Genomic DNA, 144,179 nt, shown 5'->3' with positions numbered 1-144,179 from the left:
AGATCCCAACAGGCAGCAGCAATGGTGTAGTAATCCAGCCAGATAAAGTGTGATGGAAATGGATATGAAATTCTACACGGAGGATCCATAATACCTCAACTAGAGATCAGAATACAGGGAATAGTGAGGCAGCTGAAGATACAACACGAGCTAGACAGCCACCCCCTCTGTCCTGTTAAAGTACACGCCTCGATGTGAGATAAGAACACTGTACAGCTGCCTTGGAATTTGATGACATTTGAACCCCTATTCATAAGAGCCAAGCATCAGAAACAAAGGAGATGACAACTTCACTTTAGACTTTTAAGATAACACTTAGACTAAGGCTTTCGGTCCTAGAGGCCTCCTTTAAGAGAGCTTTGACAAACTGGAGCTCATTAGAACAGAGTAAATAGGAAGCGAGTGGGCTTAAACTCCAGCCATCGAGAAATTGCTGAGGATGTTCATATTTTGCCTTCTCCAATCTGGGGAAGTTCCTCGCTTGTGTTTTATTTTCAAAACCCTGATGCTTTTGAAGGCTACTGGCCAGATTATTTTGTAGAATAGCCCTCAATTTGGCCTTGTCTGAAGTTTCTTCATGATTAAATATAGGTTTATGCATTTTTAGCAAGAATTTTACAGCACCGACATAGTGCTTCTCTGAGCATCATATCGGGATGCATCATATGGGATATGCCATATTATTGATGAGGTTAACTTCAATCATCTGTTAGTGGTAGAGTCTGCCAGGTATTTCCACTGTAAAATTACTACTTTTTCCTTTGCAATTAATAATTATCTTGTATGAAGATACTTTAAGAACATGTGAATGTCTGATTTCTCATCATCATTTCATTCACTAAGTTGAACATCTATTGGTGCTGCCTGCTTATAACAATTATTATGATGTATCTGTCAAACGGTGATTTTCTATATGCATCACCTTTTTCACAGTTATTCATTGAAATCCTACTGTAGGGAAGAGCTTCCCCTTACCCCCTACTTAATTATTGGTTCAACTATTTTAATATCAATGTAGATATAAGAACCAGTATAGTTATATTTACTTTGTTCTAAAAGTTATAATCCCTTTTCCCCTGGATTTGAGGGGAATTGCTTCAATTTGGCTCCTACGTCCTGTCTTTCCACTTTTATTTGACATATACTCACTATTTTTTAAACATTTACTTAATTTCTGATACCATGAGATGTTTCAGGCTTATTTGGGATATTTTCCCCCTTGTCCTAGTCCTGGAAAGTTATAAATTTATGACTTAATGGAATCAACCATTTCTCTAAGAAATCCTGGTTCCTTTTACTGAAGAATGGCATTTTAAAAATCAAGATCTCAGTGTGAGGTGTGTTTGTTGCTACTGACTTTTTTTCAAGGCCCTCTTAGAAGAAAGAACTGTGAAATATAGTATGTACTCTCTCTCTCTCTCTCTCTCTCACACACACACACACACACACATACATATACACACAGACACAAGTTTCTTTATCTGTCTATCTGTAAATATTTTAGAAACTGTGAGTTCATAGTGATACTTCTGATTCCAGTCCAACACTACAGGGCTGATTATAACCTTGTCTCCTCCCTTATAATTGTAACTCCTTCTCTGACAGTGAGAGATCTAGATTTCATTTGCAACAGTATATTTACACATTTATTTAATCCCTGATTATATGTAAAGTAGTCTCAGAATCACTAACTCATACTTCCGTGAAAAACAAATTTAATAGCTAAGTATACAATATTTGCATCCAGTTCTTTTTGTCTTTTGCCTTTGTGTATATTGTCAACAAATTGTTTTCTAAACTGACTTAGGTCAGTTCTTTTATTCCCATCCCCTTAAGGATGGTTGTGTGTAATGCAGTTTGGTTAATTTGTTACTGTTTAGATTATATTTGGGGTTCCTCCCTCTTCTAGTTAATTTTAATTATTTACTTTTTTATGCATGTGAAACATTGACATGGTTCTAAAACTCAGAATTATACCAAAAGCTATATGTACTCAGAGAAGTGACATTCTCCTCCTATTCTTTCTGCTCTGTCAAAATCATAAGAGCTTCTGGTTTACACTAGAGATTCCCAGACACAGATAGATTCTCATTCCTCCACCTCAATAGCTCCTATAAGTAACCAGTCTCATTAATTTCTGGTTTCTCCTTACTGTAATTTTTTTTTTGCACAAATAAGCAGATACATCTATATTTTCTTATTTTCCCTTCATGCTTACAGAAAAAAATGTAGTCTACTACAGAGGGTCTTTAGTCCTTTTTATTTTTCACTTATCAATATATCCTGGAAAGCATTCCATATCAGTCATAGAGCACTTCTTCATTCTTTTCTGCTGCTGCCTAAAATTCTGTTGTGTTGATGTACCATGGTTTATTCAACCACTCTTCTAGGTATAGGCATTTAGATTGTTTCACACATTTTATAATTACAAACAATAATGCAATTCATAACCTTGTGCAGGGGATCTTTGTTTTATTGGAGGTGCAATTACTGGGTAAATTCTAAATGCTGGTACTGGGTCCAAAAGTAACTGCATATGCAGATTTGTTAAATATTATATTACCAAATTTTCTTCCAGGCAGACAGTTTGTTTTCCCACCAGCACTACACGAGAGTACCTGTTTTCCCACAGCCTTACCAACAAAATGTGTTGTCGTACTTTTTAATTTTTGTCAATCTGATTGGTAAGAAATAACATCTTAGTGTTGTTTTAATTTGCACTTATCTAATTATGTGTAAGTTTGACCATCTTTCTATATTACAAGGCCAATTTATAGCTTTTTTGTGAATTTTCTGTTTATGTCTGCTTTCCATTTTTCCATTGGGTTTTTGGTCCCTAGTCTCTCAATTTTTAAGAGCTCTTAGTATATTAGCATTATCTGACCTTGGTGATATATGTTGCAAATACTTTTTTCTAGTGTGTTAGTTGTATTCTGGCTTTGCTTGTGGTGTTTTTTGCCAAAAGGAAAAAAAAAAAAAAAACTTTGTGTATCCAAACATATCCATCTTCTTTTTTTGCTTCTGGATTTTGAGTCATCGTTCAAAGATATTTTCCTGTACCTAGACTAAAGAGGAATTCACCATGAATTTATCTTGTATTTGTATGTCTTTATATTTCACATTTTGATCTGGAGTTTATCCTTATATAGAATATGGGGAATGGATCTAATTTTATTTCTAAATGGCTATTCAGTACTATTATTAAAAAGTTTACCTTTGCTTAAGTGATTTTAGCTACAATCTTTATTATATACTATATTATTTACTTACGTACTTGTGTCTATTTCTGTTTTTCTTTTCCTAATCCACTAGTGTGCCTGTCTTCTCATGTATCAATATAATATTTTAATTACAGAGACTTATAGTATGTTTTAATGACTAGCAGTTTTTCTTTCTCAGTGTTTGAGCATTCTTCCATGTTTGTGATTCCATATGAATTTTGTTATCAACTTGCCTAACCTCCTTTTAAAAAGTTTCAACATAGAATTTTTATCTAAATATGAAAGCTATTGGGAGACAAAGTTTAGTTCAAATTTTATAACACATATCTGTGTGACCAAAGTCAGAATGTCTGGAATTTCTATCCATGGAGAAGTTCAAGTATTACTAGATTGTACTAATACTTCTCAGACTCTAGTGTACAAATGAACCACCTAAGGATCTTATTTAATCCAATCACCTGAGGACATATTTGATTTAATCACCCAAGGGCTTTGATCGGTTTAATCATTATGATGACAATGGAAGAATTCACCAATCATTGGAATAGTACACCCAAAGTCCCATAATTGATATTATTGGGAGGAAAGTCAATATAGCGAGAATCCTGAAAAAGCCTTGTTTTGTGCAATTTTTTAATTCAACTAGATAATAGGATTGCATGACTTTTCTTATGGATAACCTTCCTCTTTATCTGAAACCTACCAGATCTTAAGTCTCATAGAAAAAGCAAAGAACACATCTGACCTAAAATATGATGACAAAGCAAATGAACTTTGGAATCAGAGAACTGGTTTTAAATCCAGGTTTTGACATTTCTTGGGCAATTTGGGGCAATTTTCTTAACCTACCCAAACTCTAGTGTTTTCATCTACAAAATGAAGGTAATCATAGACTCTACCTTGTAAAGCTATTGTGAGCATTAAATGGCATAACTGCTGGAAAGCACTTAGCAGAGTACTCCATAAGTGGTTGCTATAATTACTGAAAGTTCGTGCTCATTTGGGGATAGACCAATTGCACAGACCCTTCCTCTGCAGGTTCCTTCTGCCCATTTGATGAGGCCCTGTTATCTATGAAGGATTAAGCTTCATTGCCCTCCTAGGAAGTCTTGAGTGACCAGCCATAAGCTCTGTTAGAATCATAGGAGCTTGTGGTTTTCACTAGAGATCCCCAGACACAGATAGCTGATACAGCAGATCTTTGAAAGGCAAAAGCTTTGTGTTTTGTGCATTAGATCTTTATCATTCTAAGTTTAACATATGGCATGCAGAGTACATCATTTTTTCCTATACTTTTGCTAAGCAGATTATTAAGCAAAAAGAAAATCTTATCTTCTCAGAACATGTTTCTCAGCCACTGGTTATGCTAAAGTATCAATGAGTTAAGAACATTGACTATTTGTCCTCAATTTTTAAAGAGTTTTCCATATTATAGCTCTATATTATTTCATTAAATCATGCTGATTTTCATTCTCTGTTTTATGAAGTCTGATACATGATGCATATCAGCCTCAAAGAAAGCACTCAAAATGTACCTCCCCAACAAAATACCTCGTTTCTTCTGGAAGACACACAGGGAATAACATGCAGGCATACAGCAAGAAAAAGAGAAACTAGAGTTCTTTATGATATAACTACTTAAGTTTATATCCATAGCAGCAAGTAATAGGGTTATAATAAAGATTCAATGAATGTTTATTGAAAGAATGAATAGAAGAATTAGTTAATTACTTAATTAGGTAGATATATGAGTAAGAATATTATAAACTTGCACATACTTGAGTGAGCATACAGCCATATGTTACATATTTTCTCCTAAGAACTCTTTTAATTATGAGAGCTACATATTATTTTGAGATAATCCAATATAGCTTCCCTCCCCTCCCCCCTTTTTTTTACATAAATACCATTGCTGTTTTAAGCAGATAGGGGCTAATAAATGATTCTACCAGATATTTCTTTCTACAAGGGTAGCAGATGTACACAGGGAATCAGTTACTTAATTCCCCTAATCACCCATTTCTTTCCTCCCTCTTCATTCTGTGCTTGGAAACTTCAACGTTCCCCAGTGTGCTAATAGCTGACCCTGGAAACTGGCAGAAACCAAAACCTTCTCTTGAAAGCAGCAGGCTCCATATGGTTACTTCAAGGATGGAGGGTGACCCTGCCAAGTCTGCAAAGGGATTTTACAGAGCAGAGAGGCAAACGTGTCCCTTTAAGTGTTAGTCATTGAGCCAGAGAGAAGAAATCACCTTCCTGATGAAAGGCAGTTAAAGTACTTTTCAGCCTCTGATCTGCAACCTATAGGAAGTTTTGTACAATGGCGGCTCAATGCCAAGCATTAAAAATAAATGTAATCATCAGATGATTAGTTCTAAAAATCTTCCCTCAAAAACTGATAGAGCTGTCAGTCACTATCGAACATACATATGCATTTCGAAAACAGGGCGACCAAGCATAACTTTGCGCGCATGAAACCAGCCCTATTCTACGTGCGTGAGGGTAACAGAGGCTATGACATAGCATGTGAAGTCAATGGTGGAGTTGTTATTATTTATACATGAGTAAAGATTACAAATGCAAGCCCCAGCTCAGATCTCTCACCCCCTGGATCTGTGAAACCTGTCACTCAGTCTCCCGCGGTGTGTCTTCCTGTCTCGGAGCCATTGGACCACCTGCTGCCAAGACTCTCATCTACTGCATCGCCCGAAGGCCTCGATGATAACAGCATTGATTCCAATGTACATCTAATTACTTCTCATAATCTATTCATTTCACAATAGTGTAGTGAAACATCTGTCACATCATAAACTCTTTAGTAGCCTTATCAAACCACCAAAACACACTCTGCTGCCAGTTGGCAGTTTCCTCGGTTTCCCGTTTATTAATATGATGCAAACATTTCTAGTCCTTTTTGCAGCTTTAGATGAATTTCCCAAATGACCAGTGAAGCAGAACTGGGCAAACTGCAGTTTAAATGTCTGTATATTACCTATTGAGGGACAAATCCGGATGTCACATGGAAATCGGTTAAAATAGCATTGTTTCCTTGGAGGAATCATCTCTAAATAAAGTTCTTTCATTCATAACAGTGAAAGACAGGGTTCCATCCTTGGCTTCAATGTGTCTGATTAATTTACTAAAATAAGCCACTGGGATATTATCGCCTTTGCATAGGATATTGCACAGGAAAGCCTTTTACCTTTGTGTGCTTAACCTTACCTTTGGGGAAATTATGCTCTTTCCTTATTTTCTTCTTTTTAATTTTATCTCCTCATCCTTTCTCTTCCTTCCAATTCCCCTTTCTCTCTACCTTTTTGTAGAAAAAAATATAATAATGAGACTTACCATGTCATAGTTGACTAGCAAATACTGCCACTATTTGGCGATAAGCTCTACACAGTGTTCTACATACAGATAACAGCATCTTCCACAAGAAAGATCCATCAGCAGGTCCTGATTGTTGGTGAACTTACTTCTCATCCTTCAAGACCCAGTTGAACATCATCTTCTCAGAGCAGCTCTCCCAGGGAGAATTACTCAATCTTTTCTTTATTCACTCATAACAGCTTGACATCTCTATTCATGTACTTAACATACTACTTGAGAACAAATGTTGTGCATATCTGCCTCTATCTACCTGATAAATCCCTCAAGGAAAAAGGCCATGACTTTTTCATTTTTTGTGCCTGGCACCCCAGCTGATGCCAAATAGATGTAGATGATTTTCTAGCTCGCTTAAGAGAACTGAAAAGCTGCAGTTTCAAGCTACTTTACATTTATTGTGAACAATGTCAGTATCGTTCCCTGTATTCTGCTCTAATAATAATAATCAAAGCTTACATGTGCCAAGTATGATCCTAAGTACTTCAGTATATAACAGCTCATTTAATCTTCACAACAACTGTACGAGGTAGATTATATCCTAATCCACATTTTAGAGCTAAGAACTGGAGATGTAGAGACTGAGTGCCTTGCCCAGGCTTACACAGCCAGTGAGTGGTGGGGCTTGGCAGTCTGGCTTGAGTGCTCTCTCTTAATTTATGCTTTACAGCCTCCCCAGTAGTTAAATTATCCTCCTGTTATCTTCCTGGCTCTCACATCATCTGATCAGTTACTCTTTCTTGAGCAAGTCCAGAAGGTCCATAGGGATAGAAGGCAAATTTCCCTAGCTGTCCACATGGGTTTATAGGATGTATATGTGGCCCTGATCATTCACATGGTGTTTTGCCAACTAAATTCAGCACTGCCTTTGGATATTGCGATAGAAGGAGCCATTTCCCATGTCTGCTGAGGGAATTCAAACTTTCTTCCATATTCTTAGTATACATGTGAGGAAATTCCTGATGTAAGTATCAATTATTATTATTAACATTTTAAAAAGTCCTTCTTTCTAGGCAGCCATAGATGTTAGAAGCGTCTGTAGATATCCCGGAATCCACCAGAATATAAATTAATTTATTGTAAAGCATTAGATAGTCACAAAATAACTACTTGTGGCCTTTATTATCCTGGATTAGATTTAGTGCTAATGACTCAGGGATGAAAAACTCTGTGTCATATTACAGATCTCCCCAGATAGCAATTCCCTGTGTCCCCAAAGGTCAAAGCTAAAGCGAAATCAACTGTTTGTCTTTCTTTTCTGTCTCTCCATACAATGTATAGCTTACAGCTGCATGTATCAAAATAAAATATAATGCATTTAACAGGCTAGGTGTCCATTTTAGTAAATCGCAACAGAGTACATACCCCTGTGAACTAGAACCTGGACTATTCCAAAAATTCTAAAACCTGGGAGGACCAGGCTCTGGCATGGCAGAACTGAATGAAAGCCTGCCATCATGGTATATCAGAAGGCAATAGATCCATGGTGAATGCTACTATCCTGAAATTAGTATCCACTTGTAATACATGAAGGAGCTCAACTTGCTTTTGTAAGAGAAATATTTGCAATCGTTAACCTAGTGATAAAAGAGAGGCTGTAGAGAGCAATGATTAATACTTGAGATCTGGCCTTAGATGAACCTCTTGTCTCCCTCTTAATAAGTGAGTGAATGACCTTTGACAAGTCACTTCTCTAAATCCCAGTTTCTTCATCTGTTTAATGGACATGACAGCAGTCCCAGTCCCAAAGGGCTAATGGAAAGAAAACACATGTAAAGAGATTAGCACAGTAGTACCTGATGTAGATGAGTGTTATTTAGTGTTGTTATTATCACTGCACGTGCAAAGCATACTGTTCTACTATTTATCCCCAGGTCAAAAAGAAAATGGAAATGAGAATCAAAGAATTCAAAGATAATACTATCATTTGCCCCATTTCTTTACGTTTAGAACTAAGAATTTTGAGGTTCTTTGAATATTTTACTGGGATCTTTAAAAGTATCTTTAATCAAAAGGCTCTACTTTTTTGAAATGTTAGCTGATGTCTCTGTGAGATATCATAACATTTTAGAGTTTAATTCAACTGGTTATGTGTTAACTAGTTTCCAACTCTAAGTTCCTGAGAGTGAAGGATGTAAAATAATGAGTGGCATGTTTATCTGAAGCAACAATCAGTCTAGTTCAGGACAGGGAATTTCCCCAACTTCTAGAAAGCAACACAATGTGGCCAAGTCATTGAGTGCAGACAGGGTGTTAAAGATTGATTCCTAAGGAGGACAGTGCAGGTAGCATCAGCTCAGAAAAGGGAGGGGCTGCCATGAGACACATCAGGTGCAAATGAAGAGGGAGCTGAACATTCAGGAAGGGGCAAGATGTGAAGCTGAGTAGGGGGAGTCATTCCAATCCCACAGAGCAACAGCTTTTGACCCCTACAGGTTTCTAACAGTGTAGTTGGCTTACTCAAAGCAAGAGTGCTAAGACACATGCAGCTATCCATTCTTGCCTATTAATTCTTGCCAATTCTTCATGTACAGATCCAAGGTGGATTTGCCTAGAGGAATGGGCAAAAGGAATGCACAGACAATCTACTGAAGTCAGGACTACTCGATACTCAGTTATCCTGTGGCCCAGATAATACAGTTTGGTTACTTGAGCCTCCTCTTGAAAGCTCAGATTGACCCTGAAGCCTTTATGACTGCATAGAAGGTGTAGAAAATGCCTTTCCCCTCTCAAACAGCCCTTGATTTCTGAACATTTTAAGAAGTGACAGAATAATATAGTTCTCCCATTCGTGCAAAGCAAGCTTTTATTTGGAGGTACAAAATAACTTAGGGTCCAGGCTTTCATACACCTTTGACATCCACAAACATATTTGTATAAATTGGCATGATTCATTCCATGCAGCCTCATTCTAGACCTTAGTACACTATGGTTTGCCACACACATGCTTGCTACAAGAAGACAGAAATTAACTAGCTGATTAATAAGTTAAAAGAATGAAAAATTAAGGAACTCTCTTTGATATAGTTCTTTAAAGTAGTTAGCTGAACTCCTCCCATGTCCGCCTGCTAAAGAAACATGGTTTTGTTAGGGAGGCTTGCGAGAGGATTATCGAGAGGAAGGTGCGAGAGTATTGTGGTCCTTTAATGTGGTACCAAACAGTCAGCATTTTTGGCTCCTGCCTATGTTTTGAGCTCATAAAGAAGGCCCCCTCTCCATCTTGGGATTTAGCTTTAAGACCATGTGTGTAGATGTGTCATTTCTCTCAACTCCTCGTCTGAGGATGTTTTCTCTTTTTCTATCTCTGTGGCTGCCTCCTCAAGCCTATGGTTAGTTTCTGACAGACAGCTTCAGATCACCAGCCTGACAGACAGCTTCAGATACCTTGCTTTCCTATTTTGAATAGTGTCCCCTTAAACAACTCTGATGTTTCACTCCTGACTCCTTGTCACATTTTTTCCTCTGCCCTTTAAGCCTGGTCTCATGTCCTTTATTTTATTGGGCCACATCCTCTCTCCTCTGCACTTCTTTCTCTTATGTGAACTATAAAAGCAGTAATGGTGACTGTTTTGGAGACATAGGAAAAAGTGAGTGATAGACACAAAGATGGTGACCCTTTGGTCCTGGGAATGAGAATAAGTGTTTGTGCAGGACGGGGAACCCAGCACCAAGAAATGGCACTCCTGGTGGCAGTTTTCCTTAAGGTGTTGCTGGAAGGTGGGCTAAGACCCCGGGCTCCCTTCTAGCCACAGTCTTCCCTCACCTCCCAATGAAAATAGAAGCAGTGGAGGATATAAATCCACCTCAGACAGAAACATGACTCAGATAGACTTGGACAAAAAAGCACAAAAGTTGAGAAATCTGGGTCCTGTCAGAAAGAACATCCAAGGTGACCAAGCTATGATGACAAAGAGAATTGTACTATCGGGAATAGAGAAGAAGTACATCCATGAAGGAGTTTAAGAAAAGAAAAAAAAACATTGGTACCGTGAGGAGAAAGGGAAGTTGAACTGGTCAGATGGGAAAATACAGACGCAAGTGATCTTTGACCATCTTCAACATTTCTTCTCTACAACCTCACCATGGAAGTGCAGGGGGGCATCTCTGACCTTCTCTCCATGACCTTTCCTCACATCACCCCATAACAGCCATTTTGAGGGCATCAACTGACAACTAACCTACCACTGTTTCCTGTTTTGTGACCTGGAAATACTTGAAGATTTCTGGGGCAGAGCTGGTGAGAGAGAAGGCTTGGGAGGGTCTCCTCAAAGAAAAAGGCTGCCTCAGCAATATAAGTTGAAGCTGAATAGAGAGCATCCTCCTCAGAGAGACATCATTTTCCTCCATAATTTTATTTTTCATTTATTCTCATTTCCAGGACCAAAGGGTCACCATCTTTGTGTCTATCACTCACTTTTTCCTATGTCTCCAAAAAAGTCACCATTACTGCTTTTATAGTTCACATAAGAGAAAGAAGTGCAGAGGAGAGAGGATGTGGCCCAATAAAAAAAAGGACATGAGACCAGGCTTAAAGGGCAGAGGAAAAAATGTGACAAGGAGTCAGGAGTGAAATGAGAGAGTTGTTTAAGGGGACACTATTCAAAATAGGAAAGCAAGGTATAAACTAAGGAAAGTGAAAATTGAAGTGAGAAGTTGGGGACATATAGAACATGAATGCAGAAAGGGAAGATTCTAGCTAATTAAAATTTACTTAGCCCCTTTAATGCTAAAAGTATTATGGATGATGCAAAGTTCAATAAAATACTGCTTCTATCTACCAGGATTCTCACTCTGTAGGGTAGAAATAAATGGGCACCCCAGAAATCCAAGACAGAATAAAGAAATACCATGAAAGCAATCTTCACCAGATGGACTCAGAAAACAGGGACAGAGAGAAAATCTAACATCTAGGAAAGTCTCACAGGGAGCTGTAATTTTACCAGGGCCACAAATATATGGGGCCATAACAGATGAAAATGAAATTGGAAATGATAGGGCAGGACTTTGCAAAAGGAGAGAGCATCATGAGCAACATAAAGGAGACATCTGGGAAGGGCATGGTTGAGAAACTGCCTGCGTCTCTCATTCATTCAACAAACATGTGCTGGCACCTAATCTGTGTCACAGCCTGTGCTGAGCACAGGAAGAACAAAGTCAGTCCACCTTGGTCTCTGCACAAAGTCATTCCAACATTACTAAAATCAGAGTGTGCAGAGTGGGGTAGAACCATAGAATCCATAGCCCGTGAATGCCATGAAAGATTCCTGAGCTTGGTTCTATGCTTTCTGTAACTATGTTCCATTCCCTCAAGTGGGGAATGGCATTATCAGACATGTATTTTGAGAAAGAAAGGAAAACCAAAATACAGAGTGAAATGGATATTGAAGAACTTTGGTGAATGTGATCATTTTAGGAGCAGGAGAAACCCTAGCTCTATCAAACTTACAGAATCCAAATAGCCAGTAGCTAGTGTGAACAAATTAATCATTATTGAATGCTAGGATTTTTCAGCTTAAGTCTTCATCTTCTCAGGCATGCAGGCCAATGGACTGTCCTTTCCCACTTCACATCATGACACTGTGTGGCCTTTATGCCAATGGTAAGCACCTGTAGAGACAAGAAGCAATTTCTGGGTTAGAATGTCATCAAATCCATGATAAGACTGCACTTTGAGATGGCTAAGGCATGATCAGTGAAACAGAGAAACCAAGCAGGGGCTGAAACTTACCAGCGAGTTAGCCAGGTCTGGGGCATAGAAGGAGAGAGTGAGGGCCTTTCAGGGGCCCTAAGGGGGATAAGGCCATCAACCCCATGTCAAGCCCCAAACTGGCCTTCTAAGCATCCCTAGGATATATTGCCCTCCTCTCTAAAGCTCTGGCCAGAATTGCTGATTTAAATATCTGTAGCCTTAAGATTGGATCTACCCTCTTAGCAAATTTTGATGTAAACTATTCAGTATTGTTAACTACAGGCACTATGCTGTACATCATACCTCTACGACTCATTCATCTTGTATAATGAAGAACTTTGTACCCTTTAACTAATACCTTCCTGTTTCCCCTCCCCCCAGCCCGTAGCACCACCATAAGAATATAGATCTTATGTAAAGTGTTCTTATTAAAAAAATAAAGATAATAGAGTGGGAGGAAACCTTTGCAGGTGATGGATAGGTTTATGGAATAGATTGTGGTGATGTTTTGTGGGTGTAAACTTATCTACAAACTCAAGTTGTATACATTAAATATGCATAGCTTTTTGTATGTCAATCATATCTCAATAAAGTGGTATAAAAGAAAGTTAAAGTATAAATATTAGTAATCTTAGATTCTAGTTGTTTCATTCTAATTCTGTACCCAGCTAAGATGGAAATATCTTCATTTTTCTTTACAATCTATTAATATCATACTATTATAATAATCATATATTATCCTTTGATACCAGGATTCAGTATCCATCTCAGTCTTCACTTCTCCTGAAACTGTGATCCCAGAATGTATTGTTGTTCTTCATCCACACTATTTAGAAATCTTAGCACCAGCTTTTTTCTTTTCCTTCAAAAATCCTGACTTTTGCGGGCTATTCATCCTCTCTTTGAAACATGTGTGTTACCCTTAGGTGATGTACTTGATTAGAGCAGGAAATTATAGCTTTAATCTTGGTTGGGCTACAAATTGGTGGAAGGAGATGGCAAGTTTACTTAAACGCATTGTATTGTGGTTTTTCTGCTAATAAAATAAGGAATAGCAAAACTCCTCCTGCCTCACAAGGGGGCTGTGAAGATTATGTATAATGTATTTAAAAGTATTTCCAAAAGTAGAATATGCTTAGAAAATGCAGTTCATTTAAGGAAATAATAATAGCAGTAGTAATATTAATAAGAATAGTGTACTAATGCACTAATGGTGCAGGAAATGGTGCAGGCATTATTTTGCTCTTCCTTCCAGGAGTGATCACCCCACATTTCTGTCCACCAGCCAGATTCTGCTAAGAATAATAAGGAAGCTCTTCATCTTTTTATGCCTTTAAAAAAATATTTGATTAGCAACTACTGCGTCCCAACCATTGTTCTAGACACTGGAGATACCGCAGCTCTGAAGGTTACTGGGAAGATGTTGGATAATGATAGGATATACACTATAATCATGATTGTTGTTTTTGCTATAAAATGACTTATTTTTATGTGTTAAAAAGTAAAAAGGTTTTAACTTTGAGATGGTTCATATGTATTCTCCTTATTTGAAAACTACTGCAAAGGAAATTTCTATTTTACCCATACCAATTTACCCATTTCAGGAGAAATGATTTTTATTTCATCTATACACTGTAACTCATACAATTTGTTAAATGCTCCTCTTTGCTGCACTCTGTTCACCATATATTGGTTGGAAAGAAAAGGATAGAGGAGGGGAGAAGAGAAAAAAAGCAAACACTTATTGAATGCCAGAATTGTTCTAGGTGATTTTACACCCAGAATCTTACACATGTCCCTCCCATCTGTTCTTGTAACTCGCTGGATCCCACAATGATTTTCTCTGCCATGAAAGTTTATGGTGGATCAATGACAGTGTGTGGTTCTTTCTTGTACTGTAACTTAAAAAAAAACTTTAACATGATTTTCCCATTGAATCCAGTGGAGGGAGGATTTCGTAATGTAAAGCTGACACCAGATACACATTCCCCAGTGGGCTCAAGGACCATGGTTTCCCAGAGAGGCCAGGTCACATGTAAAGCACAAGAACTGACATTTTACGTCTTTCACTGCTGAGATGTTTCCAGGGGCTCCGTCCCCTGTTCCCTCTAACTTCTTTCATGCCTGTGTTCAGCAGGTGTTCCATTCTATTCTACCAGAGCTTCGTTCCATTGCTGTTAATTCTAAAATGGAATGGATTCCAAATTTTGACTATCATGAACCATACTCAAGGGGATTTCATTTCTGAAGTACCCAAGGGACTTAATTAAAAGCTATTTTCACCTCTAAGGCAGACTCAAGGCATGGGATCTAGTGGTGTCACTACAGGAGGTCCCTGAATAAAAAATTTGTTCAATATAATTTTCATTTATAAAAGGGTGTGAAGATCATTGTTTCAATATTTAGTGACTCCTAACTTAGAAGAAATTCAGGATATTGATTTCAGACATTCTTTTGTCCTCTGTTCTGGGAGTGATGCCTGCTAATATACTCTTTCCACTGGCCAGGGTCTGCCAAGAATCATAAGGAAGTTTTTCATTATTTCATGCCTTCAAAAATTATTTAATTAGCACTTACTATGGACCAGACACTGTTATAGGCACTGGGCATCATGCCATTAATAAAACGGTGAAACAGTTTTCTGCTTTCATGGACCATGCCTACTAGCCAAGGAAGACATAAATAAATAAATAAGCAAGACAATTTCAGATATGTTTGTATTCTTATATATGCGAACTTACGTACAAGGGAAGAGAAAGAATGTAACTAAAGAGGGCTAATTTTAGTCATTTTAGTAAGGGGCTTGTCTGTGGAGGTGATATTTAAGAAGGAACCAGCAGTTCAAAGAACCTGGGAAAGAAATTTCCAGGCAAAAAGAACTGCAAATGCTAAGGCCCTGAGACAAGAACAAGCTTGCTCAAGGAACAAAGAGAAAAATGAAAACATACAAATAACATCTGAGAGGTAGATAAAAAAGAGATCAAAAGGATTCTGTAGATCTGGATAAGATATATGAATTTTATTATAAGTATGACAGTAAACAACTGGAGAGTTTTTAAGCAAAAACATCTAATAGTATAATTTCCAGTAGAAAAAGTCGCTTAGCTGCTGTATGGGTAATGGTCTGTGTGCCGACAAGAATGGGTGCAAATAGAAAGTTAGTGGTGGTCCAGACCCCACACAGTGGCAGCTTGGCCTACCGTGGTGGCAGAAGGGATGGAATGTAACAGGCTAAATTGGGGTAGATTTGGGGAACAGAACTGATTCGATTTGCCAATAGGTTAGATTCTGGGAGTGAGTAAAAGGAAGAAATTAAGAATTGCCGATCAGTAACTTTTGTCATATCCTTAATGTCTTATTCTTCTTTGCATAATAATTGAGTAAAAGAATCAATGATGAATGAATGAATGAGTAAATTTACTCTTTTCTTTTAGATAAGTGTATCTTTCCTCTCTTCAGGCAATTATCCAAACAAATAGCACAAATTCAAATTCTCTCCCATCCTGTGGGACTCAAGGTGGTGCATACATCTTGTTCACTTGGAAGGTCTCAAATATGGATTGTTCCTATATATGCAGAGGAAGAGATTGGGCCACTGAATATTGCTTTCTCTCTCACTACTCACTTCCTCATCACGCTCAGGCAAGGACTCCCTCTGCTTAGTTTGTGTTTTTAGTAGCTTCTGTTTGGAAATGAAGGCAACACAGAGTCCATAGCAGTTCTTATTATTATACTGAAACACCGTACGAAAATCATTTAGCACAGACCTGGCTCACAGTAGGTGTGTAATAAATAGGAGCTATTATTATTCAAAAAATGACTGTCACTGGCTCCAAAGGATGCTCAATATTGCTTTCTTATTTTAATATTTTAAAAGTGTTGGTACCTTTTTCTAGAACAATCTATTGAAAGGAAACTTTTGTTCTATGACTTTAACATGGTTAAAAAGGTAGACAAGGCAGTGTGACCACTAGATTTAGCACTAGAGGGTTGGTCACAGACTCAGAAATGATCATCGTGCCACCCTTCACTGAGCACTCACCATGTCAGACATACTGCTTTGTGCCAAAGGTAGAAGACAAGCATGACACTCTTCCCGCCCTCGAGAGTCTCCCAATCTAGGAAGAGAAATAGAAATGTAATGAAATAAGTACAATATAAAATGACACTAATTATGTGTACCAGAATGTGATCCAGAAGAGAGTGGCATCGATTATGTCCTTAGGTGGGGGGAGGAGAGTGGGAGGAGAAAGGATGAGGAAAGGCCACACAAAGAAGGTGAAAGTTGAGAAGGATTTTGAAATATGACCAAGAAGACAAGTATGGATAAGGCAGTCTGACCGCAGGGAACAGCATATGTCATCAATTTATCTGAGAGTTACTTAGGCCAATGTTCTCATGGACTAAATATAATGTCAGTATTTTATTACCAAAGTACAATTTGATTTCCGTTTGGCAATGCAGATTGGGGTCCCAAAGCTAATAAATGAGCATTTATTGAAATAGTTTCAATAGAATATTCATTGAACTGGATTTTTTATTTCAGCATAATATGGGGGTACAAATGCCAAGGTTACATACATTGCTATTATCTTCCCTCCCCCCTCAAGTCAGAACCCCAAGTGCGTCCATGCCCCTGACAATGCACAATGCACTTATTATGTATGTATATAAACCCTCCCCTCCTACCTGTCCGACACCCAACAAATGTTGGGTTTTTTTTTATATAGCATTTTGGTTGGATTTTATAACTTTGCCTTTACTTAGCAAAGGTTAGAGGTACGCCCTTCCCCTCCACACTGTTTGCCATATCCCTCAGATGTCCTGGATTTTAAGAAATCATATAGAAAAAATAAATTATCTGGTCAAAACCATTTGGTAAATACTAGATTTAACAAAATTAAGCAGCTCTCTGAAATACTATATCACTTAGAATCCTTAATATGCTAATAGGGTGTGTGAATCGCTTAGAGGAAAAGAACGTATGCAGTGTTTCCAAATATAGTGGATCACAGAATTCTTTTTTCTACTGATCTTTCAGGAATAGTGTTCTGAAGAACAGACTTTTAAAAGAAAATAGAACCAAACATTTATGATTAAAATTAATTTTGATTCTAGTCTCTTTGAGTCTCAATGTGATTATCTGAAAAATAGGTCTAGTAGTACCCTTTTTCAACTCTTCCCCATAGCCATAGCCTTCATTTGTTCTGTGAACAGAGATGTTGAAAAAAGAAGCCAGATGGCACTTCATCCTAGATAGGGAACCTCACTCTGCTAGGACTGCTTTAAGAAAGGACTACACAGAGTGGCTTATTTTATTTTATTTTATTTTTTTATTTCAGCATATTACAGGGGTACAGACATTTAGGTTACATATAATGCCTTTGCCCTGCCAGAGTCAGAGCTACAAGTGTTCCCATCCCCCAGACGGTGTGCACTGCACCCATTAGGTGTGAATATACCCAACCCCTCCTCCCCCTCCCACCTACCCAACACCCAATGAATGTTACTTCCATATGTGCACATAAGTGTTGATCAATTAATCCAATTTGATGGTGAGTACAAATAGTGCTTGTTTTCCCAATCTTGTGATACTTCATTTAGTAGAATGGGCTCCAGCTCCATCCAGGATAATACAAGAGGTGCTAGATCACCATTGTTTTTCGTGGCTGAGCTTAAACAACAGAATTTTATTTCCTTATAGTCTGGAAGTTAGAAGTCCAAGATCAAGGGGTCAGTAAGGTTGGTTTCTTCTGAGGACTCTCATTGGCTTGGGAGAGGGCTACCTTCTCCCTGTACCTTCACATAGCCTCCTACTGTGCAAGTCTGTGTCCTAATCTCCTTTCCTTATAAAGACACCAGTCATGATGGATTAAGAATAACTCCAATGACCTCATTTTAACTCAGTTATCTCCTTATATGCCTTATTTCCAAATACAGTCACTTATTTTCAAATACAGTCATTATGAGGTACTGGGAGATAGGATTTCAATATATGGATTGGGTTGGTGGGCAACACAGTGCAGCCTGTAAGCCTCTGGTCTTTGAGTTTGCAAAACTTCAAACTCAAGACTGCCGATTACTCAAAGCTGATCAGTGCTCACCAAGCGTATAAGGGAAGGATCATAAAGTAAAAACAAAGCTATACCTATTTTATTGAACCAATATTGAGCTCCATTTTTGTACCACATTCTAGAAATAGAGACACCAAGGTGAACAAGACAGCCACAGCCCCTGGCCCTCACAAAGTGACAGCCTAGTGTTAGGGCTGTCAATAACCCCTACAAAATGGTCACAGCAAATCAAAGAACCAAATGAACTCAGAGCCCAAGTGGCAGATGGCAGATGCTGAAGGACTGTTACATCATCTTCACTAGGAACATCAGCAAGGTAGATTATGAGCCCTCTCCACTGAGGGTCCCAGAGACACCATGGCATCCATTGGGCATCCATTGTTCTGGGTTTCATGCCCATATCTGACTGTTAATTAATCTATTATTTCTTTAGCAAGTCTACATTTCACACCTGAATATACTTTTTAATCTCTGCATGTTGTAGACTGAATGAATGTTCGTGTCCTCTTCAAATTCATATGCTAAAGCCTAAATCCCCAAAGTGGTGGTATTTGGAAGTAAGGTCTTTAGGGGGTAATTAAGTCGTGGAAGGGATTAGTGCTCTTTGAAGGGGATGGAGAGACCAGAGTTCTCTCTTTCTATTTCTCTCCACTATTTAAAGATACAAGGAGAAGGAGGCAGTCTGCAACCTGCAACCATGAACCTAACCATGCTGACACCTTAGTCTTGGCCTTCCAGCCTTTAGAACTATGAGAAATAAATTTCTGTTCTTTATTAGCCACTCATTTAGTGATGTTTTCTTATAGCAGCCCAAACTGACTAAGGCACTTCAATAAGGTACCTTCAATAAGGTGCACAATCTCACATGTACCTTTTAGGGCAGAAAATGTCTATAGATATTCATTCAACACTTTTTTTAATTTTTTTTATTTCATCGGATTGTGGGGGTACAAATGTTGTTAAGGTTACATATATTGCCCTTGCCACCCCTCCCCCTCAAGTCAGAGTTTCAAGCGTGTCCATCCTCCAGGTGGTGCACATCCCACTCATTATGTAAGTACGGTGTTTCGTTGAAAATAAGACCTACCCATAAAATAAGCCCTAACAGGATTTCTAAGCATTTGCGCAATATAAGCCCTACCTCAAAAATAAGACCTGGTGATGGGCGTGGCTACGCAGCGCATCTGCACAACCTATACATTTCATCGAGGAGCATTAAAGAAGACCAGCCCTTCTCATCTGCCCCATGAGAGCTCTATTGCTCAACATGACAGACTGGGGCCAATGGTTCTACAGGAAATAGAGTTGAAAGAAATTCAGGATGGAATTCGGGATTTGGAGAGTTATGATATTCCAGAAAAAGGCGACTTAACTATATTTGAATAAATGTAGATTGTTGAACCATACTTAAAAAAATAACACATCCCCTGAAAATAAGCCCTAGGCTGTCTTCTTGAGAAAAAAATGAATAGAAGAACCTGTCATATTTTCAGGAAACCATGGTATATACCCATCCCCTCCTCTCCCCTCCCACCTGCATGACACCCAATAAATGTTTTGTTTTGGTTTTTTTGACATTTTGGTTACATTTTATATCTTTGCCACTCCCTAGGAAGGGTTAGAAGTATGCCCTTCCCCTCCAAAATGCTCACCACATCCCTAAGATGTGGGTTTAGCCCCCCACTAGCCCCGAATCCCTGGTGAACACCACCACCCTTTGAGCACCATAGTATTAATCAGTCAGTACCAATTTGATGGCAAGTACTACTTTAATTCTTATAAGGTGACCATTTTCTAAATTTGTTTCCAAATTATAGATGTGTTTTATTGTAGCCGCCTACATACTACTTTATTTATTTGGCAAAAAAAAAAAAAATATTCATATACTGGACGGTGTTAGTACTAAGTGATAAAGGTCAAACTTGGCTAGTGCTATGGAGCTAACCAACCTAGAAACAATCAGGTGCTTATATTTTTTTCTTTTGGGGACCAAATGCCTATTCAGAGATAACCTGGTATTTAGCTCTTATGACAGTAGGATAAAAATTGAATGACAGTTATTATTTTAGCAATAGCAAATATACTTTGGTCATGTCCAGTCCTTCCATACACTTTGTACCTCCACTGCATTGTCTAGCAGCAACCCCATAAAGTGGTTGGCCAACCATTCTGGTGTGCAGGGGATTAAGGGGTTCCGTGGGACATGGGACTTTCATGCCTGAAACCAAAAGAGTACTGGGAAAACATGGAATTGGTCACCCTACAGAGGCACAAATAGACTCACCGAATACAAATTCTGAGGATTTTGCCCACAGCTTCCACCACTCTTTTCTTTTCTCTTCCTCTTTTCAGCCTTCATGACACAGCTTGTATGTAACTTTCTCTGTAAATCTTTTCCTACCCACCCCAGTCATAGAGTTCTCAACCTTTAAGGCCCCATAGCACTTCTTCATGCCTCCCATGACGTTCTAAATATCTGTTTCCTTGATTCTCATTCACTAGGCAAGAACCCCAATAGAACTGACCACATCTTGTTCATATTACTAGCCTCAGTACAGCCCAGTTTTCAAACTTATTAGTAACTATTTGCCTGAATAAATAGATGAATAAGAAGAGAACTTGCCCAAACCTCTATGTTTATTCCAATCACAAAAAAGGAGACTAAAAAGAATACTATAGATAATATGGTCTAGCTACTCATTGTGACTTGGGGTCAATAAACTTGGAGTCCCAAGACTTTCCCTTATTATCTGTACCTCCTGAGCAAGTAACTTAGCTATTCTGAATACATTTGTTCACATGTGAAACACAGATTATAATAATTTCTTCTCAAGGTGCTGGGCAGATTAAATGAGATGATATTTGTAAGAAGAAGATTGTAAACTCAAGGGCACTAAACAAATGTCAGATATCATTATTACTATTCCTACTGTTATTAATATTATTAATATTATATGAATTGAAGAAGGAAGTTATATTAACATTAATTAACATGTTAATTAATATTATTATATTAATTTAAGAAGGAAATATTATATTAAGTGAAGAAGGAAAAAATACCACTGAAAAGCCTCTACAAAATCTCCTCCAAGTAACTATCTATCTTCTGCTAGAACTAAATCTCTCTGAATGAGGAATTTTTTCCATTCCCTCACCTGTTTCTCATTTAAAATAATTTCATATTTTATTGCTACCCCTTTTACTCTCCTCTAAATATTAGCTAATTTGAGGTGGTCTCAGGCTAAGAACTAAGCATGATAGTCCAGATGTAGTCTGAGCAGTAATACATCAATATCTTCTCTAGATTCTAGACTCCATACATCTGTTAATTGAACCCAGGCACCTTTGGTGCTCTTTGAATTGCATTACACTACTTTGAGCCTTAATAAATAAATAAATAAGCATCATTCTTTCTATATTCTTTATTTTTCTTTTTTGATTACTTTGACACTCTCATGTACCCAAAAGAAGGTCCCCCTTGAGCTACATTTTAGCAGCTTGAGCAATTGTGGAGCTAATAAGTGGGAAAACGTGCAAAACACCTCCCAAAAAAACAAAACAAAAGCCAGCAGTTCTTTGCCTTCTCTCAGGCCAAGAATAGAGACTGAATAAACACGCATTCTTTGGATTTCTCGCTGATGATTGGCAACACTGAGATTCACTTCCTCACAGGCCTGTTTTGAACATGCAAGTTTATCTGGCTTTAGGTTCTGAACACTCACTAATGCTTTGATGCACTAAGACACAGTTCTCACTGGAAGGGCTTTTATTAAGTGGACAGCTAGGGTGTCACAGGCAAGATATTTGCACAGTACATTAATTTAGAGAGGAAAAGGTTTCTGTGTAACTTAACCAGGCTGAACAGCTATTTCCACTTTACCTGAATAAAGTATTTTCATGTTTTATCACACTAGTTTGCAACTGCAAAAGCTTCACCCAGTTTTTAAGAGTAGCTATGAACTGTCAGGATACATTATTGGAAATGAAGCCTGACAGCTCCAGGCTTGAAAGTAAAATACATTTTATTGTTTAAAAGCATTTCTCCACCGCCTCACTTTCATCCCCTCCTCCCAAACCCCACCCATCCCACCATCCCTCATAAGCATCCCTCTCCCGGTTTGGAATGAGATTCACTACAGTCTCCAATTGTTTAATCCTCATTAAATAGCACTGCATGCAGGAAAATCCTAAAAGTGAGGGTTTCTTTTCTTATTCTTGGAATGTATTGTGAGAACTAGTACAGAGTAGTTTTGCATGTGTAAGAAGAGCAGATAGCTCAGGAGATGTGGTGCATTTTTCAACATATAGTGTTGAAAAATATTCTGTCCAGTTAATATCTTGAGAAGAATTATTAAACCCCAAACTGCTTTCACCCTGCATGGCATGTCTGACCACCTTGGTGTCTGGGATTTCTTTAAATCCATAGTCTGGTGGCCCATCAGAAGGAAATCAGCACAGTGAAATCGTGCTCTTAATACAACACTTATTCATGGGACCCTCAAGTCTTTGAAGCAATCTATGTGCAGTCCCAGATTTGGGTATTTCCAGCCTTTGAAAGAATGTTGTTTGCCAGAGAAGAGTGTTTCTAGAATCTTAAAAATTGCACTGGAGTTCATATACACCCATCAGTAATCCTGTACGTAGTCTGAAGACTGATATTCTAGAGAATACCAGAGAAGGGGCATCTTTTATTTTGGCCAATGAGCACTCTTATCGTTCAGAAATTCACCACTACCTTCTTCCTCCCACAGTGTCACTATAACTGAAGACAGGCATGCACTACAGAAAGGGAAGGACTGGGAAAAAAATTAAATCACAAATGAAAATCTTTTGTTGTTAATGATATTCTATAATAGAAGCCTAATCTCCTACATATATTATCATCTGGCAAACTAGTTACACATTTAATAAGGTTTTGTTGTATAAATTATAAATGAAATAAACAATTCTGTCACCATGGTGTGCAATGAATACACCACATGTTATATGTAAATATATTAGTCATTTGCCTTTTGTTTATGTGTCACTGAGATCCATTTTCTTTATGGTGGATTTTCTATTCCCTATGGGTTCCAACCAGTCATTTCAACCATACACATATCGGCCTTTAAAGTGAAATTATGTTGTTATTGTCCTTTTCCTGCCCAGTTTTAATAACACCTGCTTTTGTGCCAGTTTCATTTACTGCTGCAAATTGTAATTCAATAGAGAACAACTACAACAAAAACAACAAAAAACCCAACCACCCTAACAGCAAAAATGACTCCAGAAAGGAACTGTGTGATATATTGACACAATACAGAAAGCATATTGAAATAATTTTTATCCTCATTATTTTTCTCCAAAATTAAATCTGCCCCATAAAACAAGTTTACATATTCTGTGTGTCTGCCTCCACTCCCAGCTAAACCCAAATCCTTGGCTTTTAATGAGATAATTTTTTAAAAAACCAAATCAATGGTTCAGCCTTTCAAGTGGTGGCATTTTTATTTTAAGCAGAGAGGCATAAATGTATGAAGGATGCAAATCTGGGCTCTTTCAATGGCTCACCACAGTGTGACAGCTGTGGTCGGGATCAAGACAAAAGCGGTGACTGCTCCAAGAAAATGATGGCTTAGGCATCTCCAGCCCAATCAATAATCTGGCATGTTGAGGTCAATCACTGCATGGCCATATTCAGTGAGAGCCAGTCAAAGATTATTAGTTTGACACCCAGAGGCTATTTCTTTCTGCTGTGGATGGCGGAAAGAGAGCTTGTGTGTCTCTCTCCAGAAGCAAATGGGAAAAGCCTAACCATTTATAACAATGGAAGCATGGGCAGAATTTTCAGGGAGATTCCATATTTGTTGGGAGTGATGCCCTACAATATTCTCCAGGTTGAGTAATTCTTCTGAAATTGTCACTAAGCTAATTTTGTGTTTCACCCATTCAAAATATAAAAATATTTTTTAAGCCCCTAATATGTTCCAGGCTCTGTCCTAGGACCTGGGGTTAAAAAAAGGAATAACACGCACTTGTTATCATCAGAGAGGGGTGAATCTGGAAGATTCTCCAAAGGTGTCAATGCTCTAAATTTCCCCCACACTTTGCACTCCTATTCTTCTTAGTCCCCCTCCTCCCCACCCTCCTGCACCCGCCAAGTTTGCCGTATACAATCTGGACAGATTTTTACTTGGACAAAGAGAGGACAGGCAGCAAGATAATCCTTATTTTAGATTACTTAGGGTTAATACTATCCAGATCTGACCAAAGAGATGGTTTCAAGTAAGTGGGTTCCAGAAAGCAATGAAAAGCTTTATAAATTACAAAAGCATCTAAAAGCAATAGAATTAACCAGGGGAAGTTATTTCTAACTGACACACTAGTCCATGTCTGCAGTCTACAGCCTGTCTAAGGCATTCGGTTGCTGGCCACGGAATTCACATATGCTCACTAATGGGAAGCAGTTTGTGGCGAGGAGAGATCCACAGGAGTACATGGAATAGGGCTCTTGCTGTCTGATATTTCACCGGTCATGTTTTACTGTTTCTCCTGGATGGCATGCCATAGAGTGTAATAAATCTCAGTTTGTTTATATTCTGTGTCTGTATTTGCACTTTGGTGATTATATTTGAATTCATGCAAGATCCTTTTTTTTTTTTAAGAACTCGAGCATAATCTTCTCATTAATCCTGTCCTGTTTGTCTGTTATTAACAGGCCACTGTACAATGTATTCTGCTGCAAAACTCCACCAGGCATGACTAATTCAGATAATTAATTTGCTAGAACATTAACACCATCAAATGAGCCTGCTAAACCGGTAAATTTAAAGTAAATTAAACTTAATTTGCAGGTTATTGCAATTAAGTCTGCCTTGTCTTTCTGAGGGATTTCAACATCCTCAGTATTTAAGAGGCAATCATAATGCATGCAAGTGGGCGGGCTTTTTGGCTAATTAACACAAGAGTCTAATCTGCTTTTCAATTAGGGTGGATGTTTATAATGTGCTGGTGACAGTGTTGCGATTCAGTGCAGCATAACAGGAGTGCATGGCATAATTATAGCTGAAAAGAAAAGCTCATGCCGGGCCTTTTTAGGGGTTAATGAGACATTGGCAGCTTCCAGCTGAGGAGATCGAGCCAGTTTAGTGTAGCTTCAAGAGGAAACCACCCATAGGGGTTTCCTTTGAAGTGTCAAAAGGTCCCCTTGTTCTGGGTGGCTTATGTTTCATTTGTCTGAGTGGCATATCAAAAATTGATGAGCTGCCAGCAGCAGTCCCTATGACATTAATTCACCAATTGTGTTTCTAATAGTTTCATCCTTAAATAAATTTGGATGATGAGAATGGTAAGGAGAGTCAAGGTTCTGAAAACAATGAGGAGGGCCAGGCCATTGCACGGTTTTTATACAGCGTAGACAAATGTAGCAGCAGTAAATGTTAAAGGCATGCCTGACCTGCTACACCCTGGGTTATTAGCTGGAGGAAGACAAAGATGTATTGTGCCCGTGCCCTCTGCTGAACAACAGTCGCTCAACACGGTGATAAAGATGTGGCATTCACTGGCACTTGGTTTAAACTCTTAACTATACAGGAGAGAAATCCTGGGCTGGAGCTTCAGAAGATGAAGTTTCTATGAAGCTGAGACAGGAAGCTCCTTGGAAACACTCCTAATTAAGCCACCTGTACACCAGGGCTGAGGCTAAGGGGAAGTGGCCAATTAGTCACACAATAAGATAGTGCCTACATTTAAAGTAAGGAAATAAATAATTGTATCTCCTTCATGTCTACAGTAAACAATAAACCAAAGTGCTCCAAGGCTCTATTTGAAACTGAGCTATTGCAGTGTGCTTGCGTAGAAATCCTCTCCCCCTGCCTTTATGATCTAGTTCACAAGAAGCCCTGTGAAGTAATTGTACTTTCTGGTTTTAGACATTATTTGGTAATATAATGAGGAAAAGAGAATTGACAAGTAGGTGGCTGTTTCCCTGATGAAGACCATACATGACATGCCCAAAAGTTATCTGGGTACATACATCTGGCACATACATTGAAGTGACCAAGGTCATACTCTCAAAATGTTTAGGTGAGCAAATGGAAAGTGAGACATGACAACCCTGTTCAAAAACAAAAGTCCTCACCACCATGGTGCTACATATTTTAAGAATGCCAAATTACATATGACTATAAAGAGCATACGAAGATGGTTCTTCTTTTGGCCTTCATGCAACATGCACAAGGTTAGTTACAGCTGGTAGCTTCAGAGATGTGAACGAGGCAGTCAAATCAATTATTCCAGTTACTTGCAGAAAGATTAATCAAATCATCCAAATTAGTTGTAAAATCTCCTAAACTGGTAGTACTACATAGACATAGCCCAAAAAAGTCATAACGAATTTCAACAGATGTTGTTGAATAAATTCATTCATTCATTTGGTTACTCTCTGAGCAAAACAGTGTTTGGCCTGTGCCAAACACTATGTACTGAGACTCAGGCAATGAAAAAAACAGGAAACCATATATATATTCACAGAGATTGCAAATAAACAGGACACCATCATTATTGAGAAATATAATGATGACAAGAAAACAGGATAATGTGACAGAGTGACTCAAAGGCTACCTTAAACTGAGTGTTAGGGAAAGGCTTTCCAAGGAGGTGACATTTAAGCTGAGGCCAAAATGATACCGAAGAGTTTTAAGAGATGTCCTAATCTATAGTTTCAAAAGGTCACTTTGGCTGCTGTCTGGAAAATAGAAGTAGAAGGATGTGGCACTATGAGAATGAAAGCAATGAGACCATTTGGAAGTCTACTAATGTCCTCAGAAGCTACCACCCAGTCTAAGCTTCTGGGTTCAAAATATGATTTATAATTTAGAGGTAGATTCGACAAGTCTTGTTATTTATATAGGACATGGAGATGTTGAATAAATTATTAGACATTTACATGGCAATGTCAAGCTGGAAGTTGGGTATATGAGTCTGGACATTCAGGAAGACTCCAGAGCTAAAAGGAGAAAATACGGAGTCATCAACATGCAGTTGGTATTCGAAAGCATGGGCTGGCTGATTACGCTGGTAGAGTATGCTCAGAGCAGAGGAGTCCCAGGATCAAGTTACACAGAGCCACAAAGCAGAGCAGGAGAAGCTAGCAGAGGAGACAGAAGCTGAATGGCCACTGAGGTAAGGGGGAAAAGACATGAATATGAAGGAGGGTGACACAGGAAACAAAAGAAAATGTTTTGAGAAAAAGGGAGCAGCCAGCTGTGTTGAATGCTAATGAGAGGTTGAATGAGATGAAAAGAGACAAATGTCCATTGGATTTAGCATCATGGAGGTCAGTCATGACCTTGACAAGAGCCATTTCAATGATGTGTGGGGCCAGAAGGAAGCCTGGTTGGGAAGAGAATGGGAGATGAGCAAGAGGAGACAGTGTCTACAGACAATTATCAGGAAGTCTGGCTGTGAAAGAGGAAAAGAAATGGAATGGTGGCTGAAGGGGGAATATGAAATCCAAGAAGATATTTTTAAATATGGAAAAGAGCTTGTGTGCATGTTGATAGGAAAAAGAAAAATTAAACACAGAAGAGAAATAAAAGAAGGCATAGACTCCACAGCACACAGGGAAGATTTGGCCTTTGGTTGGGGCCAAAGCTAAAGCCCTCAAAAACTGGAGAGTCTGAACATAGGGGAAAATTCAGGCAGGGGCTGCAGGGAAAGAGAACTCTTGTGAAATAGTCATCTGAGGGCCAATAATAGATTAGGTCCGAGTCATTATTTAAATGTAAATGTGTTTATATGCTCATTAAAGAAAAAAAAGGAAAATACAGAAAAGTGAAAGAAAACAATTGCTCGCAACCCACAAAATAATAGCACGAACCAGGTGCAGTGGCTCATGCCTGTAATCCCAGCACTTTGGGAAGTTGAGACAGGAGGATAGCTTAAGGCCAGGAGTTCAAGACCAACCAGGGCAATACAGCAAGACCCTACTTCCACAAAATTAAAAAAAAAAAAATTAGCCAGGCTTGGTGGGGTATGCCCATAGTCGCAGCTACTTGGAAGGCTGAGGCAGGAGAATCACTTTAGCAGAGGATTTGGAGGTTGCAGGGAGCTATGATGATGCCCCTGCACTCTAGCCTGGGTGACAGAGAAAGACCCTGTCTCAAAAAAAAATAATAATAAATAATAATAATAATAGAGTGTCCTAACAGCGAGGAGAATAAATGGATTTATTTCTCTGTGAAAGTCCTATGATGAGACTTTAAAAGAAGGAATCTGTCTGGCCTGTAGGGCCCTATATCCAGGATGCGTTCAGAGAAAGTTCCTTTCTACCGGGTCTTTGATCAAAAGTTACCCGTGGATGTGTGATTTGTGCTAACCTCTGCCTTTATGGTCTGTTATAGAATGTGTCATGTTCTTAATTTCCTTAAATTTCAAACCTTCTTACAATTGTACTAAATATTATGTAAATCATATAGAGGCTTTAATCCTTTTTATTAAAAAAAAAAAGAAATTGTTATGTATATAATGGGATGTCGAGAAATTGTTATGTACATAATGGAATGTCGTAGGGATTTTTTCCTGCTAATTCTTTGGCACTGCTACAATGGGGGCAACTGGCCAGGACCGAGGTGAAGCAAAGTCAGAGCCCGGGCACACTGCAGAGGGCGCTCTCTCTCAGACTGTGGAAGGGAGGGTGAGTGCTTCCTACAACATTGTGCCCCAGGCACGGACCTTGCTTCACCCAAGTCCTGCCCCAGGCTAACAGTCTTGCTCTTCCACATGTTATCTCTTGGTGCTATTCTTGAGATATCATGGATTGGATATACCAGGAATGAGTCCTGGCATGTTCTTTTTTTAGCATCATTTAAAAGATTTAGTAACTGCAGATATGTAGATTTATAGGAAAAGTAAACAAAATAAAACACACACAGTCACAATCATGGCTTCTTTGTGTTCTTAAGTTAAAGGCCTATTTTGTTCGCATATAAAAGTAAATGATGGACAGTTGATAGCAGTCATTGTTACACTGAAATTAAAGGATGCAAGGCATGGAGCACAGGCCTGGCTCGTAGTAGGTGCTTGATGAGTGGGAGATATTATTTTCAAAGGGATCGTCACTAGCTCTGTGCAGGGTAAAGCATTGTCCTGATTTGGATATTTTAAAAACCACATCTTAATTTTTAAAATATCTAATTTACTTTTATGTAGATATTTACATTTGTCTTTTGTTCTGCTCTTATACTAATAACTACATCTATAATAGCATATTAAAATTTACAAACTTCTTTCACTCATCGTATAATAGCTCATTGGCTCTTACTACCACGTAAGTTACATAATATTACTCACCCAGTTGATAGAGGAATAGATTGAGTTCATACAAGGAGACTTGTCCTAGGACACAGCTCCAGAAAAAGCAGACTCAAGGATGTAACTCAAGACTTCTCACTTCAGATTCCAGATCTTTCTGCTCTGTGCCATCAACAATTAAATGACGAGTCTTTTAAACTTCTATGCCAGCATGAGTGAGAAGCCAGCAAGCTTTTAGACTGCTGTTTTTATAAATCTGACAATGGAGAAGAGAGGAAAAGAAATTAGAATGGAATGTAAAATCGGGAACATGAATTGCTTTCTAGCTCAATCAACTGCATAGAGAGAGTTTTCCTCAGGTATCTATGAGTCAGAGTGGCCTAGAATCAAGATCATACTGTTGACTAACAACCCCAAAGTCTCAGTGGCTTAAAACAACCAAGTTTAATTCTCACTCATGTGACAGGCCCTATGAGCAACGTACTCATTCAGGGTCCATCTCAGCAGTTCCATCTCAGCACAGGTATCCATAATCACAGAAGCAGGAAAAAGAGCACCTGGTGAGCCACGACCTCTCTGCATCTCCAAGTTGTCGTTCGCCCCAGGCCTCCGGACGGTCTCAGCTTAATTGATAGCACCATCACTCCTCCAGGCACCAGAGCTCCAAATCTGGGGCTCCTTTTTAATTCTGTCTCTCCCTCATCCTCTCTAGCACCTTACTAGCCAGTCACAAAATCGTACAGATTTTTTCTTTCTCATACCTCTGATTTCAATGTCTTCATCTGGGGAGGAATGGCTTAAGGTGAATGTATAATTTTATATGAGGGCTTCTACCACAAACGCCATTTTGAGAAAACAGCTCTTGAATTCATACAAGACATGTTTTGACCCAGAAAGAGACCAGAAAGGGCACAGACCTGGGAGTCAGAGGCTCTAGGTTTCTGTTCCATAGTGTTCACTGTAATAGTTTTCAGGTCACAATTTCCATGAGCATGAATTTCTATATCTGTAAAATGGGGATAAAAGAATCCTTACCCCATAGGATTGTAGTGAGGATTAAATGTCACAGGTGTTGAAGGACCTTATAAGTTATAAAATCTTGTACACATGGTAGGAATTATCATTATTAATATTAATGTGAGCCAGGCAGTAATAACCTTGAAGCAATTAGCAGCTGTTAATATACTAAACTGGATTTACTTGTCCTAATGAACTATAGAATGGCTTTATTTAAAGGGCAAATGCAATCGTTAATTTATTCAAGTATCCATTAAGCACATATTATATGGTGGTTGCTATGCCAGGGCCAATAGACTCTGCAAGGCAAAAAAGATGGTTTCTAGTCTCATGGACACTAACAGTTAATCTAAGACAAAACTGTATTGTATGGAAAAACCAGAAAGAAGCAAAGTACTGTAAGATAATTAAACAGGGAAAAAATGACTTGCAACAGGAGGTATCAAGAAAGATTTAATTGAGGTGGTGGAATTCAAGCTGGACAATTAAGAAGGGGTAAGGTTTCAACAAGTGAAAGGTTCTAATTGTATAGGAAAAACATGACCCATATCTGAGAACAGAGAACTACTCTTCCCTTAATAGCTTTGTGACCCTGCACAATGACTCAACCTCTCTGAACTCGTAGGGCTGTGGTGAGGAATGAGAAATAAGATGTGAAAACACTGTAGTTCCCAAACTGTAATGTGCAAGGCAACATGGAGAGCTTTTTTACAATGCAGATTTTGATGCTGCAGGTCTGGGTTGGGGTTAGAGCTCCCAGGCAGTGCTGATGAAGTTGATCTATGAACCACATTTGAGAAACTGGATGTAAATCACTTTGTACAGTGCCTAGAAAGTAATAGTACCTGCTCAATAAATGTTACTATTTGTAGAATTATTCCCAAATCACTGAATGATATAAGGCAAAATACAAAATATGAAAGTGTAGGAACTGTTGACTAAATTTTTCCTGTAATTCATACAGATTTGTAATATCCAAATGTATTTCCTAAACATAAACAAATCATAATTCTTAATAACTGACAGAGATAAAGGAAAGCAATCTTTCATATGGAGTGTAACAAATGATTGGCTCTTTAATAGCCATAATAATCATTTGAAGCTCTAGTTCATAATGAGAGTTTTTAAACAATTTGAGAACAAAAGTGCTAACAATAGCAACATGTTTACTTTGTGAAGCTCTAAATCATAAAAATATTTTCATTCTCACGTAACATTCTCATTATAACAATTCTCATGCAACACTTAAGTGTACTTCAAACATTAAGATGATCTGTCTTTTCTCTGTGCTATTTCTGAACTTTGTACCTGTGCCCATTGTTGCAGTTGTATAATGCTATATTGATATACTTTCCCACTAAACTCTCAGCACTTTAGGAGATGGCATATAGAAAGAGATGAGAGATTTTCACTTTCCTAGCTAGGTGGCATCCCACATAGACTTGGACAATTTGGCCTTATCTGCATACCTCAAGCTGAGATTGAATCACTTGCTTAAAAATACTGAGGCATACTCACTTAGATTTGTGTTTTAGGAACAAGAACGCAATTTAGAAAAAAGGAAGATGTGTAAAAGATAAAATTCTATGCCCATGGCTTGAGCAGCAATATGACTCCAAGAATCCTTGAGACAATAGTGTTTAGTCAGATGAGTCAGCATGATGACCGTGTACAACATTTAGCAGTGCCATCCACCAAAGTTCATAAACAACAGCATGGTCACTGTGCAGTGTCTGCAACACAGACCTTGCTAGTCAATTTGGTCCAACGTGACTGCTGGGAGAAGTCTCAGAGCCATTCTGATCCTTCCTGTGCAGGCACAGCCAAGATCACACACACGTTTCACAAGGCTAAACAACTAGCTCTCTTTCTCAAGTTTTATTTTCCAAGCATACACGGCATCTTTCTTGCTGAAGGCAGGCCCTAAGTAAACTTTTTTTAAATCTGATAGTTACTTACAGAAAACTTACTGTGTGCAAATGATGATGATGTTGATGCTACTGATGATGACAATAACAATAATGTGCTATGTACCTGAAAGATAGAAAGGCATATAAAGTATGATTTCCCCTTTAGGAGTTTATAAACTAGATGACCAAGGAAGTAAATACCTAAATATACATGGGTGAAGGGGATGAATGATTATGACATTTATGGTGACAATAATAATAGACAATAATAACAGGCAATAATAACAGACAGCCTGATGTCAATAATAATAGACAATCTGTTTGGGGTTTGAGAATATTTAAATATAGTGTTTATATCTTCTTTTGTTTTTTTATGAAATAAAGTTTTTTAAAAACTGAAGGAGACAGAAGAGCAATTAAAAAAATAAATCTGCACTCTTTGGTGCATGCTTTAGTAGTTTTCTTTATTTTCCTTTTGAAAAGCACAGCACAAGGATTCTTCTGGAATACAAATCACCATAGATTCCAGCCTACAAGTGCATGACTAATCTAATTGCAGGCAGAAGAGGATCGTTTGCTAATGCTCTCACTAGAGCTCTGTACTAAACGATTTGCTCAGAGAGCAATTGATGCCCCTAGAAAACTTTGAAAAATGTTCTAGTTAGAAACAACTTTGTCCATGTCATATATTTTCTGTTTTTATCTCCATCATTTTTATTCTTTAGGACATTCGGATGAAAATTTCATCTCTTTTGCTTGAGGGTTCATGTGCTCCTGCTTATTCCTCACCTGAAATCACGAGCTCCTTGTGACAGCATCAGATGCCAAATTGGGTGTCACGAAAATCACTGTGCAGAACCCCTACCCCCAGCCAGTGCTGATACCAAAAAAAAGAAGAAAGGAAGGCCAGTAATTTGTCTACAGAACATGAATCCCATTACTTATAAATGATTGCTAATTACATATTGAGATAAATATAGAATCACCATTTCTACAAGCCTTGGAAATAGACAAGCTCTTAAAAATTTATTGGTGTCCTTAAGATTTGGATGATATAAAACAATAAATCCCTGTGAATGTGCGCAGCCTTTTGAAGTCTTCAAAAATAATTACTGTAGAATTGCAAATACTAGACTTCTGGCTGTGAGAATAGCAGCAGCCCCATTCAACTTCCCCTTATCTATTCCAACGGGGGAAACCATTATTGTAAACAGTGCAGAAAGCTGTTGACCTGCCACCATGAGCTCCCCCCATTGCTGCCCTACACGCTGCTCACCTCCACTCTCCAGGGTCCTCAGCTACCCAGAAACCCCAATCCTGTTAGGTCTCAGTACATTTGTACCCAAATCTAGTCTAACAGAGACAAAAATCTCCGGTAGAGTTGATGTAGGGGAGAAATATGTCTACAGGGTTAAACTAAGGGGAATCTGTAGGTCAGAAAGGCAATAATATTTGAAGTGATTTCATGAGCACATTTAAAATCCATTAACATAGCTGCCATAAAGATTACCATTGACCAACACATAAGCATCATAAAATACTTTGAAAAGGACTAAATAATAAAATTTCAACACATTTCCCCCTTTGTTATGGTTTTATTTCACATAACCGAATTTTAGCTGAATTTTCTTGAGATCTCAGCTTGCCAGGGATTTAGAGCTATTTCAATTGTCAGGTAACATTTTCTAGACATTTTATTTTCAATAGAGAATGGTAAGAAACAAGTAACCTGAGTAAATATAATTGAGGCTACCCATGAGTTCTGAAGGACAAAGAGAATCTTTGTTATAATTCTGTTTATTTATTGATTGATTTTGCTTATGTGTAAATCTTTTTATTGAATTTTTAGGTTAATTTTTAAATTTATAATTGGCATTTTTAAAAGACTGCCATTGGTCAAGCATTCTACAAGTATATATCAAAGCTCTCTATATGCATAGTAATACACACACACATGAACACTCAAAGCATAGGACACAGTCCTGCCCACAGAGATTGGCAATCTATTTGGGTAAATAATAGCAGTGTGCTTTATTTTTTATCTTTGTTTGTTTAGAAACAGGAAACAGGGTCTTACTGTATCACCGAGGCTGGAGTGCAGTGGTGTGATCATAGCTCACTATAACCTCAAACTCTTGGGCTAAAGCAATCTTCTCACCTTAGCCTTCTGGGTAGCTAGAACCACTGGTGCACACCACCTCACCAGCCAATTTTTAATATTTTTTTGTAGAGATGGGGCCTCTCTATATTGCCCAGGCTGGTCTCCAAATCCTGGCCTCAAGTGATCCTCCCATCTTGGCCTCCCAAATTGTTGGGATTATAGGCGTGAACCACCACTCCTGGCCAGCAATACACTTTAAATAGTTAAGAGATATTGCTAATGTGAAATACTATAAAAATTATACTTAGAGGGATGATGGATAGATGAGAATTGCTGTTACCAGTAAGTATCTAATACGTATAAAGTGTATTAGGAAAACCGGGAGCTTTGGAGACAGGTAGTAATAGGCTGGAATATCAACTCAATTAATTTCTAGCTGTGTGATGTTAAGTAATGTACCTAACCTCTCTGATCCTTGGTTTCCTCATCTCTAAAATGAAACTAATAATATATAACTCATAAAGTTGTTGTGAGAATTAAACCAGACAATTTATATGGAGAATCTAGCATAGTGCCTGGCACACAGCAGGAATTCAGTAAATATTAGTTTCCCTTCTCTACTGTGGGAGATTCTGAGACATCAAAGATGCAGGCCCTAAAGTCTACAAACTTGCAATCTAATTAGGAAGATGAGACAATGCCTCTAGAGATGAAAAATACATACAGCATATGAATGTATTAAATTATCACATGAACCCAAAGTATATATTGGGTATATCTATTGTGTAACAATAAAAATTAAAAAAAAGAAAAATAAACAGTGAGAGGTGACAACTAAGCACACAATAGGATCTACAGGGCTAAGAAAGAGAGAGGATTTTTAACAGATATGGTCAGGGGAGATTTTTTTCAGGAAAAGATGGAATTGGGGTGATATGTATATATAGGAAAAAAAACAGTGGCTTTTCCTTCTCTCTTACACAGTCACACTTACCATATTTCTGACACCACATATTCCCACACACCAAGCAATTCTCCAGCAGCAGATTCTCCTACGGACACCAACTGGGTGCACTCTAATTCAATGCAATTCTGACACTATTTACCCGGAGATAGCTTCAGATCTCACGTGCTGAGGGCTCAGTCCCATAAGTCTCCCCACCTCAGTTCAGCTGCCCTGCCAAGCACAGAAAGCAAGTGACCTGTGCTTCTCACAGACCAACCAGCTACAGATAGGAGTTCCCATGACCTACTCATTGGCTTTGATTAATTTGCTAGAGCAGCTCACAGAACTCAGGGAAACACTGAAGTTTCCCAGTTTATTAGAAAGGATACAGATGAGCAGCCAGATGGAAGAGAGGCATACGGGAAGGCATGGGGAAGAAGTGCGGAGCTTCCACCTCCTCCCTGGTCCTGCTCCCCACCAGGCACCTCCATGTGTTCACCCATCAGAAAGTTCTCTGAGGCCGGGCGCGGTGGCTCACGCTTGTAATCCTAGCACTCTGGGAGGCCGAGGCGGGCGGATTGCTCAAGGTCAGGAGTTCAAAAACCAGCCTGAGCGAGACCCTGTCTCTACTATAAAAATAGAAAGAAATCAATTGGCCAACTAATATATATATATAAAAAAAAAAAAAAAAATTAGCCGGGCATGGTGGCTCGTGCCTGTAGTCCCAGCAACTCGGGAGGCTGAGGCAGTAGGATTGCTTGAGCCCAGGAGTTTGAGGTTGCTGTGAGCTAGGCTGACGCCACGGCACTCACACTAGCCTAGGCAAGAAAGCGAGACTCTGTCTCAAAAAAAAAAAAAAAAAAAAAAAGAAAAGAAAGTTCTCTGAACTTTGTCCATCTGGGTTTTTGTGGAGGCTTAATTACGTATGCATGATTGATTGCAACTTTGGCCATTGGCGATCAACAAAACCTTCAGCACCCCTTGCCTCCCTGGAGGTTGAAGGGTGGGCTTAAAAGTTCCAACCCTCTTATTACATGGTTGGTTCCCCTATTAACTTTACTTTTTCTGAATACTCTTAAAAGGCATGATAGTCTTTGCTCAAAGATTTACTCTGCACCTAGCTGTCTCTAAAGATATCAGATGAATTTCACAATTACTTAGGGAAAGCAAAAACTTTATCTTAAAATAATTATGAATGGAATTTTCCAAGTTCCATATTATTCTATGTATATTTATAAGGAATAAAGCTTTAGTAGTCAAGAAAGACTTTAGAAAATTCTCAAATTGTGTCAGCTTGGGGACAAAATCAATTGTGCCTTCCTGTAGGAGGCTACCTTTTTCACAGCTGTTCTTTGTTTATAACTGCATACCAACTTAAGTTAACACATTATTTTAAAATGGAAATAACAATGATATCAACTTCACAGAGTCACTACAAGGCTTAAATAAGATAAAGCACATAAAGAATTTAGCACAGTGCCAAGCACATAATAAGCATTCATTAAATGTTAGCAATCATTATTATTATCAAGATAGATGTCTTTATTATTGTAGCTATTGCAAGGTAGGAAAGAGTTACACATTCCTGTTAATATAGTCCCATAACAGAAAATAAGGCCACAATTTTCTCTGATACTGAATTAGGTGATAGTTAAAAATTTATTTCAGAAAAATTTTTTGAATACTTTCTTTGTTGCCATTCACCAAACTAGGCACAAAGTGTACAAAGATTTAAAACAACCCTATATTTTCCCCGAATCTCATAGTCAATTGGAAGATACATACAGAGATATAATTGAAAGCCAGAGAAACAAACACTATAAGAGAGTTATATTCAAAGTGCCATAAGAGTACAGAGAAGAGAGCAATTGAATCAGTACAGGACACTAAAAGAGAGAAAAATAGTGATTATTTAATTGGACCTTATTAAAAGAATGAAACTGTGTCAAACACAAAAATGAGGACAACAGGGCATTTTAGACTTGGTAAATATCCTATACAAAGAATTTAAAGTGTAAAAAATGTACTCTGTTAGGGGAAAAGTTTATCTCTGTTTTTTAATTTTTATTTTTGTTTCTGTTTCTTAGATCCTGAGTTGTCACTGGAAATGTAGATGACAGGTGATTAGTGAATGGATGGATTATAAAGTGGTTTAAATAAATGAGATGCTAAAGAAATGTTTTTTTTAAGAATTGTGGTAAAAACTTTTAACGTGAGATGTACTCTCTTAACAAAATTTTACGTGTACAATGTACTATTGTTAATTACAGGCACAATATTTTACAGTAGATTTCTAGAATGTAGCCATCTGGCATAAATGAAAGTTTATATTCATTGATCAGCAACTCATTTCTCCCTCTCACCAGCCCCTGGTACCATCATTCTACTCTCTATTTCTATGAGTTTGGCTATTTTAGATACTTTATATAAGTAGTAGTATGCAGTATTTGCCCTTCTATGACTGGCAAAGTTTACTTAGTATTAATATAATATCCTCCAGGTTCATTTATATTGTTACATATGGCAGGACTTCCTTTTTTTAAAGATAAATCATGTTCCAGTGTGTGTATGTGTATACATACATAATCACAGTTTCTTTATCCATTCAACTACCAATGGATATTTAGGTTGCTTTCATATCTTGACTTTAGTGAATAATGCTGCAGTGAACAAGGGGGTATAGATATCTCTTCAAGATCCTGTTTTCTATTCTTTTGGATATATATCCTGAGTGGGATTGCATTATAATTCTAGAAATTTTAGTTCATCATGGAGGTCAAGAAAAAACATAAATTTTTTTAAGGAAAGAGTTATTGGATCAGACCTGGTTTTCCAAAGAAAAATGGTGGGCAGTATGGTAGATAGATTAGAAGTAGGCAAGACAGAAAGCAGAAAGCCTCTTCAAGGTGTTATTTAAACAGACCAACAATAGCTAAAACAGTAGGAGTAGGAACAAAGAGCCAGGGATGTGACCTACAAGGAATAAGAGACAAGGGAAAAATATTTTGGGGGAATTCGTAGCAACCTAACTGAGCAATGGTGAAATGGTGCTAACATAGATCACAGACGCCAGAGAGAAAATATGTTATTAGACAGGTTTGGCCAATTGTTGGAAAACAATTGAAAGCATTCCCGCTTAGAACTGGGTCCAGACAAAGTTGTCCTTTATTACTACTTCTACTCAATGTAGTGCTGGAATTCATAGCCAGAGCAATCAGACAAGAGAAAGAAATCATGGGCATCCAAATGGGAGCAAAAGAGGTCAAACTATCACTCTTTGCTGATGACATGGTCTTTTATCTAGAAACCTCCAAAAATTCTTCCATGAGACTACTGAAATTGGTAAACAAATTCAGCAAAGTCTCAGGTTACAAAATCAATGCAGAAATCAGTAGCATTCATACACACTAACAACAGTCAAACAGGGAACCAAATCAAAGACTCAATACCCTTCACAATAGCAACAAAGAAAATAAAATACCTAGGAATATATTTAAGGAGGTAAAAGACTTCCACAGGGATAACTATGAAACACTGAGGAAGGAAATAGCAGAGGAAAGAAACAGGTGAAAAACCATACCATGCTCACGGGTAGGTAGAATCAACATTGTTAAAATGTCTATACTACCCCAAATTATCTACAGATTCAATGCAATCTCTATTAAAATACCAGCAGCATTTTCAAAGATCTATAAAAAGAAATTCTATGCTTCATATGGAATAAGAAAAGACCCTGTATAGCAAAAACAATCTTTAGCAAAAAGAAGAAATTGAGAGGCATCAATTTATCAGACTTCAACCTATCTACAAAGCTATGGCAACTAAAACAGTAGAGCAGAGACATAGACCAATAGAACAGAACTGAGAACCCAGATATAAAACCATCCTCATATAACCATCTAATCTTTGGCAAGGCAGACAAAAACATACACTGGGGTAAAAATCCTTATTTAATAAATTGTGCTGGGAAAACTGCATAGCCACATATAGAAGACAGAAACAGGAACTGTACCTTTCACCTCTCATAAAAATCAGCTCATGGTGGATAACAGATTTAAACCTAAGGCATGAAACTATAAGAATTCTAGAAGAAAATGTTTGAAAACCTCTTACAGACATTGGCCTAGGCAAAGAATTTATGAAGACCCCAAAGGAAATCACATCAAAACCAAAAATAAATAAATGGGACCTGATCAAATTAAAAAGCTTTTGCACAGCCAAGGAAACTATCACGAGAGAAAACAGACAACCTGTGGAATAGGAGAAATATTTGCATGCTTCACATCCTATAAAGGGTTGATAATTAGGATCTATATAGAACTCAGGAAAATCAGCAAGAAAAAAATCAAACAACCCTATCAAAAAGTGGGCAAAGAACATGAACAGAAACTTTTCAAAAGAAGACAAACCAATTGCCAACAAATATATGAAAAATTGCTCATCATCTCTAATCATCAGAGAAATGCAAAGCAAAACCACAATGAGATATCACTTAACTCCAATGAGAATGGCCTTCATCAAAAAGTCCAAAAACAATAAATGGTGGCGTGGATGTGGAAAGATAGGAACACTCATACACTGCTGGTGGTACTGCAAACTAGTGCAACCTCTGTGGAAAGTAATACAGAGATACCTCAAAAAGATATAAGTAGAACTACTATTTGATCCAGCAATCTCATTACTGGGGCATCAACCCAAAGAAACAAAAGGCATTCTATAAAAAAATACATCTCCACTCAAATGTTTATAGCAGCACAATTCACAATTGCAAAGGTGTGGAAACAACCCAAGTGCCCATCAATACATGAGTGGATTAATAAAATGTGGTATATGTATACCATGTAGTTCTACACAGCCACAAAAAAGAATGGTGGTCTAGCACCTCTTGTATCATCCTGGATAGAGCTGGAACCCATTCTACTAAGTGAAGTATCACAGGAATGGAAAAACAAGCACCACATGTACTCACCAACAAATTAGTATTAACTGATCAACACCTATGTGCACATATGGTAATAACATTCATTGGGTGTTGGGCAGATGGGAGTGGGGAGAAGGGGATGGGTATATACACACCTAATGGGTGTGGTGCGCACCATCTGGGGGATGGACACGATTGAAGCTCTGACTCAGGTGGGACAAAGACCATATAGGTAACCTAAACATTTGTACCCCTGTAATATGCTGAAATTAAAAGAAAAAGTAAATTTAAAAAAATACCTATTTAAATACATATTTATCCAATATGAACCAGATACTTTTAGATACTGGGACCAAAGCTCCCTTTCATTTCTCATTAATGCTTCAGGACACAAACAGATGTCCAAGTTATACAGATTTAACACCATTCTTTCTTCCCCGTATGGCCTTCTGGAGAGACCTTACTGTTTCTGTTCAATTCTTTTCACTCCACATGTCTTACAGTCATTTTCCTTTTACCAATATGTCTGAAAATAGTATGCTGCTTTAGTGAGAAGTAAAATAATGTCAAGCACTAAATATACTGAGGTCTACACATACATAGCTAGGTACAGCCATGTCACACTATATACATGTTATCTTGGCCTAACAGACTTTATATTTGCACAAACTGTGAACTAGCAGTTGGTATTTATATACAGCCTGTCCCCCAGGGATGACCCATGGGCATGCAACTCTTCCAGAGCTGGCAGCCCTCTATGAATGCTGATCGTGTAATGTATTTTTATAGAAACATATCCTAATGTGTGTTTCAAACTTGGAACTATCCGTCTACGTACTCCTTCATTTAAAATAAAACACAAAGACGTTTAGCTGTGCAAATAGAAAAGGTGCCTCCAAATAGGTTTCAATTTGGGCCATTCTCCATAAATCTCCTCTGATTTCTTTGCTTTCTGTTTTCAAAAGAAAAAAAAGCTATTGGAGTGCTATCATATTAGAGTTTTTGTTGGTTATTCACAGTGTGAAATGAGCATCTCTAAATAAAGCAACTGCCAAGTAAATGCATTCTGGTTACAAAGAGAACCCACTTGTTAGACTAAAATCTTAAATCTAATTAAGGAATTTCCAAGTGCCATATCTTTGAAACCTTCCAACAACAACAAAAAATACATTTCAGCTGGGACTTGTGAATTGTGAGCTTTGTACATAAAAGAAACAGCTTGTTCTAAAGCTGAGCTTCAGTAAATTACAAAGGCAGTGTCTCTTTCATAACCCCATTATGAGAGAATGTTCCTCAGCTAAAACCTTTGGATAGCAATGTGTGAAAGCACTTATACACTGCCTGTAGGTTCTTCTGTAAGGGGTTAAATAAATATTATGCACATTCTGAAATCATTGGGGTACTTTCAGAATCAAAACCTGAAATTAAAGTGGTTACTGAAAGTGACTTGTACATGAATAACTAGAGAAAATGTATTATAGGTTCAAAAGGTGTATTTTATCCATAGATACTTTTCCATACAAGTATAACTAGCTGCTTCCTGTGATACACATTGTCTAAATCTAAGGTGGAAATCAGGCTGAAACTAGAATAACAAAGAAAGCTTCTCTGTGCTGTTCCAAAAAGAAAAATCTTAATATGTTTCTGCATAAGCAAAGAATAGATTTTTTTCTTGTTCTTTCTTATAACTATTTAAAAAGATATTAAGAGAAAATAAAATTTTGAAACATTTTCTAATAGTGTAAAGTAGTCATGGCTTGAAAAAAATGAAGAAATCTATTTCTTCTTACACTCCTTAGGCTATGGATTTCTATACACTTAGAAAGCTATTAAACACTGAAATATTTGTATGAGAAAAAATATTCATCCAAGTATGTAATATATGGTCTCAAAATGACATGAATATTTGTCATTCATAAAGCAAAATATCCAAATGTCACCTTTTTTAGCTCATGTGGCCATAACTAAAGAAAATATAATAATCTAGGACCCATTGCCCTTAAATTCACTCTTGCAACAATACTTTCCATTATGTGTGGGTCTAGGGGTTTGGGGATGGGTTTAGGTCTCTATGATACAGATGGTAATTCAGTTCTGCACTTTACTTTGAGTAGATATGTGTAAAATAAAGTCTTCATGCTATTCAAGATCATGAAAGATTGTGCTCCGAAGGCTTAAAATATTTTAGAATATTCTTTCTTCTGATATGCACAAACTTTAAATTGATTTAACAAAACATCATTAGAAATTATTTTTTACAACGTATTGTTATATTTTGCATTTTCAAACTGCTATACATATACCACTCTTGGCAACTGAAAAATTAAAGTCTTTGTTAATTGCATTTAATGAACAGTTGGCATGGATATATGTCTGTGTGAGTATACTTTCTACACATGGTCACATGTATACATTTACACATATGTATATCCTTTCAATGCACATATATTCACCTGCAAACACAAGTAGGTTTACCAATAAAACCAGATTCACATGAGTGCTTTGTTGAGTTCATGTGATCAGCTCTCACTATGCTGGCTTTGCCTTTTTTCTCTTATTAAACAAAGAGCCAGATTTGCCTCTGGCCACTCTGTGCGCTCTGTAGAACATACGCCCAACTTCAAAAGGGCCATGTAAGCGATGAGCTTTTAAAGCTAGGCAGAAGGCATATGTCTACATGCCTTAAGGCACAAGGAGGTCAACCAATGCCCTGATGGGCACATGGAAGGTGTGTCTCTGTGATCAAACTAGCAATGAAGTGTTCCAAACTATTCAGTCCAATGTTGCTTCTATTCATACAGATGAATGCTAGTTGCTATAAAAAGCACCATGATGGTTCTATAGGACATTACCTTCTTCAGTAGCAGCTCATGAGTTAAGCCGGTAATTTGTGCAGTTCCAATGATAGTTAATACTGGTTACTCTTTATTGGTGCTTACTATAGGTCAGACACTCACATTTTGTATCTATTTAATCCCTACAATCCCATTATGTGATATGTACTATTATTATTCCAATTTATTGATGATTTTATATCTATTTAATCCTTATTATACCTCTCTGAGATATATACTAATATTATCCCCATATTATAGATTAAGAAGACAATGCAGAAGTAATTTTCCAGGGTCACACAAGCAGATAGCAACAAAACAAGGATTGAAGCCAAGGTTTTTGCATCTGTACAACTTATTTGTACCTCTTTAAAAATGTAAATGGTTACCATTTACTGAACACTTAAAGTGTCCCAAGCATTGTGCTAAGCACTTGATATGTAATCTCTCTAATACGTATCACACTATGAGGTAAAGATTGTCCCTGTCCTCATTTTACAGATGAAGAAACTGACCCATGGAGCACTCCTCAACTCTATATATTCTGCCTCTCCCATAGAATTTATGCATATTGCCCTCATCTGAGCTGGAGACAAAAGCAGACAGCACGTTACAACACACAATTAGAACACAATCTATAAATTTCTGTTGAATCACTATTCTTCCAGCTCACTTTATTTTGTACAAGAGCCATGGACAATTTATATCTAAATAACCTTAAGCAAGAAACAAGCTCCTCAATAAAAATTGATGGTGAAATCCAAGCTGCAGATCATCATTCACAATCAACACACGAGGGTATTCTACAATATAAATCTGTGTAGGTCACAAGATTGCTCACATCAAGCCAATTCTTCATGCTACATGTGACAATTGTGCATAGCCATATCTACAGAGGTACAGAAACCGTACAGATTGGTATGCGCTGTCTCTCAACCTTGCCCTTCAAGGCCCCACTGCTCTAATGTGTACAACTACCCAACACAGTGTCTGGCACTTAAAAGCATTCAACAACCCTTTACATTTTTCATTTTCTTCAAACCAGAGCTTCTACTCTGAATATAATTAAGCACCCTCTTGGGAGAATACATCACCAAGTGCTGTGCTGCTAATGAAGGAAGCAGCTTCTAAGTCTGTGTGATTATGCTGTCATCCCTCCAAACTCTCTTCACCAGACATTCCCCCATGCCAAAGCTGCTCAGCCCATCCTCCACAGAGCTTGTGGAGCCCACGGCATTCTCAGCAATGTCTACTGGTGATGTTCCAGTCATCTGCCAGCTTTTCACCAGAGTGGAGCTGCATAGTCAGGTTATTGGCTGGGTGCACACTCTGGCCATGGCCAAACCCTGGGGCTTTCCCAGAGCTGCATCCTATAGTCTAGCATGACAGGCACATCTCCCTGGGACTCTGTAGCTACCGCTGGAGTGTAGCACTGCATATTGCACTACTTCCAGAGAGGAGACAGCCTTACTGTTCGCGAGACAGCCTTACTCTCGCGAGAGAGGCTAGTAAAGTATGGCTTGGCTTCACCCACCCATCCATGAAATAAGAATACATCAATTGGCCACATGATGTATCAAAGCTGGACTCCAAAAAAACTTGTCACGTTCAGTGACAACCAGAGGAAGCTGCCTGCTGGGATTCTTAAATTCTACATTGCCTTGTTGACTAGCTTCCAAGACTTACTCAGTTCTTGCTAAAGACCTGATCATAAGTACATGACTGGTCTTCTCTTGCTTTCATACGCACCATGCTCCCACTACACAGAATAAAATGAGCTATGCTTGACTTTTCTTTTGATACAGTAACAATATATTGATTATCCCTGAGAACCATTTGTCCACTGTAGGGAAATATAATGGGTTCCTTATTCGAGACAGAGCTGGGCATGCACATGTGTGTGAGTGTATATATATATAGCCTCAGTGTCTAGTGAGATACTAAAGCAGACTCCTGCATCTTTCAGCCCAGTCTTGGCCTTCTGAGATTGCCATGACACAAAAAGGTGAGATTGTCTTCTATTGCATCTACTTCCAAAACCTAGAAGACAAAGTCCCCACCAGCTCATTTGTTTCTTGATAAGTATTTATAGTTTAAAAACAAAACAAGGCACACCTTAAAGCCCTATTCTGTAGCACACAATATATTGTCATTTTAAGAGCTGTGCTACGTGTGAAAACTAATATGCCTTTCTTCTCATTCTGTGATTCAACAGAGAGCCACAACACTCCAAAAGCACATGTTATATGTATTGATGCTCTTTCTGTAAAGAAAAAACAAAAACAAGCAAACAAACAAAAGAAAATGCCACCATAGACTAAGCATCAAAAGTGTGGTGTCTTGTGTGCTCTTAAGCAAAACTTGGATTGGCTACCACTCTTTGGGGTAATTAACTACATTCTTTGAATAAACATTTATTAGGTACCCTTTCTGCTCCTGACTTGCTAGATTCATGGGGGGCAGGGGGAGAGCACATATATTTTTCCTCTATTTAAGGACCTCAAAGTCTAAGAAGATAAACATGGAAAAAATAATAGCTCCCATTTACTGAGCCCTTACAGTGTAACACATAATTGAACCTAGCATAGACTATCTAATTTAATTCTCACAAACACTTGCAACACAGATAGTCCTAGCCTTGTAGAGATAAGGAAACTGAGGCTCAGAAAGTTTGTATGATTGTTGTGCTGACACAGGTAACCTGAAGTCTGGGTCCTAACTCATGCATGCACACAAAGCTAATGTGGTTATTTCAGAGAAAGATTTCTCTCATCAGGGTCCTGACAACAGTCAGGAAATTGTGGTTCCTTTTTGTGTTTTGCATATTCACAGAAAATAACTGGATTCTAGCTTGCCCAGCTACAGTTACTTCCTGCATATAGCCTTCATATTGCTATCACCTGCAAATTAGTTAATGCAGCACAGAAGTTAACAGAAAGGAAGGAAGGGAGGAAGGGATAGAAGGAAAGAAGGAGATAGAGAGGGGAAGGAAGGGAGTGTGAGAGAAAGAAAGAAAGAAAGAAAGAAAGAAAGAAAGAAAGAAAGAAAGAAAGAAAGAAAGAAAGAAAGCAAGCAAGCAAGCAAGCTTGACATCATAATTCTCAATAGGAATCCAGCACATTTCCTTTGTATAGGGCAAAACCATGTTTATTCACTTATAAACTAGCACTGAAGGATTAAAATTTTAGTGTGTCACACCCCTGCCCCCACCTTTTAACACCTCAATCATTAAGCAATACAGGATTTGATTCAACTTGATCTCAGTCTTTCTACCTGTGAAATGATTATGGAAAAAAACTAATATGGGTGTGTCAAGAAAATTATCTATATTGCTACTTAAAAAGCAAAGGGTAACAGTTAGATGGAGCCTGGGGTCCTAAAACTGTCTTCAATTTAAATAAAACAACAACCAGAAATGGGTTTTAGGTTCCATTTGTGGCCTGGGAAAAAATGGACCATAGCCAATAAGCACCATTCTGTCTCACTTATCAGAGCATTTGAAATGGCCATAGATCATAAAACAAGTTATTGTTATTTTAAAGAGGAGGTCGTTTCTGGTTCAGATAAATATTAAAGAACTCAATGTAATTTCTGTTTCAGATGCCGTCTTTTCAGGAATAATCATCTGGTAGGCAGAGTGACTCCAGTGAAAAAGCTTTTGTATCCTCAGAATCTAATTAAATAACTAATTACCAATAGATGACGGTAAAGCACATTGCTGACACCAAGAGCTATATAAAATCTTAATAAAATGAAACTCCAGTGCCCTGCAAAATGTGTTCCTGAAAACTGGCACTTACTTCCTTCTGATAAAAATGAAATCAGTAGAAAAAGCAGGCAACAAAAGGGAATGAATGCTCTATATAATCTTGCCTATGTCTGAATTTCTTTGTCTTTCTTAAAATGTAAAGTAGAAACATTAGCTCTCACTAGTGCCCAGTACTGGGAAAACCGAGTTTAGTCCTTTATAAATTTCTTAACCACGGATGACTCACACCAGTGAAAGACCATGATTTTGCGTGCAGATGCTCTAAAACCTTTGACAATTTTGAGTTGAGTTTCCCTTGGCAGAGGATGTTATCTAAGGGTTATACTTAGTGAGGTTAATATAAAACTGTGGAAGCCAGAAGTCATAACTTCGGAAGGGACAACTTTGTATTTTTAGCAGTTAAGTCACAATCTACATTACTTTGGTACCTACTGCTTAAAAGAAGAGGCAGGTAAAAGCTACCAATAGAAAGAAAGAAAGAAAGAAAGAAAGAAAGAAAGAAAGAAAGAAAGAAAGAAAGAAAGAAAGAAAGAAAGAAAGAAAGAAAGAAAGAAAGAAAGAAAGAAAGAAAGATATTAATAGAGACAGAGATACTAGATGGATTAATTAATAGTCAATAGATAGAAGATGATATATAAATAGATTTGGGGGAGGGGTGTCGTGTGTGTGTGTGTGTGTGTGTGTGTGTGTGTGTGTGTGTGTGTGTGTGTGTATGTGTATGTGTGTGTTGGCAAGCCGGGGGTAAAATCAAATAGGAAAGCAATTCAGTGAAGTCTGCTGAGCTTTGCTCTGGTGAGTACTAAATACAAGTGGTTTTTGCCATGAATACAAGTGATTTATATTGATTTTTTTCAACAGCTCCAAAGAGTAATGAACTCTTCCTAGTGTCATGTGGATGTCTCTGTTTCTGTTTACTTTACATAGGTCTTCACATGATCTGCTGTGTCTGGCAATATGTGTTGAGGGGTTGATTTATTCATCTTGTTTTCCAGTTTGTAATGACAGCTTTTAAATTAAGATACAGTTTTAAAGGTGGTAAATAAGTGGGTAGGGAAACCCCAGTAGAGAGAAATGATGTTATTCAAGATCCCAGCATGAAAAGCCCTCCCTGAGCAGTTCTACAAAACCAATATGAATAAGCTTTAAAATATCCTCACATCCTGTTTCACCTGAGCTAAAATGTAAGTTAATGGAATGATTCCACAAATGGAATGATCTGAATATTCCCAACTGGCATTTATGAAAAGTAAAAATCTCCATAGAGTTTCAACTAAAATGCCATCAGATAATGAGAGCGGATAGGCACTGGGCTGAAAATTTACTCAGTTTGCTAGAGGAAAGTTGTTTTTACTAAATTTTCTTTCCATTATACATAAAGAGTTTTGCTTTCTTTTGTTTTCCTTGGAGAGGCTTTAACCATAGCACAGGCTTCTGGGAATGAGGTTTAAAAAGGAAGATGGCTTGGTAAATGCAAGGCACCGAATGCAAGAAGGGAAAAGTCACTATGAGTGCTCTCGTTAAGAGTGTGTATTTTATTTCACAGTGGAATCCTGAGAATTTATTTCTGGGAGAGTGCAAAAAAATTAATTAACTAATTGACAAAGGAAAAAAGTACTTCTATACAACTCAAAAGGAAACCTCTGGTTTAAACCATCTGGTTTAAAATTCAAGGGAGATGGAAGCACTGTGGCGCTCCTGTTTTTTCCTTGCCTACTGCTTCTTTGCAGCTGCTATTACCTCCAGCTCTCTAAAGCCTCTTTCATGGCTGACTCATGTGTTTTTTACCATTGTCTCAGCAGTTCTGTCCCTTTTCCCTTTCTACATATGCCCTCTTTGTAATACAAACCTGTTTTGTTGTTCATCATGTTTGCATTATGGGTTCTCCCATTTTAACAATATCCACGGGATTCTCCTGTGGGTTTTTTTTTTTTTTGAGGGGTGGAGACATTTATAGTTCTTGAAGAGCTTTTGTTCTTACCCCAGAGGATAATCGACCACTTATATTACTTGTGACAGATGAGGATTTTAAATCTTTCCTTATTGTTTGTCTTAGTTTTACTTGTACTTGGTCCCCACAGCCCTAGAAGCAATCTCTTGTATTTTCAGTTATGCAGATGTCTGTAATGAAAGGGGACACTTGGGAACACCACAGAGAAAACACAGCTATTCTACCAGAACCAGAGCCACCATGTTAAATGATCTCTAGCAAAAACATTAAATGCTAGAAAGTGAATTGAAGGAAGTGAAAGCCCTGCATTGTAATTCAAAAGAGTTAAACAGATGAGGTATTTTGCAAGGCTATATATACCCAAGCATAAATACTGAAGTAGTCCCTACAATACTCACACTCTGTAGCAACTTGTACATTTCCTCTTTGTGAATATGCTCTAGCATGTTATCTCCATATAATGGGGATAAGAGTTCTAATGACCTTTTTATCTTCACATGATGGTGAGTGTTACATTAAACAACAAGAATGTCACCTTTTAGCTGAATGGGCAAGGACGATATTCTGGTGAAGAGTTACACAAAATATTTGCAGCATCCTAAATCCCAATAAAAAGGGATTGATTGATGCAATTGTCATCTTAATTGCTTTAGAAATTCATCAGCTTTTCTTATTTTGTAGGTTAGACAAAACTAGCTGAGATCTACTGAGTCATTTTCAAAGCCAAGATCTAGTGCTTTCACTTTGCAATGTCACCAGTATAAACTGGCCACCATCATCCTGTATCTGAAACTTTCTCATCTAACAAGCGATTCCCTTTTTATAGATATTATGTTTGAATATTTAAACATATATGGTTCCATTCTTTCAGAGGCCAAGAATTTGAACAATTTAGCTAAAGTTACTCTTCAACATGTATCCTTCTAAACTTATTCTTTATGGTGGCCTATGATCATAGGAGTTAGTTTTCTTAAAATTTCTGAGTTATAAACACATTGTACATTTCTCTTTGAACTCTCTTTGGTCATTGTTATAGTAGCAATGTAAATTATTTGAGAATAAAATAATGGTTAGGTAGCACCATGGATGTGAGTGGATAAAACTAGCTACTCCTACTCACTAGATATACTAGTATACCATGAAGCAATCCCCATATCACATCTACTAAAAGTAATGATAATACTGACACCACTAATAAGGTATGAACTGTTTTTAGATATTTTGAAATCCACAAATAACCACCTGAGAGGAAATCTGGAAAACAACTGGAATTTTAAAAGCATGCTTAAAAACCTAAAATTAAAATGAAAAACAGCATTTAAAAATATACATACTATCATGTCAATTGAAATTATTTTAACTCATTAATATCATTCATTTGTGCTCAAAAATATTTAAGGGTAACATTCTAAATGGTAGCTTTAGCAATTAATACACTAACATTACTATGTATTAAACATATTTATCAAAATAAAATTTCTAATCCAAAAAATTAACACTAATGTTGACTTTGAGGTGCATAAATATACTGCTCATCATACTTACATAATGTGGCCCTAGGAAGTACTTTTCTATTCAACTAAAAATCAACTAGGGTCCTAAACCATGGAACAAGTGTATAAATCCTGGCTACAAAAAGAAAAGTGTTTGCATCTAACTGGTAGATAAGTCAGTGTACTCTTTGATCTACATGGATGTAACCATTAACAAATGATACAGTGAGAAAAAGGACTTTCTTAGTTAGTAGTTGATTTATTTTGTGATGAGGCAAAAATAAATTTTGGTTAAAAGGAGACCTAATGTAAAATGTGTAGAATTAACCTCATCCCCACAGGCCTAACTTGAGTTTAGGAGACTTTGTAAGTAAACATATATGTTTCTATTTGCCAGTGGTGCTTCTTAAAAATTTTGTAAATAAGTAAATTTTCCTGACCAATAGATTTGATATAAGTGAGCATAAAGGAAACATATTTGTCTCCACTAAAAAGACAACTTTCTAACTAGTTTTTTTTCTTTCTTTTTTTTATGAGTAGAACTTCACTTTGGTGAAGAGGTTTATTCTTAGAAAGAACGGCCAATTCTGTAAGAAATATATAAGTTACTTTCCATGTGTCTGGCATATAGTAGATGTTTAATTAATACGGTTGAATTTGATAAAGGAATTAAAAATTCAGTGTGGTTACATGAAATGGAGTTTGCTTAGTGTTACTAAATGGAAGGAAAAAATGGATAATGAAGCTAAGTTTCTAGATTAAGGAAATTTATTATGTAATTGCATTTAATCTAGAACAATGAACAGGCATTCATAAAATATGAATAAAGAATTGCAGTGGTTGCACTTTTAAGAAATTATAAAACATGAATATTTAGATATATAAAACCAATTACTTATATTATGAAACAAATCTGTACCTTAAGCATAATATATTAGAAACATGTCATAAAAGTTCTTCCAGTATTTCATTAGCATGTTTTTTCATGAAGCATCAATTATACTGAAAAGGAGGTGAAAATGGACGGAAAGATAATAAAGAAATACTAACAGATTGGAATTGATCAAAAATCTAAAATAAATTAGCTTAAACATCTTTTAAATGGTAATATGTAAATAGGAAAATGTGATATGATTTGCTAAACTCCAGGTTATGCATATTTTTCCAAAGAGGAGGCATGATGTATTGGAAATATTTCTCCCATACTACCTGGGGTTTGGTGATGTTTCTCAGGCCCACAAGAATGTAGTAATTGTAACAGCAGCTCTGCTGACTTCTTAGGCTCATATCTGAAGTCCAATCAACTTATGAAACAGAACTGCTGTTTGTCAATGGCTGGCTTTTGGGCCCCAGACAAGTTGGTTAACAAAGCTCCCCAGTCTTTGTAGGTGCAGTGGTAGAGCCATGACCTATATTAGCTCTATTTTCGTAATTCAGGAAATAGGAATTACTGTCATCATTTCACAGATTAAAAACCTGAGCTTTAGAGAGGTTCGGTAACTTGCCCGAGGTCCCATCAGTGTAGCTGTCATTTGAACCCACGCCTGATTTCCAACACCAGGTACTTTCCCTTTCTGATTTTCAAAATTTCTTCATGTCTCAAAGTTTGTTACCCTATTTGTACAATGGGTGACATAAACAAACATATAAAGTTCTTTAAAAAAAAATACTTGGTACCCTAAGATCAAATGGCAACCAGGGAAACACTACAGGGGTCCTGTATGAATGAATGCGCAGGGGTCCTGCTTTAATCTGAAATTCGCTAATCTGGGGCTATGTCCCAGCACTGCCTTGCCATGTATGACCATGATCAAGACACTGCACCTGTCTATGGCTTGACTTCCACCCTTGAAAATTGGGGTTATAACTTGACCTTCCTCATTAAGCTCTTTGAGGATTAAATGAAATAACACATGAAAAGCTTATTACTTGGCACATAAGGTATTTCCATGGTGATATATGTAAAAGTATTTTGGAAAACAATTAAATATACTATGGTATCTGTCTTCATCTGAATTTATAATCACAGACACAAAGCTAAAATAATATTTTTCTGAAAACAATAATTGTGTAATGACATATAATTCAGCATAGTTTAATAGCCCTCAATCAAAAAGAATAGCACTACAGCTCAAAATAAGGAAGCTATGAAAGTGAGATGACACTGCTTTATGGTGGATACACACGGGGCTCATATTTTTTTAATTCAAAAAATATTTTTGCTTTTTTTTTCAGATTAAAAAGAAATGTTCCAAAAACCATGTATGAAAAGTCAGTTTTTAAATGTGCTCTAGTAATTACCCAGGCAATCTAAAATTGTTATGATTGATTGAAATAATTGATTGCAGCCTGCCAACTTTTCCTTTCTTAATTATAAAATACAATTTCAGTTTCGTGCTTTCCAAACCAAGGTTTACAAAAAGCTAAGAGAACTATTCTGCTCAGCCTCTGATTATATTAGCAGTGCCACTTTTTCAGGTCCTATCAGATTGGGTTTGGATGATAATTACTTGGGAAGTGTTTGATCTCAATGATGAATACATGATTAGTTTTTCATGAAATCAGTCAACCACACCGCACAGCACTACTCATGTGAGACCTTGTTGATTTAGCTGTTAAAAAGCACACATTTCCCTCGGTTCAGATATGGGACATCAGTCTTTGGGGAAAAGAGGGTGGAAAAAGGGCAAGTTTATAGGTAATGATATTGCAGAGTCAGATATTTAAGATTTACTAATTTTCTTCTCAATTATACTCATCTCTTACCTTGTTGTCATGCCACAGGAGCACAGATTCCATCTCAGTTGTGGAATATATTTTTTGTTTTTTCAAAGAAAAAGATTTCATGACAATATTGTTATCTCTCAACCCCTTAGAGGGTTTTGCCCTGATGAATAATATTTTATATGTGAAATGTTTATGTGATTTTTCATGGAGTGATAACCCCGCTACCGCTTAACTTTGATGCATTGCAATCACTGGTTTTCTTCACTAAAGTGCTTTTACACACCCCTCCCATAAATTGACTTAAGAGTTAGAAATGGAACATTCAACACAACTTGGATGCTCACTGGAAAATTGTCTAGGAACATATTTTATGTTTGGCTTACGAACTGATACACACACACACACATACACACACACACACTTTTTCTAGAAGCCCTGGGTTGAGGATATTGTGTTTCTTTGTTGATTTGTGTTTATGTATATATATGTTTTTCCATGATATAGAATGTTTCCCTGAGTCAATTACAACTTACACTTTGTTAAATTTCAAGTTATAATACTCAGAGATCAGATAAAAGGATTCAATTGTCAGTCTTTAAGAAGCATCCATTTGTTTAAAGAAATGGAAGCATTGCACTTTGAAAGAAAATGGAAAGAAAATCTGTTTATTTTCTGTATTTGTCTAATGTTATTGACTTAAGAAAAGTCTTAAAATAAAGAATTCCTTAGATTATTTTTAACGAAAAGATACTTTATAAATACAAGGTTTCCAATCTTCAGCTTTGTTTTTATAAATAAAAAGTCACTTTGAAGAAATGCATTATCCATTTTCAAAAAAAAATTCTCATCACAGTGTCAATAATAGTTTGATCAAGATACCTTAAAAATTATGTCCACTTCCTTGTGGGTAAAGGAGGTGGAAATTTATCTGATATTTGAATATCAGATAAATTTATCGGATATTTAAATATTCAATTTATTCAAATAAACTGAATATGTATCTGAATATTTTGAAATCTAAACTGTGGCTTTAATGCAATAACTGAGACATTGGGATATTTTAGATCAGATTCTCATCTTGGAAACTATTGACATTTTGGACCAGAAAATGATAATTCTTTGTTGTGAGGGGCTGTCTCTGGCCTCTGCCCACTGGATGCCAGTAGCACCCCCGCCCCAGTCTTGACCATCATAAATGTCTGCAGACATTGACAAATATCCTCTGGGATCAAAATTGCCCCCAATTGAGAACTATTTTAGACAAAAATAAAAAATTGGGAGAGATGGACATGATGTATCCAAACAATTGTCTTTACTTTCTCTTTGTGGATAAAAATATTTTTCTTTAGGTTGGGGTGAGAATTGGTGAAGAATGCTACAGACTTGTATCATCTTTCTAACAGAAATCAGTCATTAATGAATGTTAATGAATCATATTTGTCCAATAGATTAAGATCAGACTTTGAATAATATGCAAATGCCAATAGCTAGTTGCTACCACCAGCCTCTCCTCATTTATAATAAGGCTGAAACAGCTTTTTGAATAAAAAAGAGTAGAAAAAAATAAGTTCAAAAAGTATAAGAATTAAAAGAGCAGATAGTTATTGCGATGATACTCTCGAACAAAACTGATAAATTCCAACATTACAATGAGAACTTTTTATTAATATAAATTCCCTAAATATATCCTTTCTATACTAGGAAAAGATATGCTATCTTTACAACATTGTGAATATAACCAAATTGACAAAATGAGCAAAATTCCTGATAGAGTTGAGGAAATATCATCACAATGCTGTACAATCTTCATTGCCTCTGACTTAGCTTTTGTCTCGTTATTCTTTTCCAAAAGAAGAACACAGGCCAGAAATAAAAACAAACAAACAAACCTATAGTATAGTACAGTTTCTGTCATTTGGAGCTAAGGAATGCATCTCAGTACCAAGTGGCAACCACTCTACTAACAACACAAATGCCACAGATTTGGAGTAATAAATTTTAGGACATGGCAGACTTCTATCAATGTAATAAGCTGAAACATTCATTTCACATTTAGAAAACATATAGCCAACACTAGACCACAAGAGATACCTGGGTTTGTTTTCTCTTTTGGCAAAGTCACGTGGCTTTAGAAGGAAATCTACAGTACTTGTTGTATTTTAAGTCTAAAATGAAACTGAAATGTAACCATGACAAATAGGTTCTTGTTACCATTGCCAAAGGTAGGATTGGATTACCAATGCAATTATTTATTGCTATTAAAAGCGATGTTGAGTGCTCGCTTTGGCAGCACATATACTAAAACTGGAACGATGCAGAGAAGATTAGCATGGCCCCTGCACAAGGATGACACACAAATTTGTGAAGCTTTCCATATTTTTATGTTTTAAACTGTTATAGTCCAAAAGCTAAAAAATTAACAAGTTTACAAAATAAAAAAAAGTTACAGAAAAAAAAATGATGTTGATATCCCCAGAATTTGCTCTCTTAAGGGCTGGAATACATAACTTTTAATGTGTTTTTTTTTTTTTTTTTTTTTTTTTTTTTGAGACAGAGTCTCACTTTGTTGCCCAGGCTAGAATGAGTGCCGTGGCGTCAGCCTGGTTCACAGCAACCTCAATCTCCTGGGCTCAGCGATCCTCCTGCCTCAGCCTCCCGAGTAGCTGGGACTACAGGCATGCGCCACCATGCCCGGCTAATTTTTTGTATATATATTTTTAGTTGGTCAATTAATTTATTTCTATTTTTGGTAGAGACAGGGTCTCGCTCAGGCTGGTTTCGAACTCCTGACCTCGAGCAATCCGCCCGCCTCGGCCTCCCAAAGTGCTAGGATTACAGGCGTGAGCCACCGCGCCCGGCCTTTAATGTGTTTTTAATAGTGCATATATGTGTTTATTTTTTTTCTTTACAAGGCTGTAAAAAAGTGTTGTGTCTTAAATCATGTCTTTGGCAAACCAAGGCCCAGAAAGATTGTATAATTTGTTTAGATCAAATAACCAAAACAAAGCCAGTCAATTTTGAACACAATTTATAATACTTAATTCATAACTAGAATGCCACTGACCTACCATTTAGATAAGCACATGTGCCTGTATCATTCTTCCAAGTAACTGTAATGTTTTGCTCTGATCCCCACCCAGCCATGCTTTCTTCTGGGTCCTACCTTTGACAGAGAGCACACATTTGTGAGTTAAGTCCCATTGCAGGGCCAGACTATGGCCTGGAAACACAGCCAACCTGATCAGCCTACACAGAACAAATTCCCACCTCGGCCCGAGCCATACCAGCTGAACTAACTGGCTGCAGAGAAGCTGGAGTATGCTCAAACAGGGAACTAAAGAGGAAAATAGTGTAGAAGAACAGCACACCTTCTTCTTTTCTTGGGTGATGTTTCTTTCTTGGCTACTCATTACAAATTGTAATGGACTTCTCATTTCTAATTAGATTCTTAGGGAACAACTCTAGCTCTTAATGAATTGGCCCCATTCCACCGATACCAAGTAAAAAGGAGAAAAGTCCACAAAGTCTTATAATATCAGTAGTGTCCCAGGAATGAATACTAGTAACACTGGTAGTATGACAGCCCACCCCCATGTCACAAGGAGTCACTGCCATGTGACTGGAGATAAAATTATTAATAGACACAAGAAGGAAGGCAACAATAAGGGGGTTGGGAAACAGAAGGAAATTATGTTGGCAATAATTTGGGGCCTCTAATCAAAATCAGGGAAAGGGAGACTTGTCTTTAAATAAGAGTGAAAATCAGGCTTTCCGTATTTATGAGGCCATTCAGAGTAAAGTCACATTTATACAGGAATTTAAAATGTTTATAGCCCTAGGAAATGAACACAGACTTCTAAATCAAGGACAGGTATGATTCTCTACGAGAATTATCTCAGGCCGTGAGCTCATGAAACCACTCCTCTAAATTGCCTATCCAAAAAAAAAAAAAATACATGGAATTTATATTAAGCATCCTTCTGAGCAAGGGGTGATCCAGCTAAAATGCTGCTTCTGACTGGTGAGAAAATAAAGCCTAAAATTAGAGCCCATAAAATAATTTTCACATAATGAAAGGAGAGGGAGGACTCTGTTCAAGCTGTATGAGGTTGGCAGAGAGAGAATCAGTAGATCAAAGGGAAATCAGAACTGAAGAGAGAATCAGCTTTTCCGAAACTATGAAAGATAACGTGCTGACTAAGGATAATGCCAGTCATTTACAGTGAAATATTCTAAATTTGAAACCCAGGGAACGAAAAAAATAGATTTTGAATTAACCAAGTTTCAGATTATTTTTTTCTGAAACATGAAAGAACAGCATAAAAGTTTCCTTGAAGTTTGAGGTGGCAGTGAGCTATGATGACACCACTGCACTCCAGCCAGGGTGACAGTGAGACCCTGCCTCAAAAAAAAGAAAAACAGTTTTCTTGAATTACCTGTTATTTTAAATAAATATTGAAGTAATGGGGTCTTAATGTATTATTTTACAAAGTAATTAAAGTTCCTCCCCAAATAGTTTATCCAACTTCATTTATTCATCCACTTGTGAGCTGCCTACTATGTGCTATTCCACAGAGTTAGGGGTCTTCATGTGCTGCCCCACTTTTCTGAGGGAAAGCCTCTCTCACATTGGCAGGATGATGACTCAGTGTAAAATTTGATGAAGCTGAGGAATATTTCTTTTCTTTTCCTTACCTGACCAGCCATTGACCACAGCCATAAAAAAAAAAAAAAATTGTTTATTCATGGAAATTAGGAACTAATCCCTGCCAAAAGTTCTGTACTTCAGAAATAAACAATGTTTCTTTTGTGGAATTGGGTATTTCTACTTCCTCTTTGAAGACCATGTGACCCAGTAACTGACAGAAGAGTCTCATCCAAGGTCTGGTTCTTGGGTAGAGACCTGACCAGTAGTTGGCAGATGAACTACTCTGAGATGACCCCTAAGAGAACCACCACTAACAATCGCCAACACTAGTCCATACTGGTCACATGGAGGAAAGGGTAGCATAATGTTGCCTCCAGATTGTTCTATGCAACTTAAATGTACACTATTCTATTGAGGTGATCTTTTAACTTAGAAATGTGTACAATGTGTTGAGAAAAAACAGAATGTTCTGTTTGGAATTAAATATATGCAATTTATTAAAGACACTTATAAAATAACTACAAACAGCACCTAGGTATGGTATATCAGTGTTTTCTACAAACTCCCCTTCATGAGTTTTTAGGAGGGACTACAGTGGATGGAAAGGCTGGAGTTCAATTATATCTCCTGCACATTCTAGGCATTTTCCTTAGGTTATTTCACTCATTCCTCAAAATAACTCTTAAAGGCAAAAAAGAAAACAACTAAGGCTCAGAAAAGTTAAGTGAGTTGTTTGGATCTCAGGGCTGAGCTGATAAGTAGCAGAGTGAAAACTGAATTCAAGTCTGATTTCTTTCCCTGTACCATGCTGCCTTTGGTCCTCTTTTTGATCTATGTCCACGTTTTTAGTAGCTTATCTAGATGTGTCTTTGGTTGCTCTGTTTTCATAATATGTTCTAGTCCATGGCCTAGATGGTTTGGGTCATTCTCTGTGGTCAGGTACAGCCCAGAGGAGGGAGGACACAGTCACAGCTTTCCTGCAGGTGGGGCGAGACACAAGAATCAGACTCCTCTTGCCTATAGCTGTGGTATTTAGAGGGGGGAGAAAATAATGAATCCAGTGTCTTGATGGAATACCAAAGGTCAGAGACAAGGTAAACAATCCACAAATAAGTTCAAATTCCAGGGTAGATTAAAAATGAGAGCTAAGATTTAGTGTCAAAATATAGGCAGAAGACACTTAAGGAGCCAATCCAATCTAAAAACAGGTCCTCGAGGAATTCCACAAGCAGCCAGCAGGAACTGGAGATCGCCTTACATGAGGTCACCCCAGGCTCACTTGAATGGACATTTAGGGACATTTAAAAGGTCGAAAATTAAGTGGACCCTAGTTTTCAAACCAATGCACACTATCTACAGTGAGATGATGAGTTTCTGCAGCAGAAGTGAACACCAGTAAGAAAAAATTTTCTATCTGTAAATGTAACTATGCAGTTCCTTTTTGATTATTCAGCCTTATCATTTCATATGGTTCCTTAACTTTGCCTATTTCAGTTCCCATTAGTAACTTCACAGATTTCAGAAAGTGCTAGAAAGTCTATCATGCCCTTGCTGCTGCTGAGTGCCAGTGAAAACACACCATAGCTGTTCTTTCCAGACTTGGTGGGGGTGTTAAAGATGCAGCTCCACCTCTAGCACCTAAACTTTTGGCAATATATTTCACAGTCTAAGCTCTGCTCCCAGAAAGACTCAATCTCATTATCCGATGGTTCCTTACTATATAGCTGCTTCCTGTGTTACTCTGTCTAAGGTGTCTTCAATCTACAGGAGCTATGATTGGAACCATCATTGCTCTCAACTATAAGGTTGTATTATTTGTTTATTGCCTTCTTATATATAGGATTTGGGATTATGTTAAAGAGCCTGAGCTAGAGTGAGAGGAAAAATAAGAAAATATAATAAACGGTCTCTGGCTCAAGGCCTTTGATCATCTAATTGAATGAGTAGGCAAACTTCAAAAGGGCTGGACTTCTGGAAATGTTGTTCTGGTGCCAGCCCCGGGTGCATGGCCTTGATGGTCTTCTCCAAGTCTTGGTCCCTCATTAAAAGTTAGAAGTTTCCACTAGATAAATGACTGTCAAAATTTTATATGACAATGAAATTCTTTTGTTGGTGAATCCTTACCTGGAATCCTAATATTTAATTTTATAAGATGGGCTTAATAAAATAATAACAATAGGTGGGATGGTGCACATTCAGGGGGGTCTGGCCATCAATAAAAATAATAAAGGTATAGTTGAATGCTTGCTGTTTCAATAGAAATCAGGGATGGGACTCAGAGCCTGATTTACTTAATATCCTCTAAAAACATGGCGTCCACCGGACCCCATCACGGTGCCCCGATGGAAAGCTCCAAGGATACCGTCTAAGTTCCATGAGTCTTATTGTCTATTTATTTCCTTCCATCTCCCAACCACAACTTCTTAAATAGCAATCCTCCCCATAATATAATTATATGGAATGATTCATTATGAAAGAATACTATCAGAGATATGATAAAATAATACAGTTTTTAAATGATGACATTTCTAGACCCTAGAGGTCCCCAAAAAAGAAAAGAAAAGAAAAAGAAAACTAATGACATATCCATTGGTCTATGTCTCTGCTCTTGTGCTATAAAACCATCCTCATATTGCCATCTGATCTTTGACAAAGCAGACAAAAACATATACTGGGGAAAGAATTCTTATTCAATAAATAGTAGGAAAATTGGATAGCCACATGAAGAAGAATGAAACAGGATCCGCACCTCTCTCTAGTCACAAAAATCAACTTATGATGGATAACAGACTTAAACCTAAGGCATGAAACTATAAGAATTCTAGAGAAAAATGTTGGAAAAACTCTTTTAGACATCAACATGGGCAAAGAATTTATGAAGAAGACCCTAAAAGCAATCACAGCAACAACAAAAATAAATAAATGGGACCTGATCAAATTAAAAAGCTTCTGCACAGGCAAGGAAACTATCACAAGACCAAAAAGACAACCTACAGAAAAGGAGAAAATATTCACATGCTACACATCTGATAAAGGGCTAATAACTGGAATCTACATGGAAGTCAGGAAAATCAGCAAGAAAAAAAAATTTAAAAAACCCACTAAAAAGTGAGCAAAGAACATGAACAGAAACTTTTCAAAAGAAGATAGACTAATGGCCAAGAAACATGAGAAAATGCTCAACATCTCTAATCATCAGGGAAACTCAAATCAAAACCACAATGAGATATCACTTAACTTCAGCGAGAATGGCTTTAATCAAAAAATCCAAAAACAACAAATACTGGCATGGATGTGGAGAGTTAGAAACACTCATATGCTGCTAGTGGCACTGCAAACTAGTACAACTTCTGTGAAAACTAATATGGAGATACCTCAAAGAGCTATAAGTAGAACTACCATTTGATTCAGTAATCCCACTACTGGGTATTTATCTAAAGGAAAAAGAGATATTCTATGAAAAAGATACTTGCATTTGAATGTTTATAGCAGCACAATTCACAATTGCAAAGATGTGGAAACAAGTGCCCATCAATACATGAGTGGATTAATAAAATGTATATGTATACCATGAAGTACTACTCTGCCATAAAAAATGGTGAACTAATACCTCTTGTATTAACCTAGATGGAACTGGAGACCATTCTTCTAAATGAAGTATCATAAGAATAGAAAAACAAGCACCACATGTACTCACCATTAAACTGGATCTTATTGATCAACACTTACGTGCACATATAGTAGTAACATTCATTGGGTGTCAGGCAGGTGGCAGGGTGGAGGAGGGAATGGGTAAATTCACACCTACCAGTACAATGCACACTATCTGGGTAATGGGCACATTATAACTTTGACTGAAAGAGTACAAAAGCAACTTATGTAACCAAAACAATTGTACTTCTAAAACATTCTGAAATAAATTTTTTTAAAAAAAATTCAAAAATGATGTAAAATTGAAAACTATGAGTTCAGAGAAAAAGCAATCGAACACCACAAATACTCACTATTAAACTGAAACTAACCAATCAGCTCTCATGTACACAGATGGAAGTAAAACTCAATGGAAATCATCCAGGTGGGAAGGGGGGGAAAGGGATGGGTGAAATCATACCTCACGGGTACAATGTACACTATCTGGGTTACGGGCACACTTATAACTTTGACTCAAGCAGTACCAAAGTAATTCACATAATCAAAACATTTTACTCCCATAATATTCAGAAATTTTAAAAAATGAAAAAAATAAATATAAATAAAAATAAATAAAATGACAAGTGCCATTTTTTAAAAAAAAAAGCAATCATTTTATGCTGGAACAGACTGTCAGGGAAGAAGAAGAGCTCTGAAGAATGAGTAGAGGAGAGGAAAACAGTGACTTTTCAGTGATGTTTCAATGAAGGGCACAAAGACTCTGGGAATGGAATTAAAAGGACATTCCAGGGATGATAATAACAACTTATAATTATCAGAAGCATCTGATCGCCAGGGACCACATGGGGCTCTAACACAACCTCAGTCCTCACAGCTGTCCAGTGTGATGGGCATGGTTAACTGAAGATGGTAGAACTGAGGCTCAGAATGCTGAATGAAAACCTCCCCAAAGTCACACAACTAGGAATTAGTGGCTTCTCAATCGGCTCTGCCTGACTTCAGTGTCCACACTGAAATCCCTCTGCTGTCACACTGGGTGTGTCTATGTGAGTAGCCAAAAACAAGGTTATGAAGATCGGCTGGGGTCATAGTGCAGAAGAACATGATTTCCGGGCTAAGGAGTTGCCATTTATCCTCGAGGCAATGAAGAGATATCAGAACTGTGTGGACAATGACATAGCATGCTCAAAGCATGTTTCAGGATCATTTTGTTTCAATTTTATTGGATTTGTTTTGATAGAATGCATGCACCAAGACCAGAAATGCTGTTAATTAAAGTGTTCTTTTATTAAAATTTAATCCACAATGATGTTGATCTGTTGTAGATTACCAAACACATGGTGATTGCAATGAAAGAACAAAATCAAAGAATTTTCACATTGTTCATTCTTATTCTTGTAGAGGAAGTTCTGAATGAATGAAAGCTTTGAAGTTAAGATACTATTGGAAGATACTGAGCCAGAATTGTTCATGAGTCCTGTATTTTTTATCAACCAATGGCAGCATTTGCTATTTGTTTCCTATGTCAAAAAGATCATTGAAATGATCCAATTCTAGTCTTTAAAACTTGAACATATTCTAGTTAGGTAAAAAACTTTATATAAGTTTGTGCTTACTATTTTTTATGTGCTATGAATATAGATATAGATATATTTCTCTAGATATAGAGAAATATCTAGAAATTATATACCATATTCAAACAATAATAGGAAGGTAAGTAATATATAAAGTCCTAAGATTTCATGGCAGACTTTTCTCTATAGAATTTCCAAGAAATATCAAACACATGAAACCAGATAACCACTGAAATGTGCATCTGCAAGTTTTCCATACTTCAGTGATATATATAATGCTTTTAGACAGGCTTGGTTGTGTGATTGTTTGAAATAATTTTGCTGTTTATAATAAATATCGGATTCAAAAAAAATCATCTGTTTCATATAAGAGCCACCAATATTGACTGACTGAGCCTATACTGCGATTCAGATATTGTTTATTCATTCTTTTGACAAATATATGTTGTAATAGAACCACATTCTAAGTGCTGCATATGTAGTACTGAATAAGACAAACAAATATCTTGGTATCATTGAGCTTTCACCTAGTAAGGGAGACAAGTATCTATCTTGTCCAGGGATTTTTTAATATATGAGGTAGTATTACATGTTTTATACTGATGGGAATGATAGAAGAAATGATGATAAGGGAGTAGGATATTTCTAGGAGAAGATGCTTTGATTACGTGAGAAGGGAGGGAATTAGAGCACATATACATTTTTCTGGCTCTAAAGTTTATAGCCCTTATACTCCATCATAGCAACATTTTTAATAAGATTTAAGCATTTGAAACTATAGGAATACACACACACAAATATACATATATATTAATACATACATGCATATGTAAACCACCAAGGAGGATATATACATACATATATATGTAAAGTGTCAAGGAGGATGAATACAGAATGGTTTAGCAACTAGTTCAAGAGGACTACAGGCAGCATACATGAAAAAGAGAACAAACATATGTTAAAATTGGGGATATACCATGATGAGGCCCAGGTGGAACTGTGGGAATAGAGAGGTACAGTTAGAAGAAAGCAGAAAAGGCATTGAAATGAACGAGAGAGAAGCAGATGGCAAAACCTCACTAAAATGGAGAAGTCATTTACCAAAGTGAGTCATTTGCCAAAGGTCCGTTTACAAAGAACCATGATAATGCGTTTTCAACATTTAAGAAAAAAAGTCCTTTCAAAGCATTTTGAGCTCTTATCCCATCAGAAGGCACATGTTAGTAAATGAAGCAGAAATGTTTTAGATACAAGTAAAGTCATCTTAAACACAAAGTTGTAGACTGGATGACTATATGATTTATGCATTAGACATTTTTATATAACATATACATTGTATTAATATACATCATATTTATTTGAGTTGATACATAATCATATGAATATATTTGCTTTTCAAAAATCATCAAAATTCTATTATTATGTTTGTGCTACCTAGAGGTGAGGATTTAAGAAAATTCTTCATTTTCCAGGTAATAAAGGCAGTACTCATCTGGATCCCTTGATACCAAGAAAGCTTTTTGCAAGATTAAATGGGATTACCATCAATAGGCCCACAGGGTGTTTGTATTTGAATTAAAATATAGAAATCTTATTAACAAAATTTACATTTCTCCCTTAACCTTAATCTAATTTTCCTGGTATCTTGGCCTCCAATATACAGCAATTCTGCAGAATGGCACATGGCTTATAACCTATTTTTGTCATCCTAATCAGAAGTCACTGATCACTCTGAAGGAAAATAGATGCATGAATTTTAAACTGGTCATCATGTTCACATTTTTTTAAATGTATTACAAACCAATATTTTATTCATGAAAACATTAAATATTATATTACTAGCAAAACATTTTCTGGCATCTTGAAATTTATGCTAAAGTGGAGAGTTTTCTTTTGCTCCCTACCTAAGTGCTATTGCTCAGCTGTCTATGCTCCATATTCCCCAAGACCAATGACAGCAGCTTCACCCTCTAAAAGGAACAATTTACCTGACCCTCTGCAGAGAAGGCCTTACCCCTGAGGAACTGCATCAATGATGATAATTTTATGCACTGACATTGGCAATGGACTTTATAGGGAAAATGAAGGGGCCTTGGATTTTCACCTTCTCCCACAGAGAATTGCTTTCACTGTCATTTGTAGGAGCCAGGACAGAAAGAGTGGGGTCCCAAGGTAAAATACAGAAATAAATTACTTTGAGACATTCTCAATAATCCATGCTTAAATAGTCCCTGAAATAGTTACTCATAAATAGTCACTCATATATAAATGGCAGATGAAATGAAATAATTGAAGCTGGAGTAGGCTGGATTATGGAGTCCAGCATGCTCATCTTCATGTGTTTAAGTAATATAGAACAATACACTGACAGCTATGGCCTCTAAGTTAATGCAAATACATTCAATTTGCAATCAAGTAAAATTGCTGTAGATTCCAATTCAGAATTCCAATTTAGAAAACACTCATATAGAATATTTTTAAGTTTCAAAAATTTGACCATCTGCAGTTTTCTACAGAAGCACCCTATCCAACCTTTCATAGAGCTAAGAAAAATAATATAGAAGACAGTATCCTTGGTTTCTTTATTCTCTAGGAAAGAGGATAACTTTATGTATTCTACTATTAATTTATGGTAGAGACAGACAACTCACAAAGTTTGTGTTTGTTAAGTATATGAAACTAAAGGTGTATGTGTGCACTAAGAGATCAACAATTCTTCTTCAAGAGTCAGTATAGTGTGACTAAATCTTTTGGAGATGACATATAATGTCTGGTTCTCAACAGAGAATTTGGTAGAACAGTTTTTGTGATTATATTAACAGCTACAATTATTGAGATGAAAAAGTCTAAACATTGTGAGGATAGAGGTGGGGGAGCCTACTAATTTTCATTTTGTTACAAATAAGCTTTGCCTATAGTTGACTGAGAGAGAGAGTAAGAGGTTATAGGAAAATTTGCTCTAAAAAGTTATTAAGACAACTCCAGCCTATTGTGATATTAAGGAATAGTGCTGTCCAAGGGAAATATAATGCAACTCATAAATGTAAGTCACACATAGAATGTTGCATGTTCAAGTAGTCACTTTTAATAGAGTAAAAAACAGATAAAATTAATTTAAATAAAATCTTTTGTTTAACCCAGTATATTCAAAACAGCATTTTAGCCTATAATCAATATGAAAATTATTAGTGAGATAATTATATTATTTTTTAAACTAAGTTTTTAAAATATGTTGTGTATTTACACTTACACCACATCTCAATTTGGGCTAGCTACCTTTCAAGGGCTCCATAGCCGCATATAGCTATTGGCTACCAATGTGAATAGCACAGTTTTATAGTATCAACACACACAAAGACTTTCTTTTTATCTCGTTCTCTGTCTTCCCCCACCCCAGCTTCTGTGTTTGTGAGTACTATGTTCTGGGGATACAACATTGAGAACTATAGGCCCGAACTCTAAGTCCTGAAAACAATAACTTTTTTCAAAAAAGATTAGGGGTACTATTTAAAGATACAGGAAATCATATACTTTAGTTAAAATCCATCCATAAATATGGCTACAAGCTTTTTAGCAGCCAAGAGAAAGTGAAAAGCAGGATCAGTTTCACAATTCACAGTACACAGGGTCCAGAGTTTCCAAGGTAACCCAAACCAGTTGCTCTGAGAAGAACTCTCTCTAATTTTATAAATCTGAACTCTCTAATTTTTTAACTCTGATAAGCTAAATTATGAATACCAAATGGTGGACTGCTCTATAAAGGGTGCATGTGGTGCTTTTTCAGATTTACTTGAAAAATTAAGAATTTGCTTTAAAACATTCGAGTGCAGGTGTCTTTTTTGTAGAGTGTCACTGGATCATTTGGGTAGATGCCCAGCAATGGGATTGCTGGATCAAATGGTAGATTCACTTGTATCGCTTTAAGGTATCTCCATATTGCTTTCCACAGAGGTTGAACTAGTTTGCAGTCCCACCAGCAGTGTAGGAGTGTTCCTCTCTCTCCGCAACCACGCCAGCATTTATTGTTTGGAGATTTTTTGATAAAGGCCATTCTCACTGGGGTTAAGTGATATCTCATTGTGGTTTTGATTTGCATTTCCCTGATGATTAGAGATGTTGAGCATTTCTTCATATGTTTGTTGGCCATTCTTCTGTCTTCTTTAGAAAAATTTCTGTTCAAGTCCCTTGCCCACTTTTTAATGGGGTTATTTGATTTTTTCTTCCTAATTTTCGTGAGTTCTAAGTATATTCTAGTTATCAGTCCCTTATCGGATGCATAGGATGCAAAAATTTTCTCCCATTCTGTAGGTTGTCTGTTTACTTTCATGACTATTTCTTTGGCTGTGCAGAAGCTTTGTAGTTTGATCATGTCCCATTTATTTATTTTTGTTGCTGCTGTGATTGCCCTTGGGGACTTCTTCATAAACTCTTTGCCCAGGCCGATGTCTAGGAGTGTGGAAACAGCCCAAGTGCCCATCAATCAAAGAATGGATTAATAAAATGTGGTATATGTACACCATGGAGTACTATTCAGCTCTAAGAAACAATGGTGATATAGCACACCTTATATTTTCCTGGTTAGAGCTGGAACCCATACTACTAAGTGAAGTATCCCAAGAATGGAAAAACAAGCACCAGATATATTCTCCAGCAAACTGGTATTAACTGAGTAGCACCTAAGTGGACACATAGGTGCTACAGTAATAGGGTATTGGGCAGGTGGGAGGGGGCAGGGGGGCGGGTATATACATACATAGTGAGTGAGATGTGCACCATCTGGGGGATGGTCATGATGGAGACTTAGACTTTTGGGGGGAGGGGGGGAAATGGGCATTTATTGAAACCTTAAAATCTGTACCCCCATAATATGCCAAAATAAAAAAAATAATTAAAAAAAAAAAACTTATGTGTATATATGGAAGTAAAACTCAAGGGAAATCAAGTAGGTAAAAAAAAAAAAAAAAAAGAATTTGCTTTATAACATAGTAGAAACCAGAGTCTATCCTTCAGTATTCTCCTGATTCCATAACATGATACCCCATAACATGATTATAAAAACTGATATTTATAAATAGAGTTGAATCCTGAAAAAAATCAAGAAAAATTAAACTGGTAATATTGATTTATTATTCCAAACATTTTGTCCCATTCAAAGTATTTAACAGGTGGTCAGTTTTCTCTATTATATGTCCAAATGAATGAGCCTCTTCCCCTCTAACCATGAAAGGTAACAGTGACATTGTGGAGCTAAAACTAAACTTTGTAAACATAAAATGATAAAAATCCAGTAAAAACTTAATACAAAAATATACTTTCTATTTATAAATTTTAAAATTACTTATAAAATAATTTTATAACATCATTCAAAAAAAGACCATATTTTTAATCATCAATAAATAAATGTATTAGAACAAATTTTATTTAAACACCACCGACTCCACAAAATACAAAGAATTCAACAACGAATTAATTGGAAGTGTCTTGGATATCTTTGAACCAATATTCAAGTTACTGAACCAATATTCAGTATTCAATATTCAAGTTATTTAAGAAAGGAAGCTCATTTTTTATGTGATATAAAGATGAAAATTCATATAGGCTTAACTATAAAAAGTACTAAATATTTTTGCCACATCATTTATTCATGCTAAATAAATATCACTTTTAAATAGGATATTTAAATTTACAAACAAACTGCATTAAACATTTACTTCTTTAATCAGCTAATTGAGGCGAATGCACGTCACTGCCTCCAAACATGGAGCTACCTTAGCATCAGGACTGTACTTTCCTTTAATACGGAAGAGTCTCCAGTAGATAATTTTCTCAATCACTTGAGAGACAATTTTTAAATTTTAATAGGAACTCATATTCACAAAGTGTGGCTTGTCATGTCAATCTCCCCTGTAGCCCTGGCCCTATCTCAAATACACACAATAGATAATGGAATACTCTACTTTGATTCCAGTTTCATCCAAAACTGAGAGGGACAAAAGAAAAGAATTATATGAATTAAAATTTTTAAAAAAGGATATTGATATCATGTTACCATTATGTTCACTAGAAGACACAACTAAAATATCAAGAGTCCCTGAAGGCTAAATGAAATGGCTAAGATGTATTTATTGATTTCTAAAGAAATATTACTTAAGACACTGGAATAATAACTCACCACCCTTGTAATTGAAAGTGTCTTGGCTCTTTCTAAAGCTGGAGACAGACACCCAGAATATATGATGATGTTCAAACTATTGTATGTTGTGTTGTGGGACATACTGGAACTGGGGAGAGAAGAGAGGATCACTCAGACATTTAACCTAAACCAAATCTATTTTTTATCTTTTCTCTTATTATTGTTCCCTTATTTCTTTTAAAACACTGAAAATTGTAATGAATTACTTTGAAATCCAGTGTGGAGCCACAATGACAATCCATCAACTTGGGTTGACACAATGCATTTATGCATTGAAAGCTTTCTAAAAATACACGCAGGATGGGTACAGGGAAACTCGTATATATGTAGGAAAATTGCCACCCACTCTTTGGGGAATTAGAATTTTTTTTCTCAAATAAAAGAAATACTCATAATGACATTTTTTTTTCTTCTTGGTTGACAATTGTCTCACTTTTCTGTAGATCCTAATGGCCAAATAATGGATCTTGCCAACCATTATGGGCTTCACCCCAGCTGGGGACCCATAACTTTTATTGTGGTCCATTATCTGGCCATTAGAGGCCACAAGTATCCTCAGCACAATTGTGTAACATTTTGCTTAGGAAAGGTGTGGAAACTGTGGAGGCAGCAGGTTTTCTAGCATCTGAAGCCATGGAAACTCCAAAACCTTCTATATTGAGACCATTCATTTTCCTTATGCTGAAAATTTTATAGTGTACGCCTCTTGGATAAAGTTTCCTTATCCAGCCCTGTCACTAAACTCAGTACCAGCATGAAAACATTCCTGTTTGTTTTTTCTAGGAGCAGTTCTGATGCTAAGGAGTTTTACTATATTTATTTAGCTTAAAAGCTCTCATTAACTCAGAAACAATACTTTTTGCTTTGTTTGTTTCCTGTTTTTTTGTTTTTTGTTTTTTGTTTTTGAGACAGAGTCTTGCTTTGTTGCCCAGACTAGAGTGAGTGCCATGGTGTCAGCCTAGCTCACAGCAACCTCAAACTCCTGGGCTCAAGCGATCCTCCTGCCTCGGCCTCCCAAGTAGCTGGGACTACAGGCATGTGCCACCATGCCCGGCTAATTTTTTGTATATATTTTTAGTTGGCCAATTAATTTCTTTCCATTTATAGTAGAGACGGGGTCTCGCTCTTGCTCAGGCTGGTTTTGAACTCCTGACCTTGAGCAATCAGCCCACCTCAGCCTCCCAGAGTGCTAGGATTACAGGCGTGAGCCACCGCGCCCAGCCTGTTTCCTATTTTTTAAGCTTTATAAAGGTATACCTGATATACCCAAAATTATACACATTTAAGGTGTACATCTTGATGAGTTTAAACATATGTGTACACCCATGATACCATCAACTACAATGAAAGTTCAAAGCAAATTCATCACCACAAAAATTCCCTTCTGTTCTTTCATGGATTTGCTTGATTTTTGTTTGCTTATGTCTATAAAAACACTTAACATGAGATCCATCCTCAGCATATTTTAAAGTGCACAATTCTATATTGTCAACTGTGGGTTCTATGTTGTACAGCAGATCTCTAAAACTTATTAGAGACCAGAAACTATTCTCATTGAGGAACATTCCACCTGCCCCCCCTCCCCCCCAGCCTTTGGCAATGACCATTCTATTCTCTGCTTCTATGAGTTTGGTACCTCATATAAGTGGAATCATACAGAATTTTTCCTTCTGTAGCTGTCTTTTTTCACTTAACATAATGTCTTCTAGGTTCAATAATGTTATTGCAAATGTCAAAATTTCCTTCTTTTTAAAGACTGAATAATATTCTATTGTGTGTATATATACCACAAATTTTTTATCCATTCTACGGATGCACATTTAGGTTGTTTCTGTATCTGCAAAGAACAAGGGAATACATATATATCTTTTTGAGATCCTGATTTCAATTCTTTTGGATATGTATCCAGAAGTGGGATTGCTGGGTCATATGACATTTTTAATTTTTTGAGGAACATACCAACTGTTTTCCATAGTGGCTGCACCATTCTGCATTCTACATTCTACATTGCCCACCAACAGTGCATAAAAGTTCCCATTTCTCCAAATCCTCACTGACACTTTGGTTTGGTTTGTTGGCTTGTTTGTTTTTAATAGTAGTTATCCTAACAGATGTGGTTTTCATTTGCATTCCCTTAAAGATTAGTGATGTTGAATACCTTTCAAATATGTTATCAGCTATCTGTATATCTTCTCTGGAGAAATACACAATACATTCTGATCTTAGAGAATTTTTACTCCACTGCCCCAACTATGGGTGAAGAATTTAGAAAGAGGTTGACTTAGGGTTCTGAAGACCAGCACTAATTACACTTGGACTGCCCTAAGATTTTATGACTGCTGCAAAGAAAAGGGAAACTTAAATAACATTAAGTGAAGCCTCTTGTCCATGCAAGTTTCCTTACTGAAAGAAAACAAGTACAAACAACTACACCATTGTAGTTACTATGCCCTTTGTTAGGTATTGCAAGCACTTTGCTACACCTTGCAATCACCAATGTCACAATTACTTTCTATTTGTATTATCCTTTTGATCATTACCACATAATTTAATTAACTTAAAAAGGAGCATAGTTCAAGATGCTGCATGTGTTTTTAGTGTCAATTGAGGCCCATCTTTTGTCTAGAGGGTGGGGAGGGCAGATGCTCTATTTCTTGAGTGTCATATACAGAGCTCAGAATAATTCAAGTGCTTCACAAGTAATAAAATAAATGTTTCTTAGTTCTCTTGTCATTTATCTCCCAATTCTATAATAATTTTGAAAAGCCTTGTGGCTGGCAAAAATTGGTGGTTATCCGCAGCTTAATTCTTACATCAAACCCTACATCTTCCATCAGCAGGAGTGAAGGTGGGAAATCTTTAGGTTAAGACCATTCTCTATAGCACCCTGACCCCAGGGAAAACTGTGACTGCTCTAATGGTTTTCTCCTGCTGTCTGTGAGGCTAAAAGTCTGGAATCTTAATTAGGAAAGGGCCAATGGATCACTTCATGGTATTCCCCAAAGAGGTTAATTTGTATTTTTACTGTCAAATACCAGCAATACCCCATTGGCTATTCAACAATATTTAATCAAAAATCACTAAGCACCTACTATGTGCCAGATCCTGTTTTACATGTCAGCGTACAGTGTTAACAAGACACATAAAAATTCCTACTCCCCTAGCATTTTCTTCTAGTGAAGAAAAGCAGGAAAAAATAGAAATAATCAGACCAAAAAAAAAAAAAATCAGAAAGTTGCTATGAGGAGAATAGAAATATTTTATTGATGTCTGTCTACATTATATTAAGTGAGTAGGAACAACCTATGTCTGAGATGCAAGACATTAATTCTAAGAAGCAAGCTGCCATGAAAGATCTGAGGACAAACATTCCATGCAGAAGGAACTGGGGAGAAGGCTCCGGGACTTCATGAGTTTAACATCCTTGAGTAATGGATGGAGTGAAAGGAGCACAGAGACAAGACATGGAGGCTGAGAAGGAGCAATCAGTAATGTGGAATGAAAACTCAGTGAGATGGTGCCAGGAGGGCAGGAGCAAAAACTGGTCTGGATTTTATTGCAACTAAGTGTAACTGAAAACTTAGAAATTTTCCAGCAGGGTTGTGATTTTTTATGATTATTTCCTTTTCTATAAAGGGTATTTTGCCCACCTGTGGAGGATTATGTGGAGGGGATGTGATTAAGAGTGGGTATGAGGGCTGGATGTGCTGGCTCATACCTATAATCCCAGCACTTTGGGAGGCCAAGGTGGGAGGATCACTTGAGGATGGGAGTTAGAGACCAGACAGGAAAACTTAGCAAGACCCCACCTCTACAAAAAAAATTAAAAATAAAAATAGTAAGTATGTGGAGCCAGTTAGGAGACACTACAATAATCCAGGCACTACTAAACTCATCTTGTCTTAAACTAGGGTAGAAGTAATTAAGATGGAAACAGGCATAGGCATTCAGGATATGCTTTAGCTTTAGAGTTAAAAGGACTTGCAGTGTTTTAAAAATGGATATGATAAAACAAAAGATCGATTGTGATTTGTCTTTAGCAAGTTGAGAATTTATTGAGAAGTGGAGTAGCATGGCAATATGATCCTGTGTTCACATAGTTCATTTTATGTATACACACATTCACACCACCCCCATATACACATATACCATTATGGCAGATATATCACATACAATACATTATGGATATATATATATATATATATAGAGAGAGAGAGAGAGAGAGAGAGAGAGAGAGAGAGAGATCTACACTTTCACAGAACCCAAGATTTCAAGGCATTTATTTTCTTTAATTTTTTTATTTTTAATTATTATTGATATGTGATAGTTGTAGGTATTTGGGGGGAATGTATAAAAATTTGATATAAGCATACAATGTGTTATAATCAAATCAGGGTAATTGGGGTATCCATCACCTCAAACATTTACCATTTCTTTTTTTTAGGAACATTCCAATTTCACTCTTTTAGTTATTTTGAAATATACAATGAATTATTGTTAATTATACAAACCATATAGAAACCATTTAGCTACCAAACACTAGATATTACTCATCTCATCTAAATGTATTTTTGTGCCCATTTATCATCTCCTCTTTATCGTCCCTCCCCACTACCCTTCCCAGTTTCCAGTAACCATCATTCCAATCTCTATCTCCATGAGTTCTATTTTTTTAGCTTTCACATATAAATGAGAATATGCAATATTTACAAAATTTAATGGCTATATTGGTGTTAGTATCTTATTAAACAGCATTTATACATATATTAACATGCATATATTCTATGTTATGGCAGTTAAAATTATTATCAATGAGGATGAGAAGCTATTAAAAGAAAACTTTCTGACAATTGCCTTCAGAGCCTGTAACATAACACTGAATATATGCTTCCTAATGACTTTTATGTAGTATGAGAATGTCTGAATAAATTATACATATACACATACCTGCATATACATAAAAAATACACATATACATATATATACATCTGTGTATATATGTGTGTATGTGTTATGTGTATCTGGATTATGTATATTTATGTGTGCATATGTATAAAGTATCTTTTATTAAAATACATTCTACACTATACTATTAGACAGAAAAATTTTTATTTATACACTTTCTGAGCCCTTTCTATAGTTTTGTTCAATTTCTATGTTCTTTATGCATAATTTTTACAGTTAGTGTAAAAGATGTTTTCTGGAGAATATTCCTGCTTTTCTTCAAGAGGGCTCACTGGAACACCAGGCTTTCTCATATTTTACCCTCAAAACTAGTAAACTGAATTATTCACAGCCACCAGAGTGACTTTTCTAAAACACGTACCCAATCATGTTCTCACCATTAAAGCTCTTCACTGTTTTCTTACTGCCCATGGGACCAAGTCCCAACCCTACTGTACATTACATAAAGCTTTTCCTGACTCAGTCTCTGGCTACTTTTACAGCTTTTTCTATCATCAGACAACTTAACATCCTGTGTTCTAGTTGTAAGCATCTTGTGTTGCCATTTGTGCCTCTTCTCTTTCTCCCTTTTTTTTTATTATTTCTAAATATTACAGAGGTAGTATGGATTGCTTTTGTTGTGCTTGAGTCAGGGATATAAGTGTGCCCATCACCCAGATAGTGTTCATTGCACCCGTGAGGTAGGTTTCGCCCATCCCTTCCTCCCCTCTCCCCGCTGCTTGATTTTCATGGAGTTTTACTTCCCTCTGTGCACATATGTGTTGTGCAAATTAGTACAACCTCTATGGAAAACAGTATGAAGATTCCTCAAAGAACTAAAAGTAGAACTACCATTTGATCCAGCAATCCCATTACTAGGTATTTACTCAAAGGAAAAGAAGTCATTTGTGCCTCTTTAAAGATGCAGATGCATCATTCTATTTTATACCATCATGCCTTTGCCCAACACTATTCCTTCTCCTTGAAATGTCTTTCCCTATTCCTTAGCATCCTCCATCCTCAAACCATCCCCAATTTTATACTTTTTACTTTGTAATCTACTACTGATGGCTTGTTTAGCTCTGTCTCTTCAGAACCTTGGACAGTTCCCAAGCCATACTATGCATTTCACTCAACCCTACATGTAAGTCAACCATAGAGTCAATTAACTACAAATTGAAAATGTTAAAGAAAAAAATTCCACAGCCAGGCATGGTGGCTCACGCCTGTACTCTCAGTACTCCGGGAGGCTGATGTGGGTGGATCACTCAAGGTCAGGAGTTTGAAACCAGCCTGAGCAAGAGCGAGACCCCATCTCTCCTAAAAATAGAAAGAAATTAATTGACCAACTAAAAAATATATATATAGAGAGAAAAATAGCTGGGCATGGTGGTGCATACCTGTAGTCCCAGCTACTTGGGAGGCTGAAGCAGTAGGATCACTTGAGCCCAGAAGTCTAAGTTTGCTGAAAGCTAGGCTAACGCCTCAGCACTCTAGCCTGGGCAACAGATTAAGACTATGTTTCAAAAAAAAAAAAAAAAATTCCACAAAGTTCCAAAAAGCAAAACTTGAATTTGTCACGTGCCCACTACTACATTGATCCACACAAATGAAGTGATGTGTAGGCACTGTATTTAGTATTATAAGTAATCTAGAGGAATGACTGTTTACAACATTGAAATGAACTGAAACTCAGTGTCATGTTCTCTGTGAAGCTTTTTCTAAACCTCCTTCCTCCTGAAATGAATCAACTCCTCCATCCCGTATCCCCTCACTCTATCCCATACATAACCTGACAAAGCACTTCTTCATCACACTGCTGTCTTCCCTTTTAGCCTGTAAGTTCCTTTTTAAGAATTTCATTTTATCCTTGTATCTCTTGTGCCTAGAACAGTACCTGAAATAAAGTGTCATGGAAGACACAAAGTAAGAAAATGATTATGCAAAGGTATAATTTGACAAGGTCATCAGAATCAGAAAAGAGGCAATAAGATTGTTCAATTACTTTTAACAACATAAGAGACTTAAAGTATTCTACCAATGACCACCTTTATGATATTAGCTTTTCTATTAGCTAAAAACAGTTTCTATTAGCTAAAAACAGTGAAAGAAAGAAAGAAAGAAAGAAAGAAAGAAAGAAAGAAAGAAAGAAAGAAAGAAAGAAAGAAAGAAAGAAAGAGGCTATAACAACACTAAATTCATTCAACCAAATTTTATTAATCACTTTTTATGTATAAGATGTGATCTCAGATTCCAAAGAGATCACAGCTCAAAAAGTAGAATGTATACACCCAAATCACCACTACACTGGAGTCATATGATAAATATGCCTGAAAGGCTAGAAAAATTCAGAAGAAGTAAATTAAAAGGGTTTCACCCTGAATAAACCATGGAAGGGCTCAGAACAAAGATGGCCTCTGGGTTTGATTGTGAAAGGACAGTAGGAGTTTTAAACACAAAGACAACATGTGGAAAGCATTTCAGAAGGACAAATTTAAAACAGGGCCAAACACAGTGGCTTATGCCTGTAATCCCAGCGCTCTGGAAGGCCAAGGTGAGAGGACTGCTTGAGGCCAAGAGTTCAAGAGCAGCCTGAGTGACATAGTGATACCCCATCTCCACAAGATAATAGAAAAACTAGCCAGGAGTGGTGGCACGTGCCTATAGTCTTAACAACTTGGGAAGCTGAGGCAGGAGGATCCTTTGAGCCTAGGAATTCAAGGCTACAGTGAGCAATGATTGTGCCACTGTGCTCCAGCTTAGGAGATAAAGTGAGACTCTGTCTCTAAACAATAGATAGATAGATAAATAAATATTTTTACAAAAAACAGTGCTATCAAAGGCACAGGAAAATGAAATTGGATCTTGAAAAAAATATCATCAATACCATTGGCACGGCTCTAAGCCAGGGATTGAGCATAAATCTCTTGTATATAAACATACACCCAAGCTCCATGAATGGATGGATACTTTAGCTCAGTAAAACTACGTAGAGCCTAAGAAATAATGGTGACATAGCACATCTTATATTTTCCTGGTTAGAGCTGGAACCCATACTATTAAGTGAAGTTCCCCAAGAATGGAAAAACAAGCACCACATATACTCACCGGCAAATTGGTATTAACTGAACAGCACCTAAGTGGTCACATAGGTACTACAGTAATAGGGTATTGGGCAGGTGGAAGGGGTGAGGGGGGCGGGTATATACATACATAATGAGTGAGATGTGCACCATCTGGGGGATGGTCATGATGGAGACTCAGACTTGTGGGGGGAGGGGAGGAAATGGGCATTTATTGAAACCTTAAAATCTGTACCCCCATAATATGCCGAAATAAAAAAAAAAAAAACTACATAGAGCCAATAACATAGTCCTTGAAGAAGTTCTCCTGGTGATTCTGAGGCCTGTGACTGGCAGAGGGTGTGAAAGGCAAATACGGTCTAGCATGTTGGAGAAGGAGTTAATGACCAGTACGGACAGGTGTTAGCTCTTTTTTTTTTAATTGACAAGTAAAAGATGTATATATTTACAGTGTGCAACATGATGTTTTGAAATATGTATACATTTGGAATGGCTAAATCAAGCTAATTATCACATATATTATCGCACATACTTTTTTATGAGAACACTTAAACTCTACTCTCTTAGCAATTTTTATGTATACAATATATTGTTACTAATTAGAGTCACCATGTTATACAATAGATTTTCTGAACTGACTTCTCCTGTCCAACTGAAATTTTGTATCCTTTAACTAACATTTCCCCAATCTCTTCCCCCTAACCCCTGGCAACCACCATTTTACTTTCTGTTTCTATGAGTTTAACTTTTTTAGATTCTACATATAAGTATGATCATGACATATTTATCTTTCCGTGCCTTGCTTATTTCACTTAACATAATGTCCTCCAGATTTTTCCAAGTTATCACAAATGACAGAATTTTCTTCTTTTTCAAGGCCAAATAGTATTCCATTGTGTATATAGAGCACATTTTTATTTATCTGTTCATGACAAAGCATCAACTCCTAACCTAAGCATTGGAGATTTTAAATTGGGAGCCATCATTCCTCCAGAAACTTACAATATATTTAGAGAAACTACAAGATATATTTTGAAAACTACAAGACAAGCACTACAGATTATGTATCAAATGAGAGATACAAGCTATGAATGCTATGGAAATTTAGACGACAGCTGATTTAGGTAGGGAAGACTTCATGAAAATACACTGATCCCTGAAACATTAAATCTAGGATGGCAAATGTTTGGCCATGATTGAGCCACAACTTCTAGCCCATACAAGACATAGGTAGGCAGGGCAGAGTCTTTTCTATTGAACTCAGACTGAGCCTCAGAATCCTTCTCGACACACCAATAACTCATTGCAATTGGTTTGAGTTGACCTGCAAGGCAAAACTCTATGCTATTCCTGATATAAATAAGCAGAAAGGAAAGTTAAATACATTTCAAGCAGGAGTAAGAAATGTAAGTTAGTGTGGAGACAATCGAGTTTATAACATGTTTTTAGGTTGGAAAGTAGAAATCACAAAGGAGAGAAATGGAAGAAAAATTAATAATAGTAGATACAAATAAGATTGTTAAGGGCCATAACATGGTCTCAAACATTTGTATTCTGATTTCTGATTATACAGTGCTATTATTTAATTGTATATTTGTAAAATATTCTTATATGCATACTCACCTTTATTCTTTATTTCCTAGACTTTAATTAAAGCTGTGTGTAAAGAAAAAAATGTACTACCCATTTTAGCCTTTAGCCTCTTATTTCTGTATCCTATCTTTTCATAAATTACTGGTATCATTGAAAGTATTAGTATTCCCTATTTCAAAGGCACTGGCCCTTTTAATAGAGAAGGCCTTAAGTTAGGCAGAGTTTCTCAACCATGGCACTACTACATTTTGAACCAGCTAAGTCTTTGTAGTAGGCAGCATCCTGTATGTTGTAGGATGTTTAATAGCATCCCTGGTCTTCTTATCCATAACATGCCAGTAGGAGTCCCTAGTTCTGACAATCAAAAATGTCTCCAGACATTGCCAGATATCCCCTGGGCAACAAAATCACTCTCAGTTGAGAACCACTGAGCTAATGTAATAGATTTCAAAATATAAAATTTATTGTATTTGGATACTCCTGAAATCTTTTTACTAGGCAACTAACAAAGCTGACCCAGACTATATGGACCAACAAGTCTTATTGATTGTCAAACTAGCAATAGCCAAGGAAGCTTTAAAAACTCAAAGATTTCCTTTTGAAAGTGTTTCTTGGTATCAATTCAAATAGAAACAAACGTAAATTGACATTTGTACTGACATTCCATGCATTATCATTGGGTTAACGTCTGGGAAGACAAGTTTTGCAAAACATTGTGGTAAAAGATGCTTTGTATAAATAAAGACAAATAGAAGGTTTCAGGCAAAACATGAGGACTTTGTCAGTATCTCCCATGAGCCATAAATGGTCTGACATTATAGTCTGATAAAGGAGAGTCTAACATCAAATATATTTCAACATGTGTTTGGAAAGTATTTCCTATGCTTTTAAATATCAGGCAGTATGTTTGCTACTTTTCAAGAAGCACAAATATATATACTAAAACACTTTTTTAAATTTCTTACCATTCTCTTTTTATATTTTTAAGAGCTTGACACACATTTCCAATGGTTAATTCCTAGAATGAGACGTATGTCAGAAAGAAAAAACAATTTTACTTATAACACTAGAATTTCATTCTGGTGAATACCAAAGTTACATCAGAAATCTCTAAGAAGAAATAACCTAGATATGTCTAAAATAGTTTTAACCTCTTAACTACATTTAACAATATCTTAATTCTATGTTCTGTATTCTGTGTCTTATAGAAATTTTCAACGGCACTAAATGAACACATGCAAGTCATTTTTATAAGTTAGTTTGTGTTATGTGTATACCATAACATCTCTGGATCAGTACTTTAATTCTTAAGCTAAGGATTTGGGATTTAAAAGTGACAGCCATCTTTCTTCTAAAGATTAAAATCTAGTAAGAGAGATTGGACATTACAAGAAAAATATTATCAACACTTTGGGGTAAGTACCAAATGAGAGACATAGACTATGCATGCAAGTATTATGGGCTAAGTATTATGGATTAAAGAAAAGCTTAACTGCTACTCAAACTTCATCAAGAGATAGTATTAGTATTCCAAAGTGATTGAAAGCATTGACTTCAGGGTCAAGAAAGCCTTTCTTAGTTCCTTTCTTAGTTCCACCCTGATTGGCTGTGTGGTTTGAGTCATATTGCTTAAACTCTCTGGGCCTCCTTTGTCTTATCAGTGCAATGAGTAAAATAATAGAATTTACTTTAGAAGGTTGATGTAAGGAAATATGAGGATTAAATTAATTGACCCATGCAATGTGTACAGAACAATAGCTAGCTCATAGTACTACACAACTGTTTGCTACTATTTCTCTTCAAAAAGAAAGCAGTGCAATGTGTCCAAGAGGCAGACTAACAGAGTAGTTAAGAATGCTCACCCTGGAATCTGACTTGAGTCAAACACTGGCCCCACCACTTATCAACTTTGGGCAAGTTATATGGCCTTTCTGAGCTTCATTTTACTAGTCTCTACAATCGAGACAATAACTGTACCTACTTCTTGGGGTTATTTGAGAAATAAAAGCAACCATGTCCATTAAGTACATATGCAGTACTCAAATATTATTTTTAATGTTGTCATATATTAGAAATAGAAGGGGGAAATAGTAGAAATAATTTGCTTTTTGCAGTCATTTCAACAAACACTTATTTTTGTGCCTCCTTTGTGCCAGGCAGTTGGGGATATAAAAGAGAACAAGAACATGACTGCTGCCCAGGGAGCCTAGGCTCTGATGAGAGTTCCTGGAGTTCTAATAAAGTTCTCTAAAACTTGACAAAGGCAGCAGTTGTCACAGAGTGTATTCTGTTAATTTATAGAGAGCTCTAGCAATAGTGTCTAATCTGCTTATGGTACTCCTTTTGGTCCCTAGTGCTTCTATTCACTCATCTGTTTGTTTATTTCTGTGACTGATATTTACTGAACAACAGCTTCAGGTCAGACAGGCTGCTAGATAGGGCATACAACAGTGACTAAGATAACGTTGCCCTGAAACATAGGAAAATTAAAATCCAGAAGAACACATAATTGAATGAATACATATAGGCATGTTAATGGACTACTGGGAGAAAGGGAGAACATTCCTAGTAGGCATTAGTTTGTTTAGTCACCAGCTGTAACATGAAAGTGAAGAAGACGATGCAGAAGATACTTTCTGTCCTTGATACCTTTAGAGATAAAACAGTAATTGCTGAATAGGTTATTAAAGTATGGCAATTCTAGAATAAGGTCACCCAGACAGCATTCAGTCATGATGCTGGAAATGGATCATTTGAGAGTCAGAATGATTTAATTCTGGTTCTAGAGTAGGACACAGGATGTTTAAGTTCTAATCCTGATGCTAACATTATCTTTATGACCTGGGACAATCTTACAGTCTCTATGTATATCTTTGTTTCTGCATTCTTCACATAAGCATAGTGACACTAGAACCTTCTACTTCACATGACTGTTGTAAAGGCCCAAGGTAGATGATGCATAGAACTGCCTTAAAAACATAGTACAAATGGAAGACACCAATATATTTTTAATGAAAGAGGTCAAAATAAAAGGATACATAAAGAGATGCAAAGGTATTATTTGAAAGAGAAATCATTTTTTAAATTCAACTAAAAGCCATATTTTCGTTGTTCATGATCTAAATACTATTTTAATTAGTGAGAGTTCTATGCACTGTGTTGTAATGAGGCCAGCATTGTAGAAAAAGACCTTCCACACCAGGTAGGGTTTGTGTTTTCTTTCATGTAGAGGAAGGCAGCTGAAGCTTCCTAGCACAAATGCCAGGCTGACTTTCGTGGCACCCAGCAATATTAGCAATCTTCTTTTCTTCTCTTCTCTGAATGTTGAGTGATCTGGGATGAAAAACTAACAAGTGCCTGTCAAATCTGAAGCCTCAGCTTTTTTGACAGAAGGTCCACTGGACTTTCTTATCAAGAGAGCCTTTATAAGGAAACTGGAACTCTCTCTCTCTCTCTCTCAGAAAGGAAACAGAGCTCATCAAAATCTCTGGACCCTTGACTTAGAGGGCATGCTGTCTCCGATGAAGGTCTTTCTTATTCAGATTTGACTTCACATTATGGCTAATCAATACCTTGCAACTGTCCATGCCCCAGTTAGACACACGTCTCTCCTTCAGGCAGGGAGGCCTCCTAATTGAGGAAAAGTCAGAGACCCAGGTACCAAGCCCTCGGGCCATAGTCCGGCACCCACTCTCTCTCTTCATAGCATTCTAGAGATGGTGGAAATAAAATTTAGAGACATGACAGGCACAGCCAAGAAGGATCAATTCCTGTCACTTACCACCAGTGTTTACTGCTTCCCCAGGTCTTCAGAGGGTGTTTTTCTTTCATAGCTTAGGGGAACTTAACCTTTTAAAAATGGGAAGATGGTTTCTTCATGAATTTTAAATTATTTTTATCTCCCGTGTCTAGAGTGGTTGATTAAATTAAAAATGGTTATTTGTTTGCCACTCCCCAATACCAAATTTTGTTCAGTCATAGCTGGGAGAAAATATAAATGCTGGTACTAGTATTTGTGGCTACGGATCGAAGAAGACGTATTAGTAACTACTTGTGTAATAGTGCACCTAAAGAATGTAGCACATTCTCATTACCCCAGTGTTGAACAGGAATTAGAGACAAAATTTTATTCTCAAATTTTTCACTGATATTAAGCAAGCTCTTAATTTATCTACTGATGATTAAATATGAGCTCAATTATCTTGGTGAAAATTTAAAATATATGGCCACTATTTCTAGTTATTTCTTAATATCTAAATGCTGTATAATAAAATATTTGCAGAAATAAAGTTTTTTTTCCCCCTTTTCATCTGATTGAGTATCTTTCAAGCAGGGCTTATTTCTTTATAATTAAACCAGAAGAGAGAATACAATTTTGAAAGCATTGTGAGACATTTATGTAAAATTCCTGTATCATCAGTAAATGAATGATTTTATTGCATTTTTTTCCTATCAGTAAAGGAACATGTTTCAAAATACTAACATTCTTTTTGGCTTATGGAAGCCCTACAAGTACAAAAAGATCTTATCTCTCCAACTCCAAAACTACTACTACCAAAGAGTGAAAAATTTAGTCATTTAGCTAATCAATATGTGTTATAGTTTCAATATAAATGATTTAGCTGTGTCCTATTCCCTCCGTCTCACATTTACATACATATGAAGTTGACTAAATTGTTGGGTATTAGGTAAGTACAGTTGCCAATATTTTCCAGGTGACACAAATGTTTTACAAAGCAACTTTCTGGCAAATAATACACAAGAAAAAATTTAGATGAGGTCTCCATTCTTTACCATTACCCTAAAAAGAAAGTCATACTCACACTAAAAAACTTGCATTTAAAGACAGGATTTGGGGTTTAATGAAATTATCTGAATGTTTACAGAATTAAATATCTAGATTTTTGGGTTAAGTGATTAGCCAGAGAGAGAGATTTTCCCCCCAATATTTTTAGCTATAAAATCTTTCTAAACCATACTATACATTCCTGCTTTAGTTAGAAGAGTGTGCTGAATGGAATCTATTTTTCTTTGATGAATCATGAAAGAATTCAAAATCCTCTGGCCTGGGGATCATTATTTTTAACATCAGTTCTCCCTGAACAGAAATGTGGGTATAAAGATCTAAAAAATTTAGTAGCATGGATATCAATCCTCAGGACATAGCTCATAAGCTGTTTTGGTATGTTTTTTTCTTTTTATGAAACTCTGTTGTCTGCTTAATTTCTTTCCATTTGCCTCTTTCTCCTAGGTTGAATGCAAAACAAAACAAGTCAGTTGAGTGAAGTTTCTGGTTAACTAGATATTCATCAATCTGAACTTTTCCCATGCTATGTGTCTACATTTTAACCAGCATTTGTGTGAGCTGAGCAATTTTTACAAGTTGAAAAAATATATAGAACCAAACTAACTTCAAAGAAACTTGGCTGTATGTTGAACAAAACACCTTCTGGGGAATGGAGTGCTCACTGGCATAAGATAGCTGACCTCATGCCCTGATCCAGTGATTCATAGAAGATACCCATTCTTAATAGAAGCTCTTCTTCTTGAAGTCCTGGAATAGGTCATTTACCTCCTCTGGGTTTAGAAAGGATCTGTGTATTCTAACTCAAGTACCTATCATTCCTTTCTTACAGAAACTTCTATCCGTCCTTTAATTTTTGGAATTGTTGCACTGCTGAAAAGAGCAGTACAAAGAGGCCTTTGGTAATGAAGGCAACCCTCCCTCCCTCCCTCAGTGTGGTTTTGATACTTGGTCTCCTACTTAGCTCTAGAATTTGGAAGACTGCATTATATTTGGAGGCTCTTATTATACCTGTCTGTCTTTTCAATAAGATTCCATTAATTATATTCCATTCTTTCCACTTTGATATCTCATTAAAATCTTATAAATGATCATGCAGTGACCTTGAAGGCTATGCATAATACATGAAAGTAAACCTGCAGTAAAATGTATTCTTTCACTCCTGACTGGCTACATCCCACGCTTCTTTTCCTCTCCCAAGTGACTCCAATTGGAAGAGCTTTGCTAACCGAGCCAAGGTATGCAGGGATGCGCACATCTCCAGCTCCAGTATCTTTCTTAGTCATGACAGCTGCAATATGTTAATGGCTTCTGTTTGGATGTGATGGCCTGGTTACTACTTAGGGCACTACGCTAATTAACATAGGATGGCGACAACAGGTGCAAATGTCATTCTACATCAGCATCATGCACATGCAAAGATAGCTAGCAGCCCAGAAGCAAGCCAAGAAAATATTAACTTGAGTCAGCAGCCTTGCAATCTCTGAACAGACTGTCTTTAATGCTCATGATTAAAGGATTCACAGGCTGCTGTTGCTTTTTTTTTCCTTTTTACGGGAAAGAATAGTATTTCTGAATATATGGGGATGTCTTCATAAGCTTTTTAAAGTTATGTTTCAACAAAATGCACTTCTATGGCAAATCAAGGAAAATGCACAGGGTCTGTATTTATGAAGGTTTCCTTATTGAATAAAAGTTCTGCTGAACCACATTTATTGCACTGAGCATCGTCTGAAATGGACATGGTTTTGCACAGAGTGAAATCATAGCAGTTGGCACAGGGTGATTTTCCCAGCAGATTTATTGTATTTTACTTTACTTATTTGTATGTTTATTTGAAGGTTGGTTCTTTTTGAGTCATATTCTTTTTACATTTTAATGAAATTGAATAAAAGTAGAAACATAGAAATTCCTCTTAAGGCCTTACTGCATACATTCAATTTAACAATGAAATGGGATCCTTCTTTACCCCAGTAGAGGGTAAATCCAAGTAATAACATCTTAAATAAGTAACAAATACTCTTTCATTCTCTAAAACATAATTTATCATAATTTATACTAAATGATTTAACTTTTAATAAGGATCACTAATGTACTGTACAAATTTTCCCCAAAGAGATTTGTTAATTTTCTTTAACAATTCAAATTCTGAGATTTATATTTATTATAAAATCCAAAAACATTGGAGATTAACAAACAAAATCAAGGAAATCCTGATGATAGCAGAAACATACCCTGGGGATTGAATTGACTAACCTGGTCTACCACTCACTAGTTGCGGAACTTTGGCCACGTCAGTTGCACTGTGAGCTTCAGTCTCCTTACCTGTATAATGGGGATGTTGGAAATAGCTCCAGTGTTATAGAATTGCAAGTGGTATTTTGAATTAAATTCAATTGAGAAGAATTTGTGGGGTTTTTTTGGTATCTCTGCCATAGCAGTACTAAATATCCCATAATTATGTTTACATGTCAATGACATGTAAACTTTGGAGCTACTCCAAGGCTCCAAAGGTATGGGCCTATGCCCATACCATTTAATTTACCTTTTAATTTACACCTAGCACAGTCCTTGAGTGGAACTGGTATTCAAAAGTACAGTATACATGGATTTGGGAATAACTATATCAGTGGTTCTCAAGTCTTTCCATTCTGGAACCAAAAGGGCTTTTGTTTATATTGATATGTATGGTAATAGCAATTCAAACTGAGAAATCTTTAAAATATTAATTAAGTCATTTAAAATAATATATTCATTATATAGTAACATAACAACATATTTTTACCAAAAAACTATATTTTCCAAAGTGAAAATTTTGTAAGAAAAGTAACAGCTTTTAATTTTTCAAATCTCTTAGGCATCTATCTTAATAAAGGATGAGATTTTCATGTCTGCAGAAGCAGATATGTTGTTTTAAGACTTCACAGACCTAAAATTGTCACAGGATTCTAAAAGTGTGATGCCCAGACCACACTTTGAGAACCACTGAGCTATGAATCTCTGATAAGGCAGAATCCAGAAGACTTGCCAGTGTGCTGGCCACTTGCACAAATGCACCTCAGACAGAAAAGTAAAGGAGAAAACCAGAGGGGGTAAAACACACTTCAGTACTGCCCGGTTCCTTCAGAAGAGACTACGTCCTAGGGCTGCACAGCCCCGCTCCCTCCATTGCCCCACTGACAGCCTCCTCGCATCCCAAGAAAAGCTCCACCTCTCTGAGCTTCCATTTCCGCATCTGTGCAGAAAAAGAGTCCCACGTAATTTATTGCGCTGCTCTTGTGAGGATCGCATTAGATAATACAATGCCTGGAACATGGTAACCACTTAACAAATGTTAGCTGTCCTTACAGAAAGTATTATCATTATCATTGCTACTATTTTCATTCACATGCATTAGTGTGTAATGAGCTTCTCGTGACGGTATACTGAGCAGAGAAATCAGAGAGACCGTGGGAGGGTAAATCAGAAGGTGCTGGGAAGGGACAGTAGCAGGTTAGAGAACGCCTTTCATTGATTCATTCAACTGAATATTAATTAAACACCAATTAGTGCAGGTCCCTGACCAGGGTGCAAACTCAGTGACCACAAACAGCCAGCTGGATCTTGACAAAACCAGTCTGCCCCTGACAGGAAAAGAGCATTCCTGCAGATGACAGGTAGCAGGTGCTGCTCTGTTGCTTCCTGCAGCAGCATTTACCACCCTTCTGACCAACGCTGTGAGCACCAACAGAGACCGTTCGGAAGGCTCATCCCTCCCTTCCCTGCACCCTGCGACTCACTCACCCCACTCTCACAACGTCCCCTGCCACCAGCAAAACCAGGGAGAAGGAGAAAGCAGGGTCTGTCCTGTGAATGTTTCCTGCTGAAGAGGTATATTTACAGACAATCGTGAGTCAGGCTAGGCATTGCAGAATACTGAAGAAAGAAATAAGGTAAATTTTAAGCCTTTTTGTAAAACTGGAAGTTTCCTTTATAAGCAAGGAGAATTTAATGTGGAAATCATCCCAAATTAGTTCCAAAGGTTTCACTATTTTGAAGCACATGTTTGAAAATACAAAACTGGATCCGGATTCCCCTCTCCATTGCTGATTCCTCACTTGTACAATGCTTAAGTCTGTGTGCTCTCATAGTTGCAGTAAGTCTCACTACCGTTCCAATTTTAACTGGCTCACATAATTTCACCCACTCCATTTTTCACTTGACTAAGATATGAATAATGTACCTAGGATTGCAGAACCCTCCACATCTAACTATGGACACATGGGAATTACTGGGAATGCCGGAGCTGTTGCTGAGAATTGTTTTCTCACTGGAGTCTATTTCTTTATCGTACCTGTCTGCATTCCACTCCAAATTATTTATTCCTCTTAGAATTCTTCTTTTTTTTCCATTAAATATGTGTACAATGTACTGGAAAGTTATTATTACATTTTTATGTTGGAATTCTCTAGGCATGGATCTGTCTTCCATCATTAATCATTAGGCACTGTCATTTCTAAAATCTTTGGTAAAGAGAATTTATTGGTTATTTCTCACTGTATTGTATAAGGTAAAACAGAAAGTTAATGTTTATTTCACACATAAGTAACTTTTCCCATGATCAGATACATGTGTGATGAGGAGCTTAACATAAATCACTTTCACTTCTTTCTTTATCACACATAGCTGGACTCCATGTAAGTACACCAAGCACCGTGTAAGGGGCCAGTGACTAGGAGGAGGAAAAGAAAGGGGAGAAGAAAGGAAGAGTGAAAACCAAATGAGAGCAGCTTAACCCTTACCCATGTGTACTGTTGGCCAAGCTCAAACTATCTCTGTTCCAAGGGAGCTCTGTGAAATGAATCCCTAGTCTGACAATTTACTAACATGATCTTTCAAAAATAGACTTCTGTATATACTTTATTTATATGTAACTTATTTTTAAATAGACAATATTGACCTTAACATAACTAACCAGTAACTTTCTCCCTGGGAAAGTATTAAATATCACCAGAATTTAGAAATAAGAGGCCCATCATCTTATCCCAAATGGACCCTGCAACATGAGATGATACTTCCTGTTTAGATTTGAACATTTTGTCTCAAGGAACTTGAAGACAGTTCTAGTTACTATAGCTGCATAACAAATTACAGTCGTCTCTCGGTATCCATGGGGGATCAGTTCCATGAACACCTGCAGATACAAAAATCCATGGAGGGTCAAGTCCCTTGTATAAAACGGCATGTGGTATTTGCATATAACCTACACACATCTTCCCGTATACTTTAAATAGACAGTTCTCAACCTTTTTGGCACCAGGAACCTGTTTCATGGAAGACAATTTTTCCATGGGGTGTGGGGAGCAGGGGAGGGCAGAGCTCAGATGGTGACGCCAGCAATGGGGAATGAGGAGTGGCCATAAACACTGATGAAGCTTTGCTCACTCACCCGCTGCTCACCTCCTGCTGTGCACCCCGGGGGGGGGGGGGGGGGGGGAGCCCCACCTTCCTAAGTTTGATGAAAGACAATTTTTCCACTGATGGGGGTAGGGGTGGGGTTGGCAGAGCTCTACAGGGGGGTAGGGGTGGGGTTGCCAGAGCTCTACAGCCTGGTCCTTAACATGCTGCGGACCGGTACTGGTCTGCGGCCCGGGGGGTTAAGGACCACAGCTTTAAACCATCTCTAGATAACTTATAATACCTAATACAATGTAAATGCTATAAAAAATAATTATTATACTGTATTTTTAAAATTTAATATATTTATTGTTTTTTTCCCCAAATATTTTCGATGTGAGGTTGATTTAACCCAAGAATACAGAGGGCCAACTGTACTCCCAAATTTAGCAATAAACACATGCATTTTATCGTGCTAATGGATACGGATTCCATGGGCCCGTAATTCAGACAGGGCTCCATGGGAATGCTTGTCTCTGCCTGGTGATGTCTGACTTCCCAGCTAGAAGACACAAAGGCTGGGGTGTGAATCAACAGCTGGGGGCTAAAGTGGAGGAATCTTCTCTCACATGCCTGGTGGTCAATGCTGGCTGACATCTGGGACTTCAGCTGGGGCTGTATGCATGGCTTCTCCCTATGCCCTGGGCTTCCTCATAGCACAGAGCCTCAGAATGATCAGATTTTTACATGTTGGGTTAGGGTTCCAAAAGTGAGTGTCCCAGCCAACAAAGAGAGCTGCACTATTTTCCATGACCAAGCCTCAGAAATCACACAGTGTCACTTGCACCACATTCTGCCATCTATAAGCAACTCAACAAACTGCCCAGATTCAAGGAAAAGAAAATTTGATTTCACTTGAGAGGGTAGTGGCAAGGTTCTAGAAGATCATGTAGGACAGGAAGTTGAGTTGCAGCCCTCTTTGGAAAATGCAATTTGCTGCCTCAATTAAAAAGACTACTTATAATAAACAATAAGGAAAAATCGTTTGACTCATTCCTCATCATGGCACATAATAATTCCAGTTGATTGATTTAATTTTTTACTTTTGATCAGTTGTTTGGCATTTGGAAAGTCCAGTAAAACCTCCCTTCTCCCCCTTTGTAAAATATTCTTTTTCATTAAAAAAAAATTTGCATTTAAAAAACTGGGATGAGAAACAATGTATTAGAGAACTAGAAATTCCTAAATGATGCTTCAGAATAGCTTAACTAAGGGAATTACTTTGTGGAAATACAAACTGAAAAATATATTTTAGGATTTTGTGTTAACGTCATGAAAGGTGAGATTCAAGTTTAAAAGTCTGTGAGCAGGGTGGCTTTAAAAGATTTTAGAATAGGTGACAGCAAGACCCTGTCTCTAAAAATATTTTAAAGAAGAAGATGATGACAAGGCACAGTGGCTTATGCTTATAATCCCAGCACTTTGGAAGGCCAAGGCAGGAGGATTGCTTGAGGCCAGGAGTTCAAGATCAGCCTAGTCAACATAGCCAGACACTGTCTCTAAAAAAAAAAAAAAAAAAATGAAAATGAAAAAATATAGCCATGAGTGATGGTGTGTGCTTGTAGTCCCAGCTACTTGGGAGGCAAAGGCAGGAGGATAGCTTGAGCCCAGGAGTTTGAGGTGGCAGTGAGCTATGGTCACACCACCACATACCAGCCTGGGCAACAGAATGAGACCCTTTCGCAAAAAAAAAAAAAAATCAGAATAGTGAGGGGGCATGGGCAATATATGTAACCTTAACATTTGTACCCCCATAATATGCTGAAATAAAATAAATAAATAAATAAAACAAAGTCACTTCTTAAGCAATGGTTGGAAGATTTCTGAGTAGAAGAAACCACTAGATTCATCAAGGTATGGATACGTGTGTAAGTATAGCTATAAGACATATGCATTAGAATACTGCACTAGTAAAATGGTCAAATATTAAAAATAGTAAAATATTATGTGTTCTACAAGAAAAAGCTTGGCTTTGTGTAATTATTATACTAATTTTTGCTAACTTTTGTAATCTTTTGCTTTTTGAACATTATTTGGCAATATAACTCTGAATGTCTAAGCTCTCACTTTTTTCATAATTATATAATCTTTAAAATGATAGTTAAAGGGAAAATTGAAAGACATACTCTACACTTCAAACCCATAACATATTAGTAAATACTTCAGAGCCAAAAGTTAACTTATACCACATCCTAGTCAAATGTTACCCTTTAAAGCATTCTATAATTCTAAATCCTTAAAATACATTTATTTTCTTCACAAAGGGATATTTAGCTAATAGCGTTATAATTCCTTGGTTTGACTCATGAATTGTGCTTGCTAAATGAAGCTTTCTCAGAAATCCGTACAGCACTTATAAGCTTTTAACTCCAAAAAAGCCAAACCCTGGCTGTGCCCACTAATACAGAGCACATATTATTTTCATGCACTTCCATTTGCATGTGCAAATACCCATGTTTGCTCATGGAAATTGCACAGGCAAGCAGATGATAATTTAGGAAAAGGACAACCCTATTCAGCATGCACCAAAGCATGAAGAAACACATGCTTTCAGTGGATGAAGATTGCCCTATCTGTGGATGGTTCAAGAAGAAAAAAATTAACATTCTTGTATGTTTGGTGGGTGAATTGACAAAATAACGAGGAGACGCTTAAAGGAGCCTGCTAAAAGTTACCATTATTTCACAGTAATTTTATTCTAGCTTTGCTTATGTAGTTCACTATCATTTTTCAGCATGGGGAAAAAAATAATAAACTAGGCTGAGGACAAGAATTAACTACTCTATTTCCTCCTCTTTAATTTCCAGAGTTGGTTTTCATGGTTATTTTTGCTCTCTTTTTCTGCCTCCTGTGAATACATGTACGTGAATAACTCTCTTTTTTGCTCAGTTGAAATATATTTGGTAATATGAAAACCAGCTTCTCTCGCTTCTGCTACCTTAATTACCTTTGTTAATTCTGCTGGCTTTTTTCCCTCATACTTCACAATCCATCCTCTTCCTTATCAAAATGGTGACCTATTTTCTCACGGTAGAACTCATTATTCTATCTTCTCAAAGGGGACACTGAATGGAAATGGGATTGGGAACTAAATATTGATGCATAGCAGCATGATTGTGCGCTGCCTTTTTGTGGCTGAGTCTCTTCAGAAATCACACTTGGAGCAAGTCGAGCCAATTTGTAGTAACACCACAAATATCACTGTTTTTTGTTTTTTTTCTTCTTCTTCTCTGATAGTTCAGACCTCTGCAAAGCTTCTCACCTCCACATAGTTCAGGTGGCTTTTGGTTTGTGAAGTGCATAGCTATCTCTCTCTCTCCTCATGTATTACATTGTCAGATGGCTACAACAAATCAGTATGCTTGTGCCCCGAGTCTTAACTGTGCCACACACGTCTTTCTGGTCTAATTTACAGATCCTGCTCAGGAGCCATTGTAAGGCTCAGGCATGAGTCCAATCGGTGGAGGGGGAAGAATTTGCTGGGTTAAGAGATGTTGCCACCTGAGAGATGCCCAGAATCTCCTTTCCCTTCAGGGGTCCTAAGTGTCATCATTGGATCCAGCTTCTCCTGGATGGCAATCTCTTCACATAGAACAAGTTATCTATTAGATCCCAGTCCCTCCCACAGAGAGATTTTCGGTGGGCTACTCCCCACCACTCCCGCTGACAGGCTCACACATAGCTGAACCCTATAGCTAAGACCCCTGCCACTCTTTCATTTCTGTTGGTTCTTCTGTGTAAAGTGATCATTTAGCTCATTGGTTCTACAAGGGATGGGGACAATATTAGCATCAAAGTTCCCCAGGGAATTTTGTCATTTTATAAATCATTAAAAATCACTTTTTTAGTTAAATGGAAAAAAAGAAAAAGGAAAGGAAGAAGAAAAAAAGAGAGAGAGACAGAGGAAAACTAGGGATAGGACAATTGACTACACAACCAACTGGCAGGGCCAGTATTAGGAGCAATAACCTCACAGTCACCTCTCTGCGAGAAGGCTCACGTACCAGATTCATAAGTCACTTCAGAGAAAGGGGCAAAAAGACAACACATCTAAATGTCAGACTTTTTATCCTGTTGTTATTGTTGAATAATTTTTTATCTGATTAGATAAGACTAAGGGGCATTTATTTATTTAAAAGAAAATGGACATGAGAAAGGAAAACATTCAAAAAGTTACAAAAAGGGAGAAGGAGGGGGGAAAATGATGGGAGTAGAGAGAGATTAATACTTCTTTAATAAGCTATTTACAAGTTTGTATGGATACATCAAGAATACCAGTATAAAAAAAAAGTCACAGCTTTGGTCAAATATTAAAAATGTACCATAAATAGGGCAACTACTAGACTGGCCAAATTATCTCAGATTATAAGGGACAATGAAAACAAAAGGTAAAGAAATACTGACTTATTTATAAAACCCATTTAATCTGGCATCATGCAAATTTTGGCTTCTTCACAGAGGTAGCCCATTTGTATGGAAAAGAGATCAGTAATTTTTATTATAAGAATAACTGTGAATCCTAAGTTACTAATATGTTCATAAACTATTTCTAGTTGGTAATAAGTAAAATTCTCTTTATCCATCTTTTCAAACTTAAGATTTATTCAAAACAAGGAGAAAATTAAAAATTACCTCTTTAAATGATGTTTTATTTGCTATTCTTTAATTAAAAGAATGGTTTCATTTAATAATGTCTATTTTAAAACTATTATATGGATATGTATCTGGATATCAACAATTTCCAATTTCTACTAATGAAAATAATGGTTATTTTGGCCAAGCAAAATTTGTCCTAATTTTGATGAAGTAGGTGTGTATACATGTGTATGTATGTGTAATAAATTCCATATCATAGCCTTAATATCAATATTTGAACAAAAAGAAACATGTGATTAATAATATCTGTGGGCAGCTATAAAGCTTATTTTATATATAAGAATGTTTTCTAACTAGACATTCCTCTACTAGTTGCTAATAGACTTTATTATTCCTCAGTTTTTGACCATTAAATCAATTATATGATACAACATTTTAAATATTTATTATAAATTTTCTGTCTTAAGATAAAACATAACTTTGGGCAATACTATAAATGTAGGAGTTTCACTTCTGATAGGAAAATAGAAAAAGTGTAACAGGCTTAACCATGCTGGATCATTTACATCCATTGAAAAAAATAAACAGTGAATTATTATACTATTTCCAAATTGCTCACTATTTGAAACCCAGTGTGTCTCTTCATTTTTCAGATTTATCTTGCTCATTCTGTGTTAATTAAGAAATGTTTAAAAAAATCAATCTCTGGTCCAACTCATTTTGTAGTTAACAGGCTACCATATAATGGCTTAATGTCTAATTACTCCATGTATATGTTACCTGGCCTGTGGCCTATTAGTAAACATTTAAAATTTTAATGAGGTATTTTGTTCGTATTATAATATAATCTTTACTTCTTTTCACCTGAATCATGTTCAGCATGGGTCAGAAGCTAATGAAAGTCTAGATAAACATCAGTAGTAAGGTTAACCTCAGCTATACTGTGGAATCTGAGGTCCAGGACCATGTGCCCTTTTGTAGCTTACATTTCCTACCTGATAGTGGAGTGGCACAAAATCATAATTCTAATTAATTATAAAATTGATTCTGGTATGGACCTGTCACATTTTTATTTTCCCCTCTAAAAACCTACAACATTCTAAATTTTCTGTACTTCAACCAGGCAAAGTCCCTTGCATTCACCAGAGTTGTCATTAGACTGTCTTCCTTAATGTCTAGCACTAAGATATAGTAAATGTAAAATTAATATTGAATAAATGAATGAATAGTAATATCCTGTTTCAAGGCCAAACAATTCCTTGCTAAAATCTAAACCAAATTCATTTAGTCAAATCTTTCTTTCTTCTGTGTGATTTTTGACACCTGAGTCATATGTTAATATTGATTTTGAAAAATAAAATGTTATCACTATCTTTATTATTTTTCCTACCACTTTCTCAAGCCTTTGCTCAAACATTTTCTTTATCTCATTATAATTTTTCCAACAGCCCTCTTTCTTGGGGCTTGAGCTTTCCATCCTCCTAGTACTATCCTTGACCATAAGACCAATCATTGTCCTACTTCCTCTCATATGTTAGAAAAAAAATCCCTGCTCAAAGAAAACAGACTCTATGGTTCCATTTATCCCCAGAGTTTCACATGTGCAACAATATCATGTTCAAAATATCAGTTAATATAGATTCTGTTTGAAGAGGGCAATACAAAAAATTTGATTAAATCATTTTATTAAGCCACTTTGCACTCTCTGATTCCTCTATTCTAAAATCAGAAATATCACAAGAAACAGTTTAAAATTATAAAATATTATATTGCATCATCTTTATTCATCTGTGACACAAATGAAGTATAGTTTATTTTTAATATAAACTAATACATATGTTAGTTTATATATAACTATAGTTTATATATGAACTAATATGGTTTATTTTTAATGTTTTATAAAGTAGATTTGAATGTCTCTCTTTCAAAGTGTGCAAATTCCACACTTTTTTTCCAAGAAAATCATAGCAAATTCAAAAGAGAGATTATGGTTCTGACTAGGAAGGTTTTCTTTGCTGCCCATAACATTGTGTGCCTTACATTATCCAAAACTCCATTTAATCAGTTTAATATTATTTTAGCATCAAGGGGTCACACTTAGTTTGCCAGTCACATGAAAACAATCATCTCCAACACATCTGTTTTAGCACAATTTATGCTAAATTATTGTTGAGAGTAAATAAAAAAGATGAAACCATTTAGTCATTTAGTTTCCACAAGCACTAGGAACCTTCTCCTTCCCCACCATCCCCCAAATATGTGTTCACACATGAACCCCAGACCTGGTCTGCCAGAGATTTCACACACCCTCTGAAGTTCATCCTTAAACCACAGATGTAACAATCCTTGCTTTAATCTGAGGGTAATAAAACACAAGACAATGGTGCAAACTTGTGACAGAAGAACTATATTAAGATAAGAGACATGTGGATTTTTAGAAACTACTGTTGTTTGACTGAATGGCCTCGTTCTTTCAACAAAAACTTTTTGAATCACCACTACGGGCTAGATTCAGAGATATAGCAGTGAACAAAATAATAAACTGCTCTCATGGAGTTTACATTCCAGATAAAAGAGATGATTAAGATATATGAAGGGAAAATGCTGAAAGGATAAGAAAAACCAGGTAATAAGCACAGGTGCTATGGTAAGCAAAGAAGTAGACTAAGAGATTTGATCAGGCAAACTCATGGTGACTTTCTGACTTTCCATGGAGAAGGAGCTAAGGTTAAAACATCTCCAAGAAAGACACAAACACCAGTACTAAAATGTGCATGTGGGCTGAGGACTTGGCTTCTTAAAGGAATACTGTCATTACCCAAATTTCTTTTCCAGAGGCTGAATAGCACTAACTTTACAGCCAGTCCTCAGGACTTATATATTGCCTGTAAAATCTTTGTGGGATTTTTTTTTTTTTTGGCGCGGGGGAGGGGGGAGTTTTTCCATGCCAATGCAAATTTATTTCTTAATAAAGGACGGTTTGGCAATATGTATCAAAAGTCATAAAATTCTAAGAATCTGCCAACATTCATATATGTGCTGAAAGCCATACTTGTAAGAGTCTTTGTTTTTGCTGTGTTTATCTCAACAAAAGAGAGAAAAGAACTTAACTCCATCAAAAGCTTACTGATTATATCAAATTTCATATATTCGTATCATGATTACCATTTGGCCACGAAAAAAATCACAATTTAGATCTATGTATTCTAAACTGGAAGAAGCACCAGATACACGTGTTTGTTTTTTTTTAATTTTACAAACTAAAGGTACAGAACAGTTTATATACATCCATTTGTATAAAAAGAAAAGGATATACTACATGTTTATGCTTGCATAGAATATTTCTAGAGAGTAACAGAAGAGATGCTTAACTGTGGTTGCCCACAGGGAAAACTAGGAGTCTCAGGCAGAGTGGGAACTTGTTTTTCATTACATATTATAGATTTTACAAGTAACAAAATAAAAATAAGCTAGTTCAAAAAGTGGCTAGGTTTTTTTATACACATCTTTGACTTGGAGATTCTAGGTCTAAGAAGTTTTCAAAGGAAACCGTTAAAGAGAAACAGATACATGCTATAAGTATTCCCTATTAATTTAATTTTTAAAAATGGGCAGCAATGGTAAAAGATTGTATAAATAAATGATGGTTTATTCCTACAATGAAATACTTTCCAGACACAAAGAAAAATGTTATAGACATACATTTACTGGCATGAAACATTTTAATTACATATTTTTAAATGAAAAAGGCATGAAATATAGGTGTATGTGTATATAAGAGTGTGTGTGTATGTGTGTGCACTCATGAGTAGGTTAATGGTGATTACTGGGTGGAGAGATTATAAATACTTTTTATTCTCTTATGGATGATTATCTGTGTCTTCTCAGTGTTCTACAATAAGGCATTATCATGTACATTTGATTAATGAAATTAAAAAGGGGCAGTGTAGTATAATAACATCTCCCATAAGCAAAATTGAATCAGTAAACCCATCTGCACAATTTGATCCTGGAATCAACAAATAAACTTTGGAGGACAAAGTTCAGGATCCTAAGAAAAGGGATTAAAGATAGACGAGGAATGACTGAGCATTACTAAGGACATGGGGACATATAGTGAGAGACCTGAGGCCACAAGTGCAGTGTAGGGTCACTGGCAGCCCTGGTGGGAAAGAGAATTAGGAACAGGGGTCACCAAGAGAAAGGAGAGCCCTAGAAGGGTTTTGAAAGTGCTCAATGAGTTTTGCCTTGACTGCTTTCAAATACCACCAAGTATGAGCTGCATGAAAAGAATCCAGCTTAGTGTTCTATACACTTACATGGCGATTCAGCTGACTGGGGAGTGGCTTTACCTGTGATGAGATCTCCTATTGAGATTGTTCTACAATCATAACATAGACGGCATATTTTCCTTGATGTTTTCTAAAATCAAAAGCTAAGCTAGAAACTCAATTTTTGACCTAAAAAAAATGCAAAAAACTATTTCCTTTAAAAGTTATCTTGCTTGGCAGACACGTATATCTAAGCCCCAGCAAATCTACTTAAACCTGCTATTTGGAGATTCATAAAACTTGAATAAGTCAAATTTGTTCTGTGGATGTTTTATCCCTCAATCAACCTTCAAGATTATTTTATTTCTTCTCCTTTTTTAATCTGTTTAAGGGGTAGAGAAGAAATGCGAGCCCTTAAGTGTACCATGTAGATCTTTCCCCTGTCTTTTCTAAGAAACTCATAAATCAAAATAGAAAAATAAAGTTCTGGATTTTCCCACACTCATGGCATATCAGCAGTATTTATTGAGGACTCAGACTGTGTACGCAGCTCAATCTCCCAGGTTCTATAAAGAGAAATAGTAGAAATATCCCCTTCCATAGGCAACTAAAGGGAAAAACAAAAACACATGCTTCACAGGTTGCATGCAGAGGAAGCCCCTCTAAAATGTAAAACTAATTGCACCCTGTGTGTGGGTTTATGTATTTTCAACTTAAGACAACAGAGATTCCCTACGGGACAAATTAAGAGTCTAAGACAAAATCAAGGTCTTAAATGGCATTTAAAATCTGGCTTCTAGAAAGATTCTCATAAAGGAAATGAACAGAGAATAAAAAGCAGAACAAAACAAAAATACCAGGTCTGTCCGGAAAGTATCCAGCCACTGTTAACGTAATGGGAACGGTTTGCACGACACTGACGTGATCTGGCGGCCAAGACGAGTGGAGTGAGATGCGCATGCGTGAACAGTGACCACGTCGCTGTGTTAGTCTGCGTGGCGCTAGACGCCTTGAGTGTGCGTGTGTCCTGTGGCCCTCACGTTCAAGCTGACTAAGCGAGCCAGAGCAACCGAATCCGCACCCAATTTTGGTCTAAGCTTGAACATTCCTCCATGGAAACCGTTCGGATGATTCAGAAGGCTTTCGGGGACCATGCAAGGAGTGCAGCGCACATAAAAGTGTGGCACAAAGGCTTCAAAGATGGTCGAGAATCTGTTGAAAGTGATCCCCATTCTGCAAGGCCTGCGACAAGCAGAACGCCTGAAAATGTTGAATATGTACAGGTTAGGTTAAGAGACGCTGGGAGAACTGTGTGAGGTCCTAAAGTGCCTACTTTGAAAGGGACTGAGGCATCATTGTCCTATGTAGAATGTTTTTTGTGTCTTGTATCTTCTTCAGTGAATGTCTCTATTTTTCACATTATATGGCTGGATACTTTCCGGAGAGACCTCATACATGTGGTGCCAAGTGCCAAATCATACCATATGAAAACCTAAATATCATAGGATTGACATGAGTGATACCGGTTTCAGCTGGGAGTCTTCCTCCTGCCCCCTTGTTTCACTGAAGTCTAGAATGCATGGGGTGAAATGCAGGAAGTATGTAAATAAGCATACAGCTAAATCGAGTTTTACATGTGTAGACCTATGTAACCAACACCCACATCAAGATCTAAAGCATGCCAGCACCTCAGAAGACTCCCTCTTGTTTCTTCTGAGTCAATGCACACCCCACGACCAGAATTCCTCACTGTCCTGCCTTCTGTCAGACAAGGGAGAAAGTAAAGAAAAAACCTTCTAGTGTGCCCAGAATAAAGAAAGAGAATGTAATTGCAGGGGAGATGAGGACAGGGCATGGTAATGAGATGGTGGCACTAGGGCAGTGTCAGAGGAGGTGTTTGCACATTCTGCTCTCCCAGCCTGGACACCGCTCCTTCCACCAACAATGCTGGCCAGCTCCCGCTGCCTCCAGAGCCAGCTCAGCAGTTTTTCGTAGAAAGCCTTTTCTATCCCTCCAGTGCAAGGAACGGCATCTACTATGTGCTCCAGAGTTCTCTGCATTTAGCTCTATCAAAGCCACGGTCCTATCATTTTGTTTGTGATCATTTGTCTGTCTTGCTAGAATCCTATTTTATTTATTTTTATATCCCCCAACTCCCAGCAGTCACATGTAAACTCATATATATGTTCCATATATTCTGTTTCATAGCTGAATTAGTTGAAGGAAGAGCCGGAAAACTAGAGATTAAAAGACTTGGTCCTGGTTCTTATTCTCCCACCACTACTGGAAGACTTTAGAAAGTATACACAGTTTTTCTGTTTCTTACTTTTACTCTCATTTACTAGCAAATTAAGTTTGACAATTTTTTAAACCAATGTACTTCCAGGGCCTAGACTGCTTTCTAGCACTTTATAACCCCTTAATAGATATTTTCTAAATAACCAAATGAGTGAGTGAATGAATGAATGAAAACCTCCCCTTACTCAGGTATTATAAGATCATGCCTCCTTGGTCTCTCTACTCTGGTTTATGTAAATTATAAGGGACTATAAATATCCAGCTGCTACATAATGTATTAAACATGAAATCAAACGTGATGGAAAAGAGTTCTATGTGAGTTTTATTTTGAAAAGAAGATGTGAGGGTCATCTTACATCACTGTCACCACTGCCGTTATTGTGTTCCTCCATTCGTTAGACCTCCAAATCTTGTGGGTGAGCAACACTCTAGATAACTTTCGGGGGACAAACCGTACATCCATAATTCCTTTCAGCTTCGGGAAAATATGAACTATAACACATTCACTTTTTTTTTTTACTCTGATTTAGTGTGTTTCCTCTCTCTCTCTCTCTCTCTCTCTCTCTCTCTCTCTCTCTCTCTCTCTCTCTCTCTCTCTCTCTCTCTCTCCCCCTCGCTCTCTCTCTCCCTCTCACTCACTCTTATGCTCACCTTTCTCATCTCTTCGCTTTTTCCTAAGGATTTATTGCCATTTCCCAACTCATTTCTATAAATCTTTGAAGTTCACAATGGTGGTGCTCTCCTCATGACAACTGCCAGCTCGGTGTGTGTCTCAGTCTGGCCCTGTGCCCTCCTCCCATCCTGTGCCCATCTCACCGCACCATACCTAGGTTCTGACCCAGGCCTCTCGGAATCTCTCCTCCATTAGAGAAAACATCCTTAATCCTTTCCAGTAAGTTCCATCAACATCTGTAGTTTAATCAATATCTGTCCCTCCTGATGCTCATCCAGCTTTTTCTAACACATCCCTGGTCCTCAGAATCCTGAGTCAGGGAGCAGGTTCAGAGGTCTCTAGCTTAGCCTGCTGATTTGGAAAATTGTTATTCTCTTCTGCAGTTCTGTGGTGCCATCCTAGGCCCCAAGATTTATACAATTGCTTTGTCTCCACTCTTGATCACCTCCAATTTGCCCTCTACCTTGTGCTATAGTGACCCCAAATCTGACTTCTGGTTCACAACTTTATGTATTAATCCCGTTCCAAATACAGAGTAATAACAGATAAAATATACTCTCTCTCTCTCTCTATATATATATATATATATATATATGCTACATATTATATATATATATATATGCATAAAGGAGAGGAGCCCTGGAGTAGGAGGGGTGGCCAAGCACAGGGAACCAGCTACAATGTCTGACAAGAAACTATTGATGTTCCCAGGGCAATGAAACAGAATTTCATAAGAACATAATATATGGAAGGAAACAACCCTGTGGATATTGTGAAAGCCATGATACCTTGTATGTCAAGTTGAAATCTTCTGACAGTCCTAAATTTATTGTAAAAAGAGAATATCCCCTAACATCAGGAACAATAACAGCCATGTTGAGGGACCCAGTTCAGTTGTGGAAAATGAAGCCATCTAAATCAATTTTAGAATGATTCCTTCACATATGCTATTTAAATGTACTTATTTCATCTACAAGGTTTGCTATGCTAACAGCTCCACTGAGAGTGACAAATTCCCAATTGCACCTGAAATTGCATTGGAATTGCTGATGGCTGTGAATTTCTTCCAATGTTAAATAAAATAAAATCTAATAAAATGGTAAATTTTTAAGCATTTAATTCCCATGATTAGAAATTTTTCATATTTCCTGTTGCCTGTATGTAGTTGAGAACCATGAAGTTCATTGAAAAGCAGATTAGTGTCAGAGTTGAAATTTGTTCCCTATATAAATGAGTTAAAGACATTTGACAAACTAAAAAATAACAAATATGCCAATTTGTAGGTAGTTATGTCTTATCCTTTGTGTGAGACTTTTTAAATTACAGCAGTAACCATAAAGTAAATGCTGAGAATTTGAGAATTAAGTTTAAATGTGTAAGTACTACATGCTAACCCTGAAACTACCTATTGACATGTTTTTGGTGCTTTAGAATTTGTGGCTGGGCGTGGTGGTTCACATCTGCAATCCTAGCACCCTGGGAGGCCAAGGTAGGAGGATCACTTGAGATCAGGAGTTCAAGATCAGCCTCAGCAAGAGTGAGACCCCCATCTCTACTAAAATAGAAAGAAATTAGCTGGACTACTAAAAATAGAAAAAAATAAAAATAGCGGGGCATGGTAGTACATGCCTATAGTCCCAGCTGCTTGGGAGGCTGAGGCTGGAGGATTGGTTTAGCCCAGCAGTTTGAGGTTGCTGTAAGCTAGGCTGACACCACAGGACTCTAGCTCAGGCAGGAGATTTTGAATTTATTGTAGTTATGGCTAGCACTACTCAAATTATACAAATATTTCAGTATAAACATGTTTTAACTTAGTTAAGACAGATTTCTATGATACTCAAATACAAAAGAATTGCTCTTTCCTAAGTGTCATTTGATAAAAATTAAAAGAGATGGTCAGGCTCACAGACATGGTAAGAATATTATCATTTCTTTTCAACATTTTTTGAATATACTAAGTAGTATGGAATGTAAATAAATAAATAATTTTAGCAAATAAGAAATAAGACTATCATTATTGGCAAATAGTATGCTTGTATATATAGAAAATTCAAAAGAATATATTTAAAAAGTATTAGAGTTAAATACTAGTTTAGAGGCCAGGTGTTTTGGCTCACCTTGAGACCAGAAGTTTGAAACCATGGACAACATAGAGAGTCCCATCTTTACCAAAAATTAGCCAGGCATGGTGGCATGCACCTGTAGTTCTAGCTACTCTGGAGGCTGAGGCAGGAGGATCACCAGGGCCCAGGAGTTTGAGGTTTCAGTGAGCTATGATTGTGCCATTGCACTCCAGTTAGTGTAACAGAGCAAGACATTGTCTCTAAAAAGAAAAAAAAATGAGTTTAGGAGATTCAAAAACTTAAAGCTGCATAGGGCATGTGGAAGTTTATTGCACAATTCTGTTTTTTGTATGTTCAAAAATTTCCATAATAAAATTTTGAGTAAAAAAATGAATGAAATTAGCAAAGTTCATAGATAAATGCTAATCTACAGTAGTCAATTAAGTTTATATTTACTAGAGACACCAAAAATAAAATTTTAAAAGATAGCATTTACAGTAATGGTAAAATATATCAAATACCTAGAGATAAGTACAAGTGAATACAAAATATCTAAGCATAATAAATTAATATTGAGAGAAATTAAAAAACTTAATGCTTATAGGCTAATCCATGCTCACAGATTAAAGAGTCAATATTATGAAAATTCCAGTTCTTCCAAAAGCATCCAGAGATCCACTGTAATTCCAATTTCCCATTTTTTAATGTGTATGTATCTTGACAAGTTGATTCTAAAAGTAATATTAAGTGCATATTAATATTTGAATATGCAAAAGATCAAGGATAACCAAGATAACTGTAAAGAGGAAAAAGGTGAGAAAGGAAAAGCTTGCTCCACTGGATATCAGTGATATAAAAGCTCTGACAATTAAGATGATATGTTGATGGTACACAACATACAAATAGACCAATGGAAATAAAGAGAGAACACAGAAACAGATCCTTGTAAATAAATACACATTGATTTATAATGAAGACGCCACTGCAAAGCAGTGGAAAAAGAATAGTCATTTCAATCAATGGTGTTAGATTAATTGAATATTCATGAAGAGAAAAATGACCTCTACATTACACCATAGACAAGATCTATTGCAAGTGGTTTGTAGATACTTATGTGAAAGACAAATAACAATAATAAAAACAATAACAGTGGTAATAATGAAAAATAATATAGAATAATATTTTTATGACCTTGGGAAAACAAAAGATCTCTTAAACAGATCAATAAAGAAAAGGATGGTGAATTATACTATATTAAATTAAGAACTTCTGTTGAAAATAAAAGGCACCATCAAGAATATGAAAAGGCAAGCTACAGCATGGAAGAGATATTTTCAGCAATTTAACCAACAAAAAGCTCACATCCACAAGCATTCATAAAAGACAATGTCCAAAGCATCAATGAATATATGTAAAGATGCGAACCTCACAATGAGGTATCATAGCACAGCTACCAGAATGGTTAAAACTAAAAATGACTAATAATATCAAGTGTTAAGAAGCATGTGAAGCAATAAGAATTCTCATATACTGCTAGTAGGAATGTAAATTGGTAAATTAACTTTGGTAAACAATTTGGTGCTATCTACTTCAGCTGAGCACATGCATATTATTTGAGCTAGCACTTCCACATATTTACCTAACAGAAATGTGTGCCATGTGCACCAAGAGACATGTACAAGAATGATTATAGTAGCATTATTCAAAATAAATCCTAACTAGGGAAAATCAAAATGTCTATTAACATTAGAATGGATAATTATATTGCAGTATATTGAATAACAATGAAAATTAGTGAACTATAGCTCTCAGCAGCAAGATAGAAGAATCCCACAAACATAATGTTGAGTGAAAGAACCAGATACAAAAAATATATATACTCTGTTGTGTCAATTATAAAAGCTTCAAAAATGAGTAAATCTACATGATGGAGCCAGAATTCATAATAATGGGTATTTTATCTAAAAGGCAGGTGGTGATTAGGAAGATGCCTGAAAGAGGAATCTGGGATGCTGGTAATTTTTTATTTTTTAACCTACATGAGAGTTACAGAGGTGTTTTCCTTGGGATAACTGAATTATACATTTCTGCATTATAAACTTCTAAAAATTTTAGAAATGGAAAAGAAAATATAAAATAAAATTGGGCAGAAATTTAAAAATAACAAATTGGCATGAAATAAATTGCTATATATCTTAGAATTTTTAAATTTTTTTATTTAAATTTGTTTTAAATACAAAAGATGAGGTAAGATCTAGGTACCAAAAAATAATATTGTGAAAATTACTTTTAATTCATCAAAGATAGACAAAAATAAAAAACTTCAAAAAGTCATATGTCTAATAGGCATTCCAGAAGAAGAAAATGATAGAAAACTAATATTTAAAGAAATATGGTCAAGCATTTTCCAAAATTGAAGAAATATATGAGTCCTAGGATAAATAAAAATATCTCATGTTAAAATACATGATAGGGAAATTGCAAAATATCAAGGATAAGGATGAAACCTTAAAAGCTACCAGAGAGAAAGGATAGCAACAAAAGCACAATTAGATAGTAGATTTCCTTTCAGCTACAATACATTCCAGAATCCTAAGACATTTCTCAAATTTCTCAGAGGAAATAAGTTGACCTGAAGTTTTATACCCAGCTAAACTAACATAACCAGCACAGTAAAGACTTCTTCAGACATCAAAGACTAATGTATGTTTCTTTCATCACAACAACCAGTCTCCCTTAGACTTCACTTCTCACTTCTTTCCTATTATTTTTGAAACACACTGCCTATCAAGTATTCTATCTCCAAATCCCTTATTATGTTTGCCTTCTTGTCATGTTTCTGAATCCCCCTAGATAATCACCAATACAGCCCTATATGCATACATACCATTTATCTTCCTGTTACTGTGCCCAGACTGTTGAATACTACTGAAAAAAAGAAAGGAAAGGAGGAAGGGAGGGAGAGAGGGAGAGAAAGAAAGACAGCGAGGAAGGAAGGAAGGAAGGAAGGAAGGAAGGAAGGAAGGAAGGAAGGAAGGAAGGAAGGAAGGAAGGAAGGAAGGAAGGAAGGAAGGAAGGAAGGAGAAATTAGCTAATTAAGCTATATAAATTATACATAACCAGGGGCTTCAGAGACTGCTTAACATTGCTTTTACTTACATTCAATCATCTCTACCTTACATTCCTCATGTTACTTATTCCATACTTCTTGTTCTATTGTCTCTCAAGCCCTTCATTTTTACTCTTTTTATTATCAGCAAATACACCTCTTCTCAGGGGAAAAAAAATGAAAAACTTCAACTTACCTGTTTCTGTCAGGTCAAAATAAAAATGAATGCAATTGATAGTGTGTGTTTCTGTTGTTGAAGTAATTGAAAATATGTAATTCCTTAGTAGATAAATGCTTATAATTTCATGTTTGCTTTATACCATTACCATCATCACATAAAAATAACTAGCAATAATACGGTACTTTTATTTAAAAATAAAGAACTTCCACAGACATTCTCACTGTTGACTGGACAGTTTTATTCTCTCCAACCAACAAATAAAGAATGATTTGCCCAAAATCACAGTTACTTACGTGCAGAACTGAGAATAGAACCTGTGTCTTCCATTTCCAAATCCAGTCCTTTGTCCACTGTTCTATACTAGCACTGTACTTTGAGATACTAGTGTTTTGCCCAACTGTTTCAGAACAGAATGATCTTGCAGATAGTTTGTACAACATTTCCTATTATAAAAAATTTATTAGAGAAAATATTACTTTACTACGTGAATCATTTCTCTTAATAAAAACATCAGTCAGGGCCGGGCATGGTGGCTCACACCTGTAATCCTAGCACTCTGGGAGGCCGAGGCGACGGGTTGCTCAAGGTCAGGAGTTTGAAACCAGCCTGAGCAAGAGCAAGACCCCGTCTCTACTATAAATAGAAAAAAATTAATTGGCCAACTAAAAATACATATAGAAAAAAATTAGCCGGGCATGGTGGTGCATGTCTGTATTCCCAGTTACTCAGGAGGCTGAGGCAGAAGGATTGCATGAGGCCAGGCGTTTGAGGTTGCTGTGAGTTAGGCTGATGCCACAGCACTCTAGCCTGGGCAACAGAGTGAGACAATGTCTCAAAAAAAAATAAATAAATAAATAAAAACCAGCCAGAAGAAAAGATACAGACAGAGAAAGAACAATTTATTACCTGTAATACATATTTGATTCCCTTTTTCACCCTAGTGAAATCCTTCCTCATACCAGATCTTGCTTGTTATCTTTGATGCCAACAGCTATGTTTGCCCATTCACCAGAAAGCAACTTCAGGTCTGCTAGTGAAATAAAGAAACTCTGCTCTCAACTTCAGTCATAATACTGTACTTGACCCAGCTAGCAACAATACTTAATGTTGATACACTCTAAGCAAACATACCATTTTTATTATCTCCCTCCATAAATAAGCATAAAATTAAAACTCTTAAGGCTAGATTCTATCCCTGGATTCTTGACTCCCACTGAAATCAATGGGAGCTATATATGCATTTATAAAAAGAAATTTATCTTTTTTAATTTAGAAGAAATAGCAATATTTTTTGAGCAAAATTGAAAGCTATACTTTATTCAAATGATTATACTTTTTTTAGTAAACAATTATATATGGCTCATAAAATTGTTGGTCTCCTGTTATTATGATAAACAACTGGCAAACTAGAGTTAGAAATAAGACAAAATACAAAACTGAAAGACAGGATTGCACTGGGAGAAAAGGATGTGGTTTTTAGGTCATAAAGACCTGGTTACAAATTCCAAATATAAAATTACTAGCTATGTATCCTTTGTCATAACCATAATGCATGTGTAGCCATTTAAAGAGTATGTTTGATGTGGCATGCATGGGTTAAATATTTTACCAAAAGTCAATAAATTATTACTGCCATTAGTCTAATTTTTTAATTTCAATAGATTTAGGGGGTACAAGTGAGTTTTTGTTACATGGATGAATTATATAGTGATGAAGTCAGGGCTTTTAGTGTATCCATCACCCAAATAGTGTATATTGTACCTGACAGATAATTTTTTTTTGAGACAGAATCTCGCTTTGTTGCCCAGGCTAGAGTGCCGTGGCATCAGCCTAGCTCACAGCAACCTCAAACTCCTGGGGCTCAAGCAATCCTCCTGCCTCAGCCTCCCAAGTAGCTGGGACTATAGGCATGCACCACCATGCCCGGCTAATTTTTTCTATATGTATTAGTTGGCCAATTAATTTCTTTCTATTTATAATAGAGACAGGGTCTCACTCTTGCTCAGGCTGGTTTCAAACTACTGACCTTGAGCAATCCGCCCACCTCGGCCTCCCAGAGTACTAGGATTACAGGCGTGAGCCACCGCACCTGGCCCTGATAGATAATTTTTGGTCTCTCATCCTTTCTGAGTGTCCAAAGTCCATTATCCCACTCTGTGTGACCATGTATAGCCCATCATTTATCTCCCACTTATAAGTAAGTATATGCAATATTATTTTTTCTGTCCCTGAGATACTTCACTTAGGATAATGGCTTCCAGTTGCATCCAAGTTGCTGCAAAAAACATTATTTCATTCTTTTTTATGGCTGAGTAGTATTCCATTGTGTATATATACCATGTTTTCTTTGTCCACTCATCCATTGATGGGCACTTAGGTTGATTCTGTACCTTTGCAATTGTGAATTATGTCTCATTGTTTAGTTAATGAAACTGGAGCATAGAGCAGTTAAGTTGCTCAAAGTAACACACACTATGGTAGAGAGAGGATTCAGACCCAACTAGTCAGCTCCAACACCTGTGGTCTTAACCCAGAGTTTGAAGACCGGTGGCCCAGGTGCCAAACCTACCCCATACCATGTTTCATTATTTATAAACAGTTTTTTTAAAAATCTCAAAACTTTAAAAATTTCACTTGAAGTCTGGATTTCTGGTTTCTGATAAATTGGGATCTCAAGCGATAATGAGGTGATACCAGAGTGTGACAGCAATCAGCTGGCTGAGTAGCAGCTGCCCTTTTAGACAAAGCATGCATTCATTGGTCCCCATGATTCCACATTGTGCTCCACCCACCTGCTTCATTCACTGACATCACTTGACTCCTGTAGGCATCACCGGCCCGTAACTCTGTACACTTCCTCCAAGCAAAGTATGTCATCTCTCTGAGTCTCATTGTCACAATCTCATGAAATGGGAATATAATCTCTATACCTTTCCCTCAATTTTGCTGTGAACTTAAAACTGCTCTTAAAAATAAGGCTTTAAAAAAAAGCAACTATAAAGGACAATTTGGGAACAATTGGGGGGATATTTGAATATGGACTGCATAAGGAATATTGTATCAATGTTAAATTTCTTGGGTGTGATTAGATATCATGGATACGTATAGAAGAATGCCCATTGTCCTTGTAGATACAGATTGAAGTGTTTAGGACACACACACACAAAAGAAGACCTACCATACACTGCTACAAGTGTATTGTAAAATAAATTTAACAATGTGTATAAAGCCCCAGGAAAATGCTAGGCATTTATTAAATAGTAACAATTGTTATTTTATTAATAAAAGCATGAAAGCTAAGTACTTTTTTTAACCAAGGAGTAAACTTTAGGTTCCTTGCAGAGACTGTTATCAAGCTGTCAATTAGTTTATGTTGAAAATTTGCTGATCTCTGAAATAAACACTTTCTAAAACTGACTACCAAAACAAAAAATCAAAAAGACAAAACCCAGACAAAACAAATAAGCAAACAAAAATTCTGCATATTTATTATATTCTATGTGGAAAGCACCTCATGATATAGCCAGTACCCCCAAAGAGTTTTTAAATTAGGAAGTAGAGGCAGACATATAAGCAGCTAATACTAGACAGTCAAATATGGAAGTGCAGAGGGTATGTATTACTTACATATTTATTTATGCCTAAACTTTTCCCAAAATGTGTATACTTACAAGGCCATCAGACTTAAATTAATAGTTAGGAAATCAGAGTGTAGACAATTTAAGGGTGGGAAAAACTAACAGTGAGTAAAGACAGGTACCAACTACCTCTCTACAGAAGACTGCAATTTTGGCTCAGGATGTTCTGGTAGCCACAGCTAAAGGGGAAACATGAGGGAGAACTTTGGGATGTTGTCAAGAGTTGGCAAATTTTTTCTATGAAGGGCCAGAAACTATTTTAGTCTTTGTGGTAGTTTCTCTTGCAACTACTCAACTCTAACATTATAACATGGAAACAGTCAACCATAATATGTAAACAAATGGCTTGGCTATGTTCCAATCAACTTTATTTAGGAAAACAAGTAACAGGATGGATTTGACCCATAAGCTGTAGTTTATTGGCTCATGGTCTATGTTGTCAGTTAAAAGCAGAGTTGTCATTTTCAAAATGCATTTTTTTCACAGTTGTATTAATGAAGAATAAAAGCTAGTTTCCAGATCAATGATTGCTTTATGGAGCTGACCACCTACTCTTCATGGCTTGGAGAAGAGTGTAAGAAGTGGATCAAAATTCATGCAAGCATTGAATGGTGGTAATTCTTGTATGCAGATATACTGGCTGTTATCTACACCTTTGTAAAAAGAAGGAGTGACTGAGCTTGAGGGGCTCCTGGCTCAGGTGGCCACGTAGAGAGGGACCAGGCAGGATCTGTGCCCTGCAGACACTGGAAGTCCTGATAAAATAATGCAGCTCTCAAAGAGACCTATGAGACAGATTATTAACATGTGTCCTAGAGTGGCAGAGGCTCATTGGAAGTGGGGCTCATAGTTTTCCAGAGCATCTTCCAAAAAGTTTTGAGAAAATCAGAGACTTTAAACAATAAGGGGCTGGATGTAGTGGTTGACGCCTGTAATCCTAGCACTTTGGGAAGCCAAGGAGGGAAGATTGCTTGAGGCCAGGAGTTTGAGATCAGCCTGAGCAAGAGCAAGACCCCATCTCTACAAAAAAAAAATATATATATATATATATATATATATAAATTAGCTAGTTATAGTGGTGTGTCCCCCTAAATCCCAGCTACTTGGCAAGGAGAATTTCTTGAGCCCAGGAGTTTGAGGTTGCAGAGTTAGTTATGATGATGCCACTGCACTCTAGCCTGGGTGACAGAATGAGACTCTGTCTCAGAATAAATAAATAAATAAGCAAATGTAAGGATTTTTATTGTTTTTGCTTTGTCTTGCTTTTATCATAAGCAGTGACTAAAAAGGTTCCTCATTCTAGGGTCATACCCTTTTCTTAAGAGTCAATAGTTCAGTAATTCCAGAATGCAGTAATAGTCCATCTCAATCCAAATGAATCATCTTCTCTAGTCTTTTTGCCAAATAAAAATTCAAGAAATGCTATGTATGAAAGTGATCATTCCAATGCCAGACACTTAGTAGTCACTAGGAAAAAAATTATTGAACTTTAATCTGTGTCTTCATAGAAAAGCACAATTAATGTCAGCTCCACAGCATTACTGAAATATGCAAAGAATGAAGTAATTTATAGAGTTCAGAGAGGTCAAAGGAAGTTCCACTGAGGAGGTTACATCTGAACTCAGGCTTAATGGAATTAGACACGTATCAAACAGGGAGTCTAGGAGTTAGTGAGGGGCAAGAGGATACTACTGGCAGAATAAACAACATGGCCAGGAGCGTATGGCACAAGAAAGCATGGAAGGTTCTAGAATGGAAAGCACTTTGTTTTGGCATATGTGTGATGTAAAGAAGACATGGAAGATAAAGCTGGAGGGGTAAGTAAGACACTATCAAGTTAAAAGGAATGTCAGACAGACTAAGACCAACAGTGAGAGCCTTTGTCAGCCTTTCTCAGTGAGTGAGGATTCTGTGTTATACTCATGCCAGGGCAATAAATCAGACAATGATCAAGGTTGCTGCCCTTATGTGGGTGCTGGACCAGAGAAACAACAGAGAGAATGGATGGGCAGCAGGAGTCCACACATCGCCTTGCAGCACCCACCACACCAGAGGCACAGCTCTGAGAAGGATAAAGTTTCCTAAAGCAGATGAAAAGATGTCCTGCAAAGTAAAGAACATGGCAATGTTCTCCTGGCACTAAAGATCTTAGACACAGCGTCTTCCAAGAAGCTACTCTGGTGGAGGTCCTCAGGCTCCCTGTCCTCTTGAACCCTCACCAGGTTTTGTAGTGAATTGCAGTAAATTGTGCTTATTTTTTCCCAGAATGAAAAAGGGGAGGTTGAGAAAAGATAAAATCTCCCTTTGTTTTCTTCCCTTTCCTACTGGATTCTTGATTCATTAGGAATCGGTTGCAGTTGCCGAGCATCCCTGAAGCCGGCTGTGTGGCTTTTGCTGCCAGTCTGCGCTGTAACGCCAGCAGCCTGCAGCCCCGCTCTGTACTCGGCTTGTATTCACGCTAGCAAGGCCTCCTTGCCTTCGGAAAATTCACACCGCTGAGTGATCCAAATGAGAAGAACTGCCTTTTAAACAACGCTCAGACTTTCAGACAATAATCACTCTAGCGCTTGAAAACATAATGCTCATGTTTCATTGTGATCTCTTCATTGGTTTCCAGACCTCAAACTCCCCAGGGAATGCCACAAATTCACATGCTATCTCTGAAAAATAGATACAGCACTTGCAGCTCTGATTTACCTAAAAAGGGGTATTAGGGGGGAGGAAAAAAAAGAAAAACAACATATTCATGCAGCCAGACAGCTCCCTGTCACTGACGCAGATGAGAAAGCTTAAACTGTAAGTTATTCCAGGAAAAGGGTGAACATATTATATTAACAACTCCTTCCAGGTTTTTTTCTTCAGGAAGCTTTAGAATAATTTTTACCTGTTCCCTTTTTTATTATGGAACTTATTAAGAGGCACAGTAGCCATAAAGTAGTGATAAGTTCAAAAAGCCTTCCTAGGCAGTGTGGCATGAGGGGAAGGCTTCACAGATGAGAGCAGACAGAGCCGGGTTTCAAGCCTGCTACTAGCTCACTGGGTGACCTGACTGAGTACGTTTAACTCCTTGAGGCCACTAGCTCGCTGGGTGACCTGAGTACTTTTAACTCCTTCAGGCTCAATTTTTTTATAACCATAAATGGCTTATAAGATTGGGAAGGTTAAATTAGATAACGTGTTGATATAGCTCCTCCAAGAAGCAGGCATGGAGAGAGTTCATTCATGGAAACACCTGTGAGCTAAAATGGGGAGGATGAAGAGGAAGGCTGGAAGGGAGGTCAGACCGCATTGCAGCCTGGCCCCTGTGAAGGAGAGAGGGAAGGGAGGATGGTCGGGTGAAAGTGTCTTGATTGGAGTTCTAAGAAAGTTCTGCAAGGCCAATGGCAAGTACTCAAGCTTAAGTCACTCGTAAGAGAATTCTCTATTTCCCCAAAACAGACCTGTTCTAGCACCCCTGCTGAGCTCGGTCACTGGCTGGAAGCAGCCCATGGGAACCCTGGCCTCCATAGAAAGCTGGTGACAGATTTCAGAGCACAACTGCTGGGCCCAGGCCAATTACACTCCCTGCTGAAGGAGATCTGAGAGATGCATTCTCATAACCGGTAACATGTGAGCAGCACTTGGCACCAGTAATTAGCATACAGAAGTCATTCAATACATGTACTCTCCCCCCTTAGATGTCAGACATGTGGTTGAAAGTCGTCATGGTTTAAATCAACATTGAGATGTAAGTTGATCTTCAATTTATGAAATGCAATAAACAAATTGGTGACATATTCAAATTTGGAGAAAAGATGTTTTGCATCATAAACTTTCCATCTCCACTCACCGTCAAGAGCAGAGGCCCCAGGACAGCAGTATCATCCCAGATTTACAAGTCGGGGGGCAAAGTGGATCCAGCCAGTTTATACAAGCTTATGTCATGACCTATGTGTGTTCAAGCAATAAATTCTTACCCTTGTAGATTCCACATGTTGCTAAAACATTCCATTCCTTGACATCCAGGAAAATCATCTGCTGCTTCAGGTTTCCATCCTCTAAGCTAGCTTTTAACTCAAAAGACCTCAAACTTAAGCTTCCCTTTCTTATTGAGAAAGTTTTCCTTTGAAAACAGGAGTCTACACTTTCACATCTATACAGCTTTCTAATCCTCACACAATCATCCCTCTGTGGGAATGTTCAAGGGATGAAAACTTACACCCAGACTTGGTTCCAGGTATCCCGGATTACAGCACCAGGCCCTTACTAGCTGTTTGGCCTTGGAAACATCACCTAGTCTCAGTGAATCTCAGTTTCTCCATACGCAAAATTGGAATAATGCTTTCTTACCTTGAAAAATTGTCATGAAGTTCAAAAATAATATATGTGAAACACCTAGTGTAGTGACTAATACATAACAGGTACTTAATAAGTCATGATTAATAGTGTTTTTAGTAGCCTCTTAATCATAGGAAAATATACAGGAAATGTATTCTGATATGCACTATATAATATGCCATGAAAATTATAAAAAGAAAAAAACAGCAAACACCTACAATAATGAATGCCATTGCGGTTGCTTAGTAAGTATAGGATTATGGGCTGGTATTTAGCTGAAAATAGTAAACATAAAATTGAAAATAGTAATAAATAAATAAACAGCATAAAGCTGGGAGTAAGGTCGTTCTCTGTCACAGATCCGGCCCCATGAGGCACACTTACTGAATTGTATATGTAAAATTAGAAAGCAAATCCTACCAAATATTTGCTACCAGTTGCTTCATAGCATCTTCCAGATCAAAGCATTGCTAATCTTTACAAAGCAGGAGCAGAGAGTCAGCACTAGATATTTTTCCTACATCTTTTTGAATATTTTCTTAGTTTAAGTTATACTTTGATTTTTGCATGCCTGAGTCCAAGTATACACTCCTTTTCAACCAAATTGACTTATTCTTTCCCCTAGGAAACAGGGCCTTCTCTGAAATGTATGGATCCTCTCCTGCCAAGAGGAGAAAAGTCTACCTATCTTAATCGGGTCAAGGCCTCTCCTTGCTAGGCCCAGAGGTTGCTCAGCAGTAGCCTATGCAGAGAATGATTCCCGCGCTGCAACTGTCTGTTACCATGGAGACATGCTAATTAGGGGATGATGAGAAAGCAGAGGAGCTCAGGGTCTATAAAACCATGAGAAAGAAAGGGAAATGAATGGAATAATATGGACAAAGAGAAATGAGAGGGTCTTGCCAGGAAAATTGTAGGTAAAGAAGTCCTGGGATGACAGGCTCATACTGAAGAAGTGGAGGAGGGTTATGAGGTGAGAATATCAATGACAGACTCATAGATTATGAGTTTGATGCTTTGAAGGGTGAAGACTGTCGCTTAAGAGAAGAAATGGGAAACTCCAATTACACCAAGTACAAACTCACAGGATCACAGAATGTTAAAGATTCAAATTTTAAAGGTGTGGAAGGGCAGGACTATTTTTTTCTAAAGGGAAGAAAATGTGACATTCGGAGCCATCAAAATAGACTGTAAATCTCTGCAGACATTTCTCTGCTGTAACGTGAATTCACATTTGCCAACCCATCATAATTTGCTGGGTGAAGTGTCAATGTGCCAATGCATGAGATTCCTGTCCAATTCTCTGAGCCAAATGTACCCTTGGATTTCTATCTCCAGAGCTCCAAGGAATAGCATCATAAAAAAAGAATGTACTTAACAATTTCAGGAGCTATGTTTTAAAAAGATAATATAGACATGAAAGTGCTATACTTACAGGCATATGAGTATTTAACATACCTATGGTATTTTGAAAACTTGACTAGGTAAAAACACCTATCTTCTAAAGAGATCATTTCATGTTATATTAATATGTTAATAAATGTTTTCTATTCTATTATACTGTATATATTTGTTATACATTATTACTGTATTATACTTGAGCTGTTATTAACACATTTTATAAGAGATATTTTATGCAAATATAAAGATATTACTGTTATACTAATAAGCAGAATAAGCAAGCTATTGGTTAAGGCCAAGTTACTTTGACCAGAATCAGCCCAGGTATGAAAGAAGAAAACTGGCCCATTAGGTTAGAGGAGAGTTATAAAGTTATAGAGGTGAGTCTTATGTGCGAAGTTCATCTCATCTGTACATGCAGATGAATAAATTCACTGCATTTCAGACCTTGGAAATTCCCCCCAACCTTGGATTTCCCTCCTTCCATCTAACCACACTATCTTCTACCCTAGAGATTCCTCCTTATCCTTAAAATCTATTAATAAAACAAATACTATCTCTTCTATAGAAATCTCCTTAGTCCTTCACAGATAGTTAGCAACTCCTTTCTTAGTGCTCCCAAAACCATTTGTGTCTGCCTGTCTTATACAGCTAAAACTTCATGTTTGGGCTATTTGTTTAGATAATAATACATACTAAATTGTAAACTCCTCAAGAATACAAATCTTATTTCATGTATCTTAATATACACCAGCATCTCCAGCATGAGACACAGTGCTCAGAATGTAGAGATATGTGTTAAATGCTTATTGAATAAATATTTATAGTAATTTATCACCAATAACTAATCTGTACAGTGATTTAAATTTTACGAAGGGCTTTGGTGCCACTAGCATGTAAGCTCCTTAAATGCCCACACCCCCTTTGCTTACTTCTATCTTCAGTATTTTAACTCAACAAGTGCTCCATTAAAATTTGTTAAATGAGTATCCAGATCCAGAAATATTCAAGAACACTGCAAATTAATAGTTCCTCAGCAAAGTGATAATGCCCGAAATGTCTCTTCTCTGTCAGTAGAGATCAAACTCTGCTAATATGTGTGTATTAAAAGGTAAGCTTTCCCAGGTAGTAAACTTTCCCCTGGAGCTGACAAATGCTAGAAGTGAATGTTCTAGAAGTTACAAGAGGGTGCCCAGCTTAGGCTCCAGTCAGTTGGATGGGACCAACTGACCGATCCCAGGTTCTAACACCAGGGTCAGCCAGCTTCAGGATGGGGCCAGGTGGAGTGGAGCCCACTTGACTGGTTGGTAAGGAAGGAAGCAAGAACACTGACCCTCCCCAGTCTGTGGACTTCACTCTTATCACTCTGCTTTCTCTAATGTTCTCTTTTTATTGTGGTTTCAAAAATCATATGTCAATGAATATTACATTGGAAATGCTCTTGAGAAGCACCATTTTGAGGGAAGGATTATTACATGCTCCAGGGAAATAAATTGCTCTTGTTGCTTTACTCCCACTCATACTTCTGTGTTAGCCAAATGTGTTAAGGAAGCATTTGGATTTATAAACACTCTCTGACCCCAAAATATCTTTCCACTCAACGCTGCAAGAGTATCTGACACTCTCACAATACTATTAAGTGTATGTGAAGAATTTGACAGCTCACATTTAAAAAAAATCATATTAGCATCCACCATGTAAGGATGCTGAGTATGGAACACAGGGTGGATCCATTTGGATGGAGAAGAAGAAAGAGCGAGCTGGGGTCTAAGACCCTGGGAGACAGGGAAGGCCCAAGTGGTTATGCTTTCATGGAAGATTTTAAGAAACCAGCACACAGCTTGAGAATACTAAGTAACTGGGGACCACAAGGTCTAGACATAAGAAAGGAAGAGAGCCAAGAAAAGAAGGTAGAAAAAGCTAAACATGAATTCACTTATCACACAGTTTTGACTCAAGACAACTATGGTGAAAGTCATAACTAGGTCATCTTGCTCCAGGCCACTACCCACAAAAACATGACATGGCCCTTTGAATATGTGTTGCAGTGCCTTACATTAGAACATTTTCTGTTCCCAATATCTGAGGCAATAAAATAATTGTCAATAGGGGGTGTATTTTTTAATGTATCCATTCAGGTGATAAACCTAGGGGTCTCACAATGTAAACACAAATCAGAAATGATCAGTCGTTCACAGGGAATAATAAACTAATAGTAAGTTAATAACACTATAACTATAATTTTTACAAAATAATTTGAATATTAGGGTGCATGAAAGTAATCATTTTCCCCATATAAATCAGTTCTAGTCCGACTGTTATAAAAAAGCACTGCCCTGTGCTAGGGTCTGCAGAAAAGAAAAAGAGAATTCAGAGCAGATTCAGAATATGTCATCAAGATGATGAAAATGGTAGGGAAAGTTGGCGGGAAGGTTAATTACTGTCTTCAGGTATGTGAGGGGCTCCCACACAGAAAATACAGTGGCCATTGAAGAATGAAATTGAAGCCATGTTTCAGCATAAAACATTGGGTTCAGACCTAAGGAAACATTTTCTGGCCTTGAGTATTATTAAATAATTGATTCAAACGATGAATTGGATTAGGAGTCACTTTCAAAGGTCTTTCAAAATTAGAAGTTTTTCATCTAAGAAAGAAGACGGTTTCTCTAATTTTTCTAGTTGAGTCAATTCTTGATTATCCGTGATTCTATATGGATTATAGATTCTATATGGATTATTCAAACAATTTAGAGAAAAGCTATTTTTCCTATAAAGCTGATATTTAAACATAAGAGCTCCAATACCATATCTTAGTCTTGCTTTGGGGGCTCTTCAATCAAAAGGCATCCCAATATTGACATTATATTATCAATAATTCTAAAATAAATTTTTTATTTTGATAGACTCAGGAAGAACTGAATGTTTGTTCTAAACTATGAAAATATATACTTGTTTAAAGAAAACCAATCAAAACCAAAGTGTTCTGCTTCCAATGACGTGTTTCACTCTCTCATCCCCTACAGAGTCACTTTAAATGAGCAAAGTGGAGTAATTTCATAATACCACAAACAGGACACACTGACAAAAAATGTGAAATAACTATATGTCATGATGACACTTTCCTTTAGAATTTTTTTAATTTTTTGTCATTGTCAAGATGATGAACTGTTCCCTTGTTATTTCTTCCCCAATATCTAATACTTACACTGTAAGATTCTTTTTCCTCAAATAGAGTAAAAACAGAATTTATGTAGAGTTCATCAGGCTATCTCTGAAAGAGACTATATATTTTTTTCTTTTCAACATGAAAACAAATTTATTTTTGATGATCCCAAATTTTTAATGCTTACTTTTTTTAACAAGATTATGATGTGAAAATAGTTTTAAGAGAAAAATGACAAAATCAGACTCTACAAAGATAAACTTTTGTTCCTAGAAGATGGAAACCAGATTACTTTTCGAACCACTGTGAAAAAATATTCAAGGAAAGACCAAATACACACAAGAGAACTTAGAAATAGCACAAAAAGAGATAAAAGAATTTTAAACATTGTTACAAATAGTGGGCTTTATAATCTTTCACCTTTGCTTAACTAATCAAGAACAAGGAAATATACTTCATATTTTACATGAAAGTATGAGAACTTTGAGTCAACCTTGAAAGTTTCATAATTCCTTAGTAAATATTACCCTTGAAAAATAGTTTTAAAAATTATTAAGCATTCTCTAGAGTTAACTGTCTTAGATTCCTCTGATACTTTAGACTTAATCTACCAATGTCAAATAAAAGGCTACTTTTCCCAATGCTAATATATTAAATATACCAAGTAACTGGTAATGTTTTCTGCTTATAAGTCTCAACAATATGAAGTTTACAAATGGTAGAATTCAAATAAATTTGTAATATTTTATCAAAGGGAAATCACTTTCATTGTTATATTGTGCCACAGATATTTTTCCTAGGTGAAAATATTTATCATAGATGTGTCTGTAAAGACAAAATAACATAATGCAGGATGGCATTTAACTAAATGATGCAAGCTACTGAAATACCATTGTTACTCCTTTTTTCTTAAGTGAGTTCTTACATACTTTTATAGATTTAGCCTAGAGCCTTGTATGTAGTAAATTCTCAATAAATATCAGTGATTTATTCGGAAAGCGGGAGATGTCTTAATCTGCACAAGTTCTGCTTGCTAAATTCAGAAATGTTCAAAAAAGTAAAAACTTTTGCTCTTTGAAAGACTGCTTACAAAATGATCATATAAGGGCCAAGTGTAGAACCCTCAGAAACTTCCTTTGACTGCAGTCACCATAGTCGTCTTCTTTCCCTCGGGTTTCCGTTTTTCCTGCAGAGGGTCTCCTTTTGCTCTTACTGGGAGGGCTGTTCCTTACGGATAGCTTCTGAGGCTCCTTCTCTATGTGCTATAAAGCCTTGTGGTTCTCCTTCTCTGGGCCTCAGATCACCTCTCAGCCCTTCCTACCACCACCTCCCACTGCTTTCTTTTGCCCATAGACAGGTGCCCCTGCCTGGTGACCACCTCGGCTCCGCCTGGTCCCCTCTGCGCCAGGGTGTGAGGCCCACTGCACCACGTTGGATTGTAGGGCTGATCTAAAACTGCCTCTTCAAGACCTTCAGATGGAAAGAGTAAGAATCTTCCAAGGCTCTGAGTCCAAACCCACTCTGGTCTCACCTTCCCATACCAAAAATGCTTCTCCATTGGCAGTTAAAAGTAAATAAGTAAAAATGATTAAAACAAGCAAACAATTGATAAGGCCAAGATGAGGAATAAGCATTTGCAAAACATAGCAGATAAAAGACTTGTATCCAAAACAAATAAAAAATTCTCACAACTCAATAATAAAGCAAAGTGATCAATTTTTTTAAAATGGAAAAATATTTGAACAAAAGTTTTCCAAAGATTTATGCATGAAGATTTTACACATGATTCACCATTGTTAGTCAGTAGAGAAATGCAAATGCAAAACCACAATGAGATACCCATTCGCACCAACCAAAATAGCAAACATTTTTAAACTGACATACCAAGTGTTGTTGGGGATGCAGAGTCATTGGAACTCTCATCTTTTGCTGCTGGAATGTAAAAATGTTTCAACCACTTTGCAAAATAGTTTGGCCGTCTTATAAGTTAAATGTACATTTACCATTTGACATATCAATCCCATTTCTAAGTATTTGCCTAGGAAAAATGGAAAGATATATCCACATAAAGACCTATATGCTAATTTTCTTAGCAGTCTTATTCACAATTGTTAAAAACTGGAAACAACTCAAATATTCATGAACTGGTGAATTGAATGGATAGACAGATTGTGATACAACCATATGATGGAATATTACTCAGAATTAAAAAAGAACAAACTATTGATACATGCAGTAACATGGATGAATCTTAAAAGCAACATGCTAAGTGAAAGAAGTCAGACACACCAAAAAACTACATGTGATTTAATCCACCTGACATTCTGAAAAAGGCAAAATTATAGGAACAGAAAAAGAGAAGTGATTATTAAGGGCTGGGAGTAAGGGAGGGATGAATTATTAATACGTAGAAGCATGAAAGAGCCTTTATGAGTGATGGAAATGTCCTATATCTAAATTCTGATGGAGGTTATATGACTGGATACTTCTTCCAAAACTTCAAAAATTATAAATCAAAAATAGCAATTTTTACTCTATGTAAATTACACTTCAGTAGACCTGACTTTTACAAAACAGATATATGTGTGTGAGTGTGTGTACATTCTTGTGCATATATGCATTCACACATACATATATGCATTCACATATGCATACATATATGCATTCACACACACACACACACACACACGCACACACACACTCTGATGGATTTAAGCATCTTGCCTTCCAACGGTGATGAGAACTGGTGGGAAGGATTTCATCACGTGCCTCAATTGCATCCCCTGTCACTAGCTGACTCTAAGCCATTAGGTCATTTTAGAGAGAAGAACCACCACTCACAACCACCATGAATCAGCACAACCTCACCACCACTCCCACTCAGATAACCAAGTTTTTTGTGTCTTATTTGGTTTTTGCTTTTTTTTTTTTTTCTTTAAGTGCTAAATTGTCAGGTTGGTAGCCCAACCGTCCTTCCCTGTCCTAACATTGTTTCAAATGCCCTTTACAGGATCTTAAACTTAACCGGCGTCGTTTTCTAAAGGGCAATAATGGAAATGTTATGGGCAGATTGCAATGCACGGTGCATGGTAAAGCTTTTACTTAAATGGATCCTACCCGCAAAAGTAGGAACCCTAACATGACTACAGCAGGCCCACAGCGATGATGGCTGTGGAAAAAAAAAAAAAAAAACACCATCAGAAAGATTCATTTCCACCTTATTTTAGACCTTTTGCTGTAATTCCTTATATAAAAATCTCTTTTTTTCTTGACCATTAATACTGATAATTATATCTGTATTTCTTAAGAATATTATGAGTTGCCATTTCTGCATAGTAGCAGATTGAATTTATTCACCTTACGGATATATTATTATCACAGATAATAACTGCAGCATGATAATTATCATTAATTATTCATTTGGATTAAGAGGCAAATAGGCTTGTATTCAAGGGTCTTCCAGAGCACCGTTCATTGTTCCTGAGCCCTGTGTGCCAGTGTGACTAATTCATACTCTTTTCTGAGCCACTGTTGACATCTGACGGGTCCCATATGTATTTATTTGAAAATATAATAAAAGGAATGAGTGCACCATCTCAGGATGGAGTCACTAAAACAGACATATGGTTTCTTCTTTGCCCTTTAAGTGAGGGTATGCAATTGTCTGTTAAAGCCAGGCCGCCGTGAGCATTGCTTTGGTAGATGTGTTTGTATTCCCTTTCTGTGGATCCTTGACTCAGACTATTTAAGCTCATAAGCATGTATATTTACATAATAGCTTTTTGCAAAAATAATAATGTGTAAGTGATATACTTTCTCTTTCATTGAATAAAGTGTTTTAGCAGGGTTGTTTGTGCTCCTATTTGAAGCTGACTTGAGTGTAATATGCAAAAAAGCCTCTGTAAAGTTTGGAAAATCTGTAGAGAAATCAAGAAGAGAAGGAAAAAGGAAAAAGAAAAGAGGATGATATATCTTATAAACATGGATTTTTTTTTTGATGATTTCCTTTTTTAGCTAACATACACCAAAATTGAAATACATTCATATATTCACAGAGTCTCTTTTGTTTCTTCTCTTGGTCTCAGTTCCTACTTTTTGGTAATCTAGCATTCATATTTATACTTTTAAAGTAGATATAAAATGGCAGTTTGAAAACTATGCCATTAGAGCTAATATTGAAGATAGGATGTAGTGCTTTCGTGTCTTTAACGTAGTTAGGGCTGTATTTTTAAATGACTGCAAGGGTTTTTTTTCTTTCTTTGTCTCCATTGGTGATGCAAGAAAGGGACTGATACATTATGCTAAATGTTGTTTTTTAAAGATACTTTTGCTTATATTTGTCAATATGTTTTTGTGCTGTCATTCTTTTTCTCTTCATGACATTCCACTGAGGTACTATAGGGCAGCTAGCATGATTTCCATTTATAGACAGGAAATTGAGTTAGCAGAAGATTAAGTAGTATTTAATTAGGAGCATATAGTGGTGAGACTAAATCAGGAACCCATGTTTCCTGACTCTCATATTCTCTTTCTATGCCTCTCTGAGCACAGCCATGAATTGCCTGATGTGAATGATGCAGAAACATAGGAAAGAACTTTGAAAACTCTGCCAGATAGAATTGCACCAAATATCAGAGCAAGAAGGAACCTCAGGAGGAGTGGTTAAAAGGCTCTGCTAGATTACTCAATGCAGATTAAAAAAAAAAAAAAAATATATATATATATATATATATATATATATTGTGGTAGGAACACTTGACATGAAATCTACTCTGTTAGCAGATTTTTAAGTGCACAATATAGTATTATAATCTACAGTCACAATATACAGCAGAGCTGTAGAACTTATTTATCTTGCATAACTGAAATTTTATACCCATTGATTAGCGACAGGCTTCCTTTCCCCCTACTCCTGTTTTTCATACTGCTAACAACTTGAGCATGGTCATTCAAGTCTGACAGAGGGCTGGTGGTCAGAAATATCTTTGTGAGCAACATACACATGCTGCTATACTGCAGGCTGTATTCTGAAGTAGAAATCTCATTTGCAATCTATCATACTTATAATAATATTATAGTAATTAGTATTAAGAAACACTTACTGCATGCCAATAACTAAACTAAGCAAATTATGCACATTATATACAAGGAAAAAGGGTGCCCAAGCAGCTTTTCTTTATTGAAAAATTATTTAGGAAGAAGTCTTAATCTATAAAAAATCAGTTTCTTTGACAATTAATGAAATGGGATAATGCCTTTAAAACATCTCTTCTTGGACATTTAGACTTTAAATTTACTATCAATTTACTCATCTATAAGTATTCATTAAGTAGCCACCATGATATAAAGCTCTATGCTAGGCACCAGAAACATAACTCTGAATAGCACAAAGCCATTACCCTTGGGCAGTGTTCATTTTAGGGAGGAAAAGAGATGATTCGCAGACATTTCATAGCCATGAAAAGTGCTGTGCAGAGACATAATGGACAGGTGTAATTGAGGGCAACTCCTTAGGATGAGTAGTCAAAGAAGGCACTGTGAGTTGATGCAAAAAGAGCAGAGATGTGAATTAAGAGAAGGAGCAATGTGGGTAGATCCTGGGGCGCATCCCAGGCAGAAGGCCAGCAACTGCAAAGATATTCATATGAGCGCATGTTTTCAAAAATGAATCAGAAACCACAAAGCATCTTGCATCAGATAAAAATGTTCTTCTCGACTATATTTAATTTGTTGTCAGCCTCTTTAATTTTCCTCTGAACATTTTTTTCTCTCTTGCTCTGAATATGATTCTCTTCTGGCTGAGTCTCTTTGATCTGATTGTTTATGTATTTCTTTTTGGCCATGTTATGTTGACATTTCTGTCAACCCCCTAAAATCAGATTCTAAAAATGGAATATTCTAATAGTCATGATCACTTGAATATAAAATAACCTGGCACCGTGAAAAAAAAAAAAAACAGAGTAGTGAATTACAGTGGCTTTATAACTGAATTACAATAAGTTTTGATGGATTGGAGGAAGAGGCCAAATTACATGAATTGTCTCCCCTGATGCCTTCCCTTTTTCTGAAAGGAAAACTGACATTAAATCAATCATACTTATCTTTTAAAAATAGCTAAGAACTAGCATGTCTTGAAAACCCGCATTGTGCAAAGGTTTCCATTAAGCACTTCCCATGTTATTTCTAATTGTCGCAGTAACACTGTGCAGTAGGTGTCATTACCCCCAATTTCAGGGAAGGAGGCTGAGACTCAGGTAGAATAACCATCCAAGGTTATCCAGCCAAGTTTCCCTTACACCAAAGGTTGTGCTCTTAATCATCATCTCCTATTTGTAGTGAGAGATGGCAAAGATTTTTAAATATTGGGGGGGGGGGGTGATACAGCCAGACTTCTATTCAAAATAGAGAATTCTGGTAGCAATATGAAAGGTAGAATGAAAAGAGATGAGCCTGAAGTTAAAAGAAGTGGGACATAGCTTAAGTTCAGGAGAGAGACTGTTAGGACCTTAAACTAACAGCTATCAATAACTAACCATTGTCAATAACGGTTTCAGTAACAACCAGCTACCCTCGACAGGATGTCTATGGAATCTCTGATCCAAAATCAGGTGAATATGGGTAAATATGTCTATTCAAATAAGCCACAGAATAATAACTTTACCATGTTTTATATAATCCCCCTGTAACAGAAAAACACTGCCTTCTATTGCTTTTTGTCTCAGGGCTCTCAATGGTCCAAATGATACCAGAAAAGAAGGTTCTATCAGTCAACAGGCCCAGCCATGGAGAGTTTAAAATGTGCCACTGGGTGACCAATAAAGGAGTCCCTACTAAACTGTCAGTTTACCACGAACACTCAGAACTCTCAACCAATTCTAAAGCAAACATAGCTTTCAGCTCTCTACCCTGACAAAAGTGATACAGAGGCTCTGATATGTTTGCACAATTGGGTAATTTTCAAACTTTATTGAAAGCGTTAGTAACTGTAATTCAGTTCCCTAATGTAAATCGCCATACAGAATGCACAGTATACACTTTTTTTTTTGCCTTGCTCTTGAAAAGATGGAATAATTATGAATATAAATGGCTTCTGCTTCCTTCCTGCAAAAAAAGACATTATATACATATAAGTCAAATGGAGTAAAACGGAGGAATAGATACAGTGTAATAATGATAAGAAACTATAATATCTGCATGGAGGTAGTCACAAAATTGCCACTCATTACTCCAATGGGAAGAAAGTTAGTAGGCAATTAGCAACAGAAATGCCAAGTGGAAGGATAATTTGTAAGACAACAATAAACATAGTCTGTACCCAATGACACAGAAAGAAAGAGCAAGCAGAAGTGCCAATAAAACAAGCAGAGCAGCCCCGGGAATGACTGCATTTACACAATGAGAAAATAAAACGAATCTTCCCCATTCCTCATCATAACTTCCAGCATTTTCGGTTTTCAGCTTGTTCTGGACTACCAGTGGCAACAGCTAAGTTTAGAATATTACAGTAATCATAAGCCACATGATGTGAAAAAGCTTGCTTTCAGCTACCTAAACATCACTATTACCTATTCACAAGGCCAGGAAACCCCTTCTGAAAAGAGGAGTTATAAAATAGAAAGCAATGATTCAGCTCTTGAAAATCAAAGAACAAATAATTTTACAATATGAAGAAGGATATAAAGGATTCATCAGTCTGCATGGCTATACATCTTTACATAGGAAGTAACGACAGTGAAAATTTTTTAAAATACAATTTTACAATAAATAACGATTGAAAGAACATCTAACATGCCAACAAATTTCAAGCATTTACCTGGCCCAAAGCATTTAAGACCAATTAAAATATGTCTTAGTTTCAATGATATTTGGAGAGACTTTATCATTTCCCTCAACAATCTATTTGTTATGCAGAAAAGCTTTTTACACATGTGTAGATATAACTTTTTAGGTATGTCATATAGAATGGATGAGGACTGCCAATAATAATACATACAAACATTTCTCCAGCAATTTAAGAAATTCTTGAATGTGTACACAATTCATATATATTATGTCATTTAATCCTCACAGCACTATAAGGTAGGTGCTATATTAAATATCTTATATATTATAATAGAAACTGAGCCTTAAAACTTTTTCCTGCTGAAAGTAAAACTGGGATTTAAAAGCCAGTTTTTCAGATCTGTCAGATTGCTAGACCTGAGCTTGTAACAATAGAGAAGAAAAATGCAAATTATAGTTAAAAGAGCAATCTGGAAAATAACAGGGACCAGAGTCAAATTGACTAAGTTAGAATCATGCCTCTATTTCATGCCACTCTCCTATTTAAAATTATTCAACATCTTAATTCACTTAATCCTCACAATAGCCCTATAAGGGAAGAAATGATGAGGAGGAGGAGGAGGACAATGACGACAATGGAGATGATTGGTGCTAGCGGTGATGACAATAATGGTGATATGATGAGGAGAAGGAGAATGGTCATGGTGGTGATGATAATGAAAACGTCCATTTCACAGATTAGGAAAACTGATGAGTTAAGTAACCTGCTCAGAATCACCTGGCTATACTAGAAGCTGAGTTCATCTAACTACGAAGCCTGTGATTTTAGCCACTCTACTAAACTTCTGAAACATTCCTTCCCCATCTAAGCACTATCCTTAAATCTTAGCTCTATTAGCCTTCTATTGCTGTGTAACAAATTACCACAAACTTAGCTGTCTAAAGCATATATTTATTCTTTCTCAGTTTCCATGAGTCGAGAGTCTGAGTGCAACCTCGCTGGGTCCTTCGATTAGGGTCTCAAAAGGCTGCAATCTAGGTGTTATCTGGTCTTCATTCCCTTCTGGTGCTCAAGGTCCTCTTCTAAGCTGATGTGGTTGGCAGAATTTGATTCCCTATAGTTGTAGGACTGAAGCTTCTGCTTTCTTGATGGCTGTCAGCCAGAGGCCTGTCTCAAATTCTAGAGGTCCTGACAATTCCTTGCCATGTGACACACTCACAAACTTTCTCATAACATGGCAGCTTACTTCATCAAAGCCCGAAGGCAAACCTCTCTGACTTCTAGTCTCTTAAAGTACTCACCTGATTAGGCCAGGCCCACCCAAGACAGTCTTTCCTTTGGTTAACTTAAAGTAAACTGATGAGAGCCTTAATTACTTATGCAAAATCCCTACACTAATGTAATAAAATCACAGGAGTTATACCACATAACCTTTGCTATATTCTATAGATAGAAGCAAGGTTCAGGTCTTGCCCATACCAAGACGAAGGGACTATAGAAAGCCATTCCTTGTTGGAGATCATTTTAGAAGTATGGCCACCACATCACCTTTAACATCACTTCCTTTAGGAGTTCCTTGCTGATCCATAAAATTGAATTATTCCCAATTCCTATGTACTTTCCTGCACTTACACATCATAGAATTCATCCCACAGTATTACGATGGCTAATTTCCTAGATGTTAAACCCTTCCAGCCAGAGATTTTCTCTTGTTCACCATGGTATGCTCAGCATCCTTCTCAATCCCTGGCACTTTTTCATCATGTGATAAACAGAAGCAATTATTATTCAAACAGCATTTCTTCAGAAATATAAGTGCTTCTCAATAAGTAAGGTTTAAATGTCATATTATCTGCCTGGATTTTTACCAAGTTCTCACATTTAGCCAATATCTTTACAGACATATATAACAACTTAAAAGTCTACATTACACTAACAAATAATAATCCTCACACCACCACTAACAGTATATTTCTGATGCATTTATTTTCTCACTGTTTTCTGATAGAGATACTATAGCACTTGCAATGCAAATTATATCTTCTACTTTAACAATACATTATTAAGAAAGCAGAACTTCAGGCTAAATCCTTCGGCATAATATAAATGGATAAAGAAAAATAGTTTCCTAATTAAAAAACTGAAAAAAATAGTACTAAAATTCAGGGTTAAAATGAAAAAAGTGCAAACCATGGAAAGCTTACATTAGCACAATGTTTTAAAATACCTACAGGCAAGGAAGTCTATGAGGAAAACAAAACAGAATATTTTGTAACAAAGTAGAGGGCAAAGTTGCAATAGAAAATAGATCTATAGGGGGAAAATGTTTTAAAGTATCAAACCATAATTCCATGATGGCTTACTCTAGCTAAATAAGCAATTCAACACTGCAGTGGAAACTGTAAAATGACACTTATCATTCACTTAGAAATCTACAATGCTGCATCTCTGCATTCAGGAATAATTTACTTTCCATAATATTACTCTTAATAAATATACCTGAAATTTATCTTAACTTTTCACAAGTGGAAGTACAGGTTATTTTCCAGGTTATAGATGAAACTCCCTAAAATTTGAACTATTTTATTTTAGCTTTTATGCACGTAAAGAACCAATGTGTGGACAATATTTTAAGAGTCTTTTTGCTCTGTTTCTGGGTGAGTCTATCACTGGGATAATTGCAAAAACATGTCAGCTTTATAATTTTTAAAGACTGTAAAAAACATGCTTGGAATTTGGAAGACATTCAATCTATGGCCTACAGCAGTCTTTTAAAGAAGTTCTAAGGAGACTCCATAACCAGTTTATTGCTCCATTAAACAAAAGTATATCTTTCTCTGACATGATTTCAGGATTCTCTCTTAGCAAAGGACCTAGCTTCAAAATTCCCAAAGAGAAAGCTTGTAAATCATGCATGAAAGTAAATGTGAGTCCAAACGCTCTGGGCTGCTTGGTGTGGAGAGAAGAACAAGGGGTAAAAAGGAAATGTTTGGTCCGTTACTAAGCCAGACTACAAATAAATATTAAAAACAAGGCCTAAAAATATTCTGTGCCTCATCTGTGTTTGAAGACAAACCCAGAATATGCTCTGTACCTAGCCACCTGTGTCCTGTTGTCCTCGTAAGAAGACCAAGAAAAAGGAGGATGCACAATAAAGCTTTTGCAGGCTGAAAAGAAATAAGCAGTATAATAATATCTCAAATCTATATTTGTCAGGCTCTTACAGTAAACTCTGCTTTCTACTGTCTATTAATAGTTGGCAGTTCTGCAAATCTGTAGCTGCAAGATAGCCGATGTTCTTAATGACAACCCAGGGGCCACAAGAGCTTCCTGCTCATCAAGACAGGTCATGTGCCCTTTGCTCCTTGAGCTCCTACCATTCCCGACCGGCTTGTGCTATTCAGCAACACACTCTGGGAGCAAGCGCTTTGCCTCTCTTAGGATCTCTTCTAGCAGCTCAGAATTCCTTCCTGGGCTAGCATGGCACTCTACCCAAAGCATGTGGTTCCATAAATACTTGTGGAATTAATGAGGGGAAGTTAATGCTCTAGGAATTTCCCCCCCTTAAGCTTATCTTAACTCCTCAGGCTACAGTGGAAAGCCCCTTTTTCTCATGTACATTGATGATTTTCCTCTGAATGCTCCTGAACTTCGCCCTTTCTCACACACCCTATACTAACTCTCTATACTCTGTCCAAAGGCCTCTCTTAGTTTCCGTCACACCAAACCCTCCCTTATACTCGCATTGCCTACAACAGTGTCTGGCATACATAAGGTGCTCAATACATTGGCCCTACCACAGTGTCTTTCCTGGGTCGCTGTAAAGAGGTCTGTCATTGAACTCACTACTCATATCCACATACTTTATTCTGATGGCTATAGTCATTGTTGCTCAGACACGCCAAGATTCTTCTTGTTGCCCCCCCCTTCCTGAATGTCCTCCATGCTTGAATCCATCGGTAGACATTCTTTTTATTCTCAAAGGCCCAATTCAAATCTCCCTTTCTCCAGGAAGTCTTCCGGGATGCTCCTGGCTATCTGTTGTCTCCCTTATCCAAACTCCAATACTGCCTAGGCTGATTTTCTAGTCCTTTAATTCTTTTCATAAAGAAGCCTTAAAAGTAAGTGTAATAAGTAAACATTTTAGGAAATCTAGTGTTTTATCATCAAGATGAAAATTACCTTAGATTTAATCATAAAAATCTGGGAGATTGGAATCAGTCTGCTTATTCGCTAATAAAAGGCAGAAGAATGAAAAGGTGAATATATTAACTTTACCCCAAGTTCTGATATTTACTCTCAACATCATATAATGACTAAAAATAAATATAGTTTGGTAAAAAGGGAGGAAGGAAGGAAGGAAGGAAGGAAGGAAGGAAGGAAGGAAGGAAGGAAGGAAGGAAGGAAGGAAGGAAGGAAAGAAGTAAGGAAGGAAGGATGGAAGGAAGGAAGGTAAACAACTGTAGGTTGTTAACTGAAGGTTAACAACTGTAAAAATTTTGAGGCAATTTGTTAATTGACTGAATTTTAATTTTTACAATAGCTTTCTCAATGCTAAATAGACAAAGTCCTAAGCTTTGGATTTCTGAACAGATAGCGCAGTTCTCCATGTTTTTAAAATTGCCCAATCAATTCGATTAGTGAATGTTTTTTACAAGGTTTGTAAACGGCATGTGCAATAAGGACTGTTTTTCCCCCCAAGATAACCCAGTTAGGCTTGACAGCTTATTTACAATAGTACCCTGAAGACACATTCTACCATGGTCAATTATATAAATATACATTTGAGACACACACACTCTAGATCATAACATTTGTTAAACATCAGAACTGTGAAGTCAATCTGGTTAGAGTGTGTCTCTGTACCTCCTTAAATAGTATGAAGGAAATGAGTTTCTATACCTTAAAAGTACATCTGTAAAATCCTACCTCAATTGGAATGTACCATGTGGAAGTCAGAAAATAATTCAGAGTGCCCAATAAAGACAAAGAGATAGAGGATCCAAAGAAACATTATGAAAATAAATGGCAAGCAGAAATGGAACACCAGTGATGAGAAATAGAGAGGCATAGGAAAATAGTCCTCTGCTAAGGCAGACCCTTTCAGGGTCTAAAATTCTACCATTAATAATTCACCCCTTTGGATCAAAGCATCCCACAGAAATTCCCTGTTAAAATATAAACATTACCTGGAATATTAATACAGATCAGCTATCTGCATCATAGGCTCACAACAAGGGTCAAGAATCCCTGGAAAACCAAGAATAATAGATATCACTGAAGACTTGTAACAACAGCGACATAATAGAATGCTTATGGCTCTTCTCCCACTAATTCCTTAAGAGCTCCCACTCTTTGTAAGTGTATTTGAAGTGGCTCTGGGAATTCCCAATGGGGGCTTTCATCTGCATTCCAGGAACTCATCCTCATGGTTGTCAAGGTGTACCTCTCATTTTGGTCATCTTGTAGCTTGTAGCTTTGAATCACCACAGGGTGGATTGTTCCATGAGGTCAGGGGCTCTGTGAAGGAGAGCTCTGCCAACAAAAGGCCCCAGTACTGCTGCCTGCGCCATGGCTGCTCGAGGCAGACGCTGAAGGAAGTCATGACTCTCCTAGGAAGCCATCTTCCCTCTCAGCCAAAGCTCTAGTCAACCGGTGTTTCTTATGTCTTGAACCTGAATGTATCATCATTTTACAAGTTTTCTCACTATTTTATTACATCCCTGTGTCCCAGGACTCTGGCTTAAATCATTTGAGGTGTGTCATGAGGACAAGCTTAGGAGAGTCAAGTGAGAACCATTAGCATTCCCCTCCTCTGACACTGGTCTTTTTCATCTGAGGAACATCTTATTGTCTCATAGAAAGAGACAAATGGGGAGACTTTCAGGTAAAAGTAGTGGATTAAATATATACCTGTAATTTTATCCTCTCCTAAAATCCCACCAAAGCTTCAGAAATTAAAATTGTTTAAAACCACATTGTCTTTGGCTTCCAGTGATGCGGTTGAAAAGTTTCAACCAGTTTTATTCTTGATCCTTTGTATGTGACCAGTTGTTTTTATTGGGTTTTTTTCCTCTCTGAAAGAAAAGTTCTGAAGAAAATTGTTTTCCATCCTGTAAGATTGGATAGAGCCAAGCTATCAATAAAGAATGAAATGGAAGAAAGGCATTTTAAAATATAGAACGTCTCAAAAAAATTATCTCTCTCAGATGTTTTCTCAGGAAACTGTCAGAAGACTTGCTACATCAAAACAAGGTAATAACACAAGAAAGATAAAAATGAGAACCAGGAACAAGATATCTAACTCAGAGAAGTGTAGGGAACCCTCGGAATGAAGAATTGTTTGCAAAAGTCTGGAGGAGCCAGTCCAAGTCCAGCCTGATGCAGGGTCAGAGGTTCTAGGAAAGATTTCTTCAAGTACATGGAATTTTTGACTAGCTAAGGTGAATGAAAGTGCTAAAATGAGATTTAGACAACTGGAAGTGAATCTATGAGAAGAACAACGGAAACTAAGGAAATAAACAAGTTATTCTAATTGCTATATATAATTGTTTTAAATGTGTAGGAAAGGAAAAGCAATCATTTATACCATGGCTTAGTCAGAAATGATAGAATCAGGCCGGGCGCTGTGGCTCACGCCTGTAATCCTAGCTCTTGGGAGGCCGAGGCGGGCGGATTGCTCAAGGTCAGGAGTTCAAAACCAGCCTGAGCAAGAGCGAGACCCCGTCTCTACTATAAAATAGAAAGAAATTAATTGGCCAACTGATATATATATAAAAAAAAAAAAAATTAGCCGGGCATGGTGGCGCATGCCTGTAGTCCCAGCTACTCGGGAGGCTGAGGCAGGAGGATTGCTTGAGCCCAGGAATTTGAGGTTGCTGTGAGGTAGGCTGACGCCACGGCACTCACTCTAGCCTGGACAACAAAGTGAGACTCTGTCTCAAAAAAAAAAAAAAAAAAAAAAAAAAAGAAATGATAGAATCAAAACGATGTCCATGCTGAATGTTGACCTAATCAAAATATTAAATAACTATATTGGAAGGATAGGGAATAAGAAGTGAGCCTTCATGTTGAGGACAAGGGAGGAAAGAGTGCTAGGTGTTAATCTTTCATGTGGAAGGTCAAAAGAAACTACCTGAAACTAAAACAATCAAGAAGCATAAATATAAACATGGTATTTAGAAATATGGAGGTAAATGCCAATAGACTCAACTTAAAATGTTAAAAGTGGTTACTTCTGAAGAAAGGGAACTTAGGGATGGTGAGGGGAAAGGCTAATAATAGCTGATGGTTAACAAAACTTGTAATCCTGGGTGACTTGTTAAAGTGTGTGCATATATAAGTTTAATAAAAATAAAGGCTTAAAATTTTAAGAGAGCCAACCATCAGGACTGTGAGTCAGTCAAGCTTATCAAAATCACAGGGTAGTACAAAGCTAAAACAAGGGACGCTGTTATTAGGAATGTTCCCACAGCTTTTGTAGCTCACTTACTCCTGACAATAGTCCTCTAAGGAAAGACATTTGTGTCACCATTTTACTAGTGGCAAAACCAGATGGAAAAACTAAGGCTTCAAGAGACTAAATGACTTGCCTACAGTCACAATTCATTCAGTATTTCGCTTATTTAACAGACATTCATGGATAATCTCTTTTGTACCAACCAGACTGAAATTTGTCCACAGAATTTTTAGACTCTAGAGTCTATGTTCTTTCCCCTATTCCATTCTATCTCCCATGAATACAGAATCCTAACACTAAAGAGATCCTATGGACAGGCTTCTTAAATGAATATGATTTTAAAGAGAAGAAAAGCCTTTAAAAATATATAATTCAGACTACGCAAGTGAGACTAATTTAAGTGAGAAGGAAATGAGATTGAAGGTCAAAATACCCCAAATAGCCACAAAATTATCTCCCTCATGAGCTCAGATTTTTTAATATACCAAATGAGCCAAAAAGAGCTCATAACCAAGAAAAAGTACAGAAAATAGGCATAAACCTGTAAGATTTGAGCCAGAGAGGTTGTGAACCAAAACAAGATAAAGTTTTATAAATGCTCATGATCATCAAAAAAGGCTGGAAAGAATGTAGAAAGGGAGCTGCTCACAGATGTTATAATATTAACAAATACTGGAGAAAGAATGAAGCTGTTCTTCAGTGGTTAGGGAGTAGTCTTACAACTTTATTCCACAAGGTCTATGCCCTCCTTTCCCTTTGATTCACTCCTGCTTTCTAAAGGTTAACTAAACACCTTAAACTATTTGATTTAGAACCTATTCCATCTTTTTAGTCTTTAGTTTCTTAAATCTACCTTTTCTCCCATTTTCATAATATGTGTTTCTCTACAAGGCTCCTATTTTTCATAGATAACTCTATGAATAAATAAATACAACCACCTCACATCCAACTCTATTGGGTTGCCTCACAAACCCTGGCCCTCACTCCAGTTGCTAAAGCCACCCTATTTCCTCCTTTTCCTTCACCTCCACATCTAAACCTTAAGTAGGCTATATCCAAAATATGTCTTAAATCAGTCTTCCCATCTCCACTGCCACAGCTGGTCCAAGCCCTTTCTTGTCTCAGTTGAGATTTTTCATCAAGTTCTACAACTGGTCTTCCCCTATTCCACTCTCTATTGCATTCTTTTTTTTTTTTTTTTTTTGGAGACAGGGTCTCACTCTGTCACCTGGGTTAGAGTACAGTATATCATCATAGCTCACTGTAACCTCAAACTCCTGGGCTCCAGTGATGCTCCTGACTGAGCCTTCATAGTAGCTGGGAGTATAGGCATGTGCTACCAGGTCCAGCTAATTTTTCTATTTTTTGTAGAGATGGGGTCTCACTCTTGCTCAGGCTGCTCTTGAACTTAACCTCAAGCAATTCTCTTGCCTCAGTCTCCCAAAGTACTAGGATTATAGGGCCAATTCATTCTTCATACAGCACAGAGTTATTCAAAAAATGCAAACCATATCATGTTGCTCTGTTATATGAGATGTTTCAATAGCTTCCCCATTACATTTTAGGTAAAAACCCTAATCCTAACCTGTGCTCATATAAGGCCTTGCACAATTGGACTCTGTCTCATTCCTCAGGCTCCCAATATGACTTTCCTCCCCTTTGGTATATTCTGTTGCAGTCCCATTGGCCTTTTTTCAGTCTGAAATACATTAATCCTCTTCTGGCTGTGGGGCCTTCACTGTTCCTTCTGTTTGGAATGCTCTTCCCAAATTCTCTCCATCACTGCTGCTTCCCATCTTCCAGGCTTTATCTTTCAGTCATTTCTCAAAGACACCTTCCCTGGCTGCTCTATATAAAGTAGATCCCACCTGGAACTCCAACTCATCACCTTGCTTATCCCCTTCATAGCACCATCCCAATTGTAATTATGTTTTGTTTTATTTTGTGATTATTTTATTTGCTTTATCTAGTCCTCACAATGCAAACTCCATGAGAACAGGGTCCTTGTCCATTTTAATTTTCTTTGCATTCCCAGCACCTATCACAATGCATGATATTTGAAACAGGCTTAGTTGATGCCTGTTGAGAGAAGGAATGACAAATGCGAGTGTCATAGGACCATGAGAGGTGGAGTTCTGGAAGACAAAGCAGACTTGGGTAATCTTAGGTGACTAGGGTGACATCAGAATTAAAGATGGAGAGATGCTGTTTAAACTGATGAGGACATGTAGAAGTCTAGTCTCTTTCAGGAAGTCATCTTACTACCAAGAGGAAGGGTAAATGCTGAATTACCAATGGTTTGTGACATGTGGTCATCATGGTCAGGGAGTACTCATACAAGTCATTTACTGCTCTGAGTACTGTGACTACAGCCAGCTCCTGCCTATAAGGAATTCACAATCTTTTATTAACAGCTACAATAGTTGGGGTGCAGGTTCTAGACACAGGTTGGTAATGGTCCCTTGGTAGCTTGTCAGCCCACAGACCTCACACGAATCAGGGTGTCCACTTCTAGGAGTCATATGTGTTGTCATCCTGGAGAACTTTTCAGAGATGAGACAACTTAGATGTTCATAATTCTAAAAGTTAGAACACAGGAGAAAGAATGGCTTAAATAAGTGGAGCTGTTTAACCCAGGGAGATAAATTGAGAGAGCCAAGAGTCTGTCTTGAAATATTTTGAAAGTACTATAAAATAACTGTTATAATCATTTCAGCACTCTTCTGAATGTCAGGGCTGAGAGGCACAGGTGGAAGCCCAGGGAGGGAAATTCTACCTTGAGACATGTTCTAATAAGCAACTCATCTTTTTTTCTTTTTCTTTTTTTTTTTCTTTTTACCAATTGCAAGTACTTGCCTGCATGGATTAGGATTTTCTTTTTTATTTATTTATTTTTATTTCAGCATATTATGTGGGTGCATATGTTTATGTTATATGTGTGTGTATATATATATATATATATATATATATATATATATATATATATATATATTGCCTTTGCCCCACTGGAGTCAGAGCTTCAAGCATGTCTATCCTCCAGATGGTAGCTCTGTACCCATTAGGTGTGAATATACCCATGCCATCCTCTCCCCTTCTACCTGCCTGACACCTGATGATATAGTTACTACTATATGTACACATAAGTGTTAATAAGGATCTCATCTTCCCTGTGGTCTAAGGAGAGGATGGGCCCCCCAGCAAGGGGGCTAGCCACTGTGACTGGGTTATGCAATCATGCCCTGTATGACCTTTGGAAATACAGAGAAAGCGCACGTGTGCAATGGGAGGTTGGTGGCTTTAAGGTCCCTTCCAGCTTCAAGTGCAGTGATGCTAAGCCAGGGGAGAGCCCACAGAGACCCAACCAGTATAAGCCTATATTTAACATCAGTTATAGAGAGCATAAGTTAAGCCACTTTCATGTTTATACTAAGATTTACTTTCGTGCACGTATTCTCTGTGGAAACTGTGGAGTTGGTGAGCGCAACGTTCCTCATAAAGCTTTCCTATTGTCATTGATCAGGCTACCTGGCTGGTGATCATAAATGAATAAAAAGAGATACAAATGCCCAAATAAGCAGGCAGTTGGTTCTGTATTTATCTATATTAAATGCTATTTTTCTCTGCTTCATCCTATGATACCATAGAAGATTTTAGATGATTAAATAATACAAATGATTATATTGGGAATTTTTTTCCTAATAAAAGGAAATTATTATTATGTACTTTTGTAGCAGCCTTAAGTACTTCTCACTACCATCCCCCCCACACAACCTACATGCACACACATACACACACACACCCACCATGTGGGTTCTCTTGTAGGAGTCAATTGAATACATATCTGAAGTGCATTAACTGATATCTTCATCCCAGCACTCACACTGAACTTGCTCTGGTAAAAAATGTTTTTATTAATAATCTAAAATTTTAATGAGGGCCTTATCTTTTTAAAAAATCCACTACTCCTTTTACACTAAATTTATAATGAGCCTTTGGGAAATTTCTGAAGTTCTTATACACGTATTAATTCCCATTAATTATCTTAAAGGCTAAAATGCAAATAAAAGTAGTTTAGGGCTTTAGAAAGGGCAGGGCTCAGAGTCGGAAAAGAATCCCTGACTCAGGATATTTTCTGTGCTTGAGTGAGATGCTGCCTGATTCTTGACTGTAGCTCCCTGCTAAGACCCATAAGGGGCTACAACTAGACTTAGTGGAAGTTTCCCAAGAGCTGTGGCTATCTCTCCATAAGAGCATGCCAAGAGAAGCATGCAGTGGTAGAAAGATCATGCACGGGCTAAGATCAAATCCCAGCTATATCTTATATGACCTTACACAAGTTATTTATTTCAATATGAAAATAAAGAGGTATACCACAAAAGCAACATCAATTAGCAGTTAATGGAGGTTGCAAAGGCTTTTCCTGATTCTTCTTTCAGCTATCTTTAGAAATACCTAAGAGATCCCCCCAGTTTCATTCAGGAATTGGCAAAAATGACATTTCCCCCCTTTTGAATTGAAGAGACTACAGGAGAAAAGTCAAAGGGTTTCTCCCAAACATAAAGTTCTGTGATGCCTGAAATATCATTTCAGAGAAAAAAATAAAAACACAAAAAAAACAAAATCAGCTATTATGTCCATGATGCAAGGATGATATAAATGTTTCCCTAGGCCTCGAGATCATTTGAAACCGAGTGCAGCAGTGCTCTGGCTCTGTGGCACGCCCCTCCTCAAATGCACGGCTACACAAGCATTGCTCAAACATTACATGAGGACAAATGGGCAAGTCAAACTTTGAGCCTGACATTTTAAAGCTGATGCTCTAGCCGTTAAGCCTTCCCTCTAGGATAATAGCCTCCTAGAAGGAAGATGCTGGCAGGCATTCTTCATCATCTGGCCCCTGAACACTGCTGCTCTCTGATTGTCCTACAGGAAGCTCTGCCACACAAGGGGAAGTAATTATGTGCCCAAGGAAGGCAGAGAAAGCACTCAGTATACTTACAGAATGTGAGGGGATTACAAGGAGTATCGCTGTGTTAGAACAAATCTCTGGCAATCTATTCTGTCACGGTGCAGCAAGGAGGCAAAGGGCTTTCCCTGCTTTACTTTGGGCCCAGAGAAAAATCAAGGCAGGAGAGAGAAGAAAGAGGAAGAAGAGGGCAAACTGAAGACGGGGGCTTTTTTTTTTTTTTTTTTGATGGAAAGTAGCTACAAGTTAAAAGAGTGTTTCACAAACACAAGGGAAAAGGAAGACATACTAGCTTAATTAATAGAATTCAGATGAAAGAAGGGTGAAGCAATTAAATATTCATTATAGATCCCATAAAACTATGATAGAAAACAAACTCTCAATCAAAAGATGCATTGGAGAAACAAAAACTTTAAAAATTAAGAATTTGGAGGAAACAAGAAAAAATGAGCAAGTTGTTCAAATTGAAATGTTAACGTGTGTATATGGCAAAGTGCTTGCCAGGCTCCACATTTACTGGAATGATTTGCAAGTGGCAGAGTAGAAATTTGTGAAAGTAGGCAGTGTGGGTCATGACAGATTTTGCAAGATAAAACTGGACAAGAGAATATGTCTATGTTCAATTCAATTTACTCCTTGATAAACCAAAAGAAGAAAATTTCAGAATAAAGGAGAAAATAAAACAGGATAAAAATGATGATAATAACAATTCTAAAAATAGCCAACATTTTGTAAAATATTCTCAGCTGTCAGGCATTTTAAATTTATTTTTTATTTATCCCTTGTAACAACACTGAGAAATAGGTTCTATCATCACCCCATTCTACATGTAAGGAAAAGGAGATTCAAAGAGATAAACTTGTTCAAGGACATAAAATTATTACATGCCAGCGATAGTACTTTAAATCTAATATCTGCTTGACTTTAGTGTTTGAGCTACTAAAATTTCTGTAAAATTTCAATTATCATGTAATGGTGTGTCTTAAGCTTCTCTTCGAAAGCTCTCTAGGTACATTTATTTCAAAAATAATAGTTTCTTTTTTTTCCCCAAAAACCATCCTCCTAAAATAATAGGTAAACTTAAAACTGAAAATGTATCACACTTATGAGGGAAGAGGGGGTGGGGACACCTAAAAGATGGGCCGGGAAACTGAGTTATGAATTTATATTTTAAAAGATCGAGAAGGTTTTTCTTTGATTTGCATTTTTATCTGAGCTAATTGATGCTTTGGAAAACTCAGAGCATTTCAAAGAGCTGGCCTTTGAAAGTCCAGGCAAATCCTCTCGTGTTTCTCCCCAGATCACTCAACCACATCTCTCCAGCTCTCTCAAGGCATTAATATGTAATCTCCACCGAGCAAAGGATCCAGTCAGACAGTGAGTCACAGCAGCAGCAAGGCAACTATTTATTGGATGGAAGGATTGATCCTCCTCCTCTGACCTTCCCCATAGTTGTACTTGCGGACTTGCTATTTCTACAAATCAAAGAAAAGTATTTGTGAATCATGTGGCGTTCTCTGTGTGCATTCGATTCTGAGAAGAAAACATTCTCCTCTCCCATGATAATCATCAATAATCTCAAACTACAGAGAGCAGGGTCCATAGGAGACAGACATCCACAAGGAAAATAAGAATGCTCTAGCCCCAGCATCCTGGAACATTCTAGCAAAGACACTTCCTAGGAAACTCAAGTTACCAACTCAGTGTGGCCCCAGATACACAAGATGTTCCCTCTCCATCCCTCTTCCTCTTGCAGAGGGCAAGGGTGGGGTTAAGGGCAGAGTTTCATCATCTCATCTAGGAGAGAAAGACATCACTGAGTCAGCTAGGTGACTCCCGGTAGTCCAAGTCTGCAAGTCTTAATATTGCCGTCCAACCTTGGGGTGCTCATGAGATTAAAAATAAGGCAGGAGTGTGCAATCCAGTTTGTATATTCAAAAAAATCAAATAGCATAGTAATCATCACATAGCATAACCTCCACACTAAGCATTTTCCCCACACTCCTCTACCAACCTCTCTAACTGAGGTCCTCAACTGCCATCAGCCTTTCATTGATCTGACACCTCCGTCTAAACTCTGGCCTCTTCTGCAAAAAAAAAATCCTGCTTATTAAGCAAAATTCTCCAAGCACAAGTGTATTAACTACTCTCAGGAATCAGTGCATTGATGAACTGAAAGAATAAAACTTATTATTGGGTGATGACAGTGTGTTCATCAGCTTCAATGGACCAAGAAAATCCAGTCTTTTAATCTATGCATTTGCTGCCCTAAGTACTTCATATGCTTTTCCCAGGAATCCATTCCCTCCAGCTTCCCTTGTGAGGTTTCTAATCACTGGAAAAGCCACACCCACCACTGCTGCCCAGTCCTTAAGAAGATGTGTGTACCCATAATTAGTCACAGAGAAAGCAACCATACAATATAAAAACCAGTTGCTCTGTCAAAGATCCCACTTTTACCTATCTGCACTCTTTCCCCAGGAGCCAAAAATAAATGAGTACCTTAACTTAGCTTATTAAACTAAGTAATGAAATATATTCAAGCCTTCCTCTTTCTGGTTCAGCCTATGTTTTTCCTTAAGTGTTTGCTTATTATTTGCTTTGGCGTCTTCAGGAGCACATATATAGTGACAACCCCAAAAATTCCTACAAAAATAAATAGCTATAATAGGGGGAAATTTTTTTCCTGAGATTTCAGAAATTCTAAGTTTAACCTCTTTGATGTTCCCCCCACGATGTTGAGTTGTTCATCACAGCCCTTTTTTTTCTCTTATTATATATAGTTTTAATACCCTGAGAAATAAAAGTGCTGAACTCTATCTGATATTTTACTGAACTCCTGAACTATTCTAAGTTAAGTATGACAGATGCCCTAATGCTTGAGCTAGGAAGCTGTTCTTTTAGTTCAGGCATGGAACATTTCCATTAAAAACCAGAGACCTCAGTTCTAACCTTGGCAATGCCTTCTCCACATGATTAATTATTCTCATGTGCACTGTAGTCCATTAGGGAAGTGTCAGTGCACCTTAGGATGCAGACGCCTTTACGTAGGTTATTTTGCCCACGTCATCTTCCTCTCTGTCTTCATCCAGCAAAATAAGGAATCACATCTTCTATGCTTTTATTTTAGATATTTTTAAAGTCTTTATGAGTTTTACATTTTAAACTGTGAATCTATTCAGTATTAGTCTCTTGAAGAATTCTATGTGAGTATCACTGAACTTGTTTAAATATAAAAAGTTAAAACAAAATTGCAATCAGTAAAATCTGGAACAATCATTTAGAAAGAATTTCAAAAGGAACTAAGTAACATAGATTTTCGGTCAATGGAGGATCTTTTCTATTTACATACTTCTATTTTTTTTACCTATTTCTCTCTATATATTTCTATTTATATAGATAGCATAATCTGCTTTACATATACCCACAGGTCATTAAAATATATTTTCTCAGAACTTCTGACTATTTGCCTGCAATGCTTTAATTACACTTCAGAAATGTATTGTTGAGTTGACTCTCAGGGGAAGAGGACAATTGGTGATCTCTTCACATATTATTATGTGAAAGTAAAATTTTTACTGTATGTTTGGTAGGATATTTACAAAGAGGTAAGCATTTTAAGTAGGGTAATATTAACAGTTTTATAATTGAGTTAATAAACAAACTCACTGCATTTTCTAATCTATTTCTCATTTTGAAAGGCAAAAGCTGCATTTCTAGCCAGCAAGCAAATATACAAAAATACCTTCCATTTTTAAAACTTGCTCTTTAAAGAGCAAGATATAAGGAGCAATTCTTCAAGGAGCAAGATATAAGTTTTAAAAATGGAAGGTATTGAGGTATATTGACGTATAATGAGGTATAATGAGATATTGAGAGTCACAGTAGTGACTCTCAATAATTTGATTTTCCAGCCACCACTGTGTACAAGACGTAAAGACTACAGACATTTATGCTATCCTCTCTTTATTTTGGTTACTATCTCCAATTTCTTTTAAAAGTATTTAAAATGCTTATTCTTTAAATTTTTTTAAAATTAAGTTTTTGAGTTATGAGACCAATTGTGGCTCTTAGTGGCTCTTGATTCTCTTGATGAAGAGAAAGGAAAAGGAGGAAGAGGAACAAGGCAAGCGATTATGCTCTGGGCACTGTGCTAGGTGCTTGCCTTAAATTACCTCTCATGCTCCTGTCACTTGTCTCATTTTGCATTTAAGGAAATAGTGACTCAGGGAAATTAACCCATATGTCAGAAGCCACAGAACTGCTATGTGGCAGAGTTTAAATGGCCTCTCTCCACGTTCCAGTTCAACCCTACCTGGAAGATATTAGCAGCGCCTGCTACAGCAGCTGTCAGATGGTCACTCGGAGCTTCACGGTAACCATGCAATCCTATGCTCGAAAAAAAGGTACCCGCCATCCACTCTCTATGAAGTTAATATTAGAACTTAATTACCCTGGCTGAAAGATTTGATAGAAGTCATAATTCAAATGTCCTGAGAATAGGGCAAAGAGTGGGGACTTCTACTGGAGGCCTGTAATACACCAGGTGTGGGACATATGTTCTCATTTCTTTCTCACAGCCGTCTAACCAGGCATAGTTGAGCATTCCCCCACCATAATACGCTGGTGGTGTGAATGAACATTCCTTTGGTGAAAGAAGGGCAGGCATTATTCAGAATAATAATGAAAATTAATATTTATACAATTCTTGCTAATAATTGTCATGGATCATTTGGAGAAAATAGTAAAAGGTTTAAAAATAAACTACCATAGGTCAAACACTACCCAAGTTAATGGGCTCTTTTAAACTCTTCATTTTCTTTATTTCCTCTCAAATTCTGCTTATAAACATATGTATCAACGTATATTTATTAAATATGAAAAAAACATAATAAAAATATAAATGCCATTCTCCTAACCCACCAAACCCTATCCCTAACCCCAAGAATGGATACTTTTAAAAGAGTTCAGTTCAGTTCAGTGTTTTCCATAATGTCCCAACAGGATAA

The 144,179-nt window shown here is 37.0% G+C and overlaps 1 non-coding gene and 1 pseudogene across 1 annotated transcript; both read left to right on the top strand.

The window, feature by feature from the left end:
* The first annotated feature begins 28,953 nt into the window (after nt 1-28,953).
* Nucleotides 28,954-102,166, top strand: LOC105882958 (elongin-C pseudogene; annotated as a pseudogene).
* LOC142875272 (U6 spliceosomal RNA) lies at nt 55,601-55,707 on the top strand. The gene has a single exon (XR_012922669.1). It is a non-coding gene; the product is annotated as a U6 spliceosomal RNA (small nuclear RNA).
* Nucleotides 102,167-144,179: the final 42,013 nt, after the last annotated feature.

Source organism: Microcebus murinus, chromosome 13 (assembly GCF_040939455.1).
Source record: "Microcebus murinus isolate Inina chromosome 13, M.murinus_Inina_mat1.0, whole genome shotgun sequence".
In the NCBI taxonomy this organism is placed as follows: domain Eukaryota; kingdom Metazoa; phylum Chordata; class Mammalia; order Primates; family Cheirogaleidae; genus Microcebus; species Microcebus murinus.
The sequence above is the reverse complement of the archived record's forward strand: the minus strand, read 5'-3'. Positions and strand labels throughout refer to the sequence as shown.